Source organism: Rutilus rutilus (genome assembly GCF_951802725.1).
Source record: "Rutilus rutilus genome assembly, chromosome: 16".
Lineage (NCBI taxonomy): Eukaryota > Metazoa > Chordata > Actinopteri > Cypriniformes > Leuciscidae > Rutilus > Rutilus rutilus.
Genome location: NC_140224.1, coordinates 5818480 through 5962658, shown reverse-complemented (window position 1 = coordinate 5962658; position 144179 = coordinate 5818480). Strand labels below are relative to the sequence as shown.

At 37.9% G+C, this 144179-nt stretch overlaps 4 protein-coding genes and 1 long non-coding RNA gene across 8 annotated transcripts; 3 read left to right on the top strand and 2 right to left on the bottom strand.

Annotated features, from left to right (window-relative positions):
- Positions 1 to 6274: 6274 nt before the first annotated feature.
- Positions 6275 to 7582, bottom strand: drd6b (dopamine receptor D6b; the record flags this gene model as incomplete). The annotated part of the gene is made up of 1 exon (XM_084433501.1): positions 6275 to 7582. One exon carries the CDS (start codon positions 7580 to 7582, stop codon positions 6275 to 6277), a length of 1308 nt encoding a protein of 435 aa, XP_084289627.1.
- Positions 7583 to 11003: 3421 nt separating this feature from the next.
- Positions 11004 to 33556, top strand: tbc1d12b (TBC1 domain family, member 12b). The gene is made up of 15 exons (XM_084434870.1): positions 11004 to 11440; positions 12455 to 13340; positions 14808 to 14919; positions 18024 to 18080; positions 20184 to 20305; positions 21762 to 21844; positions 23317 to 23434; positions 23558 to 23664; positions 24074 to 24154; positions 27235 to 27320; positions 27431 to 27502; positions 28525 to 28653; positions 29859 to 29968; positions 31852 to 32110; positions 32408 to 33556. Exons 1-15 carry the CDS (start codon positions 11437 to 11439, stop codon positions 32474 to 32476), a joined length of 2295 nt encoding a protein of 764 aa, XP_084290996.1. The 5' UTR covers positions 11004 to 11436; the 3' UTR covers positions 32477 to 33556.
- Positions 33557 to 33893: 337 nt separating this feature from the next.
- Positions 33894 to 46574, top strand: noc3l (NOC3-like DNA replication regulator). Its single transcript, XM_084434494.1, has 21 exons — positions 33894 to 34090; positions 36545 to 36755; positions 36830 to 36956; positions 37097 to 37254; positions 37341 to 37391; positions 39162 to 39292; positions 39364 to 39525; positions 40811 to 40904; positions 40973 to 41148; positions 41227 to 41355; positions 42121 to 42252; positions 43000 to 43080; positions 43163 to 43263; positions 43380 to 43452; positions 43540 to 43603; positions 43679 to 43750; positions 44707 to 44888; positions 44979 to 45107; positions 46037 to 46134; positions 46209 to 46293; positions 46381 to 46574. The coding sequence occupies exons 1-21, from the start codon at positions 34082 to 34084 to the stop codon at positions 46507 to 46509; spliced, it is 2394 nt and encodes a 797-aa protein (XP_084290620.1). The 5' UTR covers positions 33894 to 34081; the 3' UTR covers positions 46510 to 46574.
- Positions 46575 to 48075: 1501 nt separating this feature from the next.
- plce1 (phospholipase C, epsilon 1) lies at positions 48076 to 140902 on the bottom strand. Of its 3 annotated transcripts, none has more exons than XM_084434491.1 (34): positions 140543 to 140902; positions 133404 to 134764; positions 91178 to 91424; positions 80822 to 81138; positions 76661 to 76806; positions 75359 to 75617; positions 74798 to 75006; positions 70713 to 71382; positions 69891 to 70076; positions 69697 to 69814; positions 69305 to 69485; positions 68841 to 68963; positions 68619 to 68755; positions 68297 to 68535; positions 67487 to 67548; positions 67185 to 67350; positions 66878 to 66985; positions 66686 to 66802; positions 66425 to 66583; positions 65233 to 65362; positions 64949 to 64990; positions 63124 to 63233; positions 62914 to 63031; positions 61433 to 61564; positions 58468 to 58761; positions 56926 to 57089; positions 56571 to 56832; positions 55237 to 55355; positions 54367 to 54495; positions 53784 to 53975; positions 52231 to 52392; positions 51929 to 52141; positions 50236 to 50467; positions 48076 to 48212 (listed from the first exon to the last, which is right to left on the bottom strand). In XM_084434491.1, the coding sequence occupies exons 2-33, from the start codon at positions 134532 to 134534 to the stop codon at positions 50282 to 50284; spliced, it is 6828 nt and encodes a 2275-aa protein (XP_084290617.1). In that variant the 5' UTR covers positions 134535 to 134764; positions 140543 to 140902; the 3' UTR covers positions 48076 to 48212; positions 50236 to 50281. The 3 variants fall into 3 exon arrangements, with proteins under 3 accessions (XP_084290617.1, XP_084290618.1, XP_084290619.1); XM_084434492.1 differs by having other exon boundaries at positions 52231 to 52389; XM_084434493.1 differs by lacking the exon at positions 64949 to 64990.
- On the top strand, positions 119993 to 121875 carry LOC311306218. 2 transcript variants are annotated; one of them, XR_014630153.1, is made up of 4 exons: positions 119993 to 120128; positions 120255 to 120357; positions 121180 to 121276; positions 121783 to 121875. It is a non-coding gene; the product is annotated as an uncharacterized lncRNA (long non-coding RNA). The 2 variants fall into 2 exon arrangements; XR_014630154.1 differs by lacking the exon at positions 121783 to 121875 and having other exon boundaries at positions 121180 to 121316.
- Positions 140903 to 144179: the final 3277 nt, after the last annotated feature.

Here is a 144179-nt window from a genome sequence, read left to right as displayed (position 1 = left end):
CGTGTTCTGTCCTCACTCATGCAAAGTATTGGTTGGTTAAATTTGCAATACATTAATGTATTTACTCGTTATTTCATCTGACTCCATAAATGAAAGGTTTTAATAATATCTGTGCCTCACTAAAAGTGAGCGAATGTTTGACTATTCCTTTTAACCATTAAATGAACAATGTCAAAATCAGTTAGAATAATCACATGTAACAATTTAATATTTCAGATATCAGAGATCAATTCCACAATCAATTCAAATATCTAGAACATGGTTATACATTGGTTACACCAAATAATCTTACCCAGCTTGTACCTGAGATAGAGAGAGAGAGAGAGAGAGAGAGATAGAGAGAGAGAGAGAGAGAGGAAAGGGAGAGACCACCTATTCAATTCGTGTCCAGCAAAGAAGAGGCCGAGAGAGGGAGAACACCTTCCTTTATCCTCTTTGACCAGGTGACATGGGGGATGGGGGAGACCACCCTCAAATGGCTTCTATCCGACAAAAGGGGGGTTGCCTTATCTGGCCTTATCTCTGAACCAGTTTTCTCTAACCTTATTTCCTTTTTATTTTATCTGTCTGGATATGAGATATCTGTACCACTCACTTTGAGACATTTCAAATGACACCAAAAACATAACAGTCAATGATAAACATTCACATTAAACCATGTTCTTGTGTGAGTTCTTAGTTGTTTCTGAGAGGAAGTGAGGTTGTATGGGGGAGGTCGAATGTTAATTAGCCAGCAGGGCCCTTTTGTCTCAGACCAGGCCTCAACCAGTACTTTCAGTCTTACAAGCTCTTCAAGCCTGCATTTATTTGATCAAAAATAGATTAATATTGTGAAATATTACAATTTAAAATAATGGTTATCTATTTGAATATATACTTCAAAATATAATTTGTGATTCAAAGCTGAATTTTTTACTCTGTTTTTCAGTGTCCTTCAGAAATCATTCTAATATGATTATTTATTATTAATGTTGTTAACAGTTGTGCTGCTTAATATTTTTTATAACCTGTGATCTTTTTTTCAGGATTCTTTGAATAAAAAGAACAGCATTTATTTAAAAAAAAAAATATATATATATATATATATATTTAGCAACAATATACATTACCGTTCAGTACCGTTCAGTTTTTTTTTTAAGTATATTAAAATAGTAACAATATGTCACATAGCCTACTGTTTTTTCTGTATTTATGATCAAATAAATGCAGGCTTGATGAGCATAAGAGACTTCTTTCAAAAACATTAAAAACAGTTATATTTCCAAACTTTTGACTGGTGCTGTGTGTATATATATAATTTCCTCTGGTCACGTTGAGACCAAGCTTCATAAAAGTTGCACATTGGATTGTTGATGTTCAACACCATTCTCCAGAAAAATCTTGACAAACTTGCTGAAGATATCAAACCAAATTCTGTATGTGACTTTGCCACATCGTCCTGACACAGTTTGCTACCTACTGGCCAAAAGACACTTTAAATATTGTTAAATTCATAAGGGATGTCATAATGAAAACAATCTACGAAACCGCTATACATTATGCTGAATAATGAAACTGAATGTCTGCATAACTGCATAAATCTTTATTTTTTCCTATGATTCATGCCATGGGGTGTTTTCCATTGAGTCTGGACAGAATAATAGTAATGCATCTGCTACTGAAATTCCCTGAGCACGTCCTCATTTGGCAAAGAGCTCTAGTATTAGAGGCTTTAATAACCTTTTATATTCTGTTACATTGTATTTACACCATTCATAAGAATAATAACATTAAGGGTGATTATGAAGTGTAGATGCATCACTGTTCGCAAAGGCTTTTCATCTCCAATTTTGCCGCTATATTAGGGATCATGATGCACTTTTAAACCCATTATAGACCTGCTGTTGGACAGATGAGAGTGCTCTGACTTTCTTCCCACTTCCTCTCATTCACACAAACAGTGCACTGCAGTTTAAAATAACTTGTTTGTGTCATTCTTTACAATGATATAAATTACATTGTTTTTGTTTGCTATAATGCGAATACTAGTTATAGTACAACAGGGCTAATGCATAAACAGATTTTGAGGTATATGATCTAACGTAATTGTAATAAGTTTAGAATCTGCAATTAATTTGAAAAGCAACATTTTACAATAGGTTTCCATTAAAATCAGTTAATGCATTAACAATGAACATACATTTGTTATTTTGTTGAAGTTAGTTAATAAAAATACAACTGTTTATAGTTAATGGTAGCTCAGTTCCATTAAATTAACAAATGCTATTTGGGATTTTAATGTATTAGTGAATGTTAAAATTAACATGAACTAAGATTAATAAATGCTAAACGTGTTTTTTCATAGTTAGTTCATGTTTACATGTTGGTAACTTGTGTTAACAAATGAAACATTATTAGGGGCCAAGCACTGAAAGTTGCGTAGGCACCTCTTGAAATCGTTGGCGTTCCTATTCTTCTTCTTCTTCTTCTTCTTCTTCTTCCGTATGGAAGTCTATGGCAGCCCATAGAACGCTTGCGGGAAAGTTATGAAATTTGGCACCCTGATAGAGGACAGTCTGAATGTTTTTTTAATTTCTCATTGTTGCAGTTGACACTCCCAGACATTGGCATGTCTTTTTGTCTTGTTTGCGCTTGACCCCGATATTTGCTGCTTGCAGCTAAAATGTTACAATTTGAATAATACTATAATTAATAATTTTTTGTTGAAAATGTATGTTGCATATTAGGTAAATCAGAAAAGTGTGAGGAAAAAAACACCATCACTGCTTTAATATTTACCTGATTTTTAATCAAAACATGCATTTATTGTTTCATGTTGAAAGTCTTCTTTTCGATTGCTCTCTTTGCTGTTCACATAACTTCAGCTCAACAATTTCAGAGGCTTTCAAGCTTTTCCAGTACAAAAGAAGCCTACATATCTTCTGCCATTTGGACAAATAATAATAGCTTTCAAAGCTGTACGTGCTGACACACAAAATAAGTTTTGTAGTTTATCTTACAGAAAACCACTCAAGAACATTCGAAACATTCTATATTTTAAACGGCTGTGTGTGTGTGTGTGTGTGTGTGTGTGTGTGTGTGTGTGTGTGTGTGTGTGTGTGTGTGTGTGTGTGTGTGTGTGTGTGTGTGTGTGTGTGTGTGTGTGTGTGTGTGTGTGTGTGTGTGTGTGTGTGTGTGTGTGTGTGTGTGTGTGTGTGTGGTGTCAATGTCTGGAATCAAATTACAATCTTTGAAATCAAAACAATTACTACTTTCTGGGTGTGAAAAAATAAATGTGCCCAAAAGGACCTTGGAGTGAACACTTCAATTGTATTTACTCGTATGTTCAAGGGTTACTGTAAGACATGGTCAAAATGCACTCGCAGCAAATAGACAATTCACTTATACTGTGTGAAGGTAAATTCAGCAACCAATTACTTTTGATACAGCTTTTTATTTCTCCTTGTGCTGGTTCCTAAATCCTTCCTCGTCACACGCAGTTATTACCTTGAATAAAAATGGCACTGCACCACGAATAAATTGCTGAACTAATTGCTTTTTGTCAAAGTTCAAGAGTTTACACAGGGCATTGTGCCCTCAAAGTTTCCACGAAGATTACTTGGTGTGTGTGTGTGTTTCAGGTAAACCCTATATGGGAACAAAATGTCCCCACAAAGATGCTATTCATCCTTGTCCTTGTGGGGACAATTTATTTTTTTTGGTCCCACTGAGGAAAACAGCTTATAAATCATACTAAGTGGTGTTTTTTGAAAATGTTAAAATGCAGAAAGTTTTCTGTAATGGGTGTAGGATTAGGGGATAGAAAATACAGTTTGTACAGTATAAAAATCATGATGTCTATGGAATGTCCCCTTAAAACACGTAGTGTGTTTGTGTGCCTGTGTGTGTGTGTTTGTACGTCTTTGCAGGTTTCATTGATTAGATACTTGAAATTTCCCTTTTTTTTGCTCCCAAGTGGCACCTATTACAGCACACTTCATCTCTTAATAGCTGTGGTCTTTAACAAGCCTCTTCAGATTTACATCTAAACACAACAGAGACCCAGTCCAAGCTTTTTTCCGCATTTTGTTTAATCAAGTATTTTAATAAGGCAGTTATGTATTTTCTGATGAGCACCTCATTATAGTAGTTGTGCAGTCCTCAGCTTTATGAAAATACTTGATGTGGTCTGCTTCAAAAACATGAAAAACATAATAACATGGTTAGTCATTATTTTCAGAAAAAGATCTAAAATTACATAAGCTCATCTTGTGCTTTCAAGCTCAAAGTGGCACAGAGACTGACATTTCTCTTAATTGTTGTTTTTGGAGTCAGCATGACACGGTTCTTGTGTGTAGGCCCAACAACGGGTTGGTAGGCCTATTAGGGGAATAACATTCCTCATTATACTTCAAAAACAACTTTAAAATAAAGTGTCATATCTGACCGGGGCCCAGTTGTTTAAAGAGTTTAATCAGCATCAGAACCTATGTAAATTTGGAAATCCCATGATTTGCTATCCAGGACTAAGTAATACCTGTTGGAAAAATAGGATTGTATCAACCTAAATCAGATACACACTTTTTCAGATTACCAAATCTGCAATACCAGTGCTCCAAATGGGGTTACATTTCACAATGGCTGCCAGCTATGTAAAGAACAACCGTTCCATTGAGTCACAGTATATGAAGAGTCAATATCACTTTAAGTGTTTTATTTGAAGAGAACGAAAACTTGTTTTGAGAGTGAATGCAAAGTTCCTCCGGGAACACAAAACATTTGCGAGAGAACGCAAAAGCATTAAAATTCATTTTTCCTCCCATTTCATATTTTCCGCTCTTCATCATGTCCCTTTAGAGTTTCCGTAGCCCCTCGTGTGAGCCACAACAAAAACAAACAAACATGCAATAAGGGATGCAACTAGGAACGTCTTTCGACTGGTTCATCTCTGCTGATTGTGCCAATAGTTTATATAAAGTGATTTTTTTTTTAAACACATCAGAAAGGAATCCCAATTTTACTTAAAAAAAATAAGTCACATGTTTGTGTCTTTTTCAGTTATACGGTGCCTCCAAACTTCCACACTAAAAATCTGGCATTCGAAATGTAATATAGCCTACACTTCAAAATAAACATAAACCATATTTTTTCATTAAACTCTTCATTCAAACTGTTATGCTGATATTATTATTTCTTATAACATTATAATTTTGCATTTCACTAGTGGCCTCACACTTTTAGACCCCAGCTTTCAATTTCGTCAAACTTTGAAATGAGATTAGTGGTATTACTTTAATAAAATAAAGTGTTTTATTCTAAATTAACATTTCACCTTTTTGACTGCTGAAATTGATGAGGACTCAAAAATATTTTGGCCTCAATTTAAGATATATATTTGAATTTCATTTATAATTTCGGTAACACTTTACAATAAGGTTTCATTATAGATTTATAGACATACATTAGTTAACATGAAATAATAATGAACTTCAAATCTACAGCATTTATTAATTTAATAAATAAATGTAATGTTATAGGCTAATTAACGGTCTTAATTATAATTTCAGCAATTGTAATATCAGCATTTACTAAAACATGATTCAAATTAAATGTTGTATTTGTTAACATAGTTAGGCCTAAAGCAATGCGAACTAACATGAACAAACAATGAACTGCTGGATTTGTATTCACTACTGAAGATTAAATACTGTAACAATATTGCTCATGGTTAGTTATATACATTAACAAATGAAACCTTATTGTAAAGTGTTACTTTTAGCGTAATTTTAACATAAACTAATAAACTTAATGTGATGCATATTTGTCAGTCATACATAAACGGGTAAGATTTAGTGCTAATAAACTGAATGTTTAATATCCAGGTTTATATATTTATCATCAATAAATGCAATTTCTGCCAATTTCGTACATTTAAAATAATTGAATATTGCTTGTTCCACATATAGCAATATTTTAACCATGTTAAAAAAAATTGGTTCTTCTGTTAGAATATGTGCATTTTGAAAATACGATTATTTAAATAAAATCAATAGATGCAAATAATTAATGATGCATGATTTTTTTTAGTGCATCTTATCCGTTTGACAAATGCATTAAGTTATTGTCTTGTTTGTGTTAAAAACTCAAAAAGGATGGGAATTTTATATAATTCAAATGCATACATCTTAAATTTAGGGCTAATATGCTACTTTTTGAGTGCATGTAAAAAATAAAATGAGGTCATATACGCATATTAATTCAGTGATTAATAGGTTATCGTGAAATGAGTCCAGACTCAGCGCTCCTCAATCTGACCCGGAATCCCACAGCAGTCGCTCAGTGCAGTGGAGGTGAAGGGCATCATGTCCAGGGAAATCTCCATCTCTCCCTCCTGCTGCTCGAGCGCAGGCAGCAACACGTTCCTTTGGGTACGAGACAAATCGGACGCGACCGAGACCTTGTCGAAAGGTAAGTCCATGTGCTCCCCATGACCGGGGACCAGACCCAGGGCTGAGGGAACACCCTGCGCGTCCTTGTGGAGCAGAGTGGTGTCGTGATGGTAGGACACCAGCTCGTTGGTGAAGTTCACCGTCTCCACCGCAGAGGACGCGCAGAGTCGGTTGCAACCCAGAATAGTGGTAAAGGCTTTGCGGAAATCCGCGTTGAACGCGTAGATGACCGGGTTGAGCGATGAGTTGGCCCATCCGAACCACACGAAGATGTTGAAAGTGGCGCTGCTCACGCACAGAGAGTCTCCAAGAGTGTCCAGGTCACAGAAGGGCACGATGCAGTTGAGGACGAAAAAGGGAAGCCAGCAGAACACAAACACCCCCATGATGATGGAAAGTGTTTTTAACACCTTAGTTTCTTTCTTGAAAGTGCTTTTCAGCGACTGTTCGCTCGCGCTGTCGTGGTTGTTCTGCATGTGTCCGGCTGCCCTTTCCAAAGTGGAGATCCTTCTGATCTGCGTTTGTGCGATCCGATAGATCCGTGTATATGTTCCTATCATGATTAAAACGGGGATGTAGAAGCTTATAAGTGAAGATGCAATTGCATAAGTCCTGTTTAGAGTCGCAGTGCAGTCGTCCGAGTGTATGGTGAGATTTAAAGGCGCGTTATGATCCACAGCCCTGTGCCAGTTCAGTCTGACAGGGATGAAAGAGATCAGGACAGAAAGTGTCCACGCCATCCCGATCATTACAAACGCCACCCTTTGGGTCATTTTACGCTCGTAACGGAAGGGGCTCGAGATCGCCCAGTATCTGTCCAAACTGATGATGCACAGGTTGAGGATAGACGCCGTTGAGCACATGATATCAAAAGCTATCCAAGTGTCGCAGAAGCTCCCGAAGAGCCAGCAGCCGGCCACCTCAGAGACAGCCTTCCACGGCATGACCAGAACAGCCACGAAGAGATCCGAAACTGCCAGGGATATGACGAAAAAATTTGTGACTTTGGATCTGAGATGCCTGAATTTGATGACGGCGGCGCACACGAGCGTGTTCCCCAGCAGTGTGGAGAGGATGAGCGCGCAGAGAGCGCAGCCCGTGAGCGCGCGGACTCCCACACCGGAGCTGTCCCTTTCAGCACCATCGCTCTCCATGGGGCTTTCTCTGGACACAGATCAAATGGGTCATCTTCAAATGGCTCCTCACGTCACCAGTTTCTCTTTTTCCTACTGAAGCTCTTTTCCAAAAGCTCTCGATGTCTTCGTTCTGCAAATTGGCATCGCGCGAATTCCTTCTGATTAGTGCATGAGAGAGAGAGAGAGAGAGAGAGAGAGAGAGAGAGAGAGAGAGAGAGAGAGAGAGAGAGAGAGAGAGAGATCGGTTCAGTTGGATCTGAGTGCGCTCACTGACTTGGAGATTAATAAAATAGAATCATATCTCACACACTCACACACTCAATGTACATAGCAACATGGGCTCTGTCTTTACGCTGTAAAAATGTTTGTAAATGTAACTCTAAAAAACTGGTGAACAGTAGTTTGCTTATATATGGAGGAAAACAATAGCATAGATAACCTAGATCTATAAATGAATCTTAAATTTAGTTTTTGGAAGTAACAAAATAACAAATCATCTTAGAATTTTCAGTGAAAAGCCATAAATTGACATTCACAGAGTTTATGCATTTCTCAAATCAACTGAAATTCTCAACTTGTTCAAACTCCACACCATCTAGTCACTTGTGCACATCATAAAATCAATATCTCATTCTTTTGAACAAATTGCAAATGCTTTAATATATTCATACAATTGATATGTACAATTGTCTGCTGTTTCCTACATTATCAACTGCTTATGTCATGTTTATCAAAATGTATTATACTACATGGTTCTCTGTTGAATAGTCTTACCCTGGCAATTACATCTACTGGCATTGTATAAGTCATTAAATGTAAAATTTGTTGTCTCAATGCGTCAAGTATATATTTTCTATACATTTCTATTACTTTTTTTGTAAATGTTTCCTGAATTGATCAATTGCAGAGGATAATTTAGAATTTCACTAATGAAGGGAAATGTAAAGGGCGAGATCAACCAGTGATCAAGCAGTTTTCCTAAAGAGCTCAGATTTCATCTCATGAAGCTTCATTTGGCAAGCTTATAGCAGAGCACAACATAGCTACTAATTCTGACAATGGAAGAACAACTAGGAAACAAACAGGGTCAATGATCGGGAAGAAGAAGAGGAATAAGAATGTGTGGTGGAATGGTATGGAGGAAGAACAGTAGAAGAGGCCTAGATTGTAGTGTCACAATAACGAGTTCCAAGATCCAAGTGCAACTAGCAAACAGTCAGTTTATTTAGACAGAGAAAATACTCAGGTCAGACAAGATGCAGGAGACTGATGAGACTCGACAGACGATACCACAAAGTGGATACTCAGGGTGCACTACAGGAAACTCTCAATGTGGAATCACAGACAAGGATGCTGGTCGATGTAAACCCCGTAATCCAGCGCAACACGGGACTCAGATGAGCACGCGGGGATCAAACACAGCAAGCAACTCTGACGAGGTAACTGGCAATGAGAACAAGACATGAGTAATGAACCGACACCCAGCAAAACTCACTCCAGCTACTGCAGCTAGATATAGGCAGTAAACTAGCTGCAGCTGAAGTGACTGATTAGAGTGATGAGCTGGTCACTAGGCAACAAACAAGCACCACACACACAGACCCAGCACCTATTTATGAACCGTGACATGTAGACATGCTTCTGATGAAATAAGGACCACTATTGTGGACCACTTTACAATGGTTGAGGCGGGTCGAAAGGTGCAGCCGAATGTTGGGAGAACAACCGTTTCCTTAATTCAAACGTTTGTAGATGGAACAGGTAATCAGACAATGTTCACTATACTGTAATACTGTATACTTACTGGAATGCTATATTACAGTAGTCCACTTGCATTTTACATTTATTGAGACATAATGTAACACACACACACACACACACACACACACACACACACACACACACACACACACACACACACACACACACACACACACACACACACACACACACACACACACACACACACACACACACACACACACACACACACACACACACACACACACACACACACACACACACACACACACACACACACACACACACACACACACACACACACACACACACACACACACACACACACACACACACACACACACACACACACACACACACACACACACACACACACACACACACACACACACACACACACACACACACACACACACACACACACACACACAGAGAACAAAATTGAATAAACGCAGGGGTCCTGCACATTTTAGAGTGGCCTTTTATTGTGGCCAGCCTAAGGCACACCTGTGCAATAATCATGCTGTCTAATCAGCATCTTGATATGCCACACCTGTGAGGTGGATGGATTATCTCGGCAAAGGAGAAGTGCTCACTAACACAGATTTAGACAGATTTGTGAACAATATTTGAGAGAAATAGGCCTTTTGTGTACACAGGAAAAGTCTTAGATCTTTGAGTTCAGCTCATGAAAAATGGGGGCAAAACCAAAAGTTTTGCATTTATAATTTTGTTCAGTGTATTTACAGTATGTGTGTGTGTATATGTATATTTTTAAGTATATATATATATATATATATATATATATAATCCAAAGTTTAACTGTGAATCCTGTCCAGTCTTTTGCAATCAGAATTCCACATGTGTAAATTTCTACTGTTTAAATTTATATATGCCATACCAGAAGCAACATAGTGTCGGGGGTACATGTGGATTCAACGCGTACCAGATGTGCGTACCGAAACTATGTTGCTGTCTTGGTTGTCATCAAAATAGTTTATAAAATATTAACAGTGTGCACTGTTATATTGACATCAAGACTAAGCATTTTGACTATCTTGTTTGTGAACAATGACACAAGGATGTGTCATTCTGATGGCACTGATATGTTCATTGACATAAATACTGTTTTGAGAGATTAACTAAGGATTTTGAAGTGACAATGCTGGTAATCCATTGTGTGGTGCTCTTGTGCACTTATTGGTGTGCAAATCTTAAGAAAGATTCAAGAAATGTACCAAAGAAACTGATAAAAAACTGTAAATGTTTTAAAATTGGACTTGCATAATAATAATTTAAAAAAAATGTAGTACAATATTTGTTAGTCAAAACAATTGCTTGATATTTATGTATTTTAGCTTTTACAGTTGTGCTGCTTCATGATTTATTTTGTGTTTCACATTGGCTTTTTGCATGCAAAATAAATATGAGAAATATGAGAGAAATATGTCAATTATTCCAGTCTTCCCTAAATATTTTTTGGCGAATGAAAATTGACTGTGGACTGTTGTGTGCAATCTAAAGTTGTGAAGCACAATTTAATGTGGGATCAACAAATAAATATGTAGTTGTGCAACCATTATTTATCTGTGTGTGTGTGTGTGTATTGTGTCTGACTGTACAGTATAATATTTATGTGTAGCCTGCGTCATCTAAATGTGTGTTATTGAATGTCCAGCAGGGGGCGCGTGGAGTCTCCTGTTAGCGCATCATCAAATGACGTCATTGGAATTTCAAGATGGCTTCGGATCAGGATACGAACATCTACCGGTCTGAGTCAGGAAAGCTTTAATGTTTTAACGGGCATGTCTATTAACTCACGCTATTTGCATCCTGTTAATACTTACTCTGTTAATATGTTGGAGGACCGTCTGAAAAGGTGTCATGGGGAAAAAAGTGCGGAGTCCAACACTGAACTACTGCGCTTTGGCTGTCAATCCACAAGAGGATTTTGAATGAGATGGAAAAGACTGAGGATGGACATGTACAGATATATTTCCTTTATATGAGAGCAAACTGAGATAAAAATATTCCTCATTGGGTGGTTTAAAAAGGGGTCTACACTACAGTAGAGGTCATTCGTTCTGCCGTCAGGAATTGGGCTGCGGTCGATGGGTATGTATGTACAGTCTCTTCTTTATTGTGCGTTTTGACAGTAATGCAGTATTGGCTGTGTTTTAAAACATTACAGAGCTGACAGCATTTATAGGCTTCGGAATGTTCGGAATTTTTTATCCAGACACGCCTGTCATGCCACAAAATATTGAACCAAAACTTGATTCTGATGCTCAGCTAGGCTGCTGAATCGAATGCTCGAATCATAAGTAAGCTGAATCGAATGCACGGATGGAATGTTCTATAATTTCCCAAAATTCTATCGAGCATTCTAAACGTGATTATGATGTTCAACAATGCTGAATTCATACATTACAAACTGTTACGATGTAAAAAAAAATATATAAAAAAAAATCTGAATCATTCTGATGTACCAATACAATGTTCCAAATGGTATTATGACGCAACAAAACACTGCATCGAACATTCCAAACTTGATTCTAATGCTCCGCTATAGGCTGCTGGATCGAATGCTCGAACCAAACGTTACAAACGCAATATTTCCAACATTTTGAACATTCAAGTTCAACAGTGCCCAAAAATACTGAAACGCATGCTTGATTTGAATGTTTTGTCATGCCCCAGAATACTGAATCATACTTTCTAAACGTGATAATGTTGTTAAACAAACTGAATCAAATGTTCAAATCAAACATTTTAAAATGTTATGCTGTTAAATAAAAAATGATATTATGATGTCCGAAATACTGAATATTCCAGAGATTATGAAGTTTGATTACACCGTACGAGCCCCGAAATCGTGAATCAAAAGTTAATTAATTGTTCCAATTGTTCCAACAGGGTATCAAATGTTCCACACACACCTTGATCATATGTTCCAAATACATCTTTAGTGTCTAAAATACTGAATCAAACATTCCAATCCAAACTATCTGTGATGCCCAAAAACACTGAATGAAACGTTCCAAACATGCCCATCACATCCTAAAATGCTGTCTGCTTGGTAGAGCGCTTGAACTAGTGTTTTACTGTGTATATTTTGTTTTATTTTAGGTTATCCATCCAGTGGGGTCCAGAAGTGCAGTGTCATCTCCGAGTATAGTGGGCATTCTGTAGATTCACCTGTGAAGCTGATGGTTGAGGCGTCTTCCTCTGGAGGGGCGGGTGCTGATGAAGGCAGACCACCTCCCCGCATCTCAGATGTTACAGACAGGCAGGAGAACATAATGCAAGGCATGTTCTCTCATACTGGCACATCGCAGAAAGAGAAAGGCCAACCGCAGAGAAGCCAGGACCATGAGGTGCCAGAGTCATGTGATAAAGTACCGCAACAGACCAGTAACCAGCCATGTGGCACTAAGCTCCCAAATGGACATGCGAACCACAAGGAACATGAAGTGACTGAACGCGACTTTCCAAATTCATCTCATCCTGCAAGAAGCTGCTTGAATTCTAAAGATGACCATGTGATGGCAAACGGGGAACTGTCGGCAGACTCCAGTGCCGTGTCTTCTACGTCTCTGATAAACCAGTCACTCTCTGAAGTAACTCTACCACCTCAAGATGGAGTTGGGGATGGATCGACTGACCGCTGTTCAAATACCCCGGATTCAGTGTTCAAGTCAACGCACGGTGATGAAGGAGAGCTGTGCTCGTCAGCCGGTCCGTCAACTCCAAAACACTCTCTCAGGACGTTTTCTTCTAGCTGTGTCTTCAACGCTGACTCTGCTCCTCACAGTCCGGATGATGACGAGACCTTTTCCACATCAGATAGACCCGAGGACTTAAGGTTCGTGGACGTGAGTCTGAATTCCAGGAACACTTATGAGATCAGCCGACGTCAGAGCGCCCCAGACAACATCCCTGGTGTGTTGAGTGTTGCTGCCGCAGACCTGACTCTGAGCCAGAGGAAACACGCCATCCCAGAGGTCTTTAGCAGGTATTGCTCCTCAGTTTTGCTTTAGCTAAGATAACGTTTAGAAAATAGCTAAATATGAGAACCAAATATCAGAGGTGCATATTATTTCGAGCTTATCAGAAAGATAATTAGATTGTTTTAAAGACGATATATGAGTTAATTGTAAAAAAAAATAGACGTATGTTTATATTCATGTCGTTTTTATATGATTTTGACCTTTTATATTATTATATTTTATATAAAGTTGACATTCAATACATGTAATCAAGTATAAAATAACATTTTCCTTACACCCTCAATATATGTGTTTAAGCTTATTAGTGTATATATATTTTAATATATAATTTAATATGATATATTTTAATTATATAATTTTTTCAAGGTAAAAAGCATTTTCTATTTTCTACACATATCATTAATTATTATTTCTAAATGTCACATTGACATTTTACAACCTGAATTTATCATACCTTCATAAAAAGGTCAAATTATCTGACATTTTAAGAAACTTACTGACATTTTTACAGGCATGAGGATCTACAGGGGTCCTCTCTATGATTTAATTTCCTGTTTTTATTCTGCATGTTGATTGCAATAATAATTGCAAATATGAATAATTTAGCAGTGATTTATTTTTATTTTGCAGAATGAGTTTGTAAAACTGGATTGTTCATTTAAAGGTAGCCTATATTTTACCCAAAAATGACAATCATGTCATTCCAATTCTGTATTATTTTCTAGACTCCGTGAAATACAAAAGGAAATGTTTATAAGCTGTTCTTTTCCACGCAACAAAAATGGATGGTGATGGTATATTCCCAATATGGAAATTGGGAGGATACCAAGATGGTATATTCCCAAGCTCCAAAATGACAAAGAACTACTAGTCTTTTTCATCCACTTTCACTGAATGGAAAAGCGCAGCTAGGACATTCTGCTAAACATTTTCTTTTGTGTTTCATGGAACAAACTAAATAATATGACACGGGGTAAGTCATTGATGATAGTTTATTTTTAGCTGGACTGTCCCTTTAAAGATTAAACTGTCCCTTCTCTTCAAGATATGAATGCCTTTGTTCAACACATAACAGGTTTGGACAAGGATTCTCTTATTCCAGTCACTGAGTTGACTGGAAGCTTAAACTGTGAATTTCCTCATATCTTATGATACTGTTTAGATCTGATCTCTGTCTTAACAGCTTTGCTTCTGGCAACGCCTTTAAAAATGAGGAACGTTTTTTTTAAATATCATGTTTCTTGTTTGCATAATTCTTTATGAATAAGCTTGAGCTTTATCTCAGTTCACAGGCTGTAGTGGCATTCCTCTCAAGTCACGTGCCACACAGTCAGTCAGTGACTGTACTATCAGCCTTATCTTCATGCTGTGAAGCCAAAAAGCACATCCACAACTGGCTTGGGCACTTGCGTTTGTTTTCAGTGTATTGTCTTCAGTTTTTGACAGATGCTCTGTGATGATGTCTTTGGCAGAAATCTGTTCTCCAGAAAGCAGAGGGAGGCTCAGAGTGCACCAGGATGGAAACTCTTTGGAAAGGTCCCGCTGAGAGAAAGTCCCCCCAAAGCCTCCAAAACCATACAGCAGGTCTGTTTACACCTCATTCATATTGAGAGTAGACGTAAATTTGGATCGAGCCACATGAGACAGAATGTAATAAAACCTTTTATAGATCTTTTAAATAGCTGTATATTGTTGTTAGTGTACATGAAATCAAAATGTATCCACTTGATAAATTTCCCTTGTGTTAATGTGCACAATTTTTTATCAGTGCATATTATTCTAAAGAAAAAAATTACAATCTTTCATCAACATTTAATAGCTTTTACCTCCAATGATTTCTGATGATCGAACCAAATCACTTAAGTAGGATAAGTCATTTTGAGTAATTAAGTAATTTTGAAATCATGTATATATTAAATATATATATATATATATATATAGTGTTATTTTATATTACATTTAAAGTTAATATATTTTAAATGAGTGAAATACAACTTCAGCATTACAGCATTTTTATATATATATATATATATATATATATATATATATATAAAAAACTCACTACAGTTAAAATTATAATCTAGTATATTACTAGTGCCTTAGTATGTTAGTCAACACTTAAAAATAAGTGTCAAGCTCAACAAAAGATTATTAAAACGTTATGATTTAAAATGTATTTTAAAGACATTTTACAATTTGAAAAAGACAATTTGACAAATGCACTTTTTAAAAGTGTACTTATGTGTTCAGAAACATAGTAAAGAAAGTAGGACACTTAAGTGGTCTTCATTTCATCAATATTATATTATTTGCAAGTACAGTTTTTAAAATATACTTTTAAAGGGGTCATATAATGCCATTTTTGTACAAGCTAATATGATTCTTTAGGGTCTAAATTAAAAGTTTGTAATATACTTTAATTAAAAATTCTCATTAGTATTGTAAGAAAACACTAATTTTACCTGGTCAAAAACAGCTCTGTTTTCAGCACGCCGTTTAAGTGCATGTGTCTTTAAATGATAAAGAGCTTTGCTCACCCCGCCCCTCTGTTCTGTGCGTACACCGTTTGTAACACAATAACCATAACGCGTTGTTCATTATAAACGTGGGATTATGAATTATATTGAGAACGTCGTACATAGAAAACATGCCGTAATGTACCCTGAGTGTAAACAGCCGCATTCATCGTGAAGTGTGCTAGTGATTTGCAAAGATTAATGTAAATATTAATATAAAGGTTAATAAAACGTTACACTCACTTCTTCTTCTGGAGGTGCAGCAGGAACACGAATAGTTGGTACCGATCCTTTTTTCAGGAGCAGCTTCTTAGCAAAACCAGCTTTATAACGTTACTGACCCTCGTTTGTAAAGCAGTCTGGTGTGTGATATGATTCGCGCAAACATGAAAGCATTGACGTTGATCGTGGGGAATATTCCCTTCGAAAACAAAACTCAGCCACTGCGTCTTCAGCGGTTCGGATTTAGGAACATCAAAATTACTGCTGTGTGCCTTATTACACCCAAGAACAGAACACCACAATCGCTTAGACGCCATTCTGCTCATAGACAGAGCTCCAGCGTATGCGTATCAACAATGGCGCGCGGGCTATGATTGACAGCTCGCTCACGAGCGAGGGCGGGTCTGTGTTGAAACGCTGCTGTCAATCAACAATCGTGGGAGGGGCGTCCGACCGTGTGACGTCACTAGGTCGAACGGCTTGATTTGAGATGGGGGAAAACATATAAGAAGATTTAAAAAAAAAACGCTAGATGGATTTTTATCATTTTATGATGGTTGTGTACAGGCACTGCCAACACACATTTCAGTACAATCAACTTGTAAAAGTGCATGTACCATTATATGACCCCTTTAAAATTTGAAGTGCACATTCAATGCAGTTAAGCACTTCTTTTTCACAAGGGATGCCATACATTATTTCCTTTAAAATATTTTTCACATTAATATATAATGGAAAACTTTTATGAGAAGAGCATGATCCAAAAACAGTTGCACATTTGTTTGTGAGGAAGTGAAACATTACATCGGTTTAAGTCACAGTGTACAAATATTAGTCTGATCCTTGCTAATATCACTGAAACCCTAAGAGACATCCATGAAATCAAATCAAATCAAATCAAACTGCATACTGAACTAAACATCTGTTACTACTTTCACATCTTCTGAACAAACTTGATCTTAGTGGAATTAAGTCGGAATCAGAAGTGTATCTTTTTTCACTTTTTTTTGGTCTCCAAAACTCTGTTAGGTGACATTGTGAGAATATTCCTCACACCTAAACGAACATATGGGGGACAGAATCACAATATGTTATTCTGTGACAGATGATTCCGTTGTCAGTGAGACAAAAAAATTCAGTGAATGATAAGAAATACACTGTATGGCTGGTAAATTGTCTCTGTTCACTCGACTTTGTGGGGAAAAAAAGTAACTTTTGAACCCTGGAAGAAGGTGTTTTCAACAAGCGCTTAAGTTTATTTCACATGAAGCCTTTGCTAAACTGGACTGAGCTCTGCCAGTCATGCATGTCTAACCAGAAACAATTCCGTTCTTCTCACCAGAGCTCTTTGTACGGGTTTCACTTCTGCTATTTAGGCAAGTTTTGTACAAGCTATGCTACCTCTAAGTTCTCTAAAAGTCTATGTGCTCTGGTCATATGATAACAGTAGAAGCCTTTCTGCAGCTGTGAGTCTAGCTGGCTTGGAGCTCGAAACCTTTCAGGATATTAGTGTCTGTGTTTTTAGGAGAGGGACTGTGAAGGGGCATGAAGAGGTCAGCTCATGTTTTTAGGGAGTACGACGCACATCCAATATGTGTAGGTTGTGTGTATCTCTGCCCTGGTTATCTTCAGTCACGCACACGTGGTTCTCTACACGTTCTGTTAGATTACTAACAGCCAAACTCCTTCTGTTTATTGAGTTAAACTTCACACAGACAAAAAGGAAAACTGGATCCAGTCAGAATAAAGCCTATCCGGGAAACAGCAGATCTTGCTGTCACGATTTATTGTGCTCTGCCAAATCCTGTCAGCATAAACTCCAAACGCACTTTTACCTCTTTAAACTGAACCCAGTCCAGTCAGCACAGTTTTGAAGCATGGGCCATTATTTCTCAGTTCTCAGGATCTGGTTTATTTTACTGTATTTCTGTCATTTTGCTCTCTCTTCAGGAAGGTAACCCAGGGAATCTCACATCTGTATCTACACCCAATCTCTTAAGTTCAGGGGTATGATGTTTGGTTTCTAAATGAGCTCTCCTTTATTCTCACTGTCTCTTCTGTGCACTGAGCTGTACACCTTCACTTCCCATCGGCCATTTCAACCACTCTCACGTCACGTGACACGCCTGCTTGACTTGTACTAATTTACTGACATTCACTGACCCCTCATGTCATTCCAAACCTGTATGATTTTTCTTCTTTCTTTCGTACACAAAAGAAGATATTTGGAAGAACGTTCACGCTGCTCTTTTTGCATACAGTGAAATCAAAGAAAGAGGAGTCCATAAGACTTCTGTGCTCTATTATTCGACTTATGAAGTTGTAAATTAGCTTTGTGTAATGTACAGACCATGCTTCTGTACTGTAGCTCTCAAATTTCATTTGCATATTCAAAGTTGGTGCGTTTTGATTTGTCTCAAGATGTTTAATCTGGCACGCCACATCTCAACACAACACAATGTGTCTCGCTCTTAATGGCAACCAGTCTCCTTTCTTTGAGAAATGTGACAGAAATTTAGGATTTTTTTATTTTATTTGAGAATGTCAATACAGTATCATGTGGAAAAATATTTGATACTTTTAGATATAGATTATTGTATGGAAAAGAGCAGTGTGAAATCTTAAGGGTGATCAAATGATGACAGAATATAAAGTTTGGGTGAATTGTTACAGCTAACATGAACTAACTAAGAACAATACTTTTACAGCACTAATTCTACATTTACAGAATGTATTTTTAACATTTTAAATGATATTAAATGATGTATTATGAACAAACGTGTTAACAATGAACAATATTTATAATGTGAATATAAGGTTGCAGTATTAAATTAATATATTATTTATAAATTAACATACATTAATAAATGCTATAAAAATGTGTTTATTGTTAGTTCATGATACCTAACTCACTAACACAGTTTTTTTTAACCATCAGTATGAATATTAGAAGAATACCAAAATAAATAAATTTTTTTACATTTTCCTGATTCAAATCTTTACTATTCAAATCTTTACTGTTGATCTCTGAATCTGAATATTAGGGATGCACGATATATCGGCCACCATATCGGTATCGGCCGATATTTGTCCATTTTTAAATGTTATCGTTATCGGTCCGATAAAAAAAATTGCACGATATATTAAAGCCGATAAATGATGGATTATTTCCTTCAGCTGAGACCTTTCAGTTTCAATATGATGGTTTTGAATTACTGGAAATATGATTGGAATCACTTCAAAAAAGGATGGTACTGTGCAATGTGCAGCACAAGTCTGTCATATAGGCTACATAAAACTATAATGAGAAGAGAACATTATAATTGTGTGCTTGGGACATGGATTTCAATGGTGAGAGTTTTGTTTTTGTAATTAGACTCTCAAAAATTATAAAAAAAATTGGATTTAGATTTATTGGCCAATATATTGGTTATCGGCTTTTAAATATAAAGAATTATCGGTATCGGCCTAAATGTTCATATCGGTGCATCCCTACTGAATATGTAATTATGCATCTCTTATTATGAAGCCTAAATGTTCTTCTTCTGATATCAAGCAGTTGATCCTCTATTCTCTCCTCTCTGACTAGTTTCTTTCATCACCCATATTTCTTAGAAAAAGAGCCCCATTCCCAGTATGCCCATTGACATCTGTAGAAGTTTCTCAGACAGACGAGAAAGAGTCTCTGTGCTGCTGTTCAGTCAGTAATGATGATGAATGGGGTTGAGCTTGTGCTGTAGCTGGTACAGGAAGAGAAACCAGCCAAACGGACTATTCTTAGGAAAGCGGTGGCTTTTACACAGTTTTTAATAACATGACACTTGAAACATGAGACTTTGAAACATTCTGGTGTCTTCACGCTTCCTCAAATGAACAAACACCCAACTTTCAAATGCCTGACCTTTCTCTCCATGGCCATAAGCATCACACGCAGTGCTTCACACCATGCCGGCCCCAGCCTCAGCATTGCCTTGATCTTCACACGCCTGCCATCTGCCTCCATATTCTCATGTTTAACTCTCACAAGCACATTCACGCCATATAACACTCCTTCCATTCAGCTCACAGTGGGCGCACACATTTGAACTTGACCTGTTGGTTTTCTCACAGGAGTACGAAGCCAAGGTGTCTAAATCCAGCCAGAGTCCCTCCCTGCCCTCTCAGGGCCGACGGAAGAACCTGGAATTCGAACCATTGTCCACCACGGCACTCATATTAGAGGACCGCCCCGCGTGAGTATCACGCACAAGACTAAAGCTATTTCTTCCATGTTAAGATATGTTTTTGTCCTAACCACCTGTAGTTTGTAATAAAAAATTTTTTCCTATGTTCCCAATATAGCACCTTATTGCGTACTTGCTGTATATTGCAATTTTTTTAAATGGTTTAAAATATATAATTTTTTCTAATGCAATAGTGTACATTTTGCGACATATAAACAATCACGCCGTTGAGATTTGATGTATAGTGTAAATCGGTTAACGTGAGTTGTACAGTATGTATGCAGAGTTGCATGCACTATATATCCAGCTTTAAAAAAATATATGGGTGTTAATATAGTTTACATTTTGCTATGATATGAACAATCAATGAGCGAGTATCATCATAAAGCTGTTAACTAACCAAGTACAGCACTTATACTGATACTTACTCAAAAGATAAAAGCAATTTCTTCCACGATAAATTTATGTCCTAACCAGCTGTTGACAGTAAAAGATGAAAAGTGAAAATCTTTTTTTCTATCTATACCTGTGTTCACAATATTCCATATTACGGTAATATTGCAAATGTAAGTTGTTGTTTTTTTGTTCATTCATCAACTGAAAACAGGATAGACTAATCAATTTAACAATCAATATCGGTACGTAAAAATGAGAATCGATTAAAATCGAGAAATCGATATATTTTTTTTACCCAGCCCTAGTGGTCATGTGTGTCACTGCCACGGGTAAATGATGCATACTGTAAAATGACAGGTTTGAGATTTCAATCATATCGCCCACCCCTAAGCAGTTTAATTGAGAAGTTAAATAAAGATAGTCATGGCATAATACTTACAACACAATTTATTTAGTGCATAATATCTTTAGTCCCCTAGTGTGCAAGCCAGAGGAAGCTGCAATGAGAACAAACTCCATTTGGTGTCGAGAAAAAAAGCCTTGGGAGAAACCAAGCAACATCAGTTCTCATCTGGCAATACACTCGAAATGTACTGTCAATAATTAAGTAGATATGTTACGACATTGATTCAACGGTTTTATTAAGTTGTGGGAGTCTTAAAGGTCCATCCAGGTTTCAACGGTAAAGGTAGATGCTTTGTCACGTTAGGCGCTCAGGATACATTGACCTGCGTTACATGTATCCTAGCAAACCTTGAGAGGCTCATCTTTCCCAAACAATGGGCTATAAATAAGTCTTAGCAACAGAGACTGGGTTGTATTTCACCACGCAAGTCTCTTCAGTCCCCAAGTCCTTATTAAGAATAAATGACCAGCGAAATGTGAGCGTGTCAGCCAAACCGTGAGATAAACCAGCGATGAGGCATTTTCCAGAAACTTCTAAGTGATTTTTTTTTTGATTTTTTTTTTAAACATGTCAATGATGACAACAGGTTGCTAGACTGTGTATTTGAGACATTTAATTGTCCGTTTTGTTGTGACAACTGAAATCATTGGCTTCCTTCCTCAGGAACCTCCCTGCTAAGTCGGAGGAGGAAGCCCAGCGCCACCGTCAGGAGTATGATGAAATGGTGGCAGAGGCGAGGAAGAGAGGTACTTTTGCACATTGTAAAAAAAAAAAAAATTTTGACATAGAAAGTTCAAATTTTAGTCATTCTACTTCAAATTTTCAAACTTGATTCTCTTTCTATGCAATTATTTGTGAAATTTACTAGCAATTTCTGAGTGAAAATGGTTTCAAAGTAAATTTTACTTCCATTTTTGTTTTTGTTTTCAGTAATCATGTTAAGTTTAATCAATGTATCTGTTTATAACTGAATCTCATGAAACATGTCAAGAGCATGCCTGCATCATATTTCATCCCAAAACCAGATGCTTTTATCCAAATGAGAAGTATTCTCATTGCAATACCGCAGTGCCAAATTTTAGGAGTAAGTTTGAGAAGTTTGTCTCATTACTGTAATGAAAAACTTAATTTAAATTTGAATTATTGAACTTTTTTATACATTTTGACACTGATTATGGGATTTAAATAATAAATACCTTTACCTAAATATAGTAAAAGGTTTAAATTTACAGAAATTGGAGTTTGACAATAATTGAAATTACAAAAAAATATCTAAAATTCGAATAAAACGTCTGTAAGGATTACGGTAATGACTGTGTTGGGGAAATGTGCTTAATTACCATAAAATAATGTTGAAATAATGAAAAAATAGGCTTTATTTTTTTATACGAGTACATTTTCTTGTAATTTGGGGTGAAATATGACCTAAACGTGTTTTCTAGAGATTCACCCATAAAAACAGTGTCACACTAGCGTATCTTTCCCCAAATGCTCCCAAAAATGAAATGTAGAAATGTGTGATTTCACTTAGCCTGGGAATGCTTTTGGTGCTTTCTGCCTTACATTTACAAGGGTCCTACGCAGTTTGGAAAAGTACGGAATTTGATTTGAGTAATTTCCAGGTCTGGATAAGGATGGATAAAAGAAAACAGTATATGGAAAAGAAATTGTGTTTCCAAACTATTGTCCCTATTCACTTTTCTAAAATGTAAAATTAAAATGAAAAAAGGAAAATTAGATCTCTTCTAAAGTTTAAAGACCATAAAGTGATTGTCGAACACAAATTAAAGAATTCAAGGCGCACATTTTATTAGCAAAACTCTTATAGCGATAAGCAAGTCTCTGTTGAACTTCACTAATCGAACGTTTACTCCATTGCCACTCAAACCATTAACAGATAAAGGAGCAAACAATCATTTAATTCACTGTACTTTGTTGTTTGGTGATCGTGCAACATCACAGTATCAAACCAATGTGTCAGAGGTGAATATATGCAGGTTATAACGCTTTTTAGGTTTATTCTGATGATACCGCAGATGATCACTTTGTGAAAACAAATGAAAAAAGATATATTTACAGATGATTTTACTATGTACCAAATATAATGCTGTATGAACCATTTATGTTAAATATGGTCTTGAGAGGTTTGGAATTTTGAAATGGAAACTTTGTAGGAACCCTGTATTGAATATGATACTAATGTAACCGTTGTCCACAGAACTGAAGGAGGCTCAGAAGAAGAAAAAGCAGATGAAGGAAAGATTTAAACAGGAGGAAAGCATCGCTAACGCAATGGTGGTTTGGAACAACGAAATCCTTCCCAACTGGGAGAGCATGTGAGACTATCACCACCTGCAATTATAACTATGATAAACACGTTCGCTCGGTTGCTAGAACTACAGCTGCAGCATTCAAAGGCATTATTTTATTACGCTGTATTCACGGCTCTCTTTCTTCAGGCGTGGCCTGCGGCGTGTGAAGGATCTGTGGTGGCAAGGTCTTCCTCCCAATGTGAGGGGTAAAGTCTGGAGTCTGGCCATTGGGAATGAGCTGAACATAACCTCAGGTTTTATTTTATTTTGACTTTGTCTTTGTCTTTTCATGTTTCATTGAAGAGTCACCTTTGAAGATGTGGTTAAGCCCAGGATTAACTAGACCTTTTGGGCAAACAGTCTGTCTGAAGAATGTCATTATGCAGTATTCACATGAATGAATGCAAAACTGCACAGTGCAGGTTCGCCTGAGGCGATTTTTAACCTTCTTTATGACAAAGAAATTTCTAAAGAAATTTGGCTGAGTTTCTTTCTGACACTCCCAAAAGAGAACAATTTCTGCACTTTGGACTTTAATCTAGTTCTAGTTAGACTTTTAAAGTTTTAGTTAAAGCTAACATATAGACCAGACATTTCTTCTGCTTTTTTAAAGGGTTTATGATTAAAACTGAGCTGCTTTATGTTCCTTTCTGCTCCTCTCAGATTTGTACGAGATCTTTCTCTCGCGGGCCAAAGAGCGCTGGAAGAGCTTCAGAGAGACAGGAAGTGAGATGGAGTCAGATGGTACGTCTTTCTTCCCTTAGGCATTTTAGACACACCAAACTCTAGTACACTTAGACTAAAGCCCTATTCGGACGGGACTAGTTTAACATGGAGAGGTGGGGTAAAGTAATTATTACCAGAGCTTCTCTGTGATTTTAGTCCCGTCCGAATGCCATCTCAGTAATCATTACGGACAATGTCAGTAAAGATTACGGCGACTTTTACCTTCAGTAAAAAGGTCCGGAAAAATGACCTCAGGTAATACTAATCCCGTGCGAATAGACCCGCTGTAAATATGTATGTAAATATTTTGTCATTTCGTGTTTAAAAGTAGTTTTCCGCGGTTTTTCAAGTATGGAGACGCTTGAAAAAGCATTCAGTTGCGTTCTAGACGCTGGGACGAGTCTGTGGGGAAAACTCAAGTGTTTTCCTCACACCATTCAGATCAGAAAGAAAAAGAACGTTTAGCGTTAGGTAAGTGCCTATTACCAACACAATCCAATCTGAAGTTAATTAAGACATCGTTCAAACGGACATAACTGTTTTATATATATATAAATAAAATATAGGTTATATAATGTGTTTGCGCACGTGATATCAGGAAGCAACGTAATACGCACATGACGACAGGAGTGACGACGGTGCGCAAATCGAGTTACTCCTCCGACTTCTGCTAGATTTACTGAGATATCTTATCCCGTGCGAATTGGCCCTTAATATTACAGACGTCCTGTGGTAAAATTACATTACTCCATCTACCGTTGTAAAGTTAATCCTGTCCGAATAGGGTTTAAGACATTGAATCAGTTGAACCAATGCACAAATCGCTCTCAGTTATTCATTAGCGAATCAGTTAGAATTTGAATGGGTTTTAGCAATCCACTATGCTCATCCAGTAATCACAAACTGATGAAATTCGTTCAATGAATCTGTTTAACCTGAATGATTCATTAGTGAATCAGTCTCAATTTGAATGGGTTTTAACTAAAGCTGCACGATTATTATTATTATAGCGATCACGATTCTCCCACGATTCTGTATAGACAACTAAATAAAATAACATGTAAATTACTAGACAAAATGTTAATTGCAGCTTTCTTTTTAAAAATGTTTTATTAATTAGAATGAACGGTTTGAATGAACGATTCAATGACTCACTTGTTTCATTACTGGATGAATCAGCGTTTTTGAACAAATCTACATTTCTAACAGTCACTTGCCACCACCTAGTAGCGTGACATTGTTACTTTCAAAGGGTGATTTGCTCTATTTTGATAGCTATCGTTGACATCAGTGTTTATATCTGACCTATAAACTTGTATCCGAGTACTTCTGTTCTGATTTGAATGATTGTAAGACAGAGATAATGATACTGTGTGGTACATGATAACTGCTCTCTCTAGGTCAGCGGCAATCCCAACACAGATTTTAATGTTCAGGTGTGATTTTGTCAAATGTTTAACAGACACAGGCGAATTATTGTCACTTAGGAATGAGATCGCATGGGTGTTTGAATCTAGATCATTGTCTTTTAATGATTAATCGTGCAGCTCTAGTTTTAACAATCCACTTTTCTATATCCAGAACTTGCAAACTGACAAAATTTTGAACTAAATCAGTGAATCAGTTGAACTAATTTGCAATTTGGTCTGCATGATTCATTAGTGAATCAATCAGAATTTGAATGTTTTCTTGGCAATTTACTCAGTGAATCAGTTGAACCGATTCAAAATTCGGTCTTAATAATTCATTATTGAAACAGTCAGAGTTTTAAAGGTTTTTAGCAATTGGTTCAGTGAATCAACTCTTGTCTGAATGATTCATAAGCGAATCAATCTGAATTTGAGTCCACTATGCCTATTCAGTAATCTTAAACTGGAAAGTTCTTGGAAAAGTCATGGAAATTCATTGGTCAGGAAGTGCAACAGTGGTATGTGTCTCTATGCGAGTGTCTGACTTCCAGTTCTCCCCGGTCGCCTTTCTCCTCATTTTATTGAAGCGGCGGTTATTTCCTTCCTGTGCTGCAAGCACAGACTCGCTAATAACGGGTAATTCATGTTTTTTTGTTTTCCACTCTGCCTTCCAGCTTGTAAACACTATAAAATGATGTTTTATTAGCCTGAGCGCTTCCTCCTTTGATGTTCCATAATAAATCTTTTAATAAAGCTGGTTCCTCATACAGTTTGAACACAAACACATCCTCCCGTTCACATCACAACAGCCTGGACGCTCATCACAACAGCCAGGCTGTTAGCCTCCAGCGGTACACTTGAGCAGATCCTCTGGGACTAACAAACACCAGATGAGGCTGTTCCACTGCCAAGAATATACTGTAGGAAATCACAGGCTGATAGCGATGTGCTGTGGATATACACTACCAGTCAAACGTTTGAAATCATTCAAAATACGCTGATTTGCTGCTCAATTATCAACAATGTTTCTTATTTTTATCAATGTTAAAAGCAGTTTTTGCTGCCTAACATTTTTGTGGAAACTTTTTTAGGATTCTTTGATGAATAGACACATCAGAATTTATTTGAAACCGAAATCTTCTGTAACATTACAAATGTCTTTAGTCTCACTTTTGACCAGTTCAATGGAACATTGCTGAATAAAAGTATTAATATATTTTGTATAAAAAAAAAATCAACATTGATAATAATAAGAAATGTCAACCTATTAGAATGATTTCTGAAGTATCATGTGACACTGAAGACTGGAGTAATGATGCTGAAAATTCAGATTTGCATCACAGGAATAAATTACATTTTAAAACATATTCAAATACAAATCAGTTGCTTTAAATTATAGAATATTTCACAATATTACTGTTTTTACTGTATTTTCGATCAAACAAATGCAGTCTTGGTGAGCAGAAGAGGCCAAATAAAATCGTAATTGTTCCAAACTTTTAACCGGTAGTCTAAGTTCAATAATATTGGCGCAAAATCCACCGTATAATCCTCTCACCGTATTGAAATTCTTGAGATATAACATGATATTTTCACATAATATTGAAATATATTTGGAAAAATGTAAAATGACAGTATATTAGACGTGTATTGGAGTCGGCCTTCATTATGTGGTTGTGTTTGTTACAGTGGACAGTGCCGACCGTGAGTCCAGTCTGGATCTGATCAAACTGGACATATCGCGCACATTTCCATCGCTCTTCATCTTCCAGAAGGTATTGTTCACTTCCTGTCACTGTTGTTATGGAATCAGTTGAACTGTAACTCTACAGTCAGCACTACAGTAAGGAATGAATGTGACTCATGTTGGGCCGTCTTCTGCTAGGGTGGGCCGTACCATGATCTCCTGCACAGCGTGTTGGGCGCTTACACCTGCTACAGACCTGACGTGGGATATGTGAGTGATCATCTGCGCAATATTTACAAAGATCTTTTGTGTTCCTCTACTGCTTCTCGTCTGCATATTAAAAACACCAGCTCTGTTTAAACACATCCTTCAAAAGTTTGGGGTTGGTAGGAGTTGTTGTTTTTTAAAGAAGTCTCTTTTGCTCACCATGGCTGCATTTATTTGATTGAAAATGCAGTAAAAACAGTAATATTGCGAAATATTATTACTATTTAAACTAACTGTTTTCTATTTGAATTTGTTTTAAACTGTAATTTATTCCTGTGTAATTTATTCCATCATTACTCCAGTCTTCAGTGTCACATGATCCTTCAGAAATCATTCTAATATGATGATTTGCTGCTCAAGAAACATTTCTTATTATAAATAGTGGTTGACCGAGAATAATTTTTTTGTATGTGTGTGTGTGTATATATGTATGTATGTGTGTGTATATATATATATATATATATATATATATATACACATACATACATACATACATACATACATACATACAGTACATACACACACACACACACACACACACACACATACATACATACACACATAGATATACACATACATACACACATACATACATACATACACACATACATACATACATACATACATACACACACACATACATACATACATACATACATTTTCTTTTCTTTTCTTTATTATTATATTTTTATGGAGAACTGTGATGTATTTTTTCAGGATTCTTTGTTGAATGGAACAAGATTGATGAAATAAAAATCTTTCAAATCATAAGAAATCTTTGGTCAATCTAATGCATCCCTGCTGAATAGAAGTATTAATACCAAACGTTTGATCGGTAGTGTAGATGGGCAAAACTAAGACTGTAAGAGAGTTGTTGGCGTTGAGTCGTTTCTGAATATGTGACGTAATAAAATAGTTGTATATTGAATTCTGAGTTGCTAGAGTTCAATCCAGCGTTTCATTCAAAGAGCCCGTCCTCATGAAAGCCATCAGACGGCTGTGAAATGACTTTATTTTATCTGCAGGTTCAGGGCATGTCCTTCATAGCTGCTGTGCTGATTCTCAACCTGGAGGAGGCCGACGCTTTCATCGCCTTCGCCAATCTCCTCAACAAACCCTGTCAGATGGCCTTCTTCAGAGTGGACCACGAGCTGGTACTGCAGCGTTTAATAGATCAGATTATTTACATTGTGTTGTGAAGGAATGTTCTTGGTTCAAAACTAGTTTTTGCTTTAAAGTGCCCCTATCATGCTATTTTAAAGTTTCCTAATGTTGTTTTGGAGTCTCCTACAGCATGTTTACATGCATCAAAGGTCAAAAAGCTGTTTCATTTTCTCATAAAATACATTTGCACTTCACCACATTTTTAATGATTCTCAAACGACTCGTCAGATGAATAAATCTCTCTAAATCCCGCCTTTCCACGAGCTACTCTGCTCTGATTGGCCAGACAACCCAGTCTATGGTGATTGGTTTACCGTGTACAGCGCGCGTCGAAAACCAAAACGCCCATTGCCATAACAACGTCAGCTGTCCTGAGGCTTCCTACACTGACTGTAAACTAAACACAGTAACGAACAATGACGTCGATTTTACCATATCAGTGCGAGCGCAAGTCCAATGATGAAACATTGGAAGAACTAGTTATTCAACTCGAACCTCCATCGCAAGGACGACTCGACCATCTGAACACCATCTTTCAAGAGCAAGCGGTTTGCGAATCCTGCATTGAACTCCGAGATTTGAGAAGCAGTCGTCAGTGAAATAAAGGGAACACAGCAAAAGCTTAGGATTATACTGCTGTGGTATCATGGTAAAGATTAACTTTAACCACTGATTCTTCACATGCTCGTCTTTGGGCAGTAAAAAAAAAAAAAAAAAGGCTTTACCTTCACATTGAGCACGGGGTCGTCTCGACATGATGCTATCCAGCATCCACAGGAATCAGCTGCCAGTTTGAGGTTCAAGTTTCCCTGGTGTCTGCGCGCGCAATAAGCTAATGTTTTGTCTTGACGTCACAACGAAACGGCTTATGACTTTTGAAAAACGATTCTTTTCATTGACTCAGTCGACTCTTACTTTTGAAAGACAATAACTTTATATACGTTGAACTTTCAGATCTAAAACTTTGCAGGATGTTTTCATTCACTTAGAGCTGTGTTACACACTACATGAAAGGTCATTTTCAAAAATCCATAATAGGGGCCCTTTAAAGGCTTTAAACTGAGGGACAAGACATCATTATTTTGTAACACAAACGGCAGCTTGTTCATGTCCGTAGAGTTTAGTTTTGGGTGGATTGGTCAAGGGGGTTTTCACACATACATAAATTAGAATTTTGTGTCTCTTTTTTGATTAGATGCTGAAGTACTTTGCAGCGTTTGAGGTGTTCTTTGAAGAAAACCTCCCCAGGCTTTTCAATCACTTCAACAGTTACAACCTCACACCTGACCTGTATCTGATAGACTGGTGAGTCCTTGAAGAATCTTCTGATGTAGGAAATCAATTCTTGGATATTTGAAATAAGTCTAAAAACTAAGCTTGATGTGTAAATGTGTATGTTTGAGTATGTGATGGGCTGTGTGAGACTGACAAATTTATTCGATTGATGTCCTGAGGCATTTTTGCCATTTTATAAGGGCAATTTTTTCTGGCCTTATTAGAAGTAAGAATTTGACATGAAATATGATGCATGCTTTTAATAATTTAGCCAAACAGAATAATTTAGCCTTTTACCAATTAAATTAAATCAGTATCAACAAAATGCACAGAAGTGGCACAGAAGCAGCATCTAAAGCAGAATTTAACGTTAAAAAAAGCATGTTCTAGACAGTATGAATGAAGTTTGGACGTACTACATCTGCCATGTTGTAGTCATCTGACCTACGGCATCAGGTACGTCGCTTCACCGCCATTCACAGATCCTCTCCTGTGGCATCATGGGATGGTAAAGTGTCCATTAAATGCACACTTCAGAATCTCGGTAGAAGTAGTAGGTCAACCGGGTTTTGTGCAGTGACTGAATGGATCATTGAATCATTGATTCATTAAACAATGCTGATTCATTCAGTAGCGAAACACCACTGTGTTACTCAGAGACGCACAACAGGTCTTTATTTGGAACTATTTTTGTTTGTACAGCAAAAAAAAGACAGAATTGTGTCTAAAATGTAACACAATATTAACTTCTTGTTTACTTAAAGGCACACTATGTAAGATGTTTGAATTAAAATATCCAAAAACCACTAGAACAATGTTATATATTTTGTTGATTTGTGTACTTACATTATCCCAAAATTTTCTAAGAATGTTTAAATCCAGAGACATAAGCAGTTTTAACCAGGACACGGGCCGTGTCCATGCGTCACCTATCAATGACATCATACCCGCGTAACTCTCGAAACTAGAAACCATGGAAACACCAAAGACACTTTAATATATTATGTGTTTTATTGGACAGGTGAGCAACTGTTTGGATACATTTATAGACAGAAAACTAATCATTCTTACATAGCTTAACACAGTCTATTTGTTTAAAGGGTAACTAAACCCTAAACCAACTTTTTTTAGATAATGATCTGTAAGAATGGGGCTTTATTAGTGCTTTTCATTGATTCAAGTAATTTTTTTGACATTTGTGTTTAAAGTATTTTAATTTTACTAAATATGGTGTAAAAACGTCTGAGTGCTGCCCTCTTCAGGTTGAACAGTGGTTACTGCAGTTGAATTTTCCTATTGGAAGTTGTGGTACACTCTGATGTCAGAGTGTACCAGCTAACCACGCCCCTGCCTGCAGAGAGATACGTCTCAGATGCACGCCCCCTCTCCACTGGGCTCTGCCTACTTTTCCAGCATTTTTCAAATATTGCCAGTGGGTGGAGTCAGGCTCTGACCAGGGGTTTAGTTACCCTTTAAATTTCGTTTTCTTGATTTACCGTGAGTACCATGTTTAACCATACCTAATATCGATCTAGTTTACTGCAGTGTGTAACAAGTGTCTCATAGTAGCGAACGCATTATAACATAACTTTCAACACACTCAAATGTATCTAAACTGTTACCCCACATATATGACTGGAAGCGGAAGAGGTCGTCTACGGCATAATAAAAGCCGAAATCACGGCGTCATCAAGCTACGCCTTCGTTTTAAATAAGCGACCTCTAGTGGCGAAAACTAACATAGTGTGCCTTTAACTGTTTGTTTAAAATCAATATCACGTTTGCTTTAAAACTACGATGTAGACGATACATATCTCTGTAAGTGTGTGTTGTTTAGGACGCTGCCTTCCATCCAGAGTCATATTTCTGATCATGAACGCTAAACAAAACTCCCGAATGCGTTGCGTTTCCAGGATCTTCACCCTCTACACCAAGTCCCTGCCGTTAGATGTGGCATGTCGGGTGTGGGACGTGTTCTGCAGAGACGGGGAGGAGTTCCTGTTCCGCACGGGACTCGGGATCCTGCGGCTCTATGAGGAAGTGCTCCTGCAGATGGAGTTCATTCACATCGCTCAGTTCCTGACCAGACTCCCGGAGGACACGCCACCCGAACGCCTCTTCAGCTGCATCGCCAACACTCAGATGATCAGCTGCAACAGGAAGTGGACCCAGGTCAGTTCCTGTCTGAGCCGCGACAGCCATCAACCACTGGAATTTCTTTGTGAGGGAAATGAAATGCAAATGTGCTCCCGGCTACATTTTGCTCGTTTTGCATAATCTCTAATAATAGATATCTAGTAAAATGAATCTGTGTGAAGTTGTTTTGAGGAAACGACAGGATTTTCATATCTTCGGTAAACTCACCCTTCGTGATGACGAGTACAGCTCCACCTGCAGGGAGTTTTAGTTGTCTGCTTGTGATTTGTGTGGCGTTCCTTGTAACATGCGTTGTCTTTTTCTCTTCATCAGGTGTTTAATGCCCTCATAAAGGATAAAGAAATGGAAAAAAGCAGCAGTCCTTCAGTGAGAAATTCTTGAACTCTTTCCAATTTTATATTTCTATTATGTTGCTCAAATGAATGGATTGGCAGAGAGGATTGTATAAAACTGGGGTTCAAAGAAGTCAATGCAATGTGAAGAAAAAGCTACACTTGATTCCTTCGTAACCATGCCAGTATTACCGAAGCAAAACTTTGTATGAATTCAAGATATAAGCCTTTAATGAGAAAATATTCCACCAGCTTAGTCATGTACTGTACCAGATACCAGCATCAGGCTTTAAAAAAATATATATATATTCCTCCTTATTGAGAGGAATCATGTGGTGCATTTGAACAACTGTGCCGACATACACACCATTCACTCTTTTTGTATGCTGAAGTTTGTTTTGAAGGAGATGCATTTGGAGCCTGTTCAATGCACTTGAGATTTCTACAATAGAATAGAAAATAGGTTCTGAGATTTTAAAACATGTGATGTTCTTTTTTAAATGGTTTTGTTTTGTAGAACAAGACCATAATGAAGTGCAATAGAAATTCTAAAAATAAGTCAGATGCAGTTAATAATGCAGAAATACTGCATCTAGTGTGTAAGGCGTAAGGCATTCAGAAGCATTTTGCTGAAGAATTATTGCATTTTGGAAGTCGACATCCCATTGTTCTTCTTTTAAAACACTAATATGTAGCCTAATCTTAAAACTAAATCTTATTCTTGTCAGTGTGACAGTAGAGCCCACAAGCTCGATGTGAATAATGCATTACGACATTTGTGTGCTTAATGGACATTTTCTAAAATGAACTGACATTTGCCAGTTGAGGAACAAGAATGTGTGGTGTAATAATCAAATCTGAGTCATTTTTGTGCTTTGTTTCGGTTTAATAACTTTCAATGTGGATTTTACCCCTAAAATCTGTAAATATTGGGTCTCTAAACATTTTTCGATTTGGTGATGTATCTTGATGAAAAATGTAAATTGTATCATTAATTCTTGGTTTGTTTTCTACACACTCCTTGTTTTATTGTACAGTTTTCATACTCCAGTGAAGATTATTGTAAATAGGTGAAATATTTGACACCACAAAATTCAAATGTGTAAATAAATCTAAAACTACAATTGCAGTTGTTGTGTTTTTTAAATTTTATTATTATTATTCAGCGTGACTCAAATCCAATTTATGTGTTCTTTTTGTATATACCGTAGTTGTGTTAAACACAATCTATTCAAGCAACATACACTGAAAGAGAATAAATAAATAAATGAAAATACTTACAAATGATAAACACTGAAATGTATAAAAGCAAATTAAAAGTTGAATTAAACGTAAGGGGGTAATCAATATATACTGAATTTAATTTAGAGGAAAAATGTATCTGCTTTACACATAATTTCGTAAAGCATCTATGAAGGCAACAACAACAAAACAACTATGAAAGCGTCTACTCATCGTATCCGTTCACCCAGATCAGCAGGTGGCGCTCGAAGGCCGCGTGACGTTTGTCCCTGCATTCATCGAAGATCTCCATTGGTTTACTTCCGGTCCATGTGGTACATGTGTGAAGAGGGGATACATGCACTCTTTTCTGGATTAAACTGATTAACACATTTGAAACGTCATTGATACTTAAGGCGAATCACTCATCAAAATGGGCCCGGTAAGTTATTTTGTATTATCATATGAATATTGTCATATTGCTGAGCTTCAGTGAAACGCTTCAGTTACATTCAACTCAGCGCATATATTATTCTAGTCAAAACTATATACAGTACTAGCCTAACCTCTACTGTATCATATACTTTACTAGTGTAGTCTCTACAGGACACTTTTCATCACACTATACTAGTTTTACCCCTGCTCTATCATGTTGTACTAAACACCTGTATCAGATAAACTTATAGCATACTGCTCAACCCCATACTGTATCTTTTATACACACACGCACATACACACACACATACAGTACCGGTCAAAAGTTTGGAAACATTACTATTTTTATGCTCATCATGCCTGCATTTATGTGATGATAAATACAGTTATAACAGTAATGTTGTGAAATATTATTACAATTTAAAATAATGGCTTTGTTTTTTATTGTCACATGATCCTTCAGAAATCATTCTAATATGCTGATTTATTATGAATGTTGGAAACAGTTGTGCTGCTTGATATTTTTTTACAACCTGTTTTTCAGGATTCTTTGATTCTTTTGATATTTTTCCAAATATCATATTTGGAAAATATGTTTTTCCAAAGAAATATCAAGCAGCGCAACTGTTTCCAACATTGACAATAAATCAGCATATTAGAATGATTTCTGAAGGATCATGTGACACTGAAGACTGGAGTAATGATGCTGAAAATTCAGCTTTGATCACAGGAATAAATTATATTGTAAAATATAATAAAATAGAAAACCATTATTTGTATTGTATTAATATTTCACAATTATTACTGTTTTTTTTTTTTTTTTTTTTAATGCAGACTTGATGAGCATAAGAGACTTATTTCAAGAACATTAAAAATAGTAATATTTCCAAACTCTTGACCGGCACTATATATATATACTATATATGTATATGTATATGTATATGGAGAGAGAGGGAGTAATTATTAAAGACTACTTATTGTCAAATTTGCAAACATGTTTTTGTTTCTGTTTTCCAGTCACACCAGTCCATATGTGTCTCTTTTGCACTCTGTCTTGATGTTTAGAGTTTAACCCCTTCATTGCTGTTTTTTTCTGCATCATAACTGATTTATAGATAGTCAATACTCAGTACACAACTGTTTAACCTTGTATTATATTGTAATACACTATACATTTTACTCTACAAGTCAGCCTCTGAATTCTGTTTTGCTTAGGGCTGGTCCGAATACCATTTTTTGAGCTTCGAAGCTTCGATAGGAATTAACATCGAATATTCGAAGCTTCGGAGGGAGGGGGCTGAACATATTTTTCTCTCTAATAAAGGCAGGAATCTCTATGTGTCTGTCTGTTTGCATTTAGATTATTTATCTTGCATTTTGAACCGTTCATCCAATCGACTTCACGAGTGCAGTGTCACATTTGGTGCAATATAGACACGCGAGACGTGACACGTTCAGAATTAATAAACTTTTAATAAAGAACAGCGCGAGCGGGAAGCGCGCGCGCCTCACGCGCAGGGCTCCGAGAACGGACACTGCACTAGTGATACAAAACACAGCCTAATATTTTTCTGAGTAACAAATAACTCTCAAATCAGAAATCAGCAGCACAGTAATTACTGACACAGTAAAGGGTAGGCTAATATATTGTTTCTATTCTATTTCCACAATGTCAAAGCAACACGTGCTTATAGCCTACAAGCTCAGGCATGCACTTCTGCCCATACAAACACCGCTGTTCTGCGCTCTAAAATAAGAGTATTGTATTTCGCCCAAAAATGCTAAAAAAATAACCGTGTGAGAGCGTTTTAGGCTATATCATGTTATAGCCAGATATGACGACGCTTACAGCACGCGTCACCGCAGATCAGCATCTATTCATCAAGCCAACGTGCAACTAATCAAAGTGAAAGTGGGTCGCAGATGCTTTAACACACAATCAACTTCATTAAAAGTAAAGAACCGAAATGATCTTACCAGGGCTGTTGCGCGCTCTCTTATTGCGGTCTTTTGATTTAGAAATTTTAGCTGACGATCAGTAAAATGCAGCTGTTGCTGGTGACGTGCACTCCATTACATCTGCCTATAGCGCGGGATTTGAAGTTCGGATTCATATCCGTTTTGCAAAAACACATTTATGTGTTCATTGTTCATATTGACAAATCAGAGAGAGCTATCCATCTGAGAAAACGCACGACAGCCCCATTCAAGCGCGAATGGGAACCGTTTCTAGGGGGATGCCAGGTGTGAAAAAAAATAAAATAATTAAAACGAATATTCGAATGTCAAATTTGAAAATCGAATACCAACCCACCGAACGAATATTCGAATACTCGAATATTCTGGTACAGCCCTAGTTTTGCTTAATCTATCATATAAACAACTTATGTCTTATGTATATAATTGTAACGTACACCAGCATGCATTATTTAACTGTGCTTTAATGCATCTTTCACACAAGGTTTCCAAAAAGAACAAGAAAAAGAGGCCTAGCTTCAGGAAGTTGCTGAAAACCAGCAATCTGAAGCTAGAAAACAAACAGAAGAATCGACAGTTTAAGCAACAGAGCTCCGCTAAGAAACAGCGCAAAGAGCAGCGGAAACTTCGGCAGGCCATTACAGATGTGTCCCATCAGACCCTCAAACCCCTGGAGCGCTACAAGAAGAGACCAGGTGAAACAGGACACTGCCTTCTGATGATTTTCATAACTCCTGCTCAGTGTTGTAATGATGATGTATGATCTCAGAGGATGAAGAAGAGGAGGAGGAGTTCCTGGAGTCTCTGCCCACTGATATGATGGATGAGGATGACCTGGAGCAGATCAAAGCCATGGCACATAAAGCGTCCTTTCTGACTCGAGACATCTCATCAAGGTCTTTAAAACATGTCATGCGCTTTTATCTACTTTCTTCATAGACTATGGACACAGTGTCCAGCTGATGTCGTCTGTTTGTGTGATCATCTTCTCTCCTGCTCTTTTTTTCCTCCACTTTTCTTTTGTGAAAACTTGTAGTGCTCCAGTCCACGCCAAAAAGCGTAAGTCCGAGCAGTCGGTGGAGAAGTATGAGAAGATGCCCAGGAAGATGCAGATGCAGAAGGAGAAGGAGCTCATTCACCTGCTGCCCATCAAAGACAAGAGCGGCCTGATCCCTCAGTCCATGGAGAAGCCCGGTGCGTGTCGACTCGTCACTCTTCAATGCTGGAGTGCTAGAGAGGATGTTGAGTGCTGAACTGTGCTGTTTGATTGTGTCCTCTAGTTGTGCCTGAGGCGGAGGAGGAACCGAAGGACCAGGAGGAGTTCGAAATAGGTTAGTGTGCAGTTCTCATTTGTGACCCTGGATCACAAAACCAGTCACATGTCGCACGGGTATATTTGTGGCAATAGCCAACAATACATTGTATGGGTCAAAATGATAGATTTTTCTTTTATGGTAAAAATCATTAGGATATTAAGTAAAAATCATGTTCCATAAAGATATTTTGTAAATTTCCAACCGTAAATATATAAAACATTTATTTTTGTGAGTGAATACAGCACAATCACGAACATAAATGGACAACTTTAAAGGCAATTTTCTCAATGTTTGCACTCTCAGATTCCAGATTTTCATAATTGTATCTCGGCCAAATATTGTCCTATCCTAACAAACCATACATCAATGGCAGTTTGGGACTTTGGGAAACCATATACTATAACTTTTTTAAAAAGAAATTAATACTTTTATTACAGTTTTTCTCGATTGTTTACACACATTTTCTGAAAGCATGCCTCATATTCTCAGAACTCTACACACAAATCCAAAAACACACACACAATGGGCAAAACCCCTCAATTCTCCTGCAAAATGAAACTTTACATTCAAAACAATGTTATTTCTTCTCAAAATGGTATTTTGTTTTCAAATGACACACACAAACCATCATATGAATAGACATTTATAAGAACCAGTTGAACACTGATGTGCTCAATGTAAAACACTATGATGAATGGAAAACACTTCTTCTTCATTCATCATGATGACTTAGGCCTTTTTTTGTTCAGTGTTACACTGACTACAGACAGTACATACATAAGTGTGTTGTAAAATATTTGAGAATATTGTTTTTATACTCAGAACACACAAATACACGGTAACAAATATATTTTATTTTTCCCACAAAAACAATGTACACAGTGTACATCCCAACCAACACAAAGTTGTACATACAGTGGTCTACATACAAAACAACAGAAGAATTGACTGTATACAGTTACAGTAAAAAAAATGAAAAAATCCAATGTTGGCACCCATTGCTCCATTGACGCGCTCACCTGTTGCCCTTTTATGCTAAAGCTCTGATTGCTAATTGTAAAACTGTGTGAGGGGTGTTTGCCCATGTGATGAGTCAGTGTGCATATTTGAATGGCAGTGTGTTCCTTGTGAAAACAAGAGATTTTCTGCATGAAAATTGTGCCAAAAGCAGAGAAGTGTGTGTAGTGTTTTGAAAAAGGTGTGTTTTAGAAGTGCAATTTGAGTGTAAAGCAGGAATTGTGCTTGTAGTTTAGCAGAATTGGTTCAGGGGGTTGGTGAATGAGTTACATGTTGTGGTCATTGTGTCTCAAGTACCAGAATTTGTGTGCAAACAATTGAGAAAACCTGGAAGCAAAGGATGCATTAAATAGTACATACAATTAATACAATTCACATTCAAGTCATTGATAATGTTACAAAAGTGATCTATTTCAAGTAAATGTTCTTTTGACAATTTTATTTCAGCAATTGTTATATATGTTTTTTTACTATCTACTATAGTGTTTTTAAGTTAAATAGTGTGATGATATATATATCACTGTTGGTCAACCACTATTGATAATTAGAATGATTTCTAAAGATTGGAGAAATGATGCTGAAAATTCAGCTTTGCATCACAGGAATAAATTACATTTTAACAAATATTAATATAGAAAACAGTTTTTGATCAATCAAATGCAGCCTTAGTGAGCAGAAGCGTCTTCTTTCAGAAACCGTGTATGCAGTATTTATTTGTTTGATTATTCAGTGCAGCTGTTTGCTGATGTTTTTGCTGATTTTGTTCAGAGGAGGAGCCAGAGAGCGGTCCGTCACTCACTCCTCGGGAGCAGCTCGAGCTGCGGGCTCAGAGACTGATGGAGAAGAAACTGCACATCGCGAGTCTGTCCTCAGCTGTCCTCGCAGATCCTCATGTGAACGTAAGACTGTCCTTCACAGGGAACTTCTGCATGTGATCTGGACTGCTTTTAGATGTATCATGACGTTTCAGATCAAGAAGCTGAAGGAGTTGAGGGCCATGCTAATGGAGACGGACCCGTGCGTCGCCGTCACTGTCAGAAAGTTAGTCATGGTCTCCCTCATGGAGGTGTTTAAGGACATTGTGCCAGCATATCGAATCCGACCACTGACGGAAGAGGAGAAAGCCACGAAGGTACAGTGCATCACCTTCCTTTAAGTCTTATCATGAGACGTTTCGTTTTCCTACAAGCATTTCATGCAACTGAGCTGCAAGAGCGACTCGTTCGGGAAGGCTCAGGTGTGTGATGGCAGACAGATGAATGCATTGTCACGTTACTGGCCGAACTACATGCTCATTGGGAGTTTAGAAACCCGGTCCAGGTAGTGATGACTGGGTTCCTGCAGATCCTTAAAAAGTATCAAATTCGGTTTGATAAAATGTAAGGTCTTAAAATGATCATTTTAGGAGGTCTTAAATTTGGAGAAGGGGAAAAAAGGTTAATTATTGAACTTCAAAAGGCAATGGTTTAATTAAATGCGAGTGATTCACGTTCAAAATCGAATCGTGGCGCTGTTGCGCGTTCTACAGACTTGCAGTTTTGATGAATTATGACAATGTTTACTTCATGGTGTTTATATTGTAATATGTTGCAGATGGTTGTAATTGTGCATATTTGATCTCTCTTGTCTTTATGAAGAAGCAGCTGGGAGTAGTAACGTAGACATCTCAAAATAAGAGTTTCAGAGTATTTCGGGCTTGTTTATAATTATAAGTCCTGCGTTGTGCCTAAAATCTTTTTCTTTTGGTTACTTAATAAACTGCATCTGGCATTTTGTTCACTGTAAACTTGAATCTTCTCTCTACGGCGACATTATTTAACACCATTATTTATCACGTTCACCTTATAGACTTTTTCAGTATCTGCACAATAATTAGTTTATTTAAACATCGTATGAGCAAAATCCAATATCGATCAACTTCGAATTTGTAATATATTGGTATATAAACCAATGTCAGTACATATGTATATATTGAATAAAACATATTTTAAACATGCATTTACCAGTTACCCTGATTTCTTTGTGCAAGCCTTAAAAAAGGGTCCTAAATTTGATAAAACTCTGCAGATACGATGGATGAGAAACCAGGATAGACACTAATTATTACAATAATATATGAGTAAATCTGCCAAATATCGTGGTGTTTTTGGCTTTGTATTAATATTTGACTTGAGTTTAATTTATAAAAGTTTCCTGATCATTTCAATCTGAGAAAATGGCATTTATATACATAAGGCACAGCAACAAAAACTGACCTGTTTACCTCTGAGGGTCTTTTAAAGTGAAAAATGCTCATTAGAACCAATCAGTTTTGGTTGAAGAAGTGGCTAATTGGACCCCAGAGACAACGACATGATTAAATGACTGGATTTAAATATCTTCTCTGACCCATTGAAGCATGTCCCTTTGTTCTGCAGGTGAAGAAAGAGACGCAGCAGCTGAGAGAGTTTGAGGAGGGTCTCGTGAGCCAGTACAAGTTTTACCTGGAGGATCTGGAACAGACAATCAAAGGTAGATCACGTGAACTTCTCATTCGTCCGTTCTCACTGTCCCGTCTGACTGATCCGATGCTGTTTCAGACTGGAAGCAGAAGAAGCAGAAGAGAAGTCAAGCCGTGTCTCTTCAGTGTTATAAAGGTCTTGCTGAGGTGGCCATCAGGTGCATTTGTGATCTGCTGGTAGCTCTGCCACACTTCAACTTCCACAACAACATCATAGTGATGGTGGTGCCTCTGATGAACGACTCCGTCAGGACGGTCAGTCTGCTGGAAAGCTCAGCATCTGGAGGTCTGCGTGTGGGCGGTAGTAATGTGATGATGTGATTTTGCGTTCAGGTGTCTGAGATGAGTTGTGAAGCTGTCAGGAAACTGCTGAAACAGGATAAAGTGGGCCAGGCCTCTTTAGCGATGGTGAAGGTCATCTCAGGCATGGTCAAGAGCAGGAACTACAACGTCAAGCCAGAGGTACAGTCATCATACTGAACGTTGTTTCCACTGTACAAGTGCTTACAAAGGGTTAGTTCACCCAAAAATCTCACCCTCAAGCCATCCTATGCATTTATGACTTTCTTCTTTCAGCCAAACACAATCGGGAGTGTTAAAAAATATTCGGAATCTTAGATAGATAGATTTTATTTGTCCTCGAGAGGAAATTTGTTTCCACCGTAGATACGTACATAATACAAACACACATAACATATTAAGAACATAAAGATATAAACGTACACAAAAAACAAAAACAAGAGAGTATACATGACATATCAATCTTCCAATTTTTATAATGTGAGTGAAAGGTACCTTAGATTTTGAAGCCCAAAAAGCGCATCCACCCATTTTAATCTTCTCATTAATGACCGGTGTTATATACACCTAGGATTGCTTGATGCTGAGTAAATGATGGGATTATTTTCATTTTTGGGTGAATTAACCCTTTAAAAATTGTAAATAGTTTTAGCTTTACATTTTTAATTAAAGAACATGGTCAGATTATATACAATGTACTTATTGTGTTCATGTTGTATTGCGATTTTCCACACAATTTTTTTCTCCATTAAATGGAAGTCAATGCGAACCGAAACTGGTTGCCAACGTTCTTCAAAATATCTTTTTAATGACAATTATTTTTGCGTGGCCTATCCCTTTAGGATGTGACGTGTGTGTATGACATCTTGATGCAGATGTTTTGAATGGCTTGATGTCATTAATGATGTTTGTGATATGAATGCACAGGTGCTGAAGAGTCTCCTCTGTCTGAGGATAAAAGAAGTGGACATGAAGAAAGATACGGAAGACACAGCGCCCAAAAAGAAGTTCATGTTGTTCAAGGAGAGGAAGACAAACTTGTCCAGGATGCAGCGGAAGGTCTGAACTGAGCCCAGTGCTGTCATTAAATGTATGGTTTAGATCAGTGGTTCTTCACTGGACACTGGTTCATTTTAAAAACGACACGTCAGCCACTAGATTCCCCAATCATGGGACGTTTCTGGTGAAAAGTCTGAGGTCAGTTAGAGAAGTCTCTTCTGCTCACCAAGACTGCATTACTTTATCAAAAATACAGTATACAGTATAATTGTGAAATAGCTTTACTGTTTAAAATAACTGTTTTTATATTTTGAATATATTTTAAAATGTGATCAAAGCTGGATCTTCAGCATCATTACTCCAGTCTTCAGTGTCACATGATCCTTCAGAAATCACTCTAATATGCGGATTTGCCCAAAAAAAGTGAAGCAGGATTCTTTGCTGAATAAACCTGAACATCCTTTATTTGGAATAGAAATCTTTTGTAACATTTTCAATTTCTTTACTGTCATTTTGATCAATTCAGATCATCCTTGCTGAATAAAAGCTTTAGTTTCTTTCAAAGAATCTTACTCACCCCAAACTTTTTTTGAAATCTTGTATAATAAACTTAATTATGTACATTTAATCAATAGTTTTGTTTTGTAATCTTTAAAAGTTGGTACGTTTGTAACTGAATTCTTAATTTTTTTGACGAATTTTCTGAAATGTTTATGGAGTAAAATATTGTATATTGGAGCCGTATATATATCTACCTATATGCCGGGATGGTTGATTTTGTTTGCTCAATCTTCTTGTCTTCAACAGTGGAAAAAAGCCGAGGAGAAGCTGCAGAAAGAGCTTCTGGAAGCTGAGGCGACAGAGAGCAAGGACAAGAAGATTAAACTGGTGAGTGCTATTAGAGTAGACGGTGTTGAACACTTCCTTTTAATGCATCAGTATGTTACCGCATATCTATCTTTGATTCCAGCACACAGAGACGCTGAACATCGTGTTCCTCATCTACTTCAGAATACTGAAGAAAGCCCAGAAGTCCATCTTGCTGTCCTCCGTTTTAGAAGGTCTCGCGAAGTAAGAACCACATGATGTCTAAACAGCTTTATTATAGCGTTATTACACAGTACGGGTCTCTTTTCCTGTGTTTCTGTTAACATGTGAATAACACGGTTTAAAACTGTTTCCTGAAGGTTTGCTCATCTTATAAACTTGGAGTTCTTTGATGATTTGTTGGCGGTGCTCTTCGGCCTCATCATATCGGGTGTAAGTGTTTCAGCCAGGAGCGTCAGCTTCGTGATTCGTCAGGGTCAAATTGTATGCGCTAACATCTCAGTGTTTTCCTTCACCCAGGATCTGACGTATCGTGAGAGCCTTCATTGCATTCTCACGTCCTTCCACATCCTCTCAGGACAAGGTCAGTTCAGCCTCAGCTCTCCTTTCGGGAACCTCCTGCTCTCGCTGAGCTAAAACACGTCTCTGTTTCCAACAGGTGACGTCCTCAACATCGACCCTCTGAAATTCTACAGCCACTTATACAAAACCCTGCTGACGCTGCACGCAGGTGAGATCTCCTGTCTCTGTCTGACAAGAACATCCCATCACTGACACAATCTAATCTTTATTTTTAAGTATTAAATGCACAGTCCCCGTGTTTTTTGTTGCGAGACCCATTAGATAGACTATTATTGAACATACAATTTACTAAAAAGGTCAAGCTAGTTAACTAGCATTTCTGATTCCAATGGCTGCTTTTGCTCCTTTTGAGAGACTGTTTACAGATGATGTGGATTTATTAACACAGTTATCTAATATATGTGCGCTACAAAAAAACTCACGACTTTTCCTCAAAGGATCATATGATTGGATAACTAGACTAATCATAATGAAATTTTTTTGGGGGATTTAGGAAACGGCAAGTTACACATTGAATTAAATGTGACATTTTGAAGTAGAGACACTGAAATAGTATTTCAGATTAATATTTGTTTTAATTACAACTTTGAAAAATCTTCAGTGTTTACATGCATGTTCTTAACCTCATTATAGTTAATAAGCCAACAATGCATGCGATCATGTAAACGTTAACCCGTTTTCCTTCCATAAACGGATCTCTTTATGAACTTTTTGAAGTGTCAAAGTAGAAGTTGCGTAGCTGTCAATAGAGGGACCGAAATCTCTCAGCTTTCATCAAAAATATCTTCATTTGTGTTCCGAAGATGAACGAAAGTCTTGCAGGTTTGAAATGACATGAGGGGGAATATTTAATGACAGAATTGAAATGTTTTGGGTAAACTATCCCTTTAATCACTTCTAGTCATTAAATCATCTTTGAGAGCAAGCGGACCCCTGGTGGTTCGGGGGCCCTACACAACATGCGTACTTTGCGTATAGGGAGGACCAGCACTCTTTATTATTGATACTTTGCACCAGGTTTCCAGGAAGTGGGTATTTTGCTCTCTTGAACACATGGAATGGAAACGATGTTTTATGCAATATTCCAATTGTTATTGTCTGCAGGAGCTACGAATGATGACACGGCGATCGTGCTGCAGTGTCTGGACGCGATGCTGAACAAACGCAGGAAGCAGGTCAATCTGCTGAGGGCACAGGCCTTCGTGAAGAGACTGAGCACACTCGGCCTGCACGTGCTGCCCGACTCCTGTGTGGGCATCCTGGCAGCCAATAGGACGCTGATGCATGTGAGCCTTCAATTCAGCTAACGGAGGCCTTCGTGCTTATGACTTTTAAGGTGAATGTATGAATTGTGTGTCTCTCTTGTGTTTGTGTAGACCTTCCCTAAGTGTGACATCCTGCTGGATAATGAAATGCAGGGCAGTGGTGTGTATCTCCCAGAGCTGGACGTGCCTGAGTACTGCAACCCCCAGAACACAGGACTGTGGGAGCTTCACTTACTGAAGGTGAAGCGCAATGATGTTCATTCACTCATTCCAGTGGTTTATTACTGACAGTGGGAAATTAAATTCCCTTTTCCTTCATTTATTTATTTATTTTAAATTGCCATTAGGCTTCAGTTTAATGAATTCTCCAAAAAATTAAGTTGCTCCGGGTTGAAATTACATTGAGAGGAAAAGCACTGATAAGTCGCATCAGTGCGTCACACATTTTGCTACATAAATAAATAATGAAAAATTCTGGTAAATAAAACGAAACGTTTGCAAAAAAGTGTTTTAGTTCCCCTCACTCAGCAAATTCAACACGTATTATGAAAGCATATTTAAATATTAAATGTATTTAGTTAAAGCAAAATTGAAACTACCGGTTTGTTGGAAATGCCCTGTATATACAGTACCAGTCAAAAGTTTGGAAACATTACTATTTTTAATGTTTTTGAAAGAAGCCTCCTATGCTCATCAAGCCTGCAGTTAAAAAAACAAAAAAACAAAAAAAACAGTAATATTATGAAATATTATTACAATTTAAAATAATGGTTCTCTTTTTTAATATATTTTAAAATGTAATTTATTTTTGTGATGCAAAGCTGAATTTTCATCAGCAAGTACTCCAGTCTTTGGTGTCTTATGATCCTTCAGAAATCATTCTAATATGATGACAAACAAACTTGGGCTCACGAACCAGTCATCCAAATGTGTGTGTTTTGGAACATAAGTTGCTGCACATTTCAGATGATAAAACAAAGTATTCTGGGGCCTAAGAAAGTTTTGGGAAAATGCTAGTGAGAGAGTTAATTAAATTAATCATAAATAAAAATAGCATGCAGTCTCAAATATTAAAGCTCAAAATAAATGTAAAAGTCTAGAGAGAAAAAAGGTCAAACTAGCCAGTTGTTGGATGAAGAGGATTCCTGATTTCTTTGTTGTCGTTCTAGAGCCACTATCACCCCGTGGTGAGGAAGTTCGCTGCTCATCTCATGAAAGGCGCTCCTAGTGAAGGTTCAGGCGCTCTCAGCATGGAGCTCAGCAGAAGGTAGAGACCACAGGCTCCAGGTTTCAGGTTTTCAGATGAATATGGAGATTTTCATGGTATGTGTGTGTGTGCAGGACTCCAGTGCAGCTGTTTGAAGACTACAGTGTTAAAGACATGACCTTCAACCCGCCTGTCGCAGGGCCTCCCTCAAAGAAAAAGGTCTTTTTCCATATAACAATGTTTTACTTTTTTTGTGTGTATTTTATTGTTTTTTTTTCTGAATTGTTCTTTAATTTTGTGTTACAGGAACATTTCACGATCGGTCATGCGTTTTTCGATCCAGACCTGAAGTCACAGATCGATGCTGCTCTTCAAACCGAGAGCGAGCAGATGAGTCTAGACTTTACGTTACAACACACACCGCAGGAAACATGAATGAAAGTTGGGAAAAGCTATTTTCTATCGACATGTGTAAAATAAATGCTCCAAGATACAATCTTTGATTTTTTTTATTGACATAATTTAGCATATGCACTGATGTACAAGTAGCTGTTTCACCAAAAACTGGGTTTTTCAACACTATTTATTGATGAAAGTAGTTGATTCGGTAGTTTCAAGTAAACGAATAACCCAATATTGACATCACAATATTGACGATACATTCCTATAGCATTTTACGTGTGCTGAAAACCATCACTAGTAGAAAGTTCAACATGTTTTAAACTCCAAAGAGACAGATGTTCTTGATTAACTATCAATGCAATAAAATAACAGCATAGTGTCATGCTATAAAGTTAAAAAAATTACTTGTTCAAAACAAAGTAATGGTAAATATACATTGAAAACACATGAGACAACGCTGTAGTGTACCACACAAATAAAATAGTTCATGGTGCCTACCTTCTCTTAAAGTGTTAAAATATTTAATATCTCTCAAGACAATTCTAAACATATAAATTACAAAAATACAAATACATTCATACAGTATGAACAAACCGGAGGAGCATTCATGCCCTTAAAAATAAATTAATACAGATTTTATAATTATGTACTCTATGTACAGCCAGCCTGGGCTATATAACATGCAATTAGTTATGAAAGATTTCAAGAAAGAAAATGGACCACTTAAAGATAAAAAGTCATTTTCAACCACCAGCATAATACATATTACAGCAAAATTGTATTTAACACAAATAGGAAACGTTCTCAAATCGAACATTATCATTCGATAATAAAATGTCTTTATTTATTACAGAGGTCATATGGGATTTAAACCTCAATTTTACTGATTTTTAATGAAACCATTTCAAAAGCGCTGCAGTGACGATGATGATGGAACTCAAAGGAACCATTTAATATTGTGAGTTTTCTGTAAATGCAAGAATTTATTTATTTATTTTAATAATTGCACTGCAGCTGTGAAGGGGGAGATTATGTGCTCTAATGAAAGAAATCTTCAAATAAAGTACCATTTAAAGAGGCGTTTTTCTAATACTGTAAATAGATTTGTGGCTGTGTAAAGAAAGGTACCGCTCAACATCGTGCAATGTTTGCTTGCAGTGTTGTCTACAGGTACAGGACGTGTGCAATGAAAGCCATCAAATTCAATTAGCTGCTAAAATATGCAGAACCAATCTGCCTCGCATCCTTCGAGAAATCTTGTGCATTTGCTCTGAACTCGTAAGATTCGCGAGTCAACTAGTAAAAAAAACCTGTATAGTGTGACGCTGCGGGCATTTTCATGCTCAGCGATCCAAAACAGGGATGTAAATAAAGTATTAAACTTTCAAAATAATAGTAATGTGCAAAACCACAAAAGAAAATGAAATGCATTTAAACGCATTCATCACTTACAGTACTGTTGAAGTAGGACAAGAAGAAGAATCGAAGTAAGGAGAAACTGCCTTCGCCTGACATCCGCTGCTGAACTGAGCGACGCGAGTCTCTGAGCCGCGTGCGAGAGTGGTGAACACTAGAGGTGCTGCTCTGGCTCTGGACTCATTTATGCAGCTTCCAGTTCCACAGCAGCGGGAGAGACCAGCCGGAGGGGGCAGGGGTGCGACCGCCACACACACACACTCTCTGAGAACCCAAGCGTCCCTCGGCCATCCAGGCCTTCAGCCCCATCGACAGAGACTCTGAAGAGAGAGACAGGCGGGAAGATTCAGGTTAGTTGCGGTCGCACAGCGAGTTTCTTCAAATGAAAACGTGATGCATTATGGAAATGTTTCTACCGGAGAGTGAAGGAGTTTGTGAAAATGCAATGTTTTGTTACAAAGTGGATCATTCTAGACCTGGATGCTGATTGGTTAGTCTTCCAGCTGTGTTACATGAGAATAACAGCTGTTGAGCTGCTCATATCACAGCACTGCAGACACAGAGCAAATGCTGTTACTGTTGACATCTCAAAAATGCCACTCGATGAATTTGCTTAATAAAATTACATTTTAATACATTTATGTCCTCAATATTTGTATTATGTGTGAACTTTTGTTATTACACTACTGTTCAATTGTTTGGGGTCAGTAAGATATTTTATGTTCACCAAGGCTGAATTTATACAAGATCTTCACCAAAAATGGATGCTCCCCTTGATGAAAATAACATCAAAACATATTTCCATCAAGAGGTGCATACATTTTTGGTGAAGATCTCGTATTGACAATGCAAGAGTCCAGCACTCTGTAAAGTCTCCTCAGAACATCCCAAAGACTTTCAGTGAGTTTAAGATCTAGACTTCTTCATGCTCCCTTCCCAATCATTCTTTCACAGTTTGAGCCTGTTGAATCTTGACATTGTCATCCTGAAATATGGCCATGATGCGTCTTCCTTCATGTTTTTTTAAGAAATGATGAGAAAAGCTACACACTCCAACTAGGGTTAAAAGAACTGTTGCCAAACATATAACATGCTAAAAAACAACAACACAATATTCACTGCAATAATGATCCAATCATTGACATAGACTCTTAAGCATTTGCCTATTTAAATCCAAACAGCGCTTTTTTGTTTTTGGGCCGAGCAGTAGTCACAGTTTGATTTGACATGAACGAAAGCGAGGCTGTGAGGAACACACATAGGCTGTGTCTGCAATCGCCCCCTAAACCCTTAAATAGGGCATTATTTGAGGAGAGGTAGTGGTGTCCGAAACAAGTGGACATTATCAAGTGCACTCATTCAATCCCATAATGCACTGCAACAACGAGTGTACAAACTGATGAACACTCAAGGGCTAGAGAATACCCATAATGCACTGTAAGGTCTCATTCCGAATGAATTCCCACATCTCACCAGAAGATGGCGCCCACACCTGAATCATCCATCCATCTCCCAAACTGCTGCTCCAATGTGGATACAGCATAAAATCCAGGTATAAATTATTTTTTTAATTGATAATTAAATTGTTTTGATAAGATTTATACATGCTACTGGAGCTGGCAGTTCGCTAAGTTACAAATGATTATTAAACTGCAAAAGCGGCATCCCTTCCAGCGCACTCAGTGTCTGAATCCGCTCGCTCGTTTTCATTCACTCCTTCAAGTGGACTATATTAGTGCAGTAATATAGGGAATATTGAATGAGGGTACAGGGGGAGATTTCAAACACAGCTATAGAGTCATCAGATATGTTGGGTAACACTTTTGTTTTACTGTGTCCTTGTTTCACATGTTACATGTAGTTACTACAGTATTCACTATAAATGATGCATGATTACAAGCAACTAAACCAAACCTTAATCTTAACCTAACCCTATACCAAGTACAGGTTAATTATAATTACTCAGTGCTTACATGTATAATTACACAGTCTGGTTAGTTACCCTTTATTTTAAAGGTGTCCGTCTTACAGAGTGATAAAACACCAATGACTATATTGTACACCTTATATTCATTCGCGGCAAACTGAATATGATTGAGGTCTATTAAATATTACATGCCATTAATCACTTTCCACTGCTAGTAAAGACATGGTGCGCTGCTCATTAATAACTCTGTTAAACAAAGAATGGCAAACTCTCAGATAGCACTGCTCAACTAGCAGCACAGAGACTAACAACTTTGACTAAATCATACCATCAGTAACGTTTTCTGTCTGTTAGATATGAGACTGTACAATAAAAAACGGTGTTAATAATGGCTGCTGTGTGTTAGTGTCTGGTACCTGGTGGAGCTCCATGCACTGCACACACACACTGCAGAGTGTTGCTTCACTCCGAGGCCTCGGGCAGAGGCATCATGCTGGGACATGCAGCCTTCTCCTCCTTACTGTGTGCCGGCTCCGGGGCCGTGGGGCCGTTCGTGCTGGTGTTCACAGTCAAGCTCCGACTCCGACCCGTGAGCTTCCGGAGCTCGCTGGCAAAAGACACGCCCTTACGCTTGTCCTCGCGGGCCATCTGAGAGACGGGACACCGGAAAACAAATGCCATTAACATACTGAGAAGAAGAAAAAAAATCCTAAGCAGGATTGTTCATGCACCAGTGTGATTAAGTCTGGATTTGTGCAAATACATATTACGCCAATAATAAATATATTTATATGAATATCCATATATCAGGGAATTTAACAATTTTGATATCCAAAGCTGTCTGTTGAGCTATTTACATTTCAATACAGCACTTTGTGACCAAGGAATTTCCTTTTCAAAGACCTTTCCAGTCATATGACAAAAAACATTTGGATTCAGGTCAATTCATTTATTATATATATATATATATTTTATATATTAATATTTAGTTTTTTATTGAAATACTTCAACTCTAATCATCATTAAAATGCTAAATAAAAGTAATTAAATAAATAAAGTAACACTCCCAGCTTCTGTTAATACAAAAAAGTTTGAAAACAAGCATTGTTGCAGTCGAATATTGTCTTGAGTCAAAAGGTCAGTAAGATTGTGTTGGTTTTTTTTCAATATTTTGAAAGAAATTAATACTTTTGTTCAGCAAGGATGCATTAAATAGTTTAAAAGTGACAGTGAAGACATTTATAATATTACAAAAGATTTCTATTTCCACTAAAAATTGTGAATTTAACTTGTCCGCAAATTTGGACTATCCCATAAAACATTTGTGGATAAAGCAGTGTTCTAATGCCCGATGCTTCTGAACGCAATAGTGCGAGATGCTTCTGGGAGGCCATTATACCAAATCATTTTGATGACAGACTTTGGTTTAGGCATTTCAGAACGACCAAACCAACATTTGTGTAATGAAATTGATCCACTGGTTACTCCAGTTATCCAATCACATTCTCTGTTGATGCAAACTCAACAGATTTATTTGGTAAATGCGTTTCCATCGTAGTTTAAGCACATCTTATTGGATATATGTATTCAATTGAGCACATACGCTTTGCGCAGTTTTAGAATTTACACACATACTGACGTTTCCATCCAGTGGTTTTTATACGATATCCCAAAATGCGCATAAAAATAAGTTGACAGAAGCATAGCTATTGATAATAATAAGAAATGTTTCTTGAGCGGCAAAACAGCTTATTAGAATGATTTCTGAAGGATCATGTGACACTGAAGACTGGAGTAATGATGCTGAATATTCAGCTTTGGTCACAGGAATAAATGACATTTTAAGACATATTACAATAGAAAACAACTATTTTAAATTGTAATAATAATAATAATAATTCACAATATTACTGTTTTTACTGTATTTTTAATCAAATAACTGCATCCTTGGTAAGCAGAGGAGACTTCTTTCAAAAACATTGCAAAACTGATCTGTCTGTAAAATGTTTCATTCATAGAGAAGCAACAGAAAGGCATCATTATATTTTCAGATGTTGTTGTGCTTGTTTTTCATGTCATAGATTAGTGAGCAGGCGTTCAGGCGTTCACCTGCTCTTTGAGCTTGAGGATGAACTTCCCGGCGCCCTTCCACCGGCTCTGAGCCTGGAACACACACTCGTGGTCCTGCAGCACACGCTGGCACGCTTTAGCCGAGGAGGACTTCTTACTGCCCGCGTCTTTGGTAAGCTCCTCCATCAGGACGTAGTCACATGGGTTGGGGTTGCTCAGGATGCTCAGAGAGTACTTGGCTTTGCTCAGAGTCTGCAATAGACCACAGCAGCTTAGCTAATTTGATATCAACATGACAGAGATGAAATCTTCCAGTAATGTCACAGACAGTGATATCTGACCTGCTGGATGATGTCCTGGGCTGTGCTGTAACGGGGGGCTTTGATGACAGTGTGAGGTTGCTCAGGAGAAACATCATGAACCTGCACGAAGAACGTGTCCTCCTCTCCGCTGCTCACCTCCTCCAATCTCTCCATCACTATATTCTTCTCATTGAAGTTCTGCTATGAGCCACCAGGAGGAGCAACAGATCAAGAATTAAATGGTGAACGTATAAACAAAAGAAATGGGTGTGGATCTGGAGGTGAGGCCTGTAGGGGTCAATCCTGTTATGAGTTATCCTAATACACTGGATAAAAATAAAAAAAAATACATATTTTCAAAGCTTGAAATCATTCTGGCTTTCTTTCGGTTCTGTTTTTCTAAATATCCTTAAGTGAACATGAAATGAATTATGAATAATGTTAATTGTTAATGTTATATGTAATGAAATAAAATATAAAAACAAAACAACTTCATCTAGTTTCTAACTAAAAATGAAAACTGCAATAAAAATGAATAAAAACTATAGATATATTTTAAATAACAATAATAAAAATGGCAAAAAAAAATGCAAAACTACATTTCTAAAACTTAAATGGAAAAATAAAGAAATTCAAAATATGAATAAAAACTAATACTTTCGCTGGGTGCTTCTAACATAAAACCTCAAATATTTCTTAATATACTGACAGTCTGTTTCTTCAAATTTTCTTTTATCAAAATGTTTCAAAGAAAATGTGTTTTCTGGGGGATATTGTTTTAACTGACCCTTCGCAGGGAGTTTGACTGACAGGCGATCTGACCAATCACAATCCGCCATCTGCCGAATCGGCCATTTTTATCTGACAAAGCAGTCAGGAGAGTTAGTAGATTAACGGTGTGTCTTTCCGCGGTTAAAACAACATTCCTTCTTATGCTCATTCATGTTTGATGCTATAAATTAACTAGAGGGAAGAGATGATCGGTTCTCGAGCAGCTTTAACTGAGACTCTACAGCGATCTGTCAGACACATTAAAGAGCCACAAAACGCTATTTATTGTTTAAATTTCTTTTAAAAAATGACCAAATTTGAAAGGTGAGACTTTGTTTCGTATCAAAAGTAACCTGGTCTGTCCTGTCTGTCAGCGTGTTGTCAGTGTCCTCTCTGCTCTGCGATGTATTTTTCACTGCGTGAGAACATGATGTGTGGCGAGAGAGCGGCGTGGCTTGTCGGACATAGCAACGGTAACTAAAGGGGGCGGGTCTTTTTGCAAACGGTCAATTGGTAACCAATTAAAAGGTTTTTGTTCAATTTCCATCTTGTTAATCATTTATAACTTTAAAAGTTCTTGAGCAGAAAATCAGCGCATTTAGAATGATTTCTGAAGGATTATGCGACACTGAAGACTGAAGTACATTTTAAAATATATTGAAATAGAAAACAAAAGCCACCTTGGTGAGCATAATTGCTCATAATTGTTCCAAACTTTTCAATGGTAGTTTATTGAGCTTTCAAATGGTACTGCATAATAGGAATGACCCTTAGAAATCTAATTAATGAAAGCAAGCACAATCTGGGAAAAGGGCTGTTACCACTTCCTTGGTTTTCAGGCATATTCTGCCCACATATCCTTCCTCCGGCTGCCAGCTGTGAAGAACTTTCAGGAGCCGCTCATCGTTCGCTAGGGGGCGCTGCTGAGGCGCTTTCTTTGACTCGCTCTTCTCCTTCGACAGAGGCATTCTCTCCTCCATCAGGAAGTAGTTGAAGGACGTAGTCGGAAACAACTGGCAAGAGAGAGACTATTTCAGCATGCGTTTATGTGCTGAGGAATGAAGAAAATGTGAACCAGACCAGTAAACACTGGAGTGAACACTGCTTGTTCCTAATGAGAGAATGAATGACAATCATTATTTAAAAGGAGGACAGTTTGGCACTGGCTCCACTTCCAAGGTTAATCCGAAACATTTTCAGAACATATAAAAATCGGTCCTCAGGAATTCTAAAAGAACTCTAAATCCGTGATTGCACCACACACAGAGTGCTTACACTACTTCATCTACAGTAGTTGTCCATGTCCTCTCACAGAGCCCTCAGACAGTTCATTGCACTAAACAGTGTTCTGGTGTGTGTGCTAACCTGTCTAAACTGGCTCGGTTCAGTTGTGTTGACACTTACAGAGTCCAGGAGCTGTTTGGCTGTGGTGTATTCATCAACGCACATTACGGTGAAGGGTTCGGGGCCTGGAACTCCATGCACTGTCACTTTGTGCTGCTGAGCGGCGCGTCTTTCCTCCGTGTTGAACAGCTGACAGGAAAAAAGGGAACAGAGTTCACTTTTTTTTTTTTTTCACACTCTAAAACTTAAGACATATAACATGCTGCTAAACAAAAGAGCACATTCTTAACATTGTTTCAGAGCTATTAAACAACTAGTGACAGTTTAGATAAATAAAATGGTTCAGACATATTGTGTATACATGCACCTACTGTAATTTTTTTATTTTTGGAGACGACACAAGTGGCGAGAGAAGACCAAAAAGGAAAAAAGTTTTAATAACTGTACACAATAATAACAGTTTCTGCCACAGTTTCTGCCAATACTTTTTACCAATGATGTTTATAATAATGTATCAATATACAGATAGATATAAACATTTTGTTACCCTAGTCTTTTTTTTTTTTATTAGTATTTCTTCATATTTTAGCAGTTTGAATAGGCTTGGCACTTCTGTATACAGTAGCATACCTATGTCTTTATGATTTCCTGTTTTTAATGAAATTAGGCTGCACTCGGATGACAGGGACTGAGAGAGAGGAATGCAGCACATTCCAGAGTTTTAAAAACATCGGAAATATTTGCACAATGTTTTCTCAAACATACGGTCTACTCCCCTGTGGGACTGAATGGCACGTATAGAGGATTCATTTATGTAAACTGTTTTATTTCTGCTGTCCAGTTCCACCAATACTAACATGTAACACAAATATCTCTCTGTGATCCTGACATCTGTGTGGTTTTATAAGTGGGTTATGAACACTGTCTCACCACAGACGCAGGCAGCGGTCCTCCGGTGGGACTCTCCTCTGTTCTGCGGCTGAAGATGAACATACTCGAGACCTCCAGAGACTCGTTGTGCAGGTTCCTCAGCTGCAGGTGTCTGTAGCCTGGAATAATCAACAGAAACCAAATGAAATATACTGGACAAAGGTGGACACGTATCAATTGAATTAAGACACAACAACAACACAGAATTTCATTCAATGCAGTACATGATCAAATGGAGTAATCTGAAGGCATCAATAAGTGATTGTACAACAACTGTTGACAGACAATAAAAAAAATATATAATAAATATAATATATATTTTATTATATACTATAATAATTTAATATTAATACTAAGTAATGACTGAAAGGATGTTTTTTTATATTATTTATTCGAAATTGTTTTATTTATATATATATATATATATATATATATATATATATTTTTTTTTTTTTTTATTATTTTCTTTTTTTTTATTATTAGGGCTGTGCATCCAAAATAAAAGTTTGTTTTTACATAATACATGTGTGTGTACGGTGTATAATTATTTTCTATATATAAATACACACACATGCATGTAGCCTATATATTTAAGGAATATGTGCATGTATATACTGTGTATATATATTTATATTATATATAATTTATATTATATATAAATATTTTATATATAAATAACACATTTTCTTAAATATATATATGCATGTGTGTGTATTTATATATAGAAAATAATTATACTCCGTACACAGACATAAATTATGTAAACACAAACTTTTATTTTGGATGCGATTAATCGCGATTAATCGTTTGACAGCCCTAATATATATATATATATATATATAGATAGTGAGAATTTGATAGATCTTAGGGTCAAGTAAGAATTTTCTTCAAAGAAATAATTTTCTTCAGCAAGGACGCTGTAAAAGGTTTCCACAAATATATTAAGCAACTGTTTTCAACATTGATAATAATAATAATAATAAGATAATATTAAGAAATGTTTCTTGAGCAACAAATCAGCATTAGAATGATTTCTGAAGGATCATGTGACACTGAAGACTGGGGTAATGATGCTGAAAAATCAGCTTTGCATCACAGGAATAAATTACATTTTAAAACATATTACAATAGAAAACAGTTCTTTTAAATTGTACTCATTTTTTATGATTTTTTCAAGCTTTATTTTTGATCAAATAAACGCAGCCTTGGTTAACAGAAGATACTTCTTTCAAAAACATATTTTAGTGTAGAGCATGTAAAATATCAGGTGGCAGTTATCAATCAATACTCAGTACAGCAGTAATTACACTATGCTCCTGTAATGAGTTTTCTACCTGGTTTGAGGGTTTTGAGGGGAAGTATCCGCTGAGCGGTGACCTGTGAGCTGTTGTTCTCCACCACAGCAATGCGCAGAAACGCCATATCCTCGAAGTGCACGTGGAACAGGAAGCGCTCATTCCACATGGGATTGAGTGTGTTGCGGTGTATGGGCTTGGTACGGAAATGGCAGCTGTCTGCCGGCATACCCAACACCTCCACTTCCACACAGGGACTGCCGTTTGAGTTACCAGGACACACGTTCTGCCCTGAAACAATCTGTGTGCATATGAATTAATTCATGTCTTTTAGATTAGCTGGAGTATCCAAAAGTAGTTTTAACGCTGAATATGGGATACTCAAGGCTCTTACAGTGAGAGTGTATAACGTAGGGGTCATGATCTCCAGGTCTCGGTCCAGAGGGTAAAAGTGCTGATATAGAGGGCAGCTTCGCTCCCACAGGACTGGAGGCTTCAGTACATAACCACAGTGACCATTAGCCTCAAACAGAGCTGCGTTCAGCTGCAAAGGCAGGTCTAGAGGAGAATATACCATCCACATAACAATCTTGTTAGAATAATGCTCAATAACATATCTGAATTATATTTACATATAGTTGACTGATTTTAAACATATTTAAATTAAATGGTAACAATAAGAAATTAGCAACCAAAAATGTTTTTATTTTTCAAGATTCATTTACTCACCTTCATGTCATTCCAAACCTGTATGCATTTCTTTCTTCAGTGGAAAACACGAAAGAAGATATTTTGAAGAATGTCGGTAACCAAACAGTTGCTGTGCCCCATAGACTTCCATAGTTCAAAATATCTTCTTTAGGGTTCAGCAGAAGAAAGAAATTCAAACAGATTTGAAACAACCTGAGGGTGATTAAATGATGACAAAATATTAATTTTTAAGTTAACAAAACCACAATTCTTCAAAACATCTTCTTTTACATTCCACAAAATAAAGAAAGCCATACAAGAATAACATGAGGATGAGTAATTGATGATTTATGGGTGAACCATCCCTTTAAATATGGTAATATTTAAAAATGTATTTATTTAATTTATTGGTTTAATTTAAATAAAATAGTACATTTAATTACTGATCTATTTAAAGGTGCAGTAAGTGATTTCTGAGAAACGCTGTTGAAAGTGGATTGGACTGAGCAGCATAACACACTTGTAGCCAATCAGCAGCAGGGGGCGTGTCCACTCATGATGGGGGAGGAGAGAGAGTGAGCAAGAGGGAGACTGTAGAAAGAGAGATGGCTGAGAGACATTACAAAAGAGAAAAGCTCAGAAGAATATCACTGGAAAAGTTATATTTAAGAAGTTTAAAGTTATGATTTGGCAAGAGCTTTAGGTTTTTTTGTTCTTCCTTGTCATTCATTCGTCATCTTTGCTTTATTTTTCACAAAGCTTTATTTTGCTTCGCTTCAGCTATGATAAAGAGACATCCACTCTTGCATTGCGTGTTCGTGCATTCTGGGGGCGGAGCAATGAAGGGAGGGGTTGTTTTCAGAAATCACTTACTGCACCTTTAATGTTTTATACACTGGTCTTCCATATTGATAAAGCCACATCTATGACAGCCTCTGTGAACCAATCAGCCAGAGACTCTTTATAACTATAAATAACCAGATAAATAACAAAAGTACAGTAAACAGTAAATCAACCAGCCTGAAATATCAAGCTGTATAACAGACTGTTTTTGTACAGCTAAAATAACTGGAAGCGAATGACACTGGAAGCCTCACACATTTAAGTTACAAATGGCCACACCTGCGCTTTCATTAAAAATATAGGTGGATGGCCTGATTGTCCTGGTCAATATATCAGTCTATCACTATCATGCACACTGCTTATATCCCAGTGCTGTTGCAGATGAGCAGATTACGCTCTTTACCGTCAGTCTGATAGTTGAGGGCGACCAGCTGGATTCCATGCAGCCAGAAGATGAGAGGATTGGGGTTGGCAGAGTCGATGCGCGTGGCTGCGGGGTACGTGCGGAGCAGCTGGCAGCTGGTGTGCTGGATGAGTTTCTGGGAGTAGCGGCGACATAAACGCTTTGCAGCGTTCTCGTTGACTGAGGAGATGTGGTAGCATTTGGGTGTGCGGATGATGGAGCTAAGAGAGGTGCTCGGGCTCAGCGTCAGCGAGGTTTGTTCCTCCCAGTTCATACGAATGCCTTCCAGACTGGCTGCAGAAGAACAGAACATTCCATATCTGAGTTTTGGATTTTGACTTTAAGTTGCAATTGAAAAAAATGGCAAGAAACCTAAACATTTATTTCATAGAAACTGTTTAAAAGTGAAAATCAAGCACTATGAGATAGTTAAATAAACATCTTATGTGAGGCTGAGTCACATCTGTAATTTGGCAGAGACAAATCAGAGCACAAAGTTTAGAGAAGGGGAAAGTCTGCAACTACAAATGTATCCTCTCACACACTGAGAACATTACAGCAAGGTTTAGGGTTTTGCACATGATTGTTTAAGGAATAGTTCACTTAAAAATTAAAAGAATGCTTGTTCCAAACTTTTATGACTGACTGACTGACCGACTTACTTTCTTCCACAAACATTTTAAAGAATGCTTGTCAATCAACAATTGACTGGCAGCCTATGGTGACATTTAACTAGTGAAAAATCAGAAAAAAGATCCGCACACGAATATAGGCCAAAAAGCTCACAGGATTTTACTGTCCAGAGGCCACAAATAAAGTAAAAAAGTGCAAGGTGCACAAACGGTTTCGGGTTCAACCCTTCAGTGTCTATATCCTTTGGGCATGAATGAGGAATTTACTGTCAATTGTTGTTTTATTATGCATTTCAATGTCTAATCGTGTGACGTGTAGGGATGATGATAATCTTTTGTGATTTTCAATAATGGGAATGAGAATGTTTATGGTCAGATTTTTTTTTTTTAAGTTTTCAAAGTTTTGAAAAGAGGATTGTTGTGAAATGTACGTATAATTATGTAGACCATTGATGTAAATATTTTAATATGGGATAAAATCAGATTACGGTAAATTACAGTACATGGATTACGGTAATAAGCCTGTAAATTACCTCAGGTGTATGCTTGGGAACACATGGCACTGATGAAGGGTTGAAACCGAGAATGTTTTGTGCACCTTGCACTTTTTTACTTTATTTGTGGCCTCTGGACAATAAAATCCTGTGAGCTTTTTGGCCTATATTTGTGTGCAGATCTTTTTTCTGATTTTTGAGTTTATTTTTGGATCTACTCACCGCAAGAAATGTTTGACTAATGTTTGGCGCTACGCCTTTCCATCCCCTTGACATTTAACTAGTAAAAATAATTAGATATATCAAGAATTATAGTTTTTACTAGTGGAAATGTAATTCCTGATATCAACAATTAGCATTTTAACTAATGATAACTGAATTGTTGATATCACAAATTCATTTCCTGTGAAAGATTAAAAATCAAAACGGCTTGCCATATGTGCATTTGGAAACACGACATGCACCAACCATCTTCCTGTACTTGTGATAAGAAGCGCTCATCAACAAAAGAGAAGATTTAAGGTTTTATGCGGTTTTCTGACAAAATAAAAGTTTGATGGTTTAATGTTTGAAAATGAAGAAATCAAGACAGCCATAAATATTAGTATTGCAATTTTACAGTTGTAATGTAAAATAAAATAATACTATTATATTCTATTTCTTAAATTTAAATTTTACAGTGAAATATAACAAGTCAAATTTATTTTGTTTTTATTTTGAGCTGGTAATTTTTATATTTTATACATAATAATAATAATAATACAAAATTTATATTTATATATTGGCTTTGCAGTACAAGGTTGTTCACAAGCTACATATGCAATAAAGAGATGCTTCACCGCTGATAAACTATACAAGACATTTGCAAGTTTTGTTTCTTACAATGGACTGTAGGTAAATATCCACCTCATCCAGCACTCTTTTTTTGGGGGTTTTGCGAAAATTTGGCAATGAATCAAACTGAATCGTGAAGAATTCAGACCTTTTGGCAAAGCCGTTAGATTAAAACAGTGATTAATTCGCGAATCTGGCATCAGTATTTCTGATTCTAAACAGCTGATAGAAGACATATTACTTGATTGCTGAAATATTATCAGGAGAAATATTCTAAGGGTCCCGTGGTATATGATAATCGTAGGAAAGGATTTAATAGTAATATTTTACCAGGGCACAGAGATATTTCATGCCACAGAAAAAAAGGTGTAGAGATGCTCTTGAGACTTACAATTACATTTATTCCTTTAGACTTGCAAATGAGGAATACTACAAGCAATTCATCAGTAACATAAGTGCTAGGAAAAACAAAGTTTCAAACATCGTCCAATTTTTTTAGGCTTTCAAGCTCCAAAAAGCAGCAAAAAAGAATCAAACGTAGTCTATACGACTGAAGCTTGTTGTTTTCTATTCATTGTAATTGCATGGAAAAGAGCGACCAGCACATTCTTCTAATTAAAAAAAAAACTTGTACAGATTTGAAACAACATGAGGGCAAATAAATGACGACTGAATTTTCATTTTAGAGTGAACTGTCTCTTTAAAAAAAATAAACTGATAAAAGATGCACTTCTGTTGGGATGGCTGGAAGTTCACATCCATTTAAGCTTTCAATTTTCAAGAACCGCTTGCCCTTTAAAAGTGCTTTTACTCAAAAAGTACATGCTTGTTTTCTCAGACAGTCAGTCACTGGAAATATTCTGTAGAAAGGCATTTTTATACGCTTTCGAGGGACTTCAATATAATGGAAAACTTGAGAGCCCTTTTCCCATGGGTGCTCTAAGTGGGTGTTCTATTTCCTGCATGCCCTGTGCACAGTTCCGTGCAAAGCCGAGGCAGCCGTACCTTTCCCTGGAGCTCGGACCAACGTCACAGGCTCCCCGGGGCTTCCACGAGCAGGAGCGCTGCCAAAAATGGATTTCCGGCTTTTTCTGTCTTTTCCCCTTCCAGAGCCTGATGGGGAGAGGGTGGAGAGGCCTAGTTCCCACGCACACAAACACAAACAAACACATATGTAAGGTCATGGCTGCAGAGTATACGCTCCAAAACTCAAGAGCTTGATACTGTTTGTTTGTTCAAGACTCGCCTCTGGGACTATTACAGTTTCCAGCAAAGCCAAACACCTGAATCTAATTTACCCGCCCTTTTTCACTAATTCAACTGCAGTTTACATGAGCCATGTAGCACAAATATGCAAGAGATGAAGTGTTACTTATTTTAACTTAAACTGGAGAATAAATTTGTAGCTACTCAGAATGAAGCTTGGGAGGCTAGATTTGTAAAGTAGCTTCCCCAAAACATCCATTCGCCCTCTCGGATGCATCTATTTCCGCAAGTGAACACGTTGGGTCTGTGTCAGTTAGTTGTGGACGGCATGCACAAACACATTAGAAGGGAACTGCACAAAAATATTATGTAGTGATGCACTGAAATTATTATTTCTTTTTTTTTTTTTACAGAAACTGAGCTGTATATAAACTTTAAATTGCAACAAATATAAACTTTTTAATGATATAATTATGTTCATTGTGAAACCAATTCGTTGTGGCTATAATAAAACGTCATGATTTATTCAAACATACATTAATGAAGGTTAAGTAAATAAAGGATGACAACAGGTTAAGTAAAAATGGAATGAATGTGTAATAGTGCATGTATTTATCAAAATTCGAGCTATATGGACACTGAATGGCTTTCCTAAGGTTAATGTAACATTACGTGACATTGTTTACAAGCTGTTTTACTGACGTCTTTCACAGTTGAAAACACTGATTGAGCAAATGAATGAGACATGATACATTTCAGTAAGTCCTACTGTTTCTTTCAACATACCTTCTGATGTTAATTTTGTGCTATTACTTCGTACCGACTTTGTTTCATATCAAAACTAATAAAGCACAAAAATTATTGTGATTATTGGATGGGAGGCACACTACAAATAACGCTTAGTGATTTGTTTTGTTCGCGCATCAGCTGAAAAGAGTGTAGCCTAAAAGATCTTGGTTCATCAAAATGAAGATCGATTAAAAATGACAAATCGATATCGTCAACCAGCCCTAGCGTCACACACTGACATGTTTACTTGTTGTAGCTTATTCCATGTTGTGCACATAAAATAGACACTGACAGAGTCAAAATATGCTACCGGAGAAGCAATAATTAACGTCACAATTTTGCTCGATGATTTCAGCCCTCTAAAACGGTTTTGAAAAAGAATTTTTGGCCAAATTCTTTGGTGCATCACTAATCTTATGTGTTTCCCAGATGCTGACAGAACTATAAACTTTCCTTTATGTGGTTGTGTAATAATTGGATGAGATGGAAACCTGGGAATTTGATAGCCTGACAGTAGATGACCAAATCAGAGAGCTCTTGAGCGATCTGTCTGCTCTCCTTCTCATTCTGGGGCAGGTAGAACTCCTCTCCTAGTTCCATGTCAAACATCTGCAAGTGCACACAAGTACAACCATCACAGATCATGTCAGTGTTCAGGTTCAAAATAACTCAAAGCTTCATTGATACTGCTCTGTACTGACCTTTCCTTTGCTTCCCGCTTTCTTAAAACGCTTCGGCATCTCATCATTGGACTCATACTGAAGTTTCTCAGTGGATGACTTGCCTTCGGGTTTGTCGTCAAGAATATTGTCTGCAGAAAAGAATAAGATTAAGAAACATCTCTACATAAACCCAAAGAGAATTTCAGCCAAAACAAGCGACAAAAAAACAATTTTGTCTGAATACGAAATAAAAACTTCGCAAAGCACATAAAGGTAAAGCAGTCATATTTGAAAGTAGAAGCCAAAAAAACACTATGACACCATTACTTCTTAAAGGGATAATTCACCCAAAAATGCAAATTCTGTCATTTACTTTCAACCTTGTATGACATTATTTATTCTGCTGATCACACCAGAAGATATTGTTTGAAGAATGTTGGTAACCAAGCAGTTTTGGCGACTATTTACACTGAATAGACAAAAAAATAAATAAACATGACACAATAAAGTCGTGTAGGTTTGGAACAACTTGACAGAATTAGCATTTTTGGGTGAACTATCCCTTTCAAATCAGCATGAAACAGAAATTGCAAGTGAAACGGCTTCTCGAACAAGAAAAAAAAAAATGTAGGGCGGGACTTAATTGTCCATTGGGAATTGATTGGATCATTGTTGCTGGCTAATTATGGTTTGAGTGGAAGGTTGTCTCGCCCTTGTGCCAGTAAACACGTCATCAGAGTATAGAATAAGGGTATTCATGAGGGCACATGAATTTAACAAAATAATAATGATCTGGATGGATAAATCATTTACAACACACACTGCTGTATTCCATAACAAAAAGAAGATTTGGCAATTTCGATTTTATAGTGACTCAGATTTTGGTCATGATTGACAAAACTGAAAATGTAAAAATTAAAAATCGCATGACCATTCATTCTGCAGACGTGCAACCCACAGACACTGTCAGATCCTCGTTAGACGGCAAGATTTATCACAAAGGCAATTAACTGTTTATCGGTTGTCACAAACAAAGATTTGCTTTTTACCTTATGACAAAACAAATCGCATACAACTTTTGAAATTTAACTTAAAATCATGGTGCACCCAGAGTAAGAAAGCAGGTTGAGTAAATGCCCAGCATTCCCCTGACTGCACAAACTCATAGCTGAGTCTCTGGGGAAGGATGTTTGGGAAAGAACAAAGTCTCTTTTAACAGAGAGCAGTGCAGGGCATGAGAAACCAGATGGCTTTGTTTTTCCCCCACTGATGAGCCAGTGCCGCAAGCAAGGTCGAGCCATTTTCAAAACACCGCGAACGTGGAAGCGAGTTTGGGTTGTTTTGTTTATACACTGTACCACCCATCTTTACAGTAAAAAAATACTGATTTATTCATGGCAGAGCAGACAGCACACACCTGAAGGATCTCAGACACAAGCACCATTATTCTTTTTGGCGCAAGCAATCACATCAGAGTCAACACACTGGCAGCTTACAGCAGTAAGAGCAACGCACATCACGGCACACATTTACATGGGCAGTTGACATGACATTTTTACTGTCTTCAATGAAAAAAGCCAACATTCTTCACTATTTTTGCTGGACAGAATTTTTTTTTAATTGTCCACAATTTTTCTTTTTGAACAATTTTTAGCAAGTGGTGACCAATGCATTGATATATAATTTGGGGGTCTTCCAATTTTAACAAATGACTTGAAATAACTTACAAACTTGAGAAAAAAAGACTATAACTTACACCTTTCCTAATACAAATGCATATACTTTTATCCTAAAGTTTTAAACAATATTTAAAACCATGTCCATTTGTCAACCACCCACATATGCTCACACACAGTACATTTACCTTCCTGGCCATAGGAGGCTGTGGAAGCATTGAGGACATCGGCTAATAAAAAGGAGAAAAAAAAAGAGTGAAGAAAATGAAAGAAAGAAGGTGTGTGTGGGGGGGGGGGGGGGGTTGAAAAGGGTTAGCATGCAACAGAGTGAAGGTGCCATCGTGGGAACAGTAAAAGTTTGTGAGAGGGTTAGTGAACAGAACAGAAAATTCCACTCAATATTCAGATAATTGCAGTCGATTCGAGTTGAAATAAAGGACATGTTGGCTTGAGTTACGCAAAGTATGATTACCATCAGACAGTGACTCATAATCATAGTCATACTCGTCTTCCTCCTCTTCTTCTTCATCATTGTTTCCCAGGGACGTTCCGCTGACTGTGCCGTTGTTGGCCTGGGCCTGCATGTGAGCCAGTTGATGTGCCTTTTGAAACGGAGGAACAAAAAAGTTCAGAAACCTTTCCAATATTAATTCTTGATTTGGATGCTTCAAGGACTCAATGAAATTTGTTGATACTAAAAATGTTTAACAGTTAGTCGAGACTACATTAAAGCTGTGCAGAATTCTGCAGAATTAGAAAGTCTGTCACTAGCACAATTCCACACATTCCCCACCATTTGCATGTTTGTTTATTAAATATGTTGGCTAATTTGATTGTGCTTTTAAACACGGGTGTAGTACTTCCAGCTCAGTTAAGGACATTTTAAATTGTTTAAATGCATTCTGCAGACGCTCCACCAAAATCAGTGCAGAGATTCAAGTCAAATTTATCTATATAACGCTTTTCACAAAATACACTGTTTCAAATCATTGTTACAGCAACTTATACTGTTATGTCTATAATACCTTAACATAGAGCAATATTAAGGAAAGAAATGTATCTTAAGCTAGTCTCATATGACATTTGATTTATGAAATTTCAAGAACCAAAAATATTACAAAGGAGAAAAAAAAAAAGGATTTTTGGGTTTGGACGAAATGATTTTGGAGTGCCAAACTCTTGATATAGATTGTAGTCTATCCTCATTTTGATGAATCGTTATTGATACTTAAATCTCAAGATCAACCTTTTAGCCTATGCTGTTTCCTGTTAATGTGTAAACAAAGCTTCACTAAACATTATTAGTAGCATGCCTGCCATCCAATAATTGCAATAAGCTTTAGGCTTTGTTACTTTTGATTTGAAACAAAGTCTCAGCTTTCAAATTCTCTCCATTTTATTATGAAATACAAACAATAAAATGTAATTTTGATGTTCTTTAATGTGGCGTGATGGATCGCTGTAACCGCCTCAGTTCAATTATGTGCATCACTAATGCACAAAAAATGGCAAGAGCTAGCCAAACTGGGCAGTTCCAATTTGATTGTCTGGCTGCTGTGATTCATTCAGATGAGATTTTGTAGAAGGATAATTGTCAATAAGTCTAAATTGTGTATACATCAAATAGTCTTGATATAAGTTCTGTGTTGCACTCTCTCATCTACCTTTTGTTTAAGAATGTCCACTGGAGCCTGGTGAGCTTTCAGCTTCTTATTTTTGAGGAGGATCTTCCCTCGGAGCTGCAGAGGAGATGGAAGCAAAGGCTCATCCGCAAAATCACTCTCAAACAGGAACTTGGTCACCAGCTTCTCTCCAAAAACAGTCTAAAGAGAAAAACATACGAACAATGTTCTCCTTCCACAGGACACAGACTAATCAAATGAGCAGCTTGAGAACATATATAGTGTAAATATGCAGACAGGTACCTTAAAAATCTCAGCCATTTTGCGTTGCTGTGGTAAAGAGCAGTGGTTTTCAATGGACAGAATCACAGGCATCTCTGAGTACACAAACGCTGCACGATTGACGGCCTCGACAACATCCTACAGACCACAAGAGCATTTCAGTCAGCAGAAAACATACATAAAATCAACAGAAGTATTGATTTCTAAACAGACCTTGAAAGGAATCTTAGTAGTGAGAGTATGTCCATGGTAAATAACAGGCATGCCGTCGTCCCCGTCCCAGCAGTCCAACTCAACGCTACGACAGCCCTGAAGCAAAACCTGTGACAGAAGCCATAAATCAAACTCAAAACGCATGCATTGACATGCTGTGGTTTTAGCTACATTCACAAGCAAGTGACATCTACAGTACGGCATGTGAAACAGCGGTCGTCAATAAATATTCATGGAGTGCATTGTGAATCGTTTTTCGCCTTGGATCAGGTTCAGGATAAACAGAGAAGTCCGGCTGAAGATGTACCTGGCTGTAAAGCTCCACTGAAGATTCTCCCTTCAGCTGATGGCCCGTGAGGTATGTGTTATGAGAGGACTCGATGTAATAGTACGAGAGCGGATACTGGAGCTCATCCAGGTTCACTTGAGACTCCTCGTTTTTAGAGGCAAAGTTGTCCTTGTCCATTAGAAACCTTCGAGAGGCAGATTCATTTTTAGTCATGTAGCAGAGATTATATGAATATAGCATATTATCCAAATCTACCAAAGTATTGTTTCCGAAACTTCTGGTCCACATTATTTTGTCAAATATGTTTAATAAAACCAGACCTGGCAAATCCTTCAAACGACATCCATCCCATCTGACGCATGTTTGAAGAAGGCTCAAATTTCTAAAGAAACAAAAAAACTAATTAAATGTTATTACATTGGCATGCATATCATTAGATGTCTTATGGTGATTTATGAGTTGCAAATATCATACTGTCAGTCAACGACTCTTATTCTTAATAAAGGAAGAATCAATTGTCCATGTTGTTAACCCACCACTGAGAACTTTAAAACAGTGCCAGACCCTTGACAGCGCTCTGATAAAAGTTTGAAGCAATTTTCTTTTCTGACAATAAGGTTTCACATAAATAAGGAAAATAGTTCAATACAAAGTTTGAATGTTGGCTTGAAAATGTCTTTTCAAGATTTAACATAGTTTGAAAAGACAGAATTTTTTTTTTCCTATAACAATCTTATATATATTTTAAATAACAAAAGGAATGTCTTTAATGACATCCAAGAAATGACATAATTTGTGTCCGGTGATGTTTTATGGCATTAGCTGGTATGCATAATTTAAAACATTCAATGCTGTTATATACAATAACATAAATGAGTAAGACAATATAAAAAAAAGAGTGAACTTTAGATCTTTCTTTCAGACCTGTTAGGTTTCACTTTAAAGTTTATGTGCCAAATTTACTCAAAATGTATTTTTTAAAGTCTATAAATTACTACACAAGCATATTCATGTGCTTAATAACAGGAAGGACCTTTTTTAATTTCAAAGTAACAATTATAGGTCTGATCAGAAAAGTTCGACGAGTTCTCGAAAAGAGAAGACAACTTTCAGGGAGTTCTTTTACTCACCTGTATGATGCTAAGGATCTCATCATAGCTCAGGTGTTCTCCCTGACAGTTGACCAAGAAGTCATTGAGCTGAGAGATGGCCAGTCCCAGCACACCCAGCGATGAATTCTCCACTCCAGTGCCATTGGTCACAATGCTAGCAGCTGCAATGGCATCTGAAATCTGCTTCTGGTTGTCAGACATTTGCTGCCGCGTGCGGATAAAAAGGCCCAGGTCAGAGCCATTACGAGTTAGGAGATCTGTGAAGAGATCAGCTTTGTAAAAACATCCTACCTCATCAGTTACATTGGTTTAAAAATGACTATTATTCACACATGCCCACCAAGATCTGGTTGCAGTCCCGTAAGTTTGTCGTCAATCCTCAATGTGGTGTAGAGAGGAACAGAGTCAGGACCCGTGCGACTACATTGCACTGCGTAGGTGTCGAACAGATCCTTCAGATCCTTGCGACTCCGAATGCTGGACACAAATGGGAAACTTTTAACAATCATCCAGATTCAAAACACAAGCTGTGTATTTGGTTAGAGGGAAAAGTGTGTTCTACCTAAAAGACTTGAAGAGCTCCACAAATTCAACAAAGCTCATGATGCTGTCAGAGATCATGAGTTCCTGGAAGCCCCTGAAGCAACCTTTCCCTCGACCATGCCAGCTCCGACTGCTCCAGGCCCTGAGACCACAAAACACAGTCAGTTCTGAAGGAAAATAGCCTTTACAACAAGCTTCAAGGCAAATAATCCACTTTATTCTTCACCATTTACTTTGAGGTAAATGGTGCTTTGGATAAAAAGCGTCTGCCAAATGTAAATGTGATTTACAGATGCACACGTCACTGAAACATCTTTGAAAGACTGCATCACTTTAACGTAAGCTTAAACATGCATGCGTATGACAAATGAGATCTTGAATAGATACATCTGAAATTATCTTAAAAAGAACATGATCCTGTGAAGCCCATGTCCTTTCTGGGACTGCACTGAATTTGTATTTCTGCAGAGGGAGTGGCCTTACCCTGGCTGACTTTTGGAGTTGCTGGTAAGAATGGGGGAGGAATGGGGGCGTGTAGGGGTGGAGATGTTTGTGCTAAAGGAGCCAGAGGAAGATGAGGAAGAGGACAAGGAGGATCCAGGAGACTGGCCTTTGCTGTTGGATAAGGAAAAGGGTCCAGGGTGGCCAAAGGTACTGCAGTCCTCTATGGAAACATTAAAACATGCCACAATGTCCCTGATCTCTTAAAGACATTCACAAACACAAAACCAGTTATTTATATTCTCAAGTTTCTTCAGTGTATAAATTAAAAAAAGTATTGGTGAAACAGTTGAAATACCATCTTCAACATTTTTCTACAATTATGTTTTACCAGAGTCCAATTAGCTGTCAACAAAATGTTCAGTAACTCTCACCAGCCTCTTCCTGCTCGACACTTTCCAAAGGGTCTGACTCTCTCCTGCCTAAAGTCTCCTTACAGCTCCTGGTCTTGCGTGAGATCATCTCATCATCTGTTCCATCGCCACTGTCCCCCTGTGATTAGTACAGTGCATTACTCAAGTGACATAGCTAATCCAGGTCTTGACATTGCCAGTCTTTCTCTTCTTACCCTGACTAAGGCTTTCTTCTTCTTTTTGACATTGGAGTTGATGCCCAGCGGACTGTTTTTCTGGACTGAGTTCTTCTCTGCACTTTTGCTGGTGGATCCAGGGCCGCTAGCGCCCATATTCCAGCGTCTCCCACCGAACAGTTCGATAGCATGGGCCAGTGTGGGCCCCTCAAATCTACCGTCCTCCTAGAAAAAGGAGTTTTACAGCAATATAAAAATGCATAATAATGAATGGAATTGAGCTTCCAAAAAAGAAAGCTGTGCCTTAGCGGACCTAAAGTTAGCAGAGTTATGTTAAAAGGAAACAATTATCGTAAAAAGTGGAATGTGTTTTGTGTTGTGAGAACTTCAGTAATTCAACACAACATATGTGCAAAAATATTTAGCTAAAAGCAGCCTACGGTTTAAGCTGGTTCGGCTGGTCTATCAGCCTGGCCAAACTGGTGTTTGGTTTAGCTGGTCAGCCAGTAGATCTGCCAGCCTGATCAGCTGACAAGTGCCCTAAATCCTTCTAAAACTGTCAAACCAGACCAGCATGACCAGTGGAAACCAACTTGGTGGCTAGCTAGTGTAAGACCAGCAGGCTGTTTTATAGACGGGTTGTAATAATTGTTACAATATTAACTGTGTTTAAGGGATAAATTAGCATAATATGAAACATTCATTCTGCTAGCTGTAATGTTTTAAATCACATTCTTTTTTTAAACATTAGCAAAATCCTTACATAAAAAAAAAAACATAAAACTTGGAATGATAGGTCTATTTGTATTGTGTTCTCACTTGGATTAATTGTATCTTCTAAATGAATAGATGTAAATCTACCTGGTACAAACTAACATACTGCTTTCGCAGCCATTGCAGTCTCTGGTCAGGAAATTTCCTGATCTTCCTGATGGCACTGAGCAGCTCCTGGAGGCCCTTGTGCAGCATGCATGCCGTGTGCTTGGGAGCCACAAAGTGCAGAAGCCTGTTGTCTGTGGTGTGAAGTCCATATAGCAGCGTGACACCATTTTCACCAGGGTTCATATTACATAGTTTGTGCTGCAGGCACACATAGTTAACATCCACTCCAGGGTGACCCATAAACACAGCCTTCACCACGTTAAGGTCCAGGAGTCCGTCGGACAGTCCACAGTGCACAGGTTGGCCCAGGAGTAAGTGGTCTGGGGATGGTGGATGTCCCATGAAGCCTCTGGCTCTTCCACCTGGGCCGCAGCTACTGTGGGGCTTGGACCAGGTGAGGAAGCAGTTATCAGGCTGTAGACGAAGGAGGCAGCGGGCGGTGAGATGGGTCTCAGGGTCATAGTGGATGACGGTTGCTCCCTGGAGCAGGAACTGGTGAATATCTGGCTGAAGTGAGAGCACGTACCAAGGGATGAGCTCTGTACCGTGGCTAAAGGGTCCATGCACCTCCTCTATGATCTGGACATCTATGTCCTTAGCCAGCTCAAGTGGGTCCCCTTCAGAGTCTGAGAGGTCCCCTACTAGAAACCTAAAAAAAAGATTTACATGAAGCAGGTGAAGCAGACATAAAAGGATCAAGTGATTGAATAAACACAACTCTGTCTGGAAAACTTCTCACTTTCTTGGAAGAGGTCATGCCATATTAGTCTTGTAAATGGAGTTAACAAGAGCATACAATATTGAAGAGCACTGTCTACCTATGACACACAAATTGAGGGGCCGTAATATAATACAATACATTGCTATTAATTTAGTCAAACTGCTTTGATTTGTGCACTGTGGCAGAGCTGGCGTCTTGATCTTAAAGGCAGGGGCACAATAACGCACAGGTTTCCATTTACCTGGGAGTTTACAGCAGAGACAACCGCATTCTATAAACGACAAACCCTACATTTTCAGGACTGGACACGTCATACAGTGCGAGAGAGCCGCTCTGCGCTGAACGCGTGTTCGGTAACTTGCGAGTGGATATAATCTGTCATCAGTGCTGCTTTAAAGTCTCAATTTTAATTTCAGGATGTTTTAAATCTGGGGACTGAAAAATAGGAGTCACAAATTGCTTAAATGCGATCAACTTTAAAAGGCTATGATTTAGGTGAACACTGCCTGTTTCAAAGTAAAACCGTTGTGCTGTTGCGTGTTTTACGTGCTTGCGCTTTTAAAGCAGTTTGCAATCACCAAATAGCCCACATTTATGCCAAGTGATTGTTGTGATCTACTGCTGAAGAATAAATAATATTTTGTTTAATTTATGGTTTACCTGTAAACTTGAATTTTGGCCAGGAAAGTTTTAAATTGCATTTTCTTTTCATATTATCTCCGTATAATGCCTATAATAACGTAGTGTTTATAATCGCAGCTCTACTTAGTTTATGTAACTGCTATAATTCTGTTGTTCCACAAGCACCACCTACTGGCAAAGAGTTCATTTGCATATTCAACTATTTTTGACCCCTATTTTTACACAGCATACACAATGCTAACCGGTGTATCAACAAGATACATTTTGACATAAACAATTGGCAGGGAGCTCAAATAAAAAATGTTATCTATGGTGGGAGGCCTACCGTAATGCTGTAGCTCAGGGGCCTCTGGTTATCTTAAAGGTACAATATGCAAGATTTTCTGCCGCTAGAGGGCGCTACAACAACAACGGCGTAGCTTGATGACGATGTGAAGGAGCGTGGAATGATGGGAACTGTCGTTTTAAACTCCACCGTGGATGTAAATCAGTCAGACGGGAATCGAAAAATCATGTTCATGGATGAGGTAAAGATCTATTTTTATAAATGTTGCGTTTAATGACATGCTTTAATTTCATTAAAATGAATTAACCGCAAGAAAAGTAAGGTTTATGTGGCAAGGGGGGCATGATCTAGCGAAGTCTGTGACGGGAGAGAGGATCGGGAGACAGGTGCGGCGTAAGTGGGTCAAAGTGCAAATGACAAACACCTGTGTCTTGTTTCAGTGATTGGTGTGGAGAGATCGCATATAAGGGACGGGGAAACATCATGGAGAGAGACATGCGGAGATCTGTGGGCTGAGAGCGTGAGTGCGGGAAGCGCGAGGACACGATCGCTGTTATATTGGACTTTGCTGCGCGACTTTTTGTTTATGTTTTGCTTTCATTTATAAATAAATACGCCCACAGCTCCGCAAGCCGACCCTGTCCTCTTCCTTCCTTGAATCTGAATTTTGTCACAGTTTAATACTAAATTGGTTATCATAGATGTTACTGTATTTGTCGAATTCATTGTTGTGATAACGCTGCGCAGTTTTACGTGTTCAAAACAATTGTTGTAAAAGTACATTCGAACATACCCACATCATTTGCCAAAATACTGATTAATCTTTATGTATAACACATGCTATATTTATTTACATGGCCATAAACACCAGACGTGATAAACAATGTCAATAAACTAAACACAAACCTAAAGCAATAATACCCGTACGTTTACGTTTATGGGACTTGTCTTTGTCGACAGAACCAGCTGCAATCGGTAAAGAATAATTGTGTTCCATAACGACTGCACGAAACAAGCTAACGTTTGTTGCTTGATAGACGCTACAACTACAACTTCCGCATTCGTCCAGGACTCCACGCATGAGCGTACTCCACGTATGAGCGGAAACCGAGGGTAACGCGGTTATGACGCCATTGACTGGCGACTCCCAGCTCACCCCTGCTCACACGCCCCGTTTCCTTGGTTAGAATCGCAATTTTCTCACGATTTAAAAATAGTTGGAAACATTTGGGATATTGTAAGTAATCAACTTAACAAAATAAATATAACACTGGCCTTGTGATTTTGGGATATTTGAATGCAAAAATCTTACATATTGTACCTTTAAGGCACCCCTGCTGAAAGGTGGTTGTGGTTTGGGTCTTATTTACTCTGTCTGCATATGGGTTTTGGTTCATGGTATTAGACAAGACTGCAGTCTATTTCCAAAGAGTATTAAAGGTGACAATTACCTCAACCACAGATTTGTACTGTATCTGCATCATTACAGATTATTCACAAGAATTAAATGGCTTTTAATGGTTTCTTCGCCTCAGTGTTCTAAATGAATGTTGCAATATATTCAGCATTATTTTTTTTTTTATTAAATTGGACAGTTTGGATCATCGACTGACACATGCAAATAGTTTGTCTCCGTTGTAGAGAAGTTTATTTTTTCTCTCAGTGGATTCATTAGATTTCCTGATTAAAAAAAAGAAATTACTGTCACATTTTTATCATAATAATTTAATATTTTATAATAAAACTTTAGACATTTCTAATGATTTATAGGAAAATGAATCTGCATTTTTAAGTGCTCAACAGATATATGTTGTTTGGATTGTGATTAGTGATTTTGAGCTATACAAACAAACAGACTTAAATGTTAAGCAAGAAGTGTTATGTTCCTGCAATCCATCATTTTTGGCAAATAAAATATTTGTCTGATAACATTTCTTGTTAAGGTATGTATTTTGTGTGCCCTGTATGGAACATTATTTGTCCTTTGTCAGTCACATGCCTGTATAAGTGATGAACTGCACTACTTGTGGTTATTTTCAGAGATGGTAACAGACATTTTATAATTGTGCTAAAATTGTGTGGCCTGTGCTACAAAACTTTCAAACTCTGTAGCACCAGTGCTATGTGCAAAAAAGTTAATGTACAGCCCTGTCCATGAGCAACAATGGCAGAAGTCAAATCACATTCATTCAGCAGTTCCTCTACCAGTCAAGCAACTCTCATTAAGATTCACGAGAATGCTAGTCATTCCAGATCTCATTGGTTAACAACACAGATAACCAGTGTAAAGAAATGACCCAAACCTCTATGAAGAGTGCATGTTAAAGGTATTAAAACAAACTGTGAATGCCTCAGCATATAAGGATTGGACTAAACACATCATATATTTGCAAACAGGGTCCAAAATTAACTCACTGGTTTCTGCTCTTGTCTTTGAAGGAATGTTTGGGGCAAACGGTGATCTCTCGTGCCTTCTCCTCAGGCTCCTCGGCCTCCAAGCTTCGGTTGCAACTGCGAATCGTCTGCAGAATGTTACTGACGGTCGCCTCCTTGTCTGAGCTGTGGAGCCCATCGCTCCCGACCCTCTGCAGGAAGTTCTGCTGGCCGTTGTACTCGGTGACAAACTGTGGAAGGTAAAGAGCACTTCACCATAGATTCCACACAGAACACAATAACCACAATTATGGACAATACGAGTAGATTTGTGGGCTTTAAAAGCTTTCATGGGTGACTTCATAGTCACCAGAGTGACAAAATGTCTTTTTCCCAGCTGAATCATTCTAATGTGTTTTTTTTTCTAAAGCCAGGAAGCAATTCAGCAGGCACATAAAATGTTTGATGAAAAGGTAATTGCTCCAGCTAGCCAAAATCGTCTCAAGGCTATTATTGTAACTGTAAAAGACAATTAAATTTGACTGTGGTGATACAATTTCCTGTGTTAGTCATAATCACTCTTTGAAAGCACCAAATCCTCACCTCAACAGGATCATCTTGAGAATCAAAAGAGGGACGTAGTCCAATAATGCTGGCTGCGCCGTCCAGAGCCTCACTAAGTTCCTTAAGGAACACGCCACAGAAGGGCACCACTTTGCATCCTGGGATGTTGAGGGCACGGGTGACCACTTTCTTGTACTCCGATGATGATTCGTGCTGTGCCATGGCGTCCTTCAGACCACGCATGGTCTCAATATCTGCCTGGTCCATGAACTGCCACATCTTCAGCACTTTGCGAGACCTGGGGAAGAATAAGTGGTGAGCAGGGCAGTAGGAACGTAATTTGGGCGTCCTGACTGTTTATTGCTCAAGGCCTCTTAATATTTTTGTTTTTAAATGTTATTTGAAAGTTAATTTAGAGATGCAGTGTGGTGGTTAGTGTACATGCTCTGACACCATAGACACTTAAGTGCAACCTGAGATATATCTTGGTTTTCAGAAGTCATACAATCTGTATTTTAACCAATTGTCCATATCATTACACTGTCTCTCCAACAAGTGGGTAAAAAAAACTGGCTCCACCCTAAACTCAGAGGTTGCTACATCTTTCTGTAGTGAAAATGCCATTGGAGAACTTTAATTATTAATTGATTTTAACCTTTATGGTAAGCATAAAACATTTGGCATTCTTAGTAAGTTTGATTCATACATAGACAGTTTGTGTTGTTAATTATATGATGCAGTGAGCAGTTTAGCACTGATGTAGTTTATATTACAGTGTCCTCTGTATTATGTTGATTATTAGGGACAAGAAAATTGATTGTCAAATTCGAATGACGTTTTAGCAAATTTTGACAGTATGAGTGGGTTTAATTTGTTTGTAGATCGATCGTTAATCTAGTTAATGATTTAATGCACTGAGCACTGCTGTGGTTTATATAACATTCTCCAACAGCAGAATGTATGTTACTTTTAATTATTTTAAGTCTAATCCCTAGTCAAATTAGAATGATATCTTAGTTTTATATCACTTGTGATTACATTTTCTAAAGATATGGCCAGACGTGCAGTCTACCAATAGCATAAGAGCGACAGCACTGGGAACGCCCACAAGCGTCTTCACATTTCAGAGACTAGTGACATACAGCGACAAAGTCGCTGGCGGCGTGAACAGCGCTTGAGGCTCATCGTTTGGCATGTTACAAATGTGCAGTCAAAAACAAATGAATGTCTCAAAAATCCTCACTTTGTTAAGCATTGCGAAATTCAAACAGAGAGGACCATTTTTTTCTTACATGGCTATTTCTTTTTTTAACCAAGCACTTTCAAGGCATCATGCCATACCTGAGACCTGCCAAGAACTCCATGACCGCATTGTAGTTGCCCATGTTCCAGGAGCACTTCGCCACATGGACGAGGTATGAGAAGACTTCTCTCTTCTCCTCCATGGACCCAGCAGTCAGAATAAGCCAGGTCACCCATGAGCTCACCTACAACACGCACAACACACACATTTATAAGGCCCTGCTGACAGAAGAACAACTACAAAAGTCTTGAGAAAATACTGATCCCCATTCCTTCCTTACTTCATTCACTCTCTCACGTTATTGCTGTATAATCATCATCATCATCACATGTATTTGGAAGAAACACTGCAGATTGTGTAACATAAATCTCTAGTTTTAAACTAAATCTAGAGTTCAAACATGATTTAATTTACATTCAAAGAAAAATGAAGATTTGAGTGCAAATGTGAAGTTGAGCCCATTGGATCCTGTAACACTAACACAGATAACAAGAGTCATTGATTGGGTCTAGACCAGGGGTGCAAACTTAGGCAGTTCACTTGTTGCCTCGCTGCCTTATCAGGCAATGACTTTGTAGGCAATGTTTGCGCACGAAGGTACCTCACGAAACTGATTTCGGACAGACTTCTTAAACTGCGCACCAGTTTAATGATCTACAACAAAATAGAGCGAGCTTTGGTGATAAATAAGTGAATATTTTATTACTACAATAGTAATTTCTCACTAGAAATGACATCAGGAGTTGAAAATTTACATTTACACAAACTGACCAACAACTACAACTTTCAGATGCTATTTTTATTTTTGAGCTTAACTGTCACCGAATGGAAAGCACAGGATTGTGGTATATCAAAGGCACAGAAGCGATCTATGCTGTCTTGAAAAATCAATCAGATGAAGGTATCTCAGAAAACAGGAAGTGAAACTAACATTGGATTGGGACGTGCCTTGATGCCTGTCTACCTCAGAAGGCATCAGATGCAGCCAAATAGTCCTGAAGGGCTTGATTAGCTGTAGGGATGGGACGATTACCGGTTTCACTATAAACCACGATAAAATGTACTGACGGTTAGTAATATCGTTTAAAATTTAATTATCATTAAAACCGTGTTTGATTATCGCGATTTTAATAACTCACTATTAATCCTGTTCAGCCAGCAAAAATGTCTGATGCAGGCGTGCAGCGCGCAATGTTTTTTTATTTTATTTTTTCAAGAACGTCGGAAGGCAGTGACCGTGCTCGGGAGATTTTTCAGCCTTTTAAGAGGACTAATTCTGAGGCGTGGTCATATTTTGGCTTTAACAAAAGTCCTGAGGGAAACTTAATCGAGGATGGTCACCCTGTCTGCAGAACATGCACAAGAAAAAGTCGCTGCAATAGAAACACTTCTGCCGAGTCAATAGAAACTTCAAATCTGCCGAGTGGTCTTGTGTGACCATCACTGACTGTTGTATAGCGAACACAAGGCAAGTTAACTTTGACCTCAATACCAAAACTAACGTTACGTCTGGGAAATAATTTGGCATAAAATGTTGTTTTAAGTTGAACTATTTTATATCACTCACTTGAAATAAACGTGAAGCATCTGCAAAGAAAAGTTCGCAGCAAGTGACTTTGAGCCAAGACTATTAAGAGTGACATTTAATGGATAATAATGTATATCATTGTACACTTATTACACCGATTTTTTTTTACCACATAATTATGGGGACATTGAATTGAGATTAATGTTTTAAATCTTACCAGTTTATAATTATACCATTATGTACAGCGTACAAAACAATCGTCCAGACAAGATGATCACAACAATATTATCAAACTCTGTAAACAATAAATCAACTCTGATTTCATTTTCAATACAATTAAAAACGGAGACGCAAGACGGCAAGTTGTATTTGAATGAAACGAGAGAGTGCGTCCGTTGCGATACATGGATGTGCGCGGTGTCATAATGCGTTGCTATTGACGACGGTCATTATAAGGAAGGAAATGCCACAGAATAGAATCTTGCTTTAAAAAGTGCATAGAGCTGCTTGTTTTATTTGTTGTTTGTTGATTTTCAAATATAAAACTTGTTGAAATGTTTTCAGTGTGAGCATCAACTCCTTTTGAACACTTTCATCTCGTTTTAACAAAACCGTGATAATATTGATAATCACGATAATTTTGGTCACTATAATCGTGATGTTAAATTTTCATACCGTCCCATCCCTAATTAGCTGGATCAGCTATGTTTCATTAGGGTTGGACTGAAGCTAAACTCTGCCGGACTACGGCTTTCTAGGAAACTGTGTTTTGCACCCCTGGTCTCTAGACTATTTACATACACAGTAGTTAAAGAAATATTTTATCTAAAAATTCTGTCATTATGTATTTCCTAACACATGTTGTTCCAAATCCTGCATTGCCCTGTACCAAATTGTATTTCTGAATTTTTTAAGAATATCCTTCCCAACCTTTTCTATATAATGAACGTGGATTATGACAGTGATCCATTCAACTGCTGGGCTAATTCCAAGTCTTCTGAATTCATACAATGGGGAAAAAAAATCCCATCTCCAATGTTACTTTGTCATTTGTCAGCTTAATATGTAGAAAATGAAGTAATTTGTGGGTTGTTTCCCTTGAAAAGAGTAACACTATGTGATGTTATCAAAACATTGCTCTGTCTGTTTGAACATCCTGACCAATTGCATCCTAGAAATTGCATAGCAACATGCTAAAGACCACTCAGAACACCTTAGCAACTGCACTTGTGGTGGCGAATCCTGTATGGTCAATCACCACTTACATTTTCTTTAAACACAAAGTCACAGAAAACGACCGTCTGTAGTCCTGAGTGTTCATAGCAATCGGTTTGAGAAAAAAATATTTATGTGATGTCCTGTTGTAGCTAAAAACACCTCACAGAACATCAGTCAGTTACATAAACAGTTGTTCTGGGGTCCGGATGGTCAGGAACGTTTTATACGAGGGGACCGGTACACTGGAGCTCATGTCATTTTGCCAGCTTTCCACCGGACAAACTGCCGCTCTTGAGTTACTGTGCAGGCCAACCAGCCAGCGGCGAACGGACAGCAGATTTGACACATTAAAAACTTATGTAAGTGTTGCCAGAGACACCGCACCCTGGAAGGGGCTTCAAAGGTGGCTGTCGATAAAGTGTTGTGTAAGACCACAAACAACTGACCACAACAAAGACAACAAATCCTAGACTGTGTATGGACACCCAGTGGCAACACTTCAGGGATGCATTATGAGGGTTACAGCACAACCAAAATAACACATCACACTGCTGGGGCATGAATTAGTCCACAGGAGGCATTAAGGTAAAAGAGCGACCCAAATCAAAGGAGGAATCTTTGACTTGTTCACAAAGGGATATTAGGATTAATGCTTGGTGGGATGAAGCATAGTCCTGTTATGTGATCCATTCACTTTACACTGTGATAGTATTACATCACATCGAAGCCTGTGATCTTGTGAACTCCCTTTTACCAGGAAAGTTTCATCTGATCAACTAGGCAGGGGATAAAAACTTTCAAAGAACTGCACTAAACGATAAAAGGTGATTCCTTAAAGCAATGTGCGACTTGACAAGATATAAGACTGGCTTCAAAGACTGTCACAATGTGAAGTCAGTGTGAAGGTCACTTTACTGAGTTGTGAGTCTTATATAACAAGCATTGATGTCATGGCTGTAAGCATCTGCAAACCTTTATTTCACATGTTATTCCCAGTCATAACCCGTCTAGATTCCTGCTCTTACATGAAACATAACCAACTCTGAAGCTGCAACATTTGACATTTTTTTAATGTTTTAAGTCTTAGAGTTCAGCCAAAATGGCAAAAAATGCATTTCACATCCATTTTGTTTCTCAAAATCAAAACCAGCTGATCTAAAGACAAGCATGTACCTTAAAGATGACATCATTTTCTTCCAACTCTATTCAAAAAGAGAAACACAATTTTCCTCTGGCACTCTTAGTATCAAATATTTAAGACAACTGCAATAAACTCACATCTGTTTTGATAAGTAGCTGCACGTTGTGAATGTGAAAAGATCCAAGTAAAACAGGCAACAGAACAAACACTTGTGATGTCCTACTAAACTTTTCTTTAAAAGCCAAAGCTACTTTTCTGCCCTTCCATTTCCATTTCCTTTGGTATGAATCTGCACCATTAATGAATGCTCACCTCATTGAATCTTGTGACAAGATCTTCTACTGTGTTGTGATTGTCGTTCTGAGTGGGCATGATGGGGGCGGACAAGGAGGCTTTTAGGTGCGGGTGGCGTTTGTGGCACTCCGGGCTGCCCAGGTCTCGGGTGAGAAAGCTGAGGTAGTCAAGGGGAAAGACGCGACGGTACAGCTGCTGCTCCTGTTCTGTCAGGATGGTGGCGATCTCCTCTGGAAACTGGATGAGGTGCCGCAGATCGGCTAGTTCCTTACTGATGCCTGTCACGGCAGACGGGAGCATGCTGGAGTTGGCCATGGAGCTGCACAGCTGCCGTTCTGAGAGAGACATAGACAGCAGAGTTTACTGAATAATATCTTTATGGACAGGTAACAATCAATTTCTTTCTCCAACTGTAAAATCACTCTCCGACCACACTGTACCACTACTTTCATTTTTCTTAACATGAGAGACGTTGCAAGCTCTAACACTGGTGATTGACAGCAAAAAAATAACAAGAAGTGCATCAACGATGTAACAGACAACTAGTTGTCGCCAGAGATTATGGTTACAAAGTACATATGAACCAGTCTTGCACTCAAAACTCAGTTGTGGTTCACTTTGGTTACAGATAGAGATGCACCGGACGACCGGCAACACGTTTTTTTTTTGTTTTATTTTGGCCAATATCTATTCTGCCACTAGCACATAAAATTGCATTGCATTTCCCAAAATGTAATTTGTGTGGAAATATTATGAAGTCTGTAAACAGGATGGGACATGCTGAAGACGAACACAAAGAAGAGAACACCAATGCACCAAGCACAGCAAATACTCTACCAGCCACAGCAAGCTCAATGTTCGCGATGATCGAAATATTAGAAGAAAAATATACGTACTGAATTGGGTACGAACTAATTACTGAATTAATTGATATTAATGCATCTCTGAAAGGAACTGAAAAGTATCAAGGCATTTTCTTTTCCTCTTACCTCCATTCCGTATAAAGTAGTGTTTATAAGCGCAGCGGTACCCAAAGAAACAGCTGCTGTTCCACAAGTCCATCTGCTGTTTTTGTTTTGTGGTGACTTATGTAGCATCATTTCTCAAATCTAAAGTCAGACCATTCTGTTTTTGCTTTAAATCTTATTATACAATTATACAATCTAATTAAAATAAAAAACAACTGCTCATGCTACTTGTGTGAAGCATCTTTGTTTGGATTATGATTAAAATGTAGTGGTTGCCTCTAATTTCAAATGGCTACAGATATTTTTTGTTTAAGGCTAGTTTGCCTGTTATAGTGCAAAAATAAATAAAAAAATTGCAAAAATAAAAATAAAAATGGCACCTGGTATCGGAGTCAGCCAATTTGCTTACAGAAAACCCAACCGGAATGAAAAAAAATCTTGATTGGTGCATCACTAGTAACAGAATGCATAGCCACTCTCTTTCACAGGGGTTAAAGCAAAAAAAATATATATTTTGACTGAATTTTTTTTCCTCGGCCAAACCCCATTCCACAGCCTGTCACACACCCAGTTTAAGAGCAGGTTTTTCTTCTTCTTGTAATTAGGAGTATAGTGAGTACATGGCTTTACCTTCACAAATTAAATACTCAAAGAATATTTGCATTTAAAGAAAGGCCATTTTGAATTGCGTTTCTATTATTTTAGGGGTCGACCAATTATCGGCGCCGATATTAAGAATTTTTATGGTTATCGGTATCGGCCATTTTCAAAACCGATTTGCCGATAAAATAATTACATTTTGAAAAGCGCTATATTTGGCTCTGACGCAGCCTCCTCTGTCAGAACTCATCACTCTGTAGACTAGACAAATGTCCCCGCCCATCTGATTTGTTGGAAGTCACGAGTCCGGCCAATCAAGCGGAAAGCAAAACTGAAAGTTTTGCACTCTCACACCAAAAGCACTTGCTGACTGAGTTTTTCCGTGAGTGGGAATGGAAAACCCGGAGTGGACCCAGAACGGAGTGATTACAGAACGCTTAGAGTGGAGAGAGGAACATGCTTTCGCTCCACTCCAGGTTTTGATCACATCCCCCTCAGCAGGGTGAATACACCTCATCTTTCCTTAATTTAAGACCCATTCAAACTAAAATTAAGACATTTATTACACTATTCAAGAAGTGTAAGCCTATTTACAGCCTTAAAACTATAAAAAGTGAATTTTAGACATAAGGACAGGCGGGAGCCCTGCAATTGACGGAAATCTGTTGTAGCGACGGAGAACTTTCATAACTGCTGTCATAACCAAAGAACAAAAGAATCCCTGCTTTCATAACCAAACTGTGTATGAACAGAATGGTATTGAGGACAGGATGAACAACCAGATTTTTCTGCTGTGTACACATGGCCATTCAACTGGGATTCACCTAATGGGATTGTTTTAGTTTGCCATTTTAAAGACACACCCACTCCATTCTAAAATCTCTATAGCTCTATCCACAGGCAACATTTTAAGGCATCATTGGAGTGCCTTGATGCAAAGCTTGTTTCAAAATAGGAAGAAAAATTGCGCAACCTAAGGGGTATCCTAAGATACCCGTTTTTGGCTATATTCTAAGGTAGCATCACATACATCCCTTCACAAATCAATCCAAGATGGTGGACAACGTAGGAGAAACACTGATTATAAATCAAATACATTATGTACTGGCAAGTTTAGCTAAAACGTAATTGAAACTAGTTAGGGCTATTTATACAAGACACAAAGTTGCATCAGGGTTTGGAACATTTCTTACATCATACGCCCTTAAAATGGTATTTAAAAATTCAATCAACCATTTTCATGTCAACATACAAATTTATATACTTTATTGCTGCACAACAGGGTTGGTGGTACAGCGCAGTGCAAAGGAGGAAGATAAACACAGACATAGATAAACCAATCATAATACAATAAAGCTCAGTATTTACACAGTAATTAAAAAGAAGTGGAGAGTACCCGCAAAAGGCAAAATAAATAACTTTGATAATGTATACTGTGTGACACTGGTCTCATCAGTGCCGTCTAGTAAAAGTGGAAGACGCCATACATGCCAGAGTTGTAAATATCCTCAATAGCCCATATACCGTGACACTGATGGACCATTTCTTAACATCAGCGGGCACGATCAACCTTCATTAAGCCTCAGGATATTTACATATCTCCACTGTTTCCTACACTCTCGCCTGAGATTGTGATCAGAAAACGGTTATGCTGGTATGGTGCTCAAGGGCAGGTCAAGCAAAAAATAATATAAATACTGTGAATCATGCTTGTCTGGATAGCATCAGCTGTCAAAAGCAGTGTTTGCAGACTCCTTCGGCTCGACGCGCCACCATGGCGACCGTCAGAACAGGAGGGGCAGAGTGAGAGTGCCGTTTGATTTGTGTATCCAGTCTAAAGCCTTCTGATAGAACATGAGGGTGTGTTTCTAGTACACACTGAGACTCAAATGCAGCATCATATCTCAAAAGATGCAAAACCTCATAAGAAGTTTGGAACAATCTACATGTTAGTGTTAGCATGTTGCTAAGCTAATGGCCCAATACTTTAATAAATAGAAAAAAACCTAGAACACAAATAATAGGTCAAATAGATTAAACTTTTATCAATACGGAATACAAGTATCAAGGCAGTATGCTGTACAGGTAAGCAGCTCACTAACATAAAAATGCAACTAGCGTAAAATCCTTTGCAGTTCAGCTCAGACATGCAATTATGAAGGGAATCAAACTACTTGAAAAAATAAGTGATTGACAAGATTTAATAACCCTGAGCTGTGACATTCTTCATGTCACATAAAGAAGGGCCAATGGCCAATCATAGTATGAGTTCTTCTGAGGTGAGTTTCAGGCGCATCACGGCATCATGCTGTTCTCACATGCATTCGCATTTCATTAGCCATCACATGCATCTGCCTTGTGTCCTTTTCTCCTCGCACATGGCATCTTTTGAAGCAAAATGGGGGGACATTAATACACCACATTAGGCTGTGAATGAGCTGCCCTGATCTTTATGCATGGGCCACTCATGGTGCAGGTCTCAAAGGAGACAGGAAGCATCGCTCGTTTTGTGATCCTGCTATTGGGACACGCAGAGCATCTGAGGTGCTCTTCCAGCTAAAATCATCCCTGTTGATCATATGCGTATCTACTAGAGCTGCACAATAAATTGGAAATAAATATTGTGATTGCATTTACAGCTACTGCAATAAACAAATAGTGAAGTGTTGAATAAAGCTCATTTATGTGCAATCCCATTTTTGTTTTTGTTGTAATTATCCAGGCCTATAGCTCATGTTTATGTTTCTAGGCCTATGCAAACACATTCTGTAATATGCAATTAACAGAAAAAGCAGATATCTAAGAATTTATTTAGACGTGATGCTGATACAACACATTAATCAGTCTAAGATCAGTCAAGAGCTTTAGGAGAAAGGACCCTTTGTCTTGGACAGAAACAGTCTGGGTTATGCATGTTTGATTTATGACCAGTGAGTTTGACTTGCAATAACATCCCTAGCATCCCATCTCCTAAGGAGAATAAATCATTAATAGACATTGCTTCTGCAAAATAACTAACCTGTAACTGCCTATAGGTGGACAGAAGCCCTATATAAACCATACAAACATTATTACATTTGCTGTCTTGAACATGTAGGAAAGACCAAGAGCAACTGTAACAAACTAAATATCTTCAATCAGAAAACAGTTAGCTTAAATGCTTAGTACAGTTCTCTCCTTGCCTATCACATGCATTAAGATGATTTGGTCTAATTGCTTCCTATACCAAATGCTATCTATCTATCTATCTATCTATCTATCTATCTATCTATCTATCTATCTATCTATCTATCTATCTATCTATCTATCTAAATATCAATAATGCAACTGTAGCATTAATAATAGACCAAATCATCTTAATGCATGTGATTCGAGTGAATCAATATATACTGTAAATTGCATGAGTGAGAATTCAGAATAACCTTGAACAGTACAGTACGTTCCATTTTTTTCTAACAAATGAGTGAAAGCCTCCAGAACATTATGACGAAGAAAAATAGAAATGTCTTTCAAAACCACCTGTGGAAGTACCATCAAACTACACACTCATTTTAATTAATCTATCCCTCAGTTTAGTATTACGCTTGGTTTGGTATTTTAAATTAGGTTCAAGGCAGTAAAAAAAAAAAGACCTTTTACTAATCATGTATTCATCATTAGCAAAAGGAGAGGGCTGAACAGCAAAAACAGCAAAAAATAAAAAATTTGATTACTGTATACCTGACATAAAATATTACTAAAAATCAATGTCACAACAGGATTTTTTTTATGAGTCTTCTTGTCTCATTGACCAAAAACCCTTTGTCTGCTAAGGTAAAGTACATGGTTAACTCTCTACGGACCCGAAAAAAAACCCACAACACATTAGTCCTTGACAGCAGGCACTAGCCACCAGAACAGCACCATTGATACGATATTGAAAATAACTCCCCAAGTGACAGCACTGCCTGTTGTTGTGTGTATGGTAGAGTTGAAGAGTCACTTACTGAGTAGCATGTAGTCCATCCTCTGCGAGTGGGAGTGTTTCATGGTTGTGGTCGTAGCGGCAGGCGGCTCACTGACTCCCTGCTTCACGCCACAGCGGCGAGAAGTGCTTAGCCACATTTCAACTCAGCCTGACTGCAGCTGCCAACCCTCTACTACCACAAATCTGACTCGCTGCATATCTCACTTGTTCACACACATGCACACACACACACACACACACACACACACACACACACACACACAGAGTTTGGCCACTCTTACTCCCCTCCCTCTCTCTCTTTTGCTCTCTCTCTCTCTCACACATACACTCACTCTCATGCACTTACTCTCTCCATTGGCTGCTCCTTCCAGGCAGGTCATGTTACTCATAGATGAAAGCAACACATAGTGTTAAGTGGAGGGCAGAGAAATTGAGCACCCAAACATGCTCTGATCACCAGTCGGCGGTTGACTTGGGTAAGAGTCCAGTGAAAATTTGATAGGCAAACAATGACTTTATAAGCATTCGGGTCATAAATTTGGGTATGGGACTTTAGGGATGTGCTTGAACGTGAATGTTTCCATCATTAACCTTCCCAGCACATACTGAAAGAGACCAAGAACAAGAGATCGAAGAACAAGAACTCGTATGGTTTTATGGTCCATATGCAAGCTCTATTAAGCACAGACAAAAGCTTTCCGGTAGATCCAGGGATCGCATTTATAAACTAAAGCCATTCAATTTTATCGATGTGATCCCTTAAGATGTACAAGTCATAGTTTAGTCCATACTTTCTCTGTAGGAAAGACCTCTTACACAACTTCTATAACTTTTGTGAGTTAACCTAGCCTCTCATGTCTTTCCAAACCCGCATTTTGAAGAATGCTCATGTAGTGCTTTCCTATACAATGAAAGCAAACCGTGAACTAGGGAAGTCAAGCTCCAATATGGACAAAAGAGTATAATTAAAGTGCCATAAAATTTGCCCAGAAAAAAAATCATGCACTATATTCCAAGTCTTCTGAAGCATACGAAAGGTTTTTGACAGTCATTATTCACTCTCCCCCACCACTGACTACGACTATGGCACTATGACTCCAAATGTTGTTGGTTCTTATGTGCCGAAACCAAAGTTTGAAGTGCGAATATTGAGAGCGATTTTGGTCTTTTCAGCAAAAATATTTGTTCATCAAACAAACATTTTAGGGTTTCAGTAGACTTGATATTAAGAGCACATGTCCAGAATGGACAACTTTTATGGTGGTTTTTGGAGTGTGAAAGCCCCTTTTAACCATCTAATTTTATTAAGCAGCAAGAACATTCTGTAAAATACTTCATAATATTCTCAATTCTACAGAAAAGCCATAGAGGTTTGAAACTACATAAGGGTTTAGTAATGGCAATTTTAATTTATTTCATTTATAAGTTTGCAATATATTCTTTTTAATACTGCAATATACAAAAGATCGTAAAGCCAAATAATTCTCATTTGACACAGATGCTGATCTTCCATTTCCTGCATATGCATTCATAACACAAAACACGTCATAAACACACTGCCCGACATTTCAGTGCTGTTTAAACACATCCTGACTGTCTAACACAACCTAGGCTGTGCGCAATGCCTCACCTCGAGTGGTAAAGGTCTCAGAGTTTGCATTTTTCGTGAGCACAGAGCCGCCTCTCATTCAGTGTGTTCTCCTGACCTGACCCGGCCGGCACTATTCCTGTCTACCTCCATTTATCACCACTGAAATTCTGATTGTGTGCTTCCGTATTGTTTTTGTGTATCCCAATTCTACCACACCACTCTTTATTTTATAATTCTCCAAAAATTAATGTCCCTCTATAATAAAAACCTGCAGATACAAATGGAAATGGAGAAAATCCCCCGTTTGCTCCCAAACAAAAGACGTTCTGGAGTGAACCTGACCCCCTGTGGATGAAGTTAATAAAAACCTTTGCTGCTGCATAAATGAGAGACGAATCATAGAGATGGAAACCTTTGCAATGACACTAAAGCCTTAGACTTCAAATAGAACCAAATCCAATGGCTCCTGGATCACATGACACAAAAACTACAGCCACTGAAACCTGCTGGAAGAGCCATTTTTATCGATAACCACCACAGACATTTTCAGATTAGTATTCAATCAGTATAAATGGTTCTTAAAATTATTATTTACCTTCAGCCTCCCCAAATCTTGAATGTTTGTTAGATCCTGGTGTAGAGATATTCATATCCCTTGGGATCAAACCTTCCAATGTAAATTTAAGGGGTTTATGTAACCCATTTTATCGTCCACCGCGCTAAAATTGTCTGTAAATTTGATCGCTGAAAGTAACAGCAAATCACTCTCCAACAAGCTCAGGCCATTTGCTGCGTAATCATGTCAGTAGTGATTTTATCTTTAGAAATGCATTTTATATGTGCTAGAAATATGTTTTTATGTACAAAAATGCTCAAAAGCTTGGGGTCAGTAAGATTCAGCTTTTTGCATTAGAATGGCAAAAAAAAAAAAAAATGTAAAAGGAAAAATGACAATATAACCTATAAAACAGATTTCAGGTGCACAACTTTGCCATCTCCTATCCCATCTGCATGGGGTAAAAAATTAATTAATTCCCCCAAAACAAAAATATTTCACTGCCCGACCCAACAAAATGGTCTACAAATACAGATTGTAACCAACTTTGCTGCCCAAAACAGCTAATAAAGCTCAACACACAATGACATTTTTGGTGCCACTTAATTTGCAGAACATCTTTACCTCTCACTATGTTTTAAAAGCCCAAAAATGGTGAGAATGTCCATTGAGAGGGGCCAGATTGCATTTTGGCCCAGATGCCTGAACTTCCCATAGCTTGCGAGAGAAAAATAATGCTTGTGTATTTCATTAGAAGTCCATGAATACCAGGGTCACTGACTCATGGTCCCACACAGACATCATGTCAACTGGAATTAGTCCAGAGCGCCAGTGCGTTCAAATCATCAAGGATCGTTTTACACCGACATGTCTCAGGAAGGGCTTGAAGGTTACACCACACATGGATGAGCGCCAGGTGATAAGCTAATGCGGCCAAAATCGAATTAAAGGGAGAGCACTGTCTGACTTTTTGTAAATCAGAGCAGGCGTTTGAAGTGCGCTGTTTGAATAGGTTGGCGAGCCAGAGTGAAAGAGGCGAGGGTTGAGGAAGTCAGAGACAGACGCCCTTCTCCCCCGCATCGGTCACATTACACAGTCCTCGATGGAGGAGAGATGATTTTCATTAGTTCATAACCTGTTTCTGCGGCGCCTGTAAGAGGCCTCCTCATAAATCATCTTTTAGCAAGCAGAACTGCTGTGTTCTCTTCAGAATAAAAGACTAACACTCTGAAACCACACAACAATAAAGCAAATTCATAATTATGCTCAAAAGAAGATTATATGAATTATCTTAACAAAAGAAAACCAATTATTCTCATGCAGAAAATATGATCTCACTGTTATTGTATTGTCAATTACTCCATAATTGTGGTGGTTGTGACAAAGTTTCAGACTAAGACTAGGTTCTACAATCAATGCTGAAAATCTGTCCAGAACGATTATAAATACAAATGCATTACTTTGAATGCCGAACATGTAGCTTGTGAATGATCATTCTGAGCTGATGAAAAATCATGGTTCTAGTGTCTTCTTCTAGTGTCACAAGTCAACACTGGTGGGCTCGATCTGGGAAAACAATGTAAGTGATCTCTAGGGAGTGATATCCCAAACAAACCAAATCTTGGATAATTCTGTCCAGAGGAACCACAAAGACAATGAAGATACAAAGAAAATTACAGCCTTTGAGCAATAGAAATAAAATAAAAACATCCACATGTGAATATAAAAAAACATCCATGTGAGTAAAAAGACCCTCAAAGTTGTTTCTATTTTATCTGTTCAACCTGCATAAAAAGTATTGTTTTGTATTATCTGTAGTTGTGTAACATGCATAAATTAGTGTCAGCCTCAGACAGATGCAAGCTGCTAGAATTGTCAGGTTAATGCATATAATACATAGCATGCAAATACAGTATGCATGGGCAACTGTATATTCAGTGTACCCACAATATATCCATAAAATATAAATTACATTAATATGTACATTATACATTGGCATGGACACAAATTCAGTGTCTAGAGACATTTCATGCTAATTTATGTGGTTGTGTCAATATGATTTTTGCCATTGGCTGCCACTTTGTTGCATGTGAATTTATTATTGTGGCGTTGTAAGATTTGAATTAGCATACATAAAAAAAAAATATTTACATTAATCCTGCTACAATATTTATAACTGTAGCAAAGAGCCATCAAAGATGTAAATAAATAACTTAATTTTGTTTATATCATTATAACCAGACTGAACATCAATTTAAAAATGACAACATAAACATCCTGAATAACTTTAAAAGGACAAGTTGACGAATTTTTAACCATTGTATTGTTACAATGTCGGAAGTATACAGTATGTAAATGAACAACGTGTACGCCTTTTCCATGTTACCTGCACCCAGATTATTTAATTATTTTAAAATTATTTAAAGACAGTTTATTTGTCAGAAAAAGTCGGACGGATAATGTAAGCTGTCATTTTGCACCATCCAGCAGACTTTTGACAGCTTTAGGACTTTTGTTAAAACTACAGATCAAAGTTTGTAATTTTTGTAATCCCGCCCATGGACAGTTGGTTTGACAAGGGGGCAGCACCCCAAATTAAAAATGATTCCAAAATTAAAAACTGATTACCACTTTAATTGTAAAAACATCAGCATGAAACCTTAATAAAACAGAAATCGGTGGGTTTCTTTACCTTTAAGCATTGGTCGACCCGTGGAGCCAACAGTGAAGCTGGGCAGAGAACTTCGTGCCCCGAGGGAAGCTGTCGCCTCCAGCAGGGCTCCGCTCAGATGAGCTGCAATGCAGGTTCTAGGAGGACAAGCCCGAAATTGAATCTTCAACGGGGAGACCAGCGGCCATGACACTGCTTGGGCAAGCAGCTTCCTGGATGGGTGCAGGAGATAGACCTCAGGAGTCAGCGTAGGAACAACATGGTCAATCTGCAGAAAAGAGAAGCAATGAGAATCCATGTTAATGTTTGCTTTTGTATAGTTTATAGTGAGCTTGGTTCTAACATAGTGGTTCTCAACCTTTTGGACTCCAAGCCCCTCTTTGTCTAAGACAATATCCAAAGTTGTAATAAACAATCTCAAAATGATGATGTCAGTTTGTTGTACGTCTTAACATTTAGGGTTTTATTTGAAAAAATAAATTAAAAAAATAAAGAAATTTTTAGCATTTTACTAAAGAATATATTAATATAACTAAATCTGAATCATCTTAATATGCATTAGGGTCCCTGGAAGTTTGCTGAGGCTTCCTTGTTGGCCCCGGCCCCCTGGTTGAGAACCAGGTCTAGTCAAATAAGCTCAATGTGTCAACTAGTGGCAGAACTAATCAACAGGCTGACTAGTTGATGCAGCCTCTTAGAGAAATGGGAGGTTTCCATCTAGCCTCATTAATAATCTCTGACTTTGTACCTTCCTGTGATTTAATTGCTGTAAGCACGAATAACCCAACAAGGAACAAATAGCAGGTTCCTTAATAAAGATGATAACAGGAAGTTTAAAAAAAGATCTCAAAATCTCTTCTGAACTAGTAACTGCTGAATGATCCGCCCTATAAAAGCAGAAATGGGGAGTAACAATCCCATGTCTTCCCATCAAAATTATCCTGATTGAGTGAGAGCAATTTGGTAATTTTACTTCTATCTTTGACGTAGCACACATCTCCTCGCTCTGCAGTGAGCAGCCATTATTTCACAATTACTGACCCCAGAAAGCACTTCTGCCTGTTGCTTCCAGGAAAGTCATTACAGCTGTTGTCTGTGCCCTTCCTCTGAAACGATTGACCCAGCTTCTTTGCCACCTCTCTCCCCACACGGCACTGGCTCTGATGAGTATTAAACCACTCTCATTGGATAAATGGATTCAGCGGCAGTGCTGCATGATATAGACAACTACCAAGTGATCTGAGATAAAGCGAAGCAGCCGTACCGCAAGGAACATCACAGGACCTTGAGGTTATTTCACTTAAAGTGTGTTTATAATCACACGAAGATCCATTTTTTGGTAAAATAAGCTCCTACAGTGCTCTAACAACATTGTCACTATATATATATATATATTATATATAATTACACACAATTATGCATTACACACCTTTGGGTTTTGTTAAGCCCTACAAAACTAATCAGCAGATGTATATTTCAAGGGTGAGGTGGGTAACGTTTCTAATTGGACACACAGAGTGTTTCGCTCTCCACCGAGGATAAAGGAGCTTATTGCCACAGCTACCAGGATGAAAGATTCTTGATAGTGCTTAGCAAGTCAATTGCCCTGTTTCTCATTTTTCTCACTTCAAACAAAGACATGACGACAACAACAACAAGAAAAAAAAACAATCAAGAAGGGGACTTGCATAATGAGGCAACGCTCCTTTGAAACCGTCAGGAACGGTGTTGATGGGGTTTTAACCAAGAAAAGAAAGCCTGGTTTATTATACTCACGAAAAGAACATGTCATCATGGTAAGCTTGAAAGGCAAACACATTTTTGAGTCGCTGCCGACCAATTACGACACTTGATCTCTAAATATTTCATGTCACATTGGGATCAGTCATTACATGAGTTAACCTTATTTAGAGCCCAGATAACCAATAGCATATTCACAGTAGATTTTCATAAATTATAACTTGGCGTTGTTTGGTTGCAATGTTGAAACTAACTGAAATGAATAGACTGTCTTTGAACCAGTCACTGTATGTCTATGTACTTTGTTGACTTCATCAGTTGCACATTCCTTCACCACATTCTTAATGTGTTATTTATGAACTTTTGGTGCATCTCTATAGATGCAGGTTCTGCATTCATTTCCAATACTTCAAAGACCTGACATCTTATCCTTTACTGCAATTTGCATTACAAGCTGTAATATACCTAAATTGTAAATGGAATAATACTGTACACTAAGGCTGTTATCCGTCACTGACTGATGTAGAAAACTGTGCAAACATGCAGAACCTCAAGTACTGCACCTGTAAAATGAACCCCATTGTTTCTGAATGTTAAACTACAGCACTAAGCAAACTGTCTCCTTATCTGAAAATGTATTTTGCAGAATTGGCAGTCCTCAGATCCCCTCCCTGAGCCATAGAGCCGCGGTCCTTTATAATTACTCTTTAATGGGATGGGTTTCCTGCACTGCTCACGATAAAAGCAAATTCTGCATTTGTCAGATCTTAAACTGGACCACAGGGACTCAAATCTGCACGTTCACCAGCCGCCTGAAGTCTGACACTCATTCTTTTTGGTTTCAAAATCAACAGCACAAACGATACTCAAATTTTCGGAGGAAAATATGGCTGATTGTTGTCGCCATATTCTTAAAAGTATAGACCTTATGCGGCGGAGAAATGAGGGCGCAGCCATCTTTAGAATATTGTCTTTTAACTTCCGTTTTTGGTGTCGCTCTGTATATTTCTATGGCATTGCTTTCCAGGAGTAATTAGCTTTTGAAGTGGATTTACTTAATGTAATGTAAAGTTAAAGGTGCTCTAAGCGATGTCACGCGTTTTTTAGGCCAAAACATTTTGTCACATACAGCAAACATCTCCTCACTATCCGCTAGCTGCCTGTCCCCTGAACACACTGTAAAAAAAACGCCGTCTCTTCTAGACGCCACAGGCTCCACAAACGGCAACAAAAACAAACTGGGCTCACCCGCACCACGAAACTCAACAAACAGTGTTCCAGCCAATCACTGGCAAGAAGTGTTTGAGGGTGGGGTTTGGGGAGTTAGTTTGCGTGCACATGAAGGGGGTGTGGAGGAGAGAGAAGCATGAAGAGGGGAGTTTGAATTATGGCCGACACACGACCAAATAGAAGACGTTCCGATGAACAAATTGCAAAGAAGAGGGACAAGGATAAGGAACGCGCGAAGTCCCGAATTTACATCGGAAAAACCTTCGAAAGGTGGGAGAACTCCATCTGAACAGGTAAATCCATCTTTCTTTCTAAACTGACGTTCATGTTCACCAAACCAACACAAGGATGTAATTAGCTAGAACTATGCAGTCAGCGTTAACTTTGATGAATACAACATAACTTCTATGTTTATAGCAGCTAGCGATCAATCTCTATTGTAAATGATCAAGCAAATTCACAGTAACGTTAGGTCGACAATTTGTGTGAATGATTGTTTTCATCCACTGTTTGTTATGAATTTGAATGTTCATTTATAGGCTATTGACAACTTTGACTAAATTTGTTTACGACGCCGCCGTTGTTTATGCTCACTGGGAAACGCGAAGCTAATGTTATCTTGCTATTATTGCGTCCTTGTATGGGAGGCTCCCATACAAGGACGCAGTGGTTAAATTGGGCCGGGGCTCTCCGGGGCTCAGCCCCGGCACATAAGCCTGCTCGTTTGTGTCCTGATGTGCCTGTTTGCAGTCAGTTGCCTAATGGAAATTATGTCACATAAAATTTTATGAAAGTGATGCTTTTGAAAACATATTTCTGACAATAAATGAAAGATTTTTTAAATGGCATGTCTATTTTGTCCCGGCGGAACTGAGATGAGAACAATCGGAACACGGCTGTATTCTTGTTCAGCTGTTTAATCTCGTTGTCAGTCGACCATGATCGCGCACTGCTCGCGCATGCCATGCGCATCTAGGTAGGCTACTACTCAAAACTCCGACACGGATAAATGTACGCAGCAATATATAATGAATGTTCCTGGGAGATCCGTAGTTGTGCGGGATGTGGAAGTGCGCAAAAGTTCCAGAACCTTCTAACGTTACTGCCTTGAAAAAAGAAGAAAAAAAAAAACTCACGAGCTGCTGGCCGCCACTGCAGCAGCAGATCAATTTTGTCAAGTTCAGCACAACGTTGGTTGTACATAAAGTGCCCTGGCCTTGAATGCCAAGGTAAGGAAAATATGTTTGGCACATTGTATGGGTCACTATATCATAACAAGGTAATACAATGTGTTATCAAGTGATGTCAATTGCAGCGTTATGGACGTGACATTTGCAGTAAAAACTTGAAATATGAATTCTCAGAAAATGCATTTAATACCAATATACTGAAACTGTTTATATATCCCTTAATAAAGGAGTCCAGACATTAGAAAATATCAGTCTACACATGTGTTTTAGATTTAATATGAGGGAAATAGGCTACACATGCCGTGGACGTGACACAAAAAAATATTTAACTTTTAGGTGGCAACATATTTTTTTTGTAATTCTGTGAATTACACTGCGCTAACCAAAAGTAATACCCACCGGATACTCTCCACAGAACATAACATATTCATTTTATTTTATTTTTCATGTTCGCATTTATGAGGAAAAAACAATGTTACGGCCGTGAGCGCTCTGAAAGCGACACTAAAAGACTGTTTAAAACTTTCACTGAAACCTCAAACAGAAAGCACAAAATGAATTGAAAATGAAAATGCCTTTCTTTAAAATGAATTTCATTTTGAATTAATTGTATCTTAATTTGAATCAATGTTTCATCAACCAATTGCAACTTAAATATAGCAGACAAAAGATAATCACGACACGGAGGCGCTGGCGCGTGAACTGGAGCGCGTCTCATAAATTAACCGAAACTCAGCGTAGGCCTATAAGGTAGCCTACTTGCCTCACAGACCTGAGAAATATAGAAAGCTTGAAATGTCTTCTTTTAAACAGAACAATTTGTTGTAGTAGAAAGTATAATAATTGCTGCAAAATGTAACGAAGTAAAAGTCAAAAGTAGCCTATGCACTATTGATTCTACTTAAGTAAAGACAGATATGTGAAAAATGTACTTAAGTAAAGTAACGAAGTATTTGTACTTCGTTACATTCCACCACTGCTGATTAACAGTATGTAAATGCTAAATGTCCTAATACCTGTTGATACTACAACAATGCAAAGTATGCTCTTAACCTTGCAGTTTTTCACATATCATGTAAGACTCAATTTCTCCATTTCTTTACACAAAACTCTCCAGAAAATGCCATTTAATGGCTTATTTTTTCAAAAAAAATTCCCGGGGAGCATACCCCCAGACCCCCCTATGGAGAGCCCCCCCACATAATAAATCCCAATTTAACCCCTGATGGGAGCTATAGTAACCTCAGGTGGTGAAACGATTTTAAGACAATGTTTCTCTTTTTCTGCATTCTGTTCTGCAATATATAAACTTGGTGACATTACACATTGAATGAAGTATCAGTAAAACTTAACTTTGTTTGTAGTGACTACTTTGACTTTCCTTTATGCCGGAAGGGAGGGGAGGAGCTAGGAGACGGGATGAGGAGGAGGGAGGGTCTAGCTAGCCTTCGTTTTGTTTGACAACAATTTGAATGTCAACAAGAAGTTACGACTCCCGGCATCACTTAGAGCACCTTTAACGAAAGTTATCATGAGGACTTGTAATGGTTAAAACACGCAAGATCGCTGTGAAAATACAGACCGGAAGACAAAAGACAACGAGCATAGCGCTGAAAAGGGGCGTGGCTACATAAGGTCTACAGCTTTCAAAAGATTTTTTTTTTTTTTTTTTCAGCAATGCTGTAGAGCAACAACTCAACTCAATTTTCGGTTCCCCAAAGAACCTTTCAGTGAACAGTACTTAAAACTGTAAAGAACCTTGGAATGGAAAGGGTCCATCCTTCTTTTTAAGAGTGCAGGTTGTTGCTATAGGTCTTTTTTTACAATGTTGCCACTGTATATTTTTTAGGTAATCTGGATGGTTACAAGAGCATTTCTAAATGGTTGCTAGCTGGTCCATGTCAAAACCGTCAGCTTAGGAAAGTAATAACTTGGCATGCTTCAGTGATGGCAAGTGCCACAGTACTGCAGAACATGTCTGGCTCTAAAATTCCTTTCAAAGTATGGCATGTTTCCCTCCTTTCACTGAAATAAATACTCAAGCGTTGACTCTCTCACTGGCATATGTGTGAGTCACCTCTAACTGCCCTGTGAAGGTTGAGGTGGTGACAGTCTCTGGGCAGAACTTAGCTTTCGGTTTTCAGAACATTCAAAACATGTAATATAACACCGGTTACAAACAAACTATTGATGTGACAAATTGTATGAATTTGATGCATTTTTAATACAAAAATGTTGTATTATTATCATCATGTTAACCAGGACACAGTGTTTGTAACAGGTCAACCGGGAACACTTCCTGTAACACCCAATGTACTTGTTACATCAAAAGTAGAATGGCATCTATGCTAAAATTAGTCTGTCTGTTTGATCCTTATCCAGAGGTTTCAGTAGTCAACCGGATCTGGTCCATATCCAGATCAGATGGTGGACCTGCACCTAGACATGACCAAAACACAGCCCTGAATGACAGCAGAGACCGTGTCTACAAGACAATCCCCTGTGAAGGCTTTGTCGACATGACAGCCATCGGCACAGATCCTCCGCACAGACCTATGACCAGCTTCGGCTCCATACGGGCGTGATGAATCCGATCTTCAAGTAAAAAGGAACTGGATGAATATTTAAATGCGACAAATCCCGATCTGAATTCTGACTTGTGATGCAGCCTGAATCATAATGACACAATGTTCGTTCGTTCGTAGGAGAACTGGCCCCCCGACTGAGCCTGGATTCTCCCAAGGTTTTTTTTCTTTTTCTTATTCCTCCATTCTGTCACCTGATGGAGATTGAGTTCCTTGCCACTGTTGCCTCTGGCTTGCTTAGTTGGAGACACTTAATATGAAATAATATTATTGATCTGACTACTGACGCTGCTGTATGAGAACTAAACGATGACATAATTTTTTGCAGAACTGCTTTATAGATGAAATGAACTGATTCAATAACTGATGATCATTACAATGGAACTGAATCAACACTGAACTGACTTCAGCTGAACAACAGCCAAAATGCATAATTTTTCTGTGATCACATTAAAGCTCCTTTAAAACAATCTATATTATATAAGAGCGATAAAACTAAAGTTGACTTGACTAATTTTAGTATAATTGAGATTATTATTATATATTATTAACAATATTAGTTTATATCAATATTTTTAGTTAGTTTTTAATTTATTTTTTATTTCAGTTTTAGTTTTAGGTGTAGATGTAGTACATCAAATTAAACAACGGCAACTAGATGAAAAATACGTTTGTTTTTAATACATTTTATTTCAGTTAATGTTTATTTTACTTTACTTCAAGTAATGCAAATGCCTTTTATGGTTTTAGTTTCAATTAACTTATAATTACCCTCCCGGGACCTAAATGAAATCATTCGATGTTTGATGTCATTATGTCATGATTATCTAAATCAGATTTCACTGAAAAAGTATTCATTACGCAGACCATAAAGACTTCCATAGCATCACTTGTCTCTCTTTTGGGCCTCTCAGTTCTCGGCCGGTAAAAGCTTCAGCACTGACCCTGTCTTGATGTCCTGAGCTCTCTATAGCCACTAATCCAGCAGGTGCTTTGTAGAGAGTCACTGGTGGAGCGTCCAGCACAGGGGATGAAACTCAAGCTGAGAGGGTCAGAGTGTCTCAGTCCGGCTCTGAGGCCGCAGACACGCGGGAGCGGCCGGAATACCTTGAGAATGACTGACACACAGCAGCTGAATACAGTACTCAGCACGTCCAGTCCCTGCTGCAGTCAAACACATGCCTGAACTGAAGTGTCCACAACAACCATGCAAATTATGATTGCATAATGTTTTCATTTTGAATCGGTTACGTATGAAAGCCCATGTCCGCCTCAGAATAAAATGAATAAGGGTTATTGTGACTTTATTTCTCATTTTAACTGTATATTTCGCAATATGACAATATCCTTCCTTTAAACCTTACTGAACATCTCACAACTGTGACTATATTACAATATGACTTTATACCTCTCATTAGGCTACCTTATATTTCACAATTGTGACTATTCCTTATTTTAGTTCACAAACAGGCTTCCATAGTTAGACCAGACACCATAATATAAGAATGAAAGAATTACATTTTTGGATGAACTCTCTCTTTAAGCAATTTGTTATTGTTGTGGCATAAAATAAGGACTACAAGTATTTGGGAACAACATGCTGTCTCCTTTCACCCCAGTTAAAATCCACAATTTCATTTGCATGATAAAGCTGAATTTGCACATCAATCAAGCCCTCTTTTCATTTGTTCTGTGCCCGCTCTGTAAAAAGCCCATGACAACAGTGACACAGCCCACCTATCTAATCAGTGTAGCCTATTTACTCCGCAGCCTGTCATATCCTGTATCTCGCCTCACGCTGTGCATTAATCCACTAGTAATGAACCGCAAACTGTCAGCGTAGCTATTGACTGGAAATGGGTTTGATTTATTCACCCAGAGCGCTTGCTGTCAGAGCTGCACTCGGGCATTATGACTCAGCACGGATCCTCAGGGTTAATACGCGATGACCTGAAGATCCATAGCACACTGAGAGCAAGGTCTTATGTGACCCAATCGCTGCAGCTGTCACAGACGGGCTAGGTGTAGTGAGTTTGTAGGAAAGCGGCACATGGGTGGTCTAGGGTTACAGTGAAGAGGGGCCAAAACGGGACCAGAGTTCAGTGTGTATGGGAGTGTCTATTGGGAGATATGACTCACAAGTACAAGTTTTTCAGTTGCAGATGCTGCTGCTGTTATCTAAAACAATGTGTATCTCTCAATTTGGTTGACCTATGTACGATTTTATGTATGTATGTATGTATGTATGTATGTATGTACACTCACCTAAAGGATTGTTAGGAACACCATACTAATATTGTGTTTGACCCCCTTTCGCCTTCAGAACTGCCTTAATTCTACGTGGCATTGATTCAACAAGGTGCTGAAAGCATTCTTTAGAAATGTTGGCCCATATTGATAGGATAGCATCTTGCAGTTGATGGAGATTTGTGGGATGCACATCCAGGGCACGAAGCTCCCGTTCCACCACATCCCAAAGATGCTCTATTGGGTTGAGATCTGGTGACTGTGGGGGCCATTTTAGTACAGTGAACTCATTGTCATGTTCAAGAAACCAATTTGAAATGATTCAAGCTTTGTGACATGGTGCATTATCCTGCTGGAAGTAGCCATCAGAGGATGGGTACATGGTGGTCATAAAGGGATGGACATGGTCAGAAACAATGCTCAGGTAGGCCGTGGCATTTAAACGATGCCCAATTGGCAGTAAGGGGCCTAAAGTGTGCCAAGAAAACATCCCCCACACCATTACACCACCACCACCAGCCTGCACAGTGGTAACAAGGCATGATGGATCCATGTTCTCATTCTGTTTACGCCAAATTCTGACTCTACCATCTGAATGTCTCAACAGAAATCGAGACTCATCAGACCAGGCAACATTTTTCCAGTCTTCAACTGTCCAATTTTGGTGAGCTCGTGCAAATTGTAGCCTCTTTTTCCTATTTGTAGTGGAGATGAGTGGTACCCGGTGGGGTCTTCTGCTGTCGTAGCCCATCCGCCTCAAGGTTGTGCGTGTTGTGGCTTCACAAATGCTTTGCTGCATACCTCGGTTGTAACGAGTGGTTATTTCAGTCAAAGTTGCTCTTCTATCAGCTTGAATCAGTCGGCCCATTCCCCTCTGACCTCTAGCATCAACAAGGCATTTTCACCCACAGGACTGCCGCATACCGGATGTTTTTCCCTTTTCACACCATTCTTTGTAAACCCTAGAAATGGTTGTGCGTGAAAATCCCAGTAACTGAGCAGATTGTGAAATACTCAGACCGGCCCGTCTGGCACCAACAACCATGCCACGCTCAAAATTGCTTAAATCACCTTTCTTTCCCATTCTGACATTCAGTTTGGAGTTCAGGAGATTGTCTTGACCAGGACCACACCCCTAAATGCATTGAAGCAACTGCCATGTGATTGGTTGATTAGATAATTGCATTAATGAGAAATTGAACAGGTGTTCCTAATAATCCTTTAGGTGAGTGTATGTATGTATAAAAATCAAACCAGTTTGTCAAAGCAAACTTTCCTGGAAAAGTCTGCGGGTAACATCCATGTCACTATGATCAGATGCTTTCTTAACTGCGGTTTTCTCACCACTGTCATTTTTGTTGTGTGTTTATTTTGTTATTGAGAGGAAGCACATATTTACATATTTATCTAAATGTCACTCTCAGCAGTGCGGGCAGTATTTTGAACTTCTTTTCACCCCGAAGTGAAGAACAAGAAAGAACTTCGCTGTGAGTATATCAAGGCCTTTCATTTGCCTCTGCAGTGAAAGCTTACTATAAAGTTACAGTTTAAAAGGTGAACTTGTGAACTTGCCAATAAATCCCAGTAATTGTATTTAAGCTAAAACCTCAGATTCGCCCCCACCGATGGCCTTCATTGTGTTAAAAGCAGACAATACAGCAGCAGCCTTCACATATTCCTAAGGGACATACAAATAACTTCCTCAATGCATTAATCATGTGTGACACACATTCTGCCAAGAACAATCATCTGTTGAGGTTAGAATCGTGCCAGCATCTCTTTGATAAGGTTTCCACAAGAACAGGCCATAGTATAGAGAGCTGTACGGGACTTCTAATCATTCCAATGCACAGTAATAATGAAAATGAGAAAGACAGACCTCTCTCCAAAAGTCCAGTATGCGAATGCGAAGTGTGAATCTGGTCATGCTTTATATTTCATACTGGTCTGTTAAACTGTTCTTACGTCTTTACTTTGGTTGTTGCACAGATTATGTTGTTCTTTTTTATTGTTTGGAAGACTGAAAGCAAGCTTTTAAAAGCGGGACTGACCAGCGAAAAAACAGCTTTAAATGACTTCATCATGACAGGTCTTTCATCCAGGCAGAGAGCCATCCCCAATCTCGTCTTATATGACCCCCTCTCCCTCTCACTGGATGGATGTCTGGCCTTCTTCAGAACTGACTAAATATTTTACATCCGCGCCAGTGTTGCCTTCTTTTCCAGACAATGCTGGCTTCAGCCAATCACACATCAATTAATTTTGTTTGGATAGCCTGAAACGCTTTGCTGATATAGATGTTCTTATTGTGAGAGAGCCACTGTTTTTTTTGCATAAGGACCATGGCATTTATTAAGCACTCGAAAGTGGGAATATTATATCCCCCTAATCTAATATCCTACTCATAAAGCAGCCTCAGAAAGCATGAAGAGATGTGTATGTATGGAATAATGTTTTCTCATGAGGAAAATCTCTTATGGCAACATGACTGGACCGATACGTGAGTTCAAGAGCTTGTGGCAGAGTTCCAGTTTTAGCGATTTCTGCTGCTGTAAACGTGACTGTTTATGGTCCAGTCTCATTCATGAGATTCCAGCTGTCAAACTCAACGATCCTGTCTGAGTGCTATGCACCTGATGGCTAATTTTGACAGAAACTACTGTGTGCGTGCAACATGGCAGGAAGCCTATGCAACACTGTTTTGTTAAAACAGTAGATGTCACCCACCATTTTCGGGCAAATATTGGCTTTGTTATTATTTAGATTAGAGGTTTTTGTTGTTTTTTTTGTAAAAAAAACTAACAATTTCCACAAAAGGGTACAATATACAGCCTGAAACACTTTTTCAACAAATGGTCAGTGGAGGTGCTTCCCCTTCAGGAAACTGAACTGCTAATATACATTTTCTATCCTTTTTTTTTTTTTTTTTTTTACACAGTTTTAACAATCTAATAAACTTGTATATTGAATAACTGTATTGTCAGTTATACATAAATGAAACAGACATTGTAATTATGTCAATATTTTCATATTATTGATGTGATTTTAATTGTTACAGTCAAGAAGGTCAAGAAGGTAAAACTAGCTACTTTTCATGTCCGTTTAATTTTATGCTAGAAAATACTTGATCAAATATTTAAAATATGTCTTTAAAAAAAAAAAAAGTGGGATTTGTGCATATAATGCTTATTAAAAAAAGTCTTGGGAATGAGCATTTAAGCAAAATGGGATTTTTTTTTACACCCATCTGATGTGAGCAATAATTTTATTTTCAGTTCTTAACCTTAGATGGGAAATGCTGGGAATGGACCGTCCATCACTTCACTTCTGTCGCCAGACTGAGAAACAATGGCCACCATACAAGAGCTGCTTATGTCTGACACCCATAAGACACCAAAAAATGCTCCGTTATTGTCAGAGACACACAAATAGAGAGTGAACGGCTACGACCAGCACCACTGCGTGACAATACAGAGACCAGTTCCCACAATTCAACTGAACCACATGGGGACTCTAAATCTGCTCAGCAAACTGCACACTTAACAATGATTGCTGATAGTCTCCCTCACTCAGAGTGAACCTATTCAAATTTCATGCTTCTTTGGCAACTCAAGACTCAACTAAATGGAAATGACATGGAAAGAGAAAATCTTGCAGATTGATTTTCACATTTCAATAGCGATCCTTAAAACAATCCACGTCACATTCAGATTCAGCCTACGGTTAATAATAAACTGACCGAGAAATAAGCACAGCAGACATTTTAAAGCAGTGTTTTCGGACAAAATATGCAAAGTTTAACATTTAATATCACGCATAAAAAGGACAAAACCTTCAAGTTACTCACAGAACTCCTTGCAAATCCACCTCAGAACCTTCAATTGATCCCTGGGCCCCTAAAAACTAGGTTCACAGCAGCTTTTCTTGTGTAAGAGTCACATGTGAGATTTAGTGTGGATGTGGCCGCAGGGCTGCTGTAAGCCTGGAGGCAGGTTCAGGCCGTTAAAGAGCGTTCAAGTGACTCTGATGTCTTTGGAGGACTTGGTGCTGTTCTGGCACACGGCAGAGAGAGGTGGGGCCGCCCGCTTCATAATCTCCTGTTGAATTTCACATGTTGCCGTCTCAACAAACCCCAAGACGCACTCTACGATCGCTTATCACAATTCCCTGGCCTGTGCGTTCGTGTGTTTGGCTGTGGACTCTCAGCACGTGTACGCAAAATCTGTGCATAAGGGGAACGCTAAAAGAGAGAGCCAGAGATCACACACTATTTGTACAGTATGTTTATACTCCAGTCCAAGTCTGTTGAGACTGAAGGGATAGTTCACCCGAAAATGACAATTTGGTCATCATTTACTCACCCTAATGTCGCTCCACACCTGTATGACTGACTTTCTGCTGTGGAACATAAAAATGTGTTAATAATCTGTTATACTCCCTTATAACATACTTTTTTTGTACTCCTATTCTTGCCAGTCTCTGTACATTTGACTACTTGTTGCCTTTTTATTCTCATTTCTTATGTTCATCTAATTTGATCATTTTTACCTTAATGCCACAATATTCAATGCACAAATGCATCCAAGTAGCTGACCAGTTTTACATTTCACTGACTTGACTGACTTGAAATGTAACAACTTACATTTCAAGTTGTTTCCTGTACATATACAGTAACTGTTTTGGCAAATATTTTGAAGAACACTGGGAACCAAACAACATTGAAGCCCACTGCCTTGAACTAAAAAGTGCAGAGGCATTTCTCAAAATGTATTTTATGTTCAACAGAAGAAAAAGTAATAAGTTTGGAACAACATGAGGGTGAGTAAATGATGACAGAAACTTCATTTTTAGCTAAACTATCCCTGTAAATTAAATAATGACAGTCATTTTGAAATTAACCTCTTATTTTCCCTTTCAATTCTATAAGTATGATCCTCTGACCCATTCAAGCCCTGTCGAAGTTCTTACAGTTTCATGCCTCTTTACCACAAATTAGTCACACACATGCATATGGAATGTTATACAATACTAAAACACACCGTAGGAAATAAATAAATAAATCTAATTCAATAACCAGCAGAAGACAACAGTTATATTTGTTTTAAAGCCTGGATCTCTGAGACACCAAGTAACGTAACATGTTTCACAGAAGTGTGATCAACTTGACGTTTTGTTTATAAGCTGTTATCGTAAGATTAGGAAAAGTCAGGTAACATCAACCTATTGCTTCAAATGTCAAGTATGTTTTTTGAGACATTAACAGGGCTTTGGGATAAAGGGTTAAGAGCAGCGAATATCTGAATTTCCTCCAGTACTGTAAAGCTACAAGCGTACTGTGACAGAGTAAATCTGGAACTTATTAGAGAGAAATGAGGTTCTCTGCGGGATGCTGTTATCTCATCCTGTTTCTCATGATGTCACACTGAAACTTACACTCTAAACCCCGTTCTGCAGCCTCACGACAGAAAGATCATGTTACTAACATGAATTATAACAAAACGCAAGCAGAACTAAGTGCAAAGCTCAACTACTGAACTCTAAACTAGACATTTAAATCAAAAGTCCATACTAGTGAGAGCATGCAAGAAGAAAAAAAAAACCTTGATCAACCTACTGTGTGCAAAATTCCCATTCATGCCAGATGATCCATCGTCAACCTTGTTCCCAAATAGTGGGTAATGTCTTTACATTCTTCCTGATGTACTACAGATGCCAAAGGAAGAGCAAGAGAGAGAGAGAGAGTGGGACAGAGAGCGAGCCAGTAGCAGTTTAAGTAAGACCGAAGGGATCATGTCTTGGGTCAGGTTCAGCTCCCCTTATTTGGATATGAGGCAAATGGGCCGTGGTAATAGAGGTAATGAAACAGATACAATCATTCACGAGCGAAACGTCTTCAAGCAGACTGTATCCCGGTGACAAATGAGAACTGCACTGACTTCATATTTACATTCCTGTTTATTTGCTTGGCAGACACCTCTTGCTGAAGTGACTTCTAATCCCGCTGTCATTCTTAAGGCATATTTTGAAGCATATAATCAGATCTTGCCTGTAAACTCATGAACGTTGCAAACACAGCTCGGCCAAATGAGAAGTCGTGAAACAGCGATGCACTCCAGAACACTTCAAAAGAAGAGGAGCAAACAAACGGAGATGATGACTGAATATATATTCAAAGACATTAAAATTAGCAGCTACCCACATGAACTCACAGTAGTCTTATAAGGAAGGTTGCGAAAATGGCTCAAAAATAAAGTAAATTTAATGAAGCAGTGTTTCTACAGTATTAGCTGTACTGACACAATTCAATACCCAAGTGTTCAAGCCAGCTGTGATGAAAATATAATGAAACTGATGTCTCTGTACAAAAATGTGTTATAACATATTACAAATAAACTAACGAGAGTACAAATACAGTGCTTTCAGTTATTCAGGCTAATCTAAAGGCTGTAAACAAGTTATTATCTATTATTTTGGTTTCTCACACATTTTTTATATGTATTATTATTACATGCTTTTAGAGTTTAGACTGCTAGGTACTTGTTTGCATCATTTGTTTTGATTTATTTTATGGTTTCATTTATTATTTATTTGAATAATTATTTTAGTTTTATTATAATAATTGTAAATTTAATCTGGTAATAGTCACAATCATTTGTAACTTTTAATAATAAATGGGTGCATGACAACATTACTTTTATTTATCTCTTATGTGCCAGTAAATGATCGGGCAGATCAACCCTTCATTCTACAGACTAATATTCTTGTTTGTGCAATTATCTAATTAGACAGTACAGCGGCAGAACCTGTGCGTGTTTCATCCAGGGATTCTTGCCTGATACCTAACAAACGCTCCTTGCCGTTGCTATATCAACCTAATAAGCAGAGACCTCAAGTGAATTTCCTCACAAGACAGCAGATTACAAACACAACCTGAGCAGAGATGAAGAGAGACAGAAAAGACACACTATAACCTTGAATTTCTGCTGAATACATGATACAGATTTTAAAAGGAGAAGCGGCAACATGACCTTTGAGATGCTGTTCTTAATGAATGTGTGATTAGTTAACATGGTAGTTTAATGCTCATCAGCAAAAGGATGTCAAGTAGCTCTCTGAAGTCCTTCAGGGGGACAAGAATGAAATGAAAGGCAAACCATGATTTCCTAAGTGACAACAGGTTGTTGTTTTTTTCCAGTGGTAGTTGTCTCAATACATGAACAGAGTAGAAAGAACTGGAATATTCTCTCCATTCCCTGTAGAGGTTCAGAGTACTGCCAGTTACTGAAGTTGTATAACACTGCCTCCAAGTGGTACAGTTCACTGCAGGGCCAAACGCACAGAGACCGATGATCTACAACCTATTTCGTTTCAGCATATCTGAACAACACAGTGGACTGATTTATTCTAGTGATGAATTTTTTTCCCCCAAAAAAAGTAATTTATGTTGGAGCGGCTATTGAATTTCCAGCATATATATGAACTCTGTCAATAGAAAACATCCCAGGATGTAGGGCTGGGCGATATGGAGCAAAAAATATATCTCGATATATTTTGCTATATCTCGATATACGATATATATCTCGATATCTTTACAGGAAAAATAACCCCCCCAAAACTACTGCAAAAATATGCCAAATACCACAAAGTCTTTTTTTTTTATTGAAATGCAAATAGGTAGGCAGTTCATGTAGGAACAAAGTGCTTCTGTGACATTTAAAAAAAAAAAAAGTCCTGTATACTAAAATAATAATTTAACTGTAAAAAAAAAAAAAAAAAAAAAAAAATATTGCACTATTTTTAATAAACCTGTATAGAAATACCATTACTAATTTTGGCAAATAAATGTAAAAAAAATGCCATATACCCCCAAAAAACTGCACAACTGTAGAGTAAAACTGCACTTGTAGATTAAAAGTGATAAAAATGCATCTAAAAACTGACATGATTGTTACAAAATCACACTGTCTGGGGCCTCTGGAGAACTCAGAACAACTGCTAGCATAAAGTTTAAGGTAAAAATAACTGCCATTAAATTATAGTATCTTACTACTATGCAATTAGATAAACTGTTCATTCATTACATCACTTTACCTCTGTCTTTATCCACCTTTATCCTCTTCTCTTCTTTTTGGCTCTGTATCTATAGCAGAATAGGTAGGCTAATGCTAATTTATAATGTGTCATGTAAATTCGGCCATCCGTCACAATCAGGAAACTTTCACCGTGTCTAGACCTGGCGCGAGCTGCCAGGCCCGTTTCTACAGGGGAGCATGTTAAGTGTGAGTGTGTTAAGCGCCCTAAAACAAAAGCAATGCGGCGAGAGGCGACGCTACACAACAAATTACGAACAACAACTGATCGCGCGCGCGCTGTTTCTGACGCACTTCAAGCACTCGCTAGGCGGGGAAAGATTGATCATGTGCGTGACCGGACTCGGGGGACTTGGTTGGTTGAATCATTTAACTTGAATGAGACAACCATAGACTGTAAAAAAATAGGAGACAACACGCGAGGGGAGGGGGAACAAAAGCAGAGGAGGGCGGGGGCGAGCACAGCACAGAGAAGGCAAACAAGCAAAGTGGCGAAATCAGAATTAAATATAAACAATATATCGATATATACGATATGTCAAAATCCATATCGAGTTAAAAAAAAATCTCGATATATCGTAAATATCGAGATATCGCCCACCCCTACCAGGATGCATCTCGTGAAGTTGGTTGAGTGAATGTGTCAGAATGTGTTCTGAAGTACACACACACACACACATACATACAAATCAGATTAAAGGGATAGTTCACCCAAAAAAATGTGTCATTAATTATTCACCCTCAAGTCATTCCAAACCTGTAAAGCCCGGGACACACCAAGCCGACGGTCGGCCGTCGGGCAGTTTTTGTGCGTCGGCAGACTAAGTTTTCTCAGTGTGTTCCGCACCATCGGCTGAAACTGGTCTTCGTCTGCTTTTTTCCGGCCGATTCGACATGTTGAATCGGCGTCGGGCCGTCAGTGAGAGAGAGAACTCTGATTGGCTGTTCAGCTTAGTGAATGAATCAGTGCACGAGAATAATAGCAAAACAGCGAACAAAGAAGTCAAAACGGTACAGATAGACGCTGTTCTAATTTTACATCATCTTACCTGAGTGGTCCTGGGCGAATATTTTAATATTAACACGAGAAGAGTGGAATAAAGAAAGTGATCAGCAGGATTGATATTCAAAACTGTAAGCACGCACTGCTTTGTTTACAGTTTGTGTATCTGCAGTGTCGGGTTTCCCCTTTTGAATGACGAATATAGACGAATATATCTGCAAAAATAGACAGTTGTCTCATTTACATGCAGGCGCAGAACACGCATGCTAGCTGACAGTCGGCTGTAGTTCTCTCGGTGTGTTCAAGTGCAGCTTTTTTTCCCCGACGCAGGCGACACAAGGCAACAACACAGTCGGCTTTCATCAGCGTTAGTTCTTTTGGGTCGGTTTGGTGTGTCCCGGGCTTAAGACTTGAGTTTTTTGTTCCTCCATTGACAGTCCACACAAATACCAATTTCAAGCCCCAGAAAGATAGTGACTGAGATGCATAAGCTCAGATCAATGAGGTCTATGATCAATCAGTTCCCAAAAGAAATACAAACTGAATAAACTCTGTGCTAACTGAAAGAAAACAAACTGATAAAAGATTGATCCAATATTTGCCAATAACATAGCATAACGAGATTATATATATTTTTGTAGGCCAGTAATTTCAGACCGAGAACACAAGTTTAAAAAGGTGGGGGGGAAAAACAGAGCACAGAAATTGTTTGGTTGTGGAGGGAATATTATACTAGAGCTGCACGATTAATCGTTAAAAGATCGCGATCTCGATTCAACCCCCCACGCGATCTTAATCCTGCATTTCTACGATTCTGCCAATGATATTCAACGAGATAACGCGCTAGGGGTGGAACGGATTAGCTGCTAAATTTAACCATCATAGAGTGAACGTGTATTGTCTTGCCAATTTACACATTCAAACAATTTTTAAATCGCAGAAGATCCAAAAACCTGGACTCGCGCGTTATCTGTGCGCACAGCCACACACACTCGAACCGCTGTGTGTGTGAGAGAGAGAGAGAGAGAGAGAGAGAGAGAGAGAGAGAGAGAGAGAGAGAGAGAGAGAGAGAGAGAGAGAGAGAGAGAATTTTATTTTTTATTTTTGAATTTTACAAAAACTTTAATACACTTTTCAAGAATTAAATTACAATCATAAACATTTATCAATCAGATCATAACAAAGTTCACAAAAAGAAAAATACTACTTCATTTTCAAACAGACAACACAGGGCACTATTGCAACACCAAATATTAAAGGAGTCATAATGTAGAAATTTCACTTTTCCACGAGAATCAATGTATGTTATGATTGCATAATGATTATACACTGGCCGGGAAGCCGATATTTAAAAGTGAAGCGTTTGTTTACCTCGGGGTTTGTAAAATAGCGTGCACGCGCACGAAAAAACGAGATTTTGATTTCTTCCCCTTCTTGACGTCAAGACGGGGGAGGATACAAATATGGACACCGCAAACCTATGCCGCGGGAAGCCCGCCCCTCTCCCCCTCAGATTCAGTTTAGTTGACTCGAGAAAGATGGAGAAATCGAGTGCACACCTGAGATGCTCTGTGGTTGACTGCCACAAACAACATGCAATGTGTTTTATCTACCAAAAACGGACGAAACTATCAGGGAACAGTGGATGAAATTCATTTTTAATGACGCTGTCCCAACAACTCTTTCAAGTGGCGTATCGTTAGGTGTGTGTGCTAAACATTTTACACCGGAATCTTTTACAAATTTGGGGCAGTATCAGGCGAACTTGGCCTCGAAGCTCCGTTTGGGAAAAGGTGCCATCCCAACCATCAGGGACTTGCCAGAAATTGAAAAGGTAAGACTGTGTTTTTATTGCTCTACTGTGGTTAACAAATAGCAGCTAACAGCTAATGCGGCTATTGTATGTAACGTTACCTTCGAGGTAAACACGGGGAATGGACTCTACGAATGCTAGCCACATCTTTCGACTTTGTTTTACACTAGCAGCTACAGTAGTGACGGTACAGGAGTCCATGCTCAGTGGCTAAAACTGTTTAAATGCAAGTATGAAAACAATATACCACTAAACATTATTAGCCAAACTCATGCAAAACATGCAGTTTGAAAATAGCTTTCAGTTAGTGGGGCTTCTGTAAGAATGTATATGGCAATGGTGTATTTTTTCTTACAATTTTTTTACAATTTCACTAACAATAAGTACCGTCACATTTATTGAGCTATTGCAGTATTTTGTCTATGTTTTTGTACCGCTTGGAAGTAGTAAAATACATTCCTGCAACCAATCAACGCGCCCCTCATTTGCATTATTATAATGACCGTCCACGACAGCCAAAACATCGCATCAGATCTCGCGAGACAATAATGCCCTTAGAAATAAGGGTCTGAGGGGCTCTGTGTTGATTTTTTTTCCACTTTTCTTTTTTAGAAGTGCCTAAAATACTATAATAGAGCATTTGGGTATCCAAGGTAACACAACATTATGACTCCTTTAACAAAGGTATCGAGATCATCAACAAATTTATAATAATTAAAATCAATCAAGATTCTTGCCTGTACCATATTAAAAAGAAGCTCAACTACATTTTGTTCTACATTATCTTCAATTTTTTTCTTTCTACTCAGATAAATTGCTAGTTTAGCCTTACCTATGATAAAATTCAACAACTGACAATGAAATCTTTTCTCTCTAGCATATTTAAAACCAAAAATAAACAATTCCACAGAAAAGGTTTCACCACATCTTTCAAAAATATTACTTAATGACAAAAATAGAGGTTTTAACCTGTAACAATTTGCAAAAGCATGGAAGACAGTTTCTCTTTCATTACAAAAAGGACATTTGTCACTACTTTCAGGGTTTATAACAGATACAAAGGAATTAACCGCAATGGCTCCATAAAGGATTTTCCATTGCAAATCTCCAGTTTTCATTATCAATGGTGGTTTATAGAGTGACCTCCACTGAGGTTTTATATCTGCACTCAAATTGAAAACAGTACGCCACGGGGTGTCAACTTTCCCATCCAACATCTTTTTGTTAAAACTAAACACACAATATTTATATAATTTTTTTCCAACACAGGATAAAAAAATCAAATATACACAGTACTGCAAGACTCCAAAAAAACTCCAGAAAAATTTTCCACATTCACAGCAAAAACTAAATTTGGAAAAGGATCCACTGGATTGGGTTCGATAAGCCCATCTCGGAACCTAGACAACAGAGTTAATTCAGTTGGTTCAAGTGTAGATTTCCATTTTGATAAAAGCTTTGTGATGATGCGAACAGACTTGAAACCCAACTTTTGAGCAATTGTACCATTGTTCTTTAGGTCACAGTCTGTTTCCTTCAATAAAAGGCCCAAGGTTAGGATTCTGTTATCAATAAGGGCTTTGTTAAGTCCTGGAAATAAACCATTTCTAGACAAATCCATTCGTGTACCATATATTAAGGGCTCCTCCAATAACCAATGAAGTGATTGTAGATCCTCTGTTCGCTTGAAGTGAAAAAGATTCCAGACTTTAAAAATGTTCTTATAGAAAATTGGTAGTCCAGAAACGTCTATGTCCGAAGAATTCACGAGGAAAAGATTTTTGTCCAATCCTAGACCTTTGAACTTGCGTAGAATGACATGGGCAACAGCACACCACTTCACATCAGAAGAACTAACCAACAGTTTCTGAATACGCTGAAGCCGAAAAGTTGCCACTCTGCTCTGCAGATGTACCAAACCTTGACCCCCTTCTTCTTTAGATAGAAAGAGCAAACTTTGAGGAATCCAATGTATATTGTCCCAAAAAAAATCAACTAAGATGGCTTGAACTTTCTTCAATAAAAGAGAGGGGGGATCAATACATGCAAATTTATGCCATAAAGAGGACGCAAGAGAGAGAGAGAGAGAGAGAGAGAGAGAGAGAGAGAGAGAGAGAGAGAGAGACGCATTTCAGACAGAGCTCGAATGCAGAATTGATTCCTCTTTCGGGTTTCCTTGCCCTTGAATGGACACATAAACACAAAATCTCGTTTATGTCATATGTGAACAGCTGAGAAAGAAAGGATATTTGTCAGTTGTTTTTTTTTTCGTTTTCTGTCTTAAAGTGACAGCACACACTTAAAAAAAAAAAATATATATATATGGGTCATTGACGAATAAGGTTTTTAAAAGTGTAAAAAAAAAAAATAGAATGGAGATATAACTACGTATATTTGAAACCATTTTTCAGTTTACCTAGGTGTTAACAATAAGATTTTGTGGTTTGTACAATCAATTAACACTGTTTTTTGTCATTTTTTACAAGAGGGAAAAAAAATGTGTCACCAAAGAAGTCATTTGGTTTAATCACTGATTTGAAAGTTAAAAACTGATTTGACATTGATGTTGAGATAGTATATAGTGTGTACCACAGAAGAAATATTAAATAAAATTACCACTGATCTCATAAATGTAATCATTTATTGGACTACTCTAAACACTCCAACATATTCAAGTAAAACATTGCACAGGGAAAGGAGAAAAGGGGAAATGTAAAAAAAAAAGAGCCTTATCTGCTTTATAATTTGTATTATTGTAGTTCCTTTAGTTATTAAAAACAATATTATTCCATTTAAATATTATTTACTATATCGGTTTTACCGAATTACCTTTTGACACTTCAAAATCTTTAAAATACCTTTATATAGTAATATATAATTAAAACCTTTTGGTTTCAGTAAAAGAGATCAAGTTGTACTACCTTACATACTTTGGATGTTTTTTTTATTATTATTATTAAGGCCTTTGGACAAAAAAAATGACCCGTCATATATATATATATATATATATATATATATAAACACTGTTTTCTGTGTCATTGATATAAATAAAACAATAAAATATAGCTTTAACAAAGATTAAACTATACTTAATTTATACAGTGACAAATAGTGTTATTTTACATTTAGGCTTAATTATTAATTTCTGTACCTGAATTAGACTTTGTAAACTTTGTTATTTAGTACTCATCTCTGCTTGTAATTTGTGTATTTGTTCTTATTTTATTACTGACTGTTCACTTGTTTTAAATAATGTGTGAACTTTATCAGTGTAGGCGAGTAGTTTTTAATATAGTAGCTATCGAAAAACTTCAAGTGAGCTTTAAGTAATAAATGAAAAGCAAAGTTATTATAAACTTCTCAATTAAACACTTATCAGTATGAGATGGTTAAAAACAAAACTGCTCAATCACAAAGTACCAGCGGCCAGACGAAACAAACGTCTATAAAAGCAACGCTATTCAACGCAACACCAGACCCAAAAATGTTGATAGTTTCTTGCGAAGAATCTTTAATAGGTCTAGCCTGGCGTAATACCTTTGAATGTTGTCAATGTTTCATTGTCATTTTTAATTTATTTAAATATTACATTCTTTTTGTTTACTACATTTATTTAAATTTGACTGAAGCAAGAGTATTGTGTCTTATTTTGTTTCTATCTTGTTTGGTAACCTAATGTTCAGGATTTGTACATCTTTAAAATAATAAAGCTTTTCAGAATCGTGATCTTTATTCCAAGCAAAAAAAATTGTGACTCTCATTTTAGCCAGAATCGTGCAGCTCTATATTATACCGTTTGTGAGTAAAGTCAGTAAGTTTTAGTCCAATGCGATAACATTAACTAGCATTAACTGAGCTAAAAGAAAATCCTATCCGGGTCAAAATTACCGGAAAACAATGCAAGGGTTTTTGATTTAAACATTTTTACTTGCTCCATAATTCCCATACTTTCACTGTTGTTTCATATTTTTAATGACTTCACTATATTAATGAAGAGAACTATAAAGATTGCGTAAGTGTGTCCAGAATTTTTACTGATATGGTGTGAACGGTATGGAGAACATGTTTCAGAACACACTGACTAACATACAAACGGAAACGTGCGTCACATGTCGTGTTGGCACGTACATGACAGGAATGCTGAGAAACAACACTGCTGTGACACTCTACCGGATACATCCGAGTACAGAGATTAGATGTTGCCAATATATATATATTTTTTCAAATACCACACATAATTGAGCTTTTTAGGATGCATGTTACCAGAGCTGCACACCAGGAGGCAGAAATCAGCAACCACATTAGAAAGATTCAGTCTGTTGAATGCAATATATCAGAGGTGATAAACATAACATTAATAAACCGCTTACAGTATACTTACTGAGAAATCAAACATTATCTGATATCTTTAAAGGAACTGTGATTTAGGACAGCAGATTTTACCCTAAAGCTGAGAGCATCATATTTTGCAAAGAAAATTAAACCTAATTTTGTCCCATTAAACAAGACATCAAGACATTATTTTCATGACAGTTAAACCAATTTTTAAACCAACTGGTCAAAATAACAAAAAATATGTGTTGTTTTTTGTATATTTTATAGCATTATAGATCAAATGACGGTGATTACTTATTTTTAACGACAGAAACAATCTTATTCTTAATAGAATATAAACGATTATTTTATACAGTATTTTTTATGTGGCAATATGGCAATACTGTCACTCTACAGAGACAGAATCAGAAGAAATACAAATGTTTAAGGTTTGGTGAACGGGAATGATCTCTCCCGTGCAGTGGAAAGCATGCGCCTTTGGCCTTTCTGAGTGTTTGTTTTTCATGACACACACACAGAGTTCACCACTGGGATTCCTTACCCTCCAGAGAACATGACAACACACATGATAAACTTGATTTCCATCCATTTTCCCAGCACGTCGGAGGAGTTCATAAATCCTAGACCATTACACTCATTACGTTATGGCAGAACAATATATCATGTCCTATCATTTAGTGTTTGACACTAGGGGTTGAACGACTTCAGTTTTTTTTTAAAGTCAACATTAATGTGATGAAAGTTGAGTCCGTGTTGACTAATCGCTGGTGACATCATTAATGAACAAATAAGCCTGAACCTCGAGCTGAGACTCAAACGCCTTAATTGTTTTAGGTACTGAAAGGGGCGTTTTTACTGCTTGATAAATAAAGCAGCACGGCACAAAGCTTCATGTGCTTGTCGTCTCCTAATTAGGACCCAAAATAGATAAATATTAAGTCTGCTTTTATAAAACAAAGAAAAGAAGCTATGGTATGGTAAAGAAGCAATGCGCTAAGAGCAGGAAACTATATATCCGTACAGTGTGCGCGTGTCAAAAAAATCGATTCAGATTTTAAGCTTGTGACATTAAATGCGCCTGATCACTTTATGTAGCGTTTATCCAAACTCTGCGTTCGGATTCATCAATCAGAATGAATTCATTCCTATTTAAACAAAAGGTGTCCATGTAAACGTAGCTAATGTTTGGCACATTCAACCGCCCTTAACAAAGTAACATGAAAAACGGATTTGACAGCATCCCATTTATGCATGTGGCATAACAAAAGCTTGAAAAGCCACGCTATTGTCTTTCAGTGGAGCAACAGTCTGTATCAGCAGCCTAAAATCTGGGCTGTTGGTCCAGCTGGGACTGAAAGCAGCCTGCCATGCACATTCCTCGCTCCCATGACTCACAGAGAGAACAGTACTCCACACCTTCCCCGAGTAACACCCTCAACTGCCAGCAGTCCTCCGGGGACAATACAAATGACAGGTTAAGACAAAACACCCAGGAGGGTAAGATAGGACAACCTCAATCAAATCAAGAACAGAGTGTTTCAGCCTGAACATCATGAATAGGGAAACTCCTTAAAGGGATACTCCACTTTTTTTGGAAATAGGCTCATTTTACAACTCCCCCAGAGGTAAACAGTTGAGTTTTACCGTTTTCGAATCCATTCAGCCGATCTCCGGGTCTGGGGGTCCCACTTTTAGCATAGCTTAGCATAATGAATTGAACCGGACAAGACCATTAGCATCTCTCTCAAAAAAATGAACAAAGAGTTTCGATATTTTTCCTATTTAAAACTTGACTCTTCTGTAGTTACATCGTGTACTAAGACCGACGGAAAATGAAAAGTTGCGATTTTCTAGGCTGATATGGCTAGGAACTATACTCTCATTCCTGCGTAATAATCAAGAAACTTTGCTGCCGTACCATGGGTGAAGCAGGCGTAATGATATGACACAGCGCATGCCGCCTGATAATAGGCTACTGAGCTGGGGACTATTATCAGGTGCTGCGTCATATCATTACGCCTGCTTCACCCATGGTACGGCAGCAAAGTTTCTTGATTATTACGCAGGAATGAGAGTATAGTTCCTAGCCATATCAGCCTAGAAAATCGCAACTTTTCATTTTCCGTCGGTCTTAGTACACGATGTAACTACAGAAGAGTCAAGTTTTAAATAGGAAAAATATCGAAACTCTTTGGTCATTTTTTTGAGAGAGATGCTAATGGTCTTGTCCGGTTCAATTCATTATGCTAAGCTATGCTAAAAGTGGTACCGCCAGACCCGGAGATCGGCTGAATGGATTCGAAAACGGTCAAACTCAACTGTTTAACTCTGGGGGAGTTGTAAAATGAGCCTATTTCCAAAAAAAGTGGAGTATCTCTTTAAGTGTAATAAAAAGGTGGTTTACCTCTAGTTTAGAGTGATTCAAAGACTGTACGTGACACATTTGCCTTCAGGTATTTCAAAGAAATCTAGGCTAAATTACCGGACTAAATAACTATCTTGAATTACAGATTGGCAAAAATGGATGTGACTTTAAAATTATCTGCCTTTTCCTTTTCTGCTGTGTGTGCCCTTGCATTTGTGAAAGTCTCTTGCCAAGTCTTTTTTTTTTTTTGGCTTTTTCATATTCAAATCCTGTTGGAATTAGGGATGAGCACGAGTATTCAAGTCTTTTCAAAAACATTGATGAGGCATTATTAATAGAACAGTGTTGATTATGTGTGATAAAGAGGTCACTATCTGCTTTCTGAAAGGATCTAATGTTGTTTAAGGACTAGTGCTGTCAAAAAATATAGATATTTCAATATGTAGTATTGATAATTAAATATTTGAAACTGTTCCAATACTCCTTTTTCTACAGTATGGAGACGGCGATACCAGCTGCGCCATCTCCGACAGCGAATAGACACACACTCGCCTCCTGTCACTCACTCGTCTCATTCGCTTCGGTTAAATAGGCCTAGTGCTTGTATTAGTGGTCGACTGATATTGGTTTTTTGATGGCCGATGGCGATGCCGATATCTTAGAGAGCAGGGTGGCCGATGGCCGATATAAAGCCGATATTTTTATATATATTTATTTTAATCAATATTTAATAAGTTATAAATAAATTAGAAAACAAATCTTTCAAATAAACATGCTTTTATACACTGTAAAAAATCCAACTTGCAAATTGTTCACTCAGTTTAAAATTTTAAGTTGAGTGGGCAAATTTTTTACTGCAATGTTGAGTTTACTTATAAAAACTATTTAACTGCAAGTGCACTACTATTTTGTCCAATGAACACAAACAATTAAGTTGAGAAAACTTAATATTTTGATTTCATAGTTCGAACGTTTAACTTCCCGTCATCGCGCATGCGCAGTCTGTCTCGCTGTACGTTACTTGGGGTTTCCTCCTCCAACCACGCTATCGAAGGGACTGGATTTCATCTGATTGCGGTAAGTTTTCTTTAAGCTTTATGAATGAAAATAGGCTATAAATTGCACACATATGTTGATAAAATATAGTATTATGTTAAAAGATATATTTCGTGGTGACGATAAGTTTCTATTGTTAGAGATTATCCACGTAGCACATTGCTACTTAACGTGCTAACGTTACCCAGACTAACGTTAGAGTGAGGAAACATGCTTGAAAAAGAAGGACAAGGACGTGCATGGTGTTTAAAAGATGTTAAAAATGTTAAGCTCAGTAAGTCGTGAATAAAGACTTAAATGCGGTGCTTGCGCTGATTGAGAGACAGAAAGCCGCTTCTCTCGGACTCGGACAGAATCTGAGTGCGAATTCAGCTATCTTTCGTGGCGTATTGCGATTTAATAATGCACATACACATACAATTATGTCAATAACAAAAAAACAAAACAAAAAAAGTATTCAAGTAAACACAGTCGGCAATGTCTTAAGTGAACATAACCAATTTGGTGAAACCTAGATGTTTCAGTATTAGATCCATGAGCTCTTAAAGTGACCGCAGTCCGTTCAATTTAATTTCAAGTTTATTTGTCACGTATACAAATTTCAGTTACAATTTGTACATGCTTAGGTTGAGGCTCAGTCATTCTACAGTAGTGCAATATAATTAAATACAATACAATTTAGAGGAAACATTTAATAATAGAAGCCTATGCAAAACTAATGTGTTATGTTAAAAATATGTATGTTAGCTTTGCATATCAAATAATAGAATGGGTAGTATGTGTGCGGTATGTTTTAAAGTGAATAGGATAAAAATATTGTGTATCCTTAAATATTAGGCTAAATCCTTAATGTTAATCAATTAACAAAAGACAAAATCGCTATAAATACAGTGAAACCTATGCATTGATTCTTTTTCACATTTGATTATTCATTTTCTGTATTATTTTTGCTACATGTTAAATTAACTACTAACTGTAACTGATTTTTTTGTTGTTGTTTTGTTTAATAAAATTATGTATCTTTGTTCTGTTGTATTTGTCCTTTTTAGACTAAAGAACATCAGTACAGTGACAAGATCCTTGGATGTGCTAAAACAGTGGGCTTTATTTTTTAAAAGATCAGGTGAGGTGAACTGAATTTACTTACTGTTTCTTACTGTTTCAACAATGTTTTTTTTTTTTTTTTTTAGGGTCTCTGCTGAGTATTACAGTATCACACAAACTGATCCGAAGAGCACCTTTTTCTCTTAGTTAAATGAATACACATCTAGTTGTACAGAGCAAGTGGTGGAGATGAAGATCCTCACTTGATCATCAAGTAATTATTTTGCATGTGATCATATCTCTCTGGTTAAAGGCTGAATGGTGCCATCTCTTTTTCAAGGTAATTCCCATGCTTCACTTTGTATATAACTTGTTCCGTATTTGTTTTTCTGTCTTTCAGACACAGAAACTCCAATGTGCTTCCTCAAAGAAAGTCTACAACTCTTAAAGGTCTGCCTTTGTTTATGAGGGAAAAGTCTGGAAACATCCTGAAGACTTGCCTGGTAAGAAGATCATCAGCATATACACTCACACCTGATATATTTCACCTATTTACCAGATGCTGTTAAGAGATAGGTTTTGTGTGATATACAAAACTTATCATCAACAGACAAAGTCATGGTAAAAATTACTTTATTAAATAATTGTAGTTGAAACTTTCTCAGTGATCAGTTTGACTTCATCTGATAGCACAAATTCAACAAGCTGTTATTTTACCAAAGCAAAGACAGTGGAAAATTACTGCTTCACAACACTGTCCGGAGACATTCCCTCTGATATCTAACCTGTTAAAACAATACAGTGCACAATCATAAGGTTAAACAGTAATGTAGCAATAGCAGAGTAAATAAAATTAATATAATATGAAAGAATATGAATATAGGAGATATAAACAAGAAAAGGCAGCATGAAAGTAATCCATGTGACTCTAGTGATTTAAACCAATCTTCACTGATGCAATATGACCAGTTTTGGGTGATTAACAGAATGTGTGCCTTAATACATGTACGATTTTGGGTGACCTAAAATAACTAAACTAAAACTAAAAAAAGCATTAAATCAGAATGGCCGTGGATTCTGCTGTGGACGAGTGCCACAGGCAATCACATCAATGCTGATATGGCATTGTTTGGAGTTGGGAAAATGTTTTCCGTTTATCAGTTTTAGCTCTATGGCTGAATTTGAACATGCTTAAAAAACATGACCACCTTTACTTTTCAAGTGAAGTTACATGAGCAGACCTTTAGGAACACTCTGTGGTCTAACATAATTCAATACAATAAAAAAATGACCCTAATTTTATGCTGATTTATTTTCTACTGCAGGACACAGAGCCAGAAGACATTCACAAGGGGAGAAGATGAGGACCTTAACTATCGTTGAAGATGATGTTGCCACTATCCACTCAAACCCAAATATAAGGTGCCTCTCTGTAGTACTATAAGAGCAGTTTGGGCCAGATAATGTGCAAGACCTTTGCCACAGTTGTTACTCTCCTCTTTGGCTTGATTTATGGCCCCAATGTTAACTATTCTAAAGCATTAAAATACACCAGTAGTAACTGGTTAAGAAAAAAATTGTTTAGTTTGTTTAGAAAAAAAAAACGTTTATTTATCTTGACCTAAAGTGCTCCGCAAGGCTGATTTTTTTTTTTTTTTGCATAGTCCTTCAAAAGATTGTCCAAGTAGCTGCAATCCATATGGATAATTGTAAGGTTGAGCATTTATTTATTCCAGTTTGTACTCTAATTTTGTGCATAGTGTTTTTTTTTATTTTTTTAAATAAATCTTGAAGAGTGGAATAGAACTTCATCACCTTAAAATATGTGTACCTAATGCAAATAGAAAATGTGTTGTTTTGCAGAATATTTGTCAATAAATAAGTTCTGTAATGATAGCAATGTCTTTTGTATTGTGTTGTATTTACAGTATGGTTTACTCCCTGCATTTGGATTCTTAATGTGAAGGCTGTACAAGTATCTGGGTGAGATATTTGAAAAAGTTGAATCAACTTAAAAAAGTAAAAAAGTTGAATCAACTTAAAAAAGTTAAAAATTGAATCAACTTAAAAAAGTGAAGCAACCAGCTGCAAAGCTTTTTTGAGTTTACTGAACTTCAGGACCTCTGTAGTTGTGCTTACTCGTTTCTTTGAGTTGGACTGGTAGTTGGATGAACTTCAATCACTGAAGTTGAGTAAACTCAAAAATGCTTTGCAGCTGGTTGCTTCACTTTTTTAAGTTTACTCAACTTTTTATTTTTTACAGTGTACTTTAGATGGCAACTTCTTGAATCTGCAATCCTATTACAGTATTTTTCACAAAGTAATTGTTTAGAAATATATGAATATGTGAATAAAAAGAAGGTAAACTGTAACAGGGCACTCAGTAATCTGGTAATTTTGTGCTGGTAATCATATTTTTTCAAATAAAGACAAGGTAACGCTAATTTTACATACAGCACAGTGAAAACGATATGAATATGACACAGTTGGCAACTGGTTGTATATCAGCATATTTTAAAATTAAGGATTTAAAGTGAAGCTGATCTTCTGTTCGCATTCACTCACTTCGCACGGACCGACCGTCACTCGCAGACAGTAATGCACACTTCACAAGATATCACAGCTGGATTCGATTAAATCTGCAAGGTTTGTGAAATTAAATGTTTATTAGATATTCAGCGATTTGTTTAAATGATGTAACTTAGATGCGCATTTGCTGAATGTTGACGGCAAATGAGAAAGTATTTTAGCCTGATTGTTTGCCTTTTCTGTTACAAATAATATAAAAGCAAACACTTTACTTTACTTCGCATACCATTTACTTTCTTTGTTTACCAGTTCTGTCTAACAAAGTATTAGATATGACTGCCAGAGATCGTAAATTAATGAAGACGGAGAATGTGAGTGAGCGCTGTGTGATCTGAGGAGCTGCAGTTCTCTTCTGGCGCTGGTGTTCTCTGCGCCGCCCGTCAAAATAAAAGTCCGGAGTGCCGTCAAAATAAAAGTCCCGCTTCCAACACATCAGCCAATCAGAAAAACGTATCGCCCGATGCCGATATTTCAAAAAAGCCAAATATCGGCCGATATATCGGCCTTGGCGATATATCGGTCGACCACTAGCTTGTATTGCGAATAATTTTAGTCAAGTGGCCGTCTCTGGCATAAAGCCGCCTCTCAAACAGCTCGCGAGTGCCAAATTGACTTCTTTTGCATGACTTATTGCTCTTACACGGTCAAATACCAAATGATGTCAAAATGCCCGTCTTGCTGAGTATTCAGGTAAATACAATCAGTTTTGAAACATAAATGGTTGAGAGAAAACGCATGTTGTGTAATCGTATAATGGATCCGTGCGTATGCTCTTAAAGTGACAGCAGTCTAATATTCCTGCTGCTGTCATGTTAATCAAAGAACAAAAGACAAAGAGAAAATCACTCTCTGCTCTTGAGTGAATAACTTTTGTAACTTTAATTGAAAGCATTAACATGTATTTCATTTTTACAATTAAAACTATCCAGTGTTATTTTACATTTGATTACTTTCATTTATGTAGTATTTCTAACCTGAATAGTATACTACTTTTATACCCGCCTGAAAAACTTAAAGCCACGTTTATTTAATCTGTCTCTTTATTCTATTGTATTTATTTGTGCTATTGTTTGCAATTAGTTTTTTTATTATTATTTTATTACTGACTATTTGTCTTTTTTTGTAAATGTATTTTAACATTCAAATAAAAAGCTTCTGTGTCTAAGTTATTACAACAAAATTACCCAAATTATGAAAGAATTTAGATAACAAATTATCTGTATGGTTGTATGGCAGTTTTCCCCGTGATATCGAAAATGGTATCGAATATCAATATTTTTCAAGGTATCGTTTCCAGTATGGTGACAACACTATTGAATACAGCCATAATAGTGCAATGAATTCAGACACTAGAAACTTTCTTAAGTGATTTTAATTCATGTTGACATCTGCAGCTTTTCAGCCACACATTTATAACACAGACAGTATAATTCAGGTATATTTTGGGTCCGAAATCCATTCCACTTCTATAAGAGCTAATCAAACATTGAGAATGAGGTCACAATTTGAGCACCAACAGGATGTTCCTGAGAGCTCTTCTCAAAAGCACCTGCTCCTCTTGTTGACTGTTCTGTCCATTTCAGTTTCAGTAGACTCCATTTAACTAGAAAAGAGTTATTACACTCAGGAACTTTAGCCAACACAAACACAAAACCACTCTGAACTCAGAGCCGTTTCACTGATACAGTTCAAGGTTCAAAGTAGTGATACTTCAATACACCTGCCAGACCAATAATCAAGAATTTGGATGATTATCTGCATTGGCTGATAACATTTCCAACTGGGCGATTATTAGAAGTTTTTGAGAATTTTGAATAAATCTTCAATTTTAAATATTTCAATTTTCAAATGAAGCACCACAACTTGCGGCCTTGCTATGATCTCAGGGGGAAAAGGGTACAAAAGCTATTTATAAACTTTTTTTTTCTTTTTTTTACCCCTAAATTCTGCCATATTAGTACCTTGAAGGTACATATCAGTGATTTTATGGTACATACAAGTACCTTTCAAAAAGGTACAGCCCTAGTGACAGCTTTTATTCCTTTATTGTGTCTAATTTGTCAATTAAGGTCTCAGAAGTGTGCTCACGAACGTCGCTAAAAATCACCCTTGATTTTTGTAGATGAGAATGAAGTGTAGAAGAAACTCTAAATGGCTCATTGTGTGTCTTGAGTTCTCAGAAACACAAGGCATACTTTGTGTGCAGTATCATGGCCACAGTGTCCCTCCCCCCAGCCTTGTCCTGTGTTTTGTTTGGCGTTTAGATGGACGCTCTGCTCACCGACAGCAGTGTGCTAGTGAAAGTTAAGACTGGTCTTATCAGAACCTGCCAGTCTCTTCAAGGACTGAATCAGGATATGATGTGGTTTGGGCTGTTTATTGTGAGGCTCTCTAGGTGGTCTCAGTCCATGAGGGAAATAACTGAGGCTGGTTAGCATTACGAGAATGAGAGGAATGTGTTGAGGTGTCACCCCACTCGTTTGTTAACCATATCATCTTCCTTTTATTTTATTTATTGATATTTGGAAAACTTAAAGTAGCGACGCTAACTGCAACTCAGCTTTTCCAGTAATAAGCTACTTTTTCCATTAGTAGCAGTACTGTTTTTTCTTTTGTGACACTGTACTGCACACACAGCTTTACAGCCAAGCAAGCTGAGTGAAGCAATCAGGAAATGTGCTTTCATAAAATGTCCTCTCTCACCATTATGAAGCACTGGGAAGTCTGGCGCATTTTTGTGAATTTTTGTGCTTAGTGGTTAAAAAAAAATTATTAACCAATTCAGTTGAATCCCTACAAAACATTTGACGTATTTTACACTTTTATATTTATACAAATTTATTTATATATTCAATTACTGATTTATTTATCTTTAATTTATTATATATATATATATATATATATAATTTTTCTTATTTGTTACATTCTATTAATATATATATATATATATTAATAGAATGTAACAAATAAGAAAAATTTGGATTCCTTTTATCGCATATATTATTTTTTTACTTCATCTCCAGTAAGTTTATGTACTTTACTAAGTTAAAATCTAAGCAAACTCTAAATCCATGCTGTTGCTTTCTAACATGTTTTTCTTCTTAATTCTTCAGTGTTATCAGTGTGGTCATTAGTCATTACCTGTTAAAAGACCCCTGGCCCTGTTGCTAATCAGCCAATCACAAGGCAGTGTTTATCTTCCTGTGGTGTGTCAGGCATCAGCTATTAGGCTCATTTCCTTTAAAGGTGCTCTAAGTGATGCGACGCGTTTTTTTAGGCCAAAACATTTTTTGTCACATACAGCAAACATCTCCTCACTATCCGCTAGCTGCCTGTCCCCTGAACACACTGTAAAAAAACGCGGTCTCTCTAGACACCACAGGCTCCACAAACGGCAACAAAAACAAACTGGGCTCACCCGCACCACGAAACATAATAAACAGTGTTTCAGCCAATAACCGACAAGAAGTATTTGAGGGTGGGGTTTGGAGGGTTAGTGCGCGTGCACGTGAAGGGGGTGTGGAGGAGAGAGAAGCATGAAGAGGGAAGTTTGAATTATGGCCGACACACGACCAAAGAGACGACGTTCCGATGAACAAATTGCAAAGAAGAGGGACAAGGATAGGGACAAAGATAAGGAACGCGTGAAGTCCCGAATTTACATCGGAAAAACCTTCGAAAGGTGGCGAGAACTCCGCCGGCAGAAGGGATTCCAATCCGACATAGTTGCTCTGTTTTTGCAGAACAGGTAAATCCATTTTTCTTTCTAAACTGACGTTCATGTTCGCCAAACCAACACAAGGATGTAATTAGCTAGAACTATGCAGTCAGCGTTAACTTTGGTGAATACAACATGTATGTTTCTAGCAGCGATCAATCTCTATTGTAAATGATCAAGCAAATTCACAGTAGGGCGACAATTTGTGTGAACGATTGTTTTCATCCACTGTTTGACGTGTTTGAAAGTTCATTTATAGGCTATTGACAACTTTGACTAAATTTGTTTACGCCGCCAACCGTTGTTAATGCTCACTCGACACTGGGAAACGCGAAGCTAACGTTATCTTGCTATTATTGCGTCCTTGTATGGGAGCTATAGTTATAACCTCAGGTGGTGAAACTATTTTAAGATAATGTTTCTCTTTTTCTGCATTCTGTTCTGCAATATATAAAAGCATTTATCTAACTTGGCGACATTACACATTGAATGAAGTATCAGTAAAACTTAACTTTGTTTGTAGTGACTATTTTGACTTTCCTTTATGTCGGAAGGGAGGGGAGGATGGAGGAGACGGGATGAGGAGGAGGGAGGGTCTAGCTAGCTTCCGTTTTGTTTGACAACAATTCGAATGTCAACAAGAAGTAACGTCTCCCGGGATCGCTTGGAGCACCTTTAATACTGCAGAGGGCTGTAGTAAATTCCATTTTCAACATAGTCTCTCTTTTCACACCAACCGAGACAACAGTCGGCATGAAACGGAAGTTGTGATAGTCCTTTCTTCCCTTATTGTGACATATACGAGTGAAATAAGCAAAAAACAAGTGGGAAGGGACTGGATTTTGTCCTCGGGAACTGATTGGATCATGGGAAGTTAGGCGGTGCAAACTAAATGGAGGCCGATCTAAATGCCAGTTGTGGAGGATAGGGGCAAATAAAAATGAAAAACTTTTAATGCGTTTTGGTCATTCATTTACCAAATGAGAAGGTTCCCAGTATAGTTTAATAACAGCATTATTTAAAGGAGTCATAATGTTGTTTTAACTTTGGTACCCAATGCTCTATTATAGTCTTTCAGGCACTTCTAAAAAAGAAAAGTGGAAAAAAAATCAACACAGAGCCCCTCAGACCCTTATTTCTAAGGGCATTATTGTCTCGCGAGATCTGATGCGATGTTTTGGCTGTCGTGGACGGTCATTATAATAATGCAAATAAGGGGCGCGTTGATTGGTTGCAGGAAGGAGGGGGGTTGACACGCAGGTAACTTCAGCATCATTACAAACTGACATGGCGCAAGTTGTCAGAACCCGACCCGGCCGCGACATATGGGATTCAACCGTACATGTTTGAGCCGGACTCTGAACCAGAGCTGGAAAGGGAAGATGTAGAGTTGTTGGATGCACGTCTACATCAAGATGTCTCTGAATGGTAAAGACAATCATTTTGACTGAGACATACATTAACATCAGTTCGAGCAAAAACGTGTGTTGCTATTTTCTCCCACATAAATTTACCTTTTATTTAATGTAGATTACATTAACGGAGATGTAGTTTTTTTTTTTTATCAGCTTACAGTGGTTTTGAGATTTTTACTATCATGTGGTGTTTTTGCCTTGTTTCACATTGTGGTTATTTAGACATTCAATATGTTTCTTCTTTAGACATGCAACGTGATGTTATACTTGCATTTAAACAGTTTTAGCCACTGAGCATGGACTCCTGTACCGTCACTACTGTAGCTGCTAGTGTAAAACAAAGTGGAAAGATGTGGCTAGCATTCGTAGAGTCCATTCCCCGTGTTTACCTCGAAGGTAACGTTACATACAATAGCCGCATTAGCAGTTAGCTGCTATTTGTTAACCACAGTAGAGCAATAAAAACACAGTCTTACCTTTTCAATTTCTGGCAAGTCCCTGATGGTTGGGATGTACCTTTTCCCAAACGGAGCTTCGAGGCCAAGTTCGCCTGATATTGCCCCAAATTTGTAAATGATTCCAGTGTAAAATGTTTAGCACACACACCTAACGATACGCCACTTGAAAGAGTTGTTGGGACAGCGTCATTAAAAATGAATTTCCTCCACTGTTCCCTGATAGTTTCGTCCGTTTTTGGTAGATAAAACACATTTGCATGTTGTTTGTGGCAGTCACCCACAGAGCATCTCAAGTGTAGGCTACACTCGGTTTCTCCATCTTTCTCGAGTCGACTAAACTGAATCTGAGGGGGAGAGGGGCGGGCTTCCCGCGGCATAGGTTTGCGGTGTCCATATTTGGTATATCCTCCCCGTCTTGACGTCAAGAGGGGGAAGAAATCAAAATCTCGTTTTTTCGTGCGCGTGCACGTGGCCTATTTTACAAACCCTGAGGTAAACAAACGCTTCACTTTTAAATATCGGCTTCCCGGCCAGTGTACAATCATTATGCAATCATAACATACATTGATTCTCGTGGAAAAGTGAAATTTCTACATTATGACTCCTTTAAACTATCGGTATCGGCAGAAATCATCCTGAATAATCGGCTATCGTATCAGCGGAGAAATTTAGTATTAGTGCATCTCTACTGTATATTTCTGTACATTTCATTAACTGAAATAATGCTAATACAACAAATCTGTTTTTTTGCCTGTATGATATACTCACAACAACTTTAAAAAAAACGGGGGGTTCTTCACAAGCAGCTTAATACTGGTAAATACTAATATATAGAAGGTGCTCAGTGTGGGAACACAACACTAAAATAATGCAATAAACATTAATTTACCAAAATAAGAGGTGACATAAAAGCCTATTGTGCATTACTGATACAAAAAAAAATTATTTCAATGAAAAAACATCAAATGTGATCCTCACAAAGAGAATTCTGAGAATGTTTTTTCACTGAAAATTATAAGATGGCTTGTTCTTTTTCACTTGCAAAAACTGTTAAAAAAAAAAAGACATGAAACGTCTTATTAGACTAATTACAGTTGCTATTACAGAGTAAGGGTAGGGACACACAGAACTAGCGCTGATGAAAGCCGACTGTGTTATCGCCTCGTGTCACCGGTGTCGGGGCAAAGAGCTGCACTTGAACACACCGAGAGAACTACAGCCGACTGTCAGCTGGCATGCGTGTTCTGCACCTGCGTGTAAATGAGACAACTGTCTATTTCTGAAGATATATTCATCTATATTCGTCATTCAAAAATGGAAACTGACACTGCAGGCTGTTTTGAATATCAATTCTGCTGATCACTTTCTTTATTCCACTCCTCTCGTGTTAATATTAAAATATTTGCCCAGGAACACTCAAGTAAGACGACGTAAAATTAGAACAGCGTCTATCTGTACCATTTTGACTTCTTTGCTCGCTGTTTTGCTATTATTCTCGTGCACTGACTCACTCACTAAGCTGAACAGCCAATCAGAGTTCTCTCTCTCACTGATGGCCTGACGCCGATTCAACATGTTCAACATGTTGAATCGGCCCCCAAAAAAAGTACGGCATCCAACCAATGGTGCGGAACACAGTGACACCGAAAAAAGCTGACGTTCAAAAATGACCCGACGTTGCCCAACGGCCGATCGTCAGCTTGGTGTGTCCCTGGCTTAAGGGAACTTATTCTTGTTAACCAAGTAACAGGTTTTAACCGTAGGATTTTTTTTACAGTCTTTTACTGTTAAAATTATAACTTTTTACAGGAGAACAAGTCATGTACAATCTCATGGCTGTTGTTTGAACCGCAAACAGCACTGTGGTTAATGTCCCCTACTTGCAATCTCATAAGCTCCTTTTGACTCCTCTGTGGTGTCCACTGAGACAACAAAACCAGGGGTCAAGGCCGGGGGAGGTCACAGTTTCAACTCTGCACTTCCTCCTCCCTACTGCTGCTATAATCACAACGGAGACGATTAACAGATGCCTCTTGGATGCCATGTGAGGGCTTGCCTTTAAAACACATGTTGAGTGGGAAGCTCTTTGCACAGAGTGTCAACATCTGAGGCTGTGTGCAAACACCAGTAAAAGCTTAAGAACACAACAAAAGTACAAGCTCAGCTTAATTAAAAGGAGCAGTCTGTCATTTCATTTTAAGTCTAGATGGACAGGCAAATACGCCATGGGAAACTTTCTGAATTACATGATCGCCAGCTGTTGACCCCAGCAGTCACACGTCTGAATCTGAAGGGTTAAAACGTTTTCTGAGTGACTTTCTGAATTGGAATGTCTCAATTAAAAACTCATAATTCAGTGTTTATTGTGATTGTGCATGTTGTGTACTGTTGATAAGCAGCTATGAAGCTTGCCAGAAAATACTAGGCTACTCATTTAACCTGTTTATGAGGCGACAGGCTTGTGCAATAAAAGTAAATTTCCTGTCAGTCTTAGAGGCAGCCAGAGAACTGGAAAATACACAAAGCATAAGTTGCACAACATGTCTATTATCATCATCATTATTACATTGCTGTAATTATTAACTTTCTAAGGATGACAGTATGGCAAAATTACTTTTCTAAACATTCTTGAAACCACAATGTCATAGAAACTTGGGTGTTTGCACTTTTGAATTGGTCAAGAAAGCAATATATAAGTATAGTATACCAATTTCAAAAAGCATTGTGTGAAAGAAAGTTCTAAGAAATTACACTTGAGAAAACTGCTATAATGAGTTCACACCTAAAAAGTTACTTGCATCAATATACAAAGTTTCAAAAGGACAAGTGCCAATTCATATTCAAATCTGGACAATAAAATAACCATACCAACACTAAAGACTGCGTTATGGCAAGAGTGGCCTAATAAAGCAGACCTTCAATTATGTAAATCATCATAATGGCTTAAAGAAACCAAAGGACAAACTCTCTAGGCTATGTCACTAGCATAAGCGCTAAGGCATGGGTATTCAATTCAAGTTTAAGAGGTCCGGTCTCTATGTTTCCTTCCCAGCGGAGGTCCGGACAATACTTTTTTGGAACAGTTACATTTCCATCGAGGCAGCCGTAGTACTTTGTAAAAGAAAGAAAAAAAACCTAAACACTCAAAATAGTCATCAAAGATGAAAATCTTGGGCCAAGAGAGCCAAAATAGAGATGTCTAAGAATTTTTACCAAAAATGTACCCAAAAGGTATTTCTCCCACCTGGATATTAATATAACAAACAATGTACATAATCTAGTAATCAAAACTCTCATCATGAGGACAAAACAAATTTAACTAGCAAGTAATTTAAAGAAAATTTGTCTTCCCTTGCCATCTCTAAATAATTTTCCAAATTCTAATATTTTAATATGAAATGCTCTTTATATGCTGATTAATAATGCCAAATGTATTAAAAAACATCTAAAGACAGCACACATTACCTTGCATCAAACCTGGTTTAGGTAAACTGTCAAGAGTCATCTGTATGACAGACAAAAATAATTGTATTAGCTGTATTCTTGTTTTCTACAGTGTTTTAGAGAAAGTATCCATTTTGCTGCTCACAGTGTTCCTGTTAAAATAACCACGTGGTCTGCAGCTCTTAATGTGGCGCTTTACGTTTTAAGCGAGGGAGTGAAGCAACGCGCAATGGAGAGCAAAGGGCTTGAATGAAGCACTTTTAGCTCTAGATACAAAACATAGATATAGCTCTGGAAGATCATTACCATAAACAACCCTGAGTGGTTGTGGTGTGAACCACTCCGTTGTTTTGACGCGCTGCTCACTTTAATCTGTAGAAACAGTAAAATGGCGCAATTATGACCCACGGTCTGCATAGAACCAAGCCGTGGTCCGGATTCGGACCACAGTCCACCACCACCATGTGAATAACACTGCCCTAAGGGATGTGATATGCACTTTCTATATTAGATTTATTTCACAATTGTATTAAACCACCAGAACAGATACAAGCTGCTTCTCTTTTTTTTCCTCTATTTACTATTCCCACTTTTAACCTTTCCAATTTGAGATAACGCCGGGCCGCTCTTCACCATGGTTCAATCCAAAACCACACTGATGTTGACACAGAGTATGTGGGTCCAAAACAAAACCCCATTAACAAATCATTGGAACACTAAACAAAAAAATGTGATGATGGTTTCGTCTCGAGAGGAGCAGTGACTACAACACATTTATTTCTACTCACCAACTCCATTTTTCACCTATAAGAAATGAATGAAAAGGTGAAGGAGGCAGGGTTTTAGTGCCTCAAAGGGGCAATAAAGTCTTAATGTCTTAAGCCAGTGTAGCGAGAACCACTGTACGCTCTGAAACAGAGGGTTCCACTGTCCCAGCCAGCGGGAGAAACCAGACAGCGCTGGAACGACCCTTAACACAACAAGCAGTGGTTTTTACAAGCCTAATAGTAAAACGTCTGCCTTAGCTCAGATATAATACGCTGCATAATAGATCTGAAGTTCTGCTGGAACAGACAGCAGTCGCCCTCTAAATCATCTGTCAGAAAAACCTCAAGCAGAAAGGTTTTGTGTCTGTATAACGCACCGACTTCAGCTTTGTGAGCTCCAGGAAAAGGAATTTCCTTGGCAAGAAAGATTTCCTCCTATTGGTAATTCATCAAATTACAGGCAAAATTAAGTGCTGGCTAGTGCTAAATAGACTGGAACTATTACAATTACCACAGAAAATTACCATGAAAAAATGCATCACTGTGGCTTACTCTTACAGCACTGCAAATATCATTTAGTCCCATACAATAAATTGCTTGTGATTTTTCTCATTTGTAAGTTACGGTGTATAAAATCATCTGCTAATTGAATAAAAGAAAGAAAAAAAATTACACATTTTATTAAGATTTTTCAATGAATTCAACAAGACCATGAAGGTCTAGTTGAATTCGTTGAAAAAAGGTTTGAAATGCAAACAGCAAAGCAAAGACAGCAAACAAGTTATATAACATGCAAACATGTTCCACATGTCAACAGTAATTTAGTTTTAGACTTTGTTTAGGCTTAGTTAATAATAATAAAATTAGGCCACAAATTAATTTCAATATTGATTATTAATCTGTATACAAGTGCCCAAGAAGCTAAGAATGCAGGCTTCAATCATAATTATTTGTTCAGTGATAAAACAGCAAAGAAATTCACGGTCATGCTTATTTCAATATGAGCTACAACACCAACATTCAATCCAGGAACTGTGGCACCAACTGTGAGAGAGGTACATTCATAGACCTTTAACATAACACCCGAATAACTATCAGTTCATAAAGGAAGCATTCATACCAAGCAGAGCTTTTAGTGAAAAGAGAAATTGACCTTACCTCTGCATACTTGACCCCTGGGTAGATGAGAAGGGCCCTGGAAAGCTGCAGCTGGATGGCCTGAAGCGCTCTGCTGTATCCTCTCACCTCATGCGTGCGCCTCTCACCCAGGTGGCATGTTTTCCCACAAACAGACTCCCAGACTCTGTCAGAGATGCAGCCGGTGGGTAGCGTCCTCACTATAGCTCTGGTGCCTGTGCACACAGTCTTTTTAATTTTCTGGTTGTTCTTCAGGTACCTCCTGACCAGGACAGTAGAGCGTTCTTTCTTGTTTCGCACAAACTCGCTGTCGGACACGGTGCCTTCACTGTCACTACAGTCCTGACTTGCAGACAACCTGAGGGGTGTGGACCTCTTAAGACACCTGCCCTGAGAGCACATGGGTTTGGTTTTCCTGTTGAGCCTTTCCAGACTAGAGAATCCATTTTTATGACACACGGCACATACAAAGTCCATTCTGTCACGCATCTTGTTTTTCACAGTAGTGCCGCAGCCATTGGCGCATTGAGGGCCTTGTGGCGAGGATACTGGCACACTGCTTCGCCTCAAATCCAGCCCGCAGTACGGCAGGCTCTCCGTGTTTTGGCCGATGACTATTTCCATCTGGCACAGTTCACCATCTGAGCCACTCAATGTTGGCCGTCCTCCAGTGAGGCAAGAAACATCAGAAGAAATCTCTTTTGCTTTCCTCTGTTGGGGCACCGTTCCCCAGCTTCTAGGAGGAAAGCTATTCTCTGGGCAGCCTTCTTTGCTTTCCATTGGATTGAAAAAACCACACATCTGGCAAACGTACAACCCTTCTTCCCCGTGCCTTGCAGCCCCACAGCTGCAGTTCTTGGACCTGTAGGTATCGCCCAAGCAATCCAAACTCTTAGACCTAGTATCCAAAGACTTCCGTATTCTGCATCCTGTGCCTGTTGACTCCCCCTCCAAGGGATCAAACGGATAATGGACAGGAGTCTGAGGGGATTCGCTCTCAGGCAAGCCGTAGTTCACGGATATGAGAGCATCTCCATTACTTGCCGAAGTCTTCTTACCAAGACTCTTCAAACCCAGCACAGCGGAAGCCCTCTCAGAGGCCATGGAGCTCATGAAGCCAATATGCGCCTGTCTCTCCACACGAACCCTCATATCACTAGGCACCTGATGACAGATTCTCCTTGCTCAACTTATGCGAGACAAGCTTCGGGGCAAACTACCCCTAGAGGCGATGGCCTTGAGATCACAGAGATAATCTCAGTGGGTCTGCCTGAAGTGGAAGCTTTAGGATGACTGCAGCAGAAAGTGACGGCTGTGTCTTCTCAATTTATTCGCCCCTCCCGACTTTAACCTCTTCTCCCAAGACCTCGGGGCTCAGAACACTAGATGAGAGGGGAACAAGAAAAACAAATTTCATTAAAAAACTTCTATTGCCACATTTCATTTTAAGTGGCCTGCAAATGTCCCCTGAATTAATAAAGAAAATATGACAATGCAAGAGGAAACATAAACATTCTCTAATTCAACAAACTGGTTTTACTTGGCATGGCCAAGGTAAGAAAAAGTTTCTCAATCCTTATCAGAGCCAAGCTGTTTTGTGTCTTGCTAAATTCTATCTGGGGAAGTTGTTAAAACTGCACTTCACCACAACCGAAACCTTGTTTAAAACACTGAAGAAATATTGCATGGACAGGATGCACATTCGAATGAAATGAAAATTCACATCCACTCAAAAATATCTCCATCTCCGGAAATCACACGGCTGGCCAAACTCTCACTACAGTCAGCAGCCCCCCATCCCTATAAAAATGCAGGGGTCTCTGGAATGTAAAGCCTCACTTGGAGGGGGTAGCCCAAATGCAATTAAAGGGGGGCATTCGCTGCATTGATTCTAGCTGGATTCAGCCAGTCAGTCTTCAAACACGGCTCAGTTCCCACACCCACACAGTTGACAATAAATCACTGTGCTAACACAGTGAGGAGTATTTCTTTCATAACTCAGTCCTTGAGTGCTTGTAATCATACATTGACTCGGTGAAAGAGAAAGGGCGTAAAAGACACCAGAATTCTCCTAATACTGTGTAGGGACAATCTACTTCTCAGGCTGAATGAAATAATCAGTGCTAACCATCTATAAACACTACATTTCATACTTTCTGAAGAAAATGTGAGTGGTGCAAAACTCAGCAACTTTTAAAAGTAACAGCACACTCTCCTCAACAAAATGCATAATTTATGGTATCAAATCAATAAAGGTACTGTACCGGATTTTTTTTTCTTCTATTTGGGCAAAATAGTTTAAACCCCAAATAATATATTTTAAAAGCAATCATCTGTGAAAAAAACAGGCTTTATGATGCCATCTACTGTGTATTATAGAGGATCGTAATAGATGAGAAGCTCTTGCCCGGGACGGAAAGCCTTGGCCAATAACGTGCTCAGGGTTGCCCATATTGAACTCAGGGACAAAAATTATAAAATGAGCGAGTACATCATGAATCCATTTTCCAAACCGTGTTTTTGTCTTATCCTGAATCACCACGGTCCACCTATAATAAGTGTTTATATTCAGACTATTTTGGACTGTTTCGGGTCGTACTGCTGCGAAAGTAGTTCAGTACCTGCGTGACTCGTCATAGAAACAGAGAGAAGGAGCTCCGGCTACAAGGTCATTTGGCAAGACGCATGCAGTTCTGTTTATTAACCGCTAGCGCGCCAAAAGTTAAGTACTGCAGCTTTAATGTCCATTGATTTGCACACCTAAAATGAATGGAACATTTCACCCAAATGGAAAATTCTGTCATTGTGTGTTCATGAGACACACAATAAATAATAAGCGTTTGCCATCATAAAATCTGGCATGGCATGTTCACTTTTAAAACTGAAGGGAAAATGTGATTTCAGACCTTGTCGTCATCATCAGAAGCAACTAAACAAGTTTTGAATGCATTCTTCAACATTACTAAAGCACATAACAAATGCATTACTGCTGTAGTATGTGATCACCAGATAGATAAACCAGGCACACCTTCGTTCTTATGATGAACTGTCATGTGTCCACATGACCATGAAGTGATGGCAAAATATTGTTTTGTTTTTTTTCATTTCACTGTCATTCTGGCCAGTTTTTAGGCTGTTGTTAAGAAGCTGCTGGCTGTTTCCCAAAAGTATCGTTAGCCAACTATGGTCGCAAGTTCCATTGTTATCAGCAAAGTTCAACGGGTCAGTGTTTCCAGAGACCATAGTTCCAATGAACATTTCGCAAGCAACATCGCAAAATTGTGTGGTTTGGAACTACGGGTTTTGACCTGTGGTTGGAAGCATAGTTTCTTGTTTGCATGATATGTGGACTCAATAAATCCTAATCTTGAGCAAAATAAGCAAGCTGACATTCAGTACAAATCCTTTATTTAGAATAGGCTACATACAAATTAGGGCTGTATGATTAATCGCAATTTACATGTAATCGCACTGAAACCGATTTGGTTTATCGCTTTTATGTGCAGCTTGTCATTGATGTACGGCTCTGTAAATGCTAATCCATCTGAAAGCACTGTGAGTTTGAGTCACTTATAACATGAATTTGACAGGCGTCAAACATCTTTCCAGACATGAGAAGCATTTATGAACCTCTTGTCCAACAAAAGACCACATTTAATAACATGTTTTACTCCAAAATTACTTCATAACGACAGCTGAGCATCCTTCTACTGCAAAATAACTGAGAAAAATTTGAAATAGTCCTCAGATGCCATGTCTGTAATTTATAGCAAAACATCTAGCATTAATTCATAATCTCAAACAGATTCATTAAAGTAGTTATTATTCCACCACCTCCGTAACATAATTTAACCAACGTGGTGAAAACCAATTCGCGACAATATGGTTTCTGGAAACAGTCGTGACTAGCTACTTGATTTCTTCAACGATGCATCGTATTATGGTAGTTAAGCAGCGAGTTACGTCGTTGAACGGGAATCGGACCCCTGGGTGGTTGCAAACTTCAAAAGTCTCTATGATTTGCTGGTCTCTAAACTCAGGTCCCAACATCAATGTGAGGGGCCGTTTACACTACAAAGTTTTCAACTAAAGCTGACAACTTTTTATGCCTTTTGCCCGTTCATTTACACAACAACGGCATTCTGGGGCCGGAAAAACTCAAGATTTTGAAAACAGGTTTGAAAGTGCAAGTGATGACCAGTGAACAAAAACCAGTGATGTCATGCGCATGCATATTAAATGTTCAGTCTAGACCCTTAGTGTTTCTTTACATTCTGACATCGCTAACTACTTGCCTAGCATGCATTATACAGCGTTTTTAGTCCTTTTCGCGGATCCGTGTGAACTGGGATCGCAAAAACGTTTCCATTGGGGGGGCCGGGGGAGCTTAGTCCCCGCCATGGAAATCCCCCCCACCCCGGAAATTTTTCTGCATTAGTTAAGGCAATTGTTTTTTATTATTTATTTGTATTGGATGCCATGTCAAATCACGCACAGTATGCTTGCTTTTCTGTTAAAATGAACAGTGGTTTGTGAACGTAGACGCTTTAATAACAAATAATTTGGAGCGTTTATGCTGGGACTTGTAGGTTGTTGGGACTGGTAAATTGTCTTGAAACTATTTAATGTGAATCTATAGGCTAACACTCCCATTCCCCATCATGGAAGAACAAACACCACTAATTAAACTTCAAGTTGTGGAAGCCAAGAATTATTGCCAGCCTTTATTTGTATTACACTATGAGAGATTGCAACCAATCCATTAAGGTAATTTCCCGCAATCCTTACTGATCTCATGGTGGTGTACAAACAGCCGACATATCAGCCTGCCTGCAGGAGGTGTTACAGGCATTTGTGTCCTAAAAACCTGAACTTGTCAAAGACAACTCTTACTTAACTTATCTAAACTATAAGCTATGGCAGTAAAGAGGCAGTCATGCCTCCAGAGCGGTGGGTGGGTACGAGTGTCTGTTGAGGCATGAGGCCATTGTAACAATTGGAAATTACGGGAATTCCCACCTCCCCAAATCCACCTCTGCACCCCTCCTTCTCCCCTTCTTTTCTGAAGCCAGCACAAACTAATTATGTGTGCTAGCTTGATTCTGTTCCTGCGCAACAGACAGCTACTGGAGCAAAGCCTCATTCAGATGTGGAACAGTTCATATTAATATAACAAAGTTTATGTGTGGGTAAACAATGGCATCAATGTCAACATGCATGCAGGTTCAACCGAGATTAGGACAATCTCTAGGCTAACAACCCATCATAAATGGAACTAGGTCAACTGCTGTTGATCTCTGACCAGTTTTATTAGAGTTAGGGCTGGAATAAACAACACTACCGGTACTTTAAAATATGAACAGATATTAAGCACACTATAGGCATCACACACTTGCCCACTTTGTAAATGGTTACAGAGAAAAACTGGGCAACGTACACAAACCGTCTGAGGATCGCACACTACCAACTTTCACATCGTTCTGAAATTAACAACAAACTCACGCAGAAACATGCACCTTATTGCTAGGAGATTTATGATCAATGAATCAGCTCAAACTATCAGGTTTAATATCCTACAAACTGAATAGAATCACTGTCTGAAGCTTAATTTAAAAATATGAGTCTGTTCCCCTCTCGTACATTACACGATTTTCATGAAAACGGTCAACTCCGACTGCCCAACACCTGCATACTGGATCTGACTTTTGGTAATTAGCCTAAATATTAGATGAACAACTTAAACTTAAAAACTTTGTCTTGGCAACTAACTGCAAATGATGCGCTAAAAAATTGCTAGATTTAAAATGCTTAGTCTTAGTCACTCTGGGGGTCTAAATATATTTATTGATCTATTTTATACAGTTTTATAAAAAGAATCTCTCAGCTTTATTTTATTATCTTCTTTAAGCTGACAATTTGTCAAAATCAAAGATATCGCTATATCAATTTGGGCATGTCCAAACACTTGGAAGAGACAGAGTTGTTGACGCTAAATCAGTGTTTGCAGTCATAAATGTACAGTTTGACAATCTTTGACTATTTGTGGGTGTGTCATGTGTCTTCTGGCACAGTCATTCTTGTTTAGCTACATGAACCTCTGGTGTGTCACAAAACTGAAAGTGCACATGACATTCGGTAATTCAATTCATGCAAAAAATTTACAAAATCTAAGTATTGTGTCACAACTGATGAAAGGTCTATGATTACAGGCTTGGTTAATGCAAAGCAAAAGATCCCATCTGATCACAGGACAGTAACCAAGTATACTTGCCTACAAGTCTCTCAATCCAGTTCTCATGTGGCAAGTAAACTAAAGCAGAAGAAGAGTTTTCCATCTATTCACATTTTCCAGGCTGGTTAATGAAAATGGATTGTGTGAGTTTGAGCAAAAAAAAAAAAAAAAAAAAAAGCCCAAACCCCAGGATGACTCGTGCAAGATGGGGTTACAAAGCTGGTCAACTCAAGTCACACTACACTTTTACTAGAACAACATAAGATTTCCATTAGAGGCTGATTTCACCAAAGTAGACTTGGGGGAGCCTGTAGAGGCAGAAAGGGGGGACAGAAAAATGTCTCAACTGCGCTTTTGAGTAAACGTACCTTTTACTAAAATATTTCCTCTTCGCATATATGCAATTTTGAAAACTCATCATCATCGTCGTCGTCGTTACACACGATTTAAAAACATCATCACATCTTTTATAGAAGAGTCCGTTCTGTCACAGTCAAACTTTTAACACCTGTCTGAGCTCATTGAGAAGCACATTTCACTAACAAAAAAGTACCATAGTAATGCCATGCCCAAAACATGGTATTACCATTGGTAGGCTATCATACGTTTTTGCCAGGCTAGCACCATTGAATCATGAAGTACCTTGGAGTAACGTTTAAATATTATACAAAAGTATAAATATGTTACATACGAAATGAAACAACTGAGGTGAATTAATACACGCGAGTCGTAAGGCAAATTGTCTCTTTCTTTCTTTCTTTCATTTCCGACATAACCGAGAAAACAATGTATCAACTAACACACACTAACATCAAACGTTGTTTTGAAGCAAGCTGCAGCATATTTTCTAGATGATAACATAATCTTAGGATTTAACACTTCAAACATAACATAAACACACGTGCCAACGACAGGAGATATAACTTACCGTTGCAAAAAGTCACTCCAGAAACCCGTCTTTCGAGTGAAACTTCATCGTGGTTTCAGAATATGACTGTTAAATGTGCAGAGCCCTGCAGCGACTGTATTAAAACAGTGTAGCGTTTAAACTGATGGAGGCGGGAAACTTATTCAGTCAGTCAGCAGCAGCAGCAGCAGCAGCAGAAGACACTCGCGAGCACACAATAGATGATCTACAGTCACCGCATAGGAATGTCTGAGGACTTTAACTCACGGTACCGCTCAAGAGACTGACACACTTTATTACTGTCAACAGCCTCACGCTAACACGCCTTCATACTTAATTTTCCTGATACTATACCATGATAATACAATAGCCTGTATGTAAGCTACCATACAGTGTTTGTAGCCTATTTATTGGAATACCTTGGAGTAGACCTACCTGTATGGCACTACAAGATGTGTTTTAAAGTCATATCACATAAAAAAAAAAAATAAAAAAAAAAAACAGCCGGTCCATATCTCACAATTCTAACTTTTTTTCTCGGAATTCAATATTTTTTTTTTTTTTTTTTTTTTTTTTTTTTTGCAATTCTGACTTCTTTTCTCAGAATGTAAACTCTCTTTGATGCCAAACTTCAAGTCTGCAGCGCCACTTCAAGTCGAACACACCTCCTGATTAATTTAATAACTCCACTATTGATATGCATGGACATGGAACGGTTGATTCTGCTTCGAAATTTGGAACTAGTTTCATTGGTGGAGCGAAAAATTACAAACTAACTGGCAATAGGCTACTCAATATCACTTGCAAGTTACTCAATATTAAGCCATATCCACGTTTTTTGGGCACAATATCATGTTAATTCCACTTTACAATAAAACATTTGGATTATTTCCTTTTTTTTTTCTTTTTTTTTTTTTGCATACCATTCTTTAAAGTAGGCTACCGCATGGAGTATCAATAATGATATCATAGGAATGCTGGGTGGACATTATCTCATTATGGCTACATTTGAAGGTTACTTCCTTTGGCTCAATTGATAACATTGTTTGATTTCCTGTTTTGCCAATCTAGATTAACTGTACATTTGCTTTACAGTCTCAAAGTGATGCTGGCTGTTTACATGCAGAAAATATTATTATTATTATTATTATTTATTTTAGCCGTTTTTTCTTCACGTTTATTATGCTTTTGTTTATGTGTGGTAATTCACACCTAAAAAGTCCAGACAGAGGGGGCTTGTGTCCAGTCCCTCCCACCACTTTACTCTTTAAAAAAATAACCTTAGGGAATATAAAATGGGCTATTAGGCAGAGGCTCATATAGACAAATGCCAATGCATATTCACTTTAACCGTGTGTTTGTGTTCTTGGCAGAATAGCAATGATTTTCCGAATTCTCAGTCTACAAGGAGGGAACTCTTATGCCATCCAGAAAGAATGTGCAATTCTTCCACTCCCAGTCAATCTGTCACATGTAATCCTACAGCATCTGGAACTATTGCTTTCCAATTGCAATTCATTTACAAAACCACACAAGTAATCCTTTGTATGTTGCAGTTCAGTATGACAGTCTTTTATGTTTCTGTTGTGTATTTGGATTTCGTACAAAGATTTCTGATCATTCATTGTGATCGCACAGCTGGCTGTGCAACTATGAAGGCATATTTTTGTGTTTTTATGTCATGTGTCTGATAATGTTTTGGAGTAGATTAATGAGGTGTCATGTAATTGCAAAGATTCAAATGAGTCTGGCACAGGTTTGTACAAAAGTGATTGTATACTTCATAATCTGTCCCTCTGTGGACTTTTTGTTTTGTAGGAACATCCACAGCTTTTACCATGTTTTCCATCTGAACACCTGCAAGTGAAGGTTTTCATGAACTGAAGTCTCAACAGTTAAATGTGTTGTTGATCTTATAGTCTCAGTTGCATAAACTGCTTAGACTAGTCTTACAAGTTAGTCATCTAATCTTTAAGACTGGTCATTAATTTTTAAGTCAGTTATATAAAAAGGTAGATAGGTCAAATTTGTAAAAGTAGAACTGATTAGCCCTAACTAATTGCTAGTTGGTCAGACTAGTTCTTAAGCCACAGTCTTAAAGGGATAGTTCACCCAAAAATGTATGTCCATAGTATTTTTATTCACACTATGGAAGTCAATGGGGGACCAGAAACTGTTTGGTTACCGATATTCTTCCAATATCTTCTTTTGTGTTCAACAGAAGAAAGAAACTCATACAGGTTAGGAGTAAATGATGACAGAATTATCATATATGGGTGAACGATCCCTTTAACTGAGAGACTGCTGCCCTCTACTGGATTGTAACGTCAACTGGCCACTTAAATAATAACTAGATGCTGACAAATCAATTTAGAATAATATGCTCACTCAAAGTGACTAAGCACTTTTAAGAAATGTAATCACATCTAAGCAATAAACGTGTTTGTTTATTCGCTTTCTATTTATTTATTAATCTCTGTAACATCTGTGTTATATGTTCCACACACGTTCTAATGATTTCCATTATATCATTTCTTTGGCTCACAGTTGCTGAGTGGCAGAATGTCTTAATTCACTGATAGACTACTTTTTGAATGCATGCTTGACATGTGACAAACATCAGGGTCAAAATTCAAACAAAATATAAATAGTTCTTTTATAAATTTAGACAAAATATAAATAATATTCTGATACATTCTGATATTCTATATTTTCTCATATACTGTCAAAATAATTAGCATTCAAAAAATGTCATACCACGTTCATAAAACAATATACAATATCTTTATAAAACATTTGCCTACTTAATACAAATAGATATAAACATAAACATTTAGATCTTATAGGCCTGCATGATATATTTAAAGCTATAACCACACAAAAGTAGGCTATGAGGCCCTAAACTAAAGTATTAGTACTTATTAGTATTTATAACCCTAAGGGTTTAAAAAATGTAAAAAAAAAAAATATGAGATGGGAGTAAAAATACACATTTTAATGTTTTTGCGTGCGCAAGAAACTTTGCGTTCACTCACAACTTTTGTGTTCTTTGCGAGCGAACACAAAGGTTCTCGGGTGAACACAAACATTTTAATAGCGAACACAAAGTTTCTCAGGAAACGCAAAACATTTGTGAGAGAACGCAATTTATTTATTTATTGACAAATAGGCACATTTTTCCTCCCATCTCTTTTTTCCTTCAGTCCATGTCCCTTTAGGGGCTCCGTAGTAGGCTAATGATAAACATAATTTTTTGAATTTTTTTTTTTTTTATCACAGTCCGTTCATTCTGTACTGATAATGATCATGAAAATGAGCAAATGAGCATGTAAAATATCAAATCTGATGGTACTCATAAGATTATTTTAACATATTTGGCAAGCTCAGATAACTTTTTAGATGTTACAGCAGATTCTCAGAATTTCATTGCATTTGAATCCTGTTTCAATGAATTTGTAATTCAAAATACAATCCCATGTCGTTGCTATACCGGTTTGTTGTGTCTGTTTGCTGCAGTTCACACCGCTCTAGCCGCAACTCGCTTGTTGTGGTTTTAAAGTAGGCTAATAGCCCAATTTTAACAAAGCCTTCATTATACCCGACATAAGTGGCTGTGATTCTACACTATTTACATTGAACTCTTTTTTTTTTAATTCAG

Coding starts and splice junctions, on each gene's coding strand:
- noc3l (XM_084434494.1), top strand. Junction 43,264..43,379: donor GTTTTAGAAGGTCTCGCGAA/GTAAGAACCACA, acceptor TGTTTCCTGAAG/GTTTGCTCATCTTATAAACT. Junction 45,108..46,036: donor GGGAGCTTCACTTACTGAAG/GTGAAGCGCAAT, acceptor TTGTCGTTCTAG/AGCCACTATCACCCCGTGGT.
- tbc1d12b (XM_084434870.1), top strand. Junction 20,306..21,761: donor ATATTAGAGGACCGCCCCGC/GTGAGTATCACG, acceptor TTCCTTCCTCAG/GAACCTCCCTGCTAAGTCGG. Junction 24,155..27,234: donor AAGTGAGATGGAGTCAGATG/GTACGTCTTTCT, acceptor TGTTTGTTACAG/TGGACAGTGCCGACCGTGAG.
- plce1 (XM_084434491.1), bottom strand. CDS start 134,534: ATGAGGGTTCGTGTGGAGAGACAGGCGCATATTGGCTTCATGAGCTCC. Junction 66,584..66,685: donor AAATGGCTGAGATTTTTAAG/GTACCTGTCTGC, acceptor TTTTCTCTTTAG/ACTGTTTTTGGAGAGAAGCT. Junction 61,565..62,913: donor TCAGGCTATCAAATTCCCAG/GTTTCCATCTCA, acceptor CGTGGGAACTAG/GCCTCTCCACCCTCTCCCCA.